At 44.4% G+C, this 144,179-nt stretch overlaps 1 protein-coding gene across 1 annotated transcript; it reads right to left on the bottom strand.

The window, feature by feature from the left end:
* Window positions 1-73,280: 73,280 nt before the first annotated feature.
* Window positions 73,281-130,391, bottom strand: SMAD6 (SMAD family member 6). The gene is made up of 4 exons (XM_014066689.2): window positions 128,921-130,391; window positions 117,942-117,998; window positions 112,377-112,454; window positions 73,281-74,219 (listed from the first exon to the last, which is right to left on the bottom strand). The coding sequence occupies exons 1-4, from the start codon at window positions 129,639-129,641 to the stop codon at window positions 73,675-73,677; spliced, it is 1,401 nt and encodes a 466-aa protein (XP_013922164.2). The 5' UTR covers window positions 129,642-130,391; the 3' UTR covers window positions 73,281-73,674.
* Between the last annotated feature and the right edge of the window lie 13,788 nt (window positions 130,392-144,179).

The raw sequence follows: 144,179 nt of genomic DNA, 5'->3' as shown, positions 1-144,179 counted from the left end.
TGCAAAACAAATCAAAGAAGCAGAAAAACTTTGGAGTGGAAGGATTCGGGCTTCAAACTGGAAACACTTTTTGAGGGGAAGCAGAGAAGGAGGGTGAAGCTTTGCATCCTGCTGAGATGCTGATAGCTCTAATTTAATAATAAGCCTGGGGTGGTTTCTGTCATCTTTGAGATGTAAAGGAGTTGCACGTCTTGAAACGATATTTGGAAATAATTTAATGAGTTTTGATGGGATTCCTTGGCTACCTGAGATGCTCACTCAGCGTTGGCCCTGGGAGAGCAATGGGGGAAAGAAGATGTGGCTCGCTTTCTTTGCCATTATACTTTTGGGCCTTCAATTGGGGGAGAATCGTCACCATGCTCTATAGTAGCATTTGTCAACTTTGGCACCTTTAAGCTGACTGGATTTCAACTCCCAGAATTCCCCAGACAGCATGCCGGCTGGGGAATTCTGGGAGTTGAAGTCCACAAGTCTTGAAGTTCCCAAGTTTGGACACCCCTGGTCTAATCTGAGAGGGTTATTACAGGAGTATTGTATCTGACATGGTTACTTTTTAACCATGGTTGGTGTTTTTTTTTAATATCTTGTCTTTCTGAATCTTCCACTTCTTGGAGGACTGCTAAGCAGAGGTGGTACTCAGCCGGTTCGGCCGAACTGCTAGTGGACATCACAGGTGGACCCATCCAACTGCCCCGGCTCTATGTTCTCCTATTTAAGCACGTTTTCAAGCCGCACACATGCGTGCAAGCCCCGCGTACAACAAAGCGCATGCACAAAAGGCATGCGTGGACAGGGTGCGTGCGCTCACATTTATGAACCGGTAGGGAAAGTAAGTGAATATCACCTCTGCTGGTAAAGTGAAGAGAAAAAAGTAGGATTCCTAGACATTGAAACAGACATTGCAGGAGGAGACGCACTTTAGTCTATGGTAGCTATGCATAGGAATCTAACCCACTTAGATTAGACCTCTGTTCTTCAACTTTGGCAGCTGGACTTCAACTCCCAGGATTCCCCAGGCAGCATGCCAGATGGGAGTTGAAGTCCTCTCTGCTTAAAGGTGCTGAGGTTGACAAAACACTCTTCCAGTTCAGTTTTCTCCCATTGGAGATCTCCGTGAAGCCTACAGCTCCCCAAATGCACAATAACTGTGGACAGCTTTGCAGTGGTTGAGGATTTTGAGCATTGTAGCTGCAGCCCAGGGTGCACAACACCTGTGGTTTTAGAACCTGAGAGACAAAGTTAGGCCTTTTGCTGCACTAGAAGCAGGAGGTAAGAACAGGAGGTCAAAAACATCAAGATGGCGCTCTCAAAAACCAGAGCCTTTGTGGACATGCCAGTGGCTGCAGACTTTACTTCCTGCATGCTTTCTGTCTTTTGAAGTGGCACAAATAAGACGTCGCCATCTTCCTCCCTCTGAGGGACATTGTTTCCTGAGGACACCTCCCTTGGGGGAAGATCAAAGCTCTGCCTTTTGATGCACATTGCATATCTGGAGATTTGATCGCACCCTTGTAGCTGCCATCTTGACTTTTTTGGGGGCCCACCTAGCTAATTGGTGGTCAACTGTGATCAACTGTGCGAGATGATTTTGTGATCTGAATCTTTTCTAGCCTGCTTTATTAATGTCCAGCCTGTTTTACAGGGAAAATCCCATGGATTAATTTCCCTTAGATGCATTGTCCTCCAGTAGCATTGCTCAGGGGAAACCAAAAAAGACAGTAAGTCTGAAACAGAATCTACAATTAGATCGCCAATGAGATAAGCACTTGCGAAAGCTGATGGACAACCTGTGTCAGGTGGACGCCTTGAGGTAAGCATCCTGCTTTTGGTGCAAGAGACAGTTGATAACTATATCGATCTTCTCACCTCTCCCATCAACAGTCCTCATCAACAGTCCAGGATTCATAGAAGCTTGTTTGTCTGTTGAAGCAATTGTTATGAGTTTGAGTAACAGCAGGAAAAGGAGAAGCCAGGCCATGATTATGCAAGTGGAAAGGCAGATGGGCCTTAGAGTGCTCCTGGACTACATCCACCTCCACCCACTTCCTCTCTGGTCTCCCACCTGCCCTAAAAAATCCATCTGGCTCTAACTGCATCTGAGAGAGAAATGGGTCAGCAGAAAGAGGTCAACTCCTGGCCTTTCAGTTTTTGCCTGGTGGGAAATTCTGCCTCAGAACATTTATTCTTCTTTCCTTGGGCTTCTAAAAGAGTTTAGGTGCACAGCAGAGTAAAATTGCAGGCCAACCTGGCACTCTCATTGCCCCAAAGGACTTCTGAGGTAAGAGGAAGATGTGGTGGCTGGACAAGACTACTGGTCATTTAGTTGGTGCATTGGGTTAACAGGGACTTTATCCAGGATGATTAGGGGAGTAGAGACGAAAACATATGAAGAACGGTTGCAGGAAGTGGGCATGGCTAGTCTAGTGAAGAGAAGGACCAGGGGAGACATAAATAGCAGTTTGCCAAAGTTTGAGGGGCTGCCACAGAGATGAAGGGCTCAATCTATTGTCCAAAACACCCGAAGGACAGACAAGGAATAATGGTTGGAAATTGATAAAGGAGAGATTCAACCTAGAAATAAGGAGGAACTTTCTGACAGGGCAAGCAATCAACCAATGGAACAGAAGTTGCCTTCAGAAGTTGTGGGAGTTTCATCACTTGAGACTTTTAAGAAGAAACTGGACTGCCCTCTGTCAGAAATGGTGTAGGGTCTCTTGCTTGGACGGGGAGGTGGACTAGAATCTAGATGACCTACAAGAGCCCTTCCAACTCTGTTAATCTGTTAAACCAGTTGCCATGCATCCAAATTTTGATCAGGTGACCATGGAGATGCTGCATTGGTCAATACAGTATATGAAAAAATCCTAGGCACAACTAGATCAACCAGGTATCACAGCCAGTATCACTGGACACCTTGCTCGGTTTCATGCTCTTTAGATGAAGCACCATCAGTTGTCGGCGAAGCCGCTGTGGCTAACAGGAGTCCATGTTGGAGGGAGAAGAGCCGCCAAGTATGATCCCAGCAGGATAACAAGGGGAGAGGAAGAGTTAACTTTCCCATCAGTCAGTTTTATGGCAAAGGGAATGGCAACATCAGGCAACTAAACAGGAAGAGCCATGTGGTTTTGTGTGCAAGTGTAGGTATCACAAGAAGTAAACGTGGCAGTCATGAGAGAATGGACAAAACCCTGCTCCTTTTTACAGGTGGCATCACTGTCATTTTTTGGGGAGTAGTCCGGTGGCCTAGAGGTGGAGTTCTCGCCTTACAATGAGGAGGCTGTGAGTTTGATCCTAGGTAGAGGCAGAAGTGTCTCTTCCTGGGAACGATGAGAATATATCGGCTGAACCAAACTCTGCAGTGGCGACAGGAAAAGCATCCGGCCATTACAACACTAAGCTCCATTCAGCTGCCCAGACTTCACCCCACAAAGGGATTATGGGGTCATTAAATGAAGATGACAATCATCGTCGCTTTTTTGCCTCTGCTCCAGTGGGTGTCCCTGCAACCAAATTACCATCTTTAACAGGAAAACAAGCCACTGGTTCAAATTTTTGTCTTATTGTAATGTGAGGAACTCAATCTGATCTGCTGGGTGGTGGTGGTGGTGGTGATGGTGATGATGATGATGATGATGATGACGATGACAACAACAACAACAACAATAATAAACAGACAAAGCAGCCAAATTGCTCTGGGACTTGGTACTTCAACCAGACAAGCACCTGTCACACAACACCCCAGACGCAACAACTGTCGATAAGAAAGACAAAAGTCTGGATGGGGGAATGTGACAATATCTGGAGACAGCAGAAGAGGAGAGAAGGAACTGGAGAACAAAGACCTGCAAATAGAATGGCTGTGGCAAAAGAAAATAAAAGTAGCATCAATAGTGATAGGCACCTTGGGTGTAATCCTCAAACATCTGGATCACCACTTTTAACTCCCTTGGCATTGACAAAATCACCATTGGTCAGTTGCAAAAGGCAGCTTTACTTGGAAGAGTTTGCATTCACCTTTAACACCACCAAACAACAAATCTGCCTATTTCAGGGCCTTGGGAAGATGTACAAAAATGCCACATCCAGTCTAAACATCTGGCTGACCATGTGATGAACCATAATAATAATAAGATAGTACCAATAGTGCCATCTCCAACTTCTGAGGCACCACTTGAAGGCCACCGACATTGACAAAACCACCCTTGGTCTATTGCAAAAGGCAGCTTTATTTAAAACAACTTACATCCTGTGATGATACCTTTAACTTGGGCAGGGGCTGGACTAGAAGACCTCCATGGTCCCTTCCAGCCATAAAATTCTATGAACACCATCACACAACAACATCTCCCTATTCCAGGTCCTGGGGAAGGACTCAATCGGCAGACAAAAGTGCCGAATCCAGTCTAAACATCTGGCTGATGGTGTGACCAACCATAAGAATACAGGTAGTCCTCGACTTATGACCCCAATTGAGCCCAAACATTTCTGTTGCTAGCTAGACAGTTGTTAAGTGAGTTTTGCATCACTTTATGACCTTTCTTGCCAGGTTGTTAAGTGAATCACTGCAGTTGTTAAGTTAGTAACAGGGTTGTTCAGAGAATCTGGCTTCTCCATTGAGTTTCCTTGTCAAAAGGTCGCAAAAGGGGATCACGTGACCCTGAGACACTGCAACCATCATAAATATGAGTCAGTTGCCGAGCATCCGAATTTTGATCCCATGGCCGAGGGGATGCTGCAATGGTCATAAGTGTGAAAAATGGTCATGAGTTACTTTTTTCAGTTCCTTTGAAACTTCACATGGTCACTAAATGAACTACTGTAAGTCGAGGACTACCTGTAATAAGGCCAAAAGCTGCAACCGAAGGAGAATAACCGTTGGGCCCTTGTAATGTATGAAAGAATAATTTCTGCCTGAGAATTGTTATTTTTTTTCTAAAAAAAGAGCTGGGATTCACTGAACGGCTGTCAGCAAAGTAATAAGGAAATTCTGAAAACATCCAGAATCACCAAATACGTTGTCAGAAACCGGCGCTTGGCGTATCCATCACCCACTCCTTAAGACATATTAAAGCTGATTTAAAACAGCGAGCATTTTCTCTCCTCTCTCTTTAAAGGCAGTCATTATTGTTACGTAGGCTTTTGTTTTAATTAAAATAGGTATTGAAATCCTCAATGAAGCTTTGGCGGATTGTTAAAAGGCTACCAATCCATTTGCAGAACAGCCAAAAATATATCCTGGTAATTGTCATTTTCCAAAACGGAGAAGGCTTAATTTAGTTCAATCAAATAAAAAAAAAACAGCTTTAATTTACAGAGCAATAAAACCCACTAACCTCACTTTCGATCAAAGAACTAAAAAAAATAATCCCAACAACCCCAAAACACCCAGTCCAGAGCACAGGGAAATGTTTATTTCGTACAATGGCCCATAACTGCATTTGTATGATTTAAAAGCTTTTTTTTTTAACCATAGGGTAATATTACATGCATGTAGAATTGAGCGCTTGTTATGGCTCATTTGTCCCCACAGAGACCAAAAATCATTTGCTCCTCAATTCCTACCTAAAAGACTTCTTTTATATATAATTCTCATAGTTTACTTTAAATGGGACCCTTAGGTTAAGGTTTTCCCTCCCTGTGGCTACAGTTTGTCAAAGCAGCTCGTAAGGGGTGCTTAATGCCTCTCAACATCCTGGCCAATATTTTTTTTTCCATTTGGGGCACAAATTAAAAAAGAACATACAGTGGTGTTGCTCTCCTGAAAATCCCACCTGCCTCCAAGAGATATTAGATCCACAAGTGGAGCTTTCACCCTTTATTTCTTGCCCAACCTTCCACTAGAGAATAAATATTTACATTATTAATATATTATTATACTAATTATATTATGTTGATTAATCTCTCTCTATATAGGTGTGTGTGTGTGTGTGTGTGTGTGTGTGTGTGTGTGTGTTCCAGCATAACTCTGGAATGCCTCAAACAATTTCAGCCAAACTTGGTACACAAATGACTTACTCTCTGTAAAAAAAAATACTGTGGGGTAAGACGCCCCTAACACCTCTTGGGGTATGTGTTAGGATACAGCTTGTTGTGCCGTAAAATGGCTTCTACTGTACAGCACAGTGGAGTTGCCATAGTAAGGGCTTCACAGTCCTCCACAAGGGGGCTCCCACTGGCAAGGGGGAAAATTCAACATTAGAAATTACATTTGGTCTGGACATCTACTCCCTATAATAAATACTGGGGAATGCCGGGTTATCGACATAATATATTAATAACCAATATTTGAAGGGCTGCCACAAAGAAGAGGGGGAGGGATTGTCAATCTATTTTCCAAAGCACCAGAAGGCAAGACAAGAAACAGCGAATGGAGAGAAGCAACCTAGAACTAAGGAGAAATTTTCCAAAAGAGAGAACAATCAACCAGTGTTATGGCTTGCCTTCAGAAGTTGTGAGTGTTCCGTTACTGGAGACTTTTAAGAAGAAAGTGGACAACCAGTCTGTATGAAATGATATAGGATCTCCTGCTTGTGCAGGGGGTTGGACTAGAAGACCTCCAAAGTCCCTTCCAACTCTATTCTGATTGTCTATGAAGATTCTCAGTCATCCAGGTCATGGTTGCCCCAAAGGTGCTTTTTCCAGAGGCAACTGGACTTTCTGTTTTTTCTTTGAAGATGTCTCGCTTCTCATCTAAGAAGCTTCTTTAGCTCTGTTCTATTCTGATTGATTGGGGATCTCCTGCTTGTGCAGGAGGTTAGACTAGAAGACCTCCAAGGTCCCTTCCACTTCTGTATTCTTTTAAGTAAAAGGAAGTCCAATTGTTAACCTTTTTTAGGCAACTTTACCTGAATGGCTGAGAATCGTCACTGGCCGTCAACCAGGGGCTTTTCAGATTCTCTCTGCAACATAAAGAGAATCTGAATTTATGATTTATTGATAAATCTGAATTTATCAAACAATAGATAAATTTATTGTTGCCCATTTTCAAAGGCAGAGAAAAGAACATTGCAGTATTGGCAATCATCAACTTATGACTGCTAGTTTAGTGACCATTTAAAGTTACGATGTCCCCCCCAATTGGGGACTTGCGACCCCAATTTTGTAGTTCCAATGATGCCTCTGTCCCACAGTCACGTGGCTGCATTTTGACTGCCCATTTATAGTTATTTCAGTGCCCTATGGTCACATGGCTGCGATTTACAATGGTTTCCCCAGAAACCGGTGTTTGCTTCCAGTTTCTGGCCATGACCAGACCATAATGAAAAATGGGTTTGCTTAAGGACCATGGCATTCACTTAATGTCCACGGGGTTCACTTAACCACCACTGTGAAAAAAGGTAGTAAAATTGGGTCTGGCCACATGATAACTCACTACAACCCTAATGACTTATGACTGTAATTTCCAGGCTCAATTATGGTCGTAACCCAACTAGCTGCATCTAGTTTACGTTACTGCATGATTGACAGCAAAAACATCTTCTGGAGAATGTTTTCCCTTCCCTTAAATGTTTTCTTCAAATGTTTACATCAGGAAGATCCCCGTAAATGGCAAGGAGTGAAAAAGTCAGCAGCACCCTAGGCCTTCTGAGGGCTGCTGATGAAGCTTGGAGTGCAGGTAAAAATGTTTCCAGACTTCCGGAGGACTTAGAAAGTTCTGCACAACCCTTGTTCTCCTTCCAGTGATCAATGAGGGAGGAATTAAGAATTAAACAAAGACCAAGGTGTCATTTCAACCAAAGGTTAACTCTCACCACTCATTGGTCATTGTTACAGCCCTGTAAATGTCCACTTGCTCTCCTTGGTCCTCCATTGTGAAATAGCATCTCAACCCAAAATGGAAAAGGGGACCCAAGTCCAGGATTACTTTCCTGGCTCCTTGATGAAAAGAGAGAGAATGAAAATGCTTCGGGCAGATGAGGCAACCCAACGATCAGCCACTGGCTTGTCAAAGGATGCCGGGTCTTTCTATCATGAACTTTTGGGGAAAGCGGAGGTGAAGCCACCTTGCTTGCATGCAACAACTACCTGAAACAGCTCACCTGAGGGTGCTTTGATCTCTGTAATAAAAGATGGCATTGCAGGGCATCCAACTCTGGGTTGCTAAAGTCCAGGAGACCATCAGATGCAATCCTTAGAGCCATCACTTCTGGATGGGATTTTTGCAACCTAGAGGTGGCAATCCAAAGACAGGGGCCATCAGGACTGCAGTTCTGAGCTTCTTCCTGGAGCAGGAAAGAACATCGTCTGCCCGGCTCTTGTAAAATCTGAGCAAAATTCCAACATTTGGTTTTCCACCACGAAATGCCTCCTGTGAGTCCTTTTGAAAACCATTGCTCTTTGTGCATAGGTGCTTCTGGGTGTGCAAGTACTTCTGGGTGTGCAAGTGTCTACTGTAGCCTTATCCATCTAGCCCTCTCTAGCCAGAAGTCTCGAGACTGCAATTCCTAGAATACACAGCTCAACCTGGGAATTCTGGGAGTTGTAGCTCCTATGCTTGCAGTCCCAATTCCAGACTGGCAAAGAGGGGCGGAATTAATCCAAAGGTGTGTTTAAAAAGACCCTAAGATGCTCCGTGTTGAAGACCCTGTCACAGAAGAACTAGCAGTGTATTCTGACTCTGTCCAAAGAAGAGAACTGAATATGAATAGAATAATAAAATATGACTCTATGATATATACCTGAATGGCAGCTACTTGAAACACCATGATGAGCAGGATGGTGGTTTAATCCTAGGTAGTGGCAGATGTTTCTCAGAGTACAAAGAAAAAAAAACCTACTGTGAACTCCATGTAGGCATCAGGAAGGGCATCCGGCCTGTAAATGCTCAGTCACCCTGACTCTAGTCTACCCCTAAATTATGGGATTACAGGGTCGTAAAAGGGAGTTTTATATAGCTCTGTAGAATATGACTCTATTACCAAATTGGCACTAAAAGGAAGAGACTAAATTGGGACTGACCCAATCCAGCTTTTCTTCACTTACCTTCTTCCGATGCATGGCATTTGCAAGGATCCCTATTTTGCATGCTCATACCATGTTGCATTGTTGAGAGGATGCCCAGAAGAGATGCCTACACAACATTAGATGGAACGATTTGTTGAATTGGAGTCAGCCTTTCTGAACCTTCTTGGCAGAGTGTGTCACAGGGAGGGGCGGGGGAGATAAACACAAGTTGCAAAAGAGATTTCTGGGTTTCTGTCCCTTGAGGAACCCCATTAAAGTGGGAGTCAAAGGATGTTGCTCAGCCGCCCGGAGCCAACAGAGGCCTCTGGCGTCCGTCATCCTTGTCCTTTGGCTGCGTCAGCCAGCTGGCCTCCTGCCTCCCCTTCCCAGCCTCTGCAGGAAGGGGGCTGCCTCTTTCTGACCCCCTCCCCTTCCATCCTCCCCATCCTTCCCATCCTGTCCCAATTGTGTTTGAATCTGCTCTTTTCCTTGTTGCTTTGAAGATGGCTTTATAGAGAGCAGGACGCCTCAATAGCAGCAGATGGCAGATAAGTAGGAATGGTAAATAGTTTTAATTACTGGATAATGTAAGTGAGACAATAAAGGGGAAGAGAGGGGGAGCGAGCTGCTGCCACGGCAAGGGCTGCAAGTGTGGTGGGACCCAATTTGTCTGGAAGGCAGCATGTGTTGCTCCCGTCTTTGGAGGGCTTTAAAAGAGAGTGCCGAAAAAAATATTAATTGCCTGGTTCATCTGCCCATCCGTCTTCTCCACCAAAGTCGCAGGCTTCCTTTAATTTCAGGGGAACGGTTTGGAAATGGGAATCATGCAAATGAGTATCTTAGCTATTCATTTGTTTTACTGCAAGCGTTTTGTGAGCAAATGGCCTAAAGCCTGCAATGAATTAAAAGACTCGGCACTGGAGACCGATTTTTAATACAAAGTCCTGACACGAAGACGACCCCGACCGGCAGCCCCGAAAATGTTGGCATAGCAACTTTGGGCATTTTCATGCAAATTGGCTCCTATATAGATGATAGCAGTGCAATGATTTCCTTCAACTAATCATCATAAAATTAGTTTCACTATATTTAAATGCCTCCACTTAATGCATTATATCCATATGCATGAAATTGCCTGAGCTAATGCAGTACATAAAATGCCAAAGACACAATGAATAGCCAAATTGCAAGCAGTTATGTCGCCTCCCATTAAAAAAACCTCTTTCGTCTATTTTGGGGGGAGGTGGGGGGCAGGGAGAGAGGGAGAGAGAGATTGGGAAGTGTTGTTATTGAATGTGTGGTTCCCCCAAAGGCATCTATCACCAATTGCTAACAATGCACACAAACATTCAGCATTCGTTTAAGTAACGTTAAGGTTGTACAAAATCCAGAACACTGATGAGTGATGCTGTCTCGCTCCCAGGAGCAGAGCCGAAGCCAAACATTGCCAACGTGGAAACTGGCAGATGATCAGAATGCAAAGAATCAGAGACAGCCATTGTTTAATGATGATGACGACAACAACAACAGTAGTTTAGAAAACCGATCCTGGCCTAATGAAAACTTTAACCTCTAGCCAACAAATTTGATGGCGTTATGGACTTTTTAGAGAGACTCTGCAGAGACTGTTTCATTGTAAAAGGATACGTGTGCAGAGGAAAGAGGAAAGGAAGAGGGAGAAGGAGAACTAGGCATAAAGAGAGCCCCCCCCCCGCCCATTCCATGCCATCACTCTGCTAAACAGCTAATTCCCACAGCACTGTCTTATGCCAAAGGATACGTAACCATGTAGCAGGACTGTATTATTATTCTTTTATCTTTCATATTATCTGCTCCTGTTGGTATCTTATGACTATCACTTTGTTAGTTGAATGTTATGATATATGGTTATATCCAGTGGTAGGTTTCAAATTTTTTTAGAACCTCTTCTGTAGGTGTGGCCTGCTTTCTGGGAGTGGCTTGCCGGCCATGTGACTGGGTGGGAGTGGCTTGCCAGCCATGTGACCGGGTGGGCATGGCCAACTTGTAAAATATGGTGAAACTCACTTAACAATGCTCTTGCTTAGCAACCAAAATGTTGGCTCAGGAACTCTGGCATTTGAAGCACGCAAGTCTTAAAGCTGTCAAGTTACAAGACCCTTGAACCCCTAACCCTTTAGGGAAAAAAACCCAGGGGTGTTCAAACTTGACAGCTTTAAGACTTGTGGACTTCAACTCTCAGAATTCCTCCTCTTGCTCTTCATCTTGATGATGTGCAGACGGGTGGGGAGAGGGAGCTGGAACCGGTTCTAAAATGGCACCGTAGATTTGTGGAACCTCTTCTATAGAAGAGGTTAGAACTGGCAGGAACCCACCCCTGGTTATATCTTATGATTTATGATTTATCAATTTGCTACTTGTATGTACACCGAGAGCCTTTGCACTGGAGACAAATTCTTTGTGTGTTCAATCACACTTGGATAATAAAGAATATTTCTATTCTATTCTATTTATTTTCTCTGTTCTGTTCTGTTCTACTCTACTCCTCACACTGCTTGTTAAGAATGAGAGAAATTCACATTCACAACTGTGCAACAAAGCACAATATTTCCAAGGAGGAAGCGGCCCAGTACACTTCCCTAATGTGTCACGTTGGAGATATGTTCTTTAGAACAGATGCAGCCAGGGAAACACAAAATGTGCTTTAGTAGAACGTGAAATGCAATAATAATTACATTAAATGGATTAAAGACTGACGTGTGATGATCTGGAGGTATCCTTCCTTCTTCTATCGTTTTAAAATAAATCTTCAGTCAGCAGAAGCCTTGCAATTGGGCACCGGAGCCAAAGCTCTGCAGGCACATGTGTGACTCACGTTGCACACTTTTCTCCTGGATGTTGAGCATCAATCTGCATTGGAAGTGTGTCTCTTTTCCAAAGTAAAGCCAAAGAAAGCATTTGCAGAGAGAGAAATTAATTCTGAGACTATGGAAGGATACAGGTTGCCCTTGACTTATGACCACAAGCATCATCACAATTTCCATTCCTAAGTAAGGCAGTTGTTCAGGGAGTCGCACTCAATTTTGCAACCTTTTTTTGCCATGGTGGTTAAGCATATCAGCCGTTAAGCCAATCTGGCTTCCTTCACTGACTTTGCTGGTTGGAAACTGGCAGGGAAGATTGCAAATGGTCATTATGTGAACCCGGGATGCCACCCTCATCGTAAGTGCGTGCTTTTGTTGCCAAATGCCTGAATTTCAGTCATTTGGCCATGGGGATGCTGTGACAGTCATAAGTGTGAGGATTGATCATAATCACCTATTTCAGAGCCGTTGTGATTTTGAGCGGTCACCAAACAAATGGCTGAGGCCTACCTGTATTTGTTCCTACTTGAGGGTGGTGTCTCTTTGAAGAGGTCATTTAAAACCAGGCATTTAGTTTAATATGTTCCAGCTATTAAATTAAATACCTTAACAGAGATCCTGGTTTCAAGTGACCTCTCTCTGCCACCTTCAGGTAGGAACAAGTACAGGGAGACCTTAGCCATTTGTTTAGTAGGCGCTTAAAATTACAACGGGCCAGAACACACAGTGGTAGTTGATTGGTTGGATAATGCGGACTCCGGCGTGAGGCAATCTATGATTGGATGCTGGGTGTAAAAGGGGAGTTTCCCTCCCCCTCCTTTTTGTTCTTTTGTGTGTGTTCTGAATGCTGTTCTGTGATTTACCTCATGATTTACTTCATGATGTAGTGATGTGCTTGACTATCTTGTCTAATGTAAATACAGGTGTCAAACATACGGTATTTATTTCTATAAAAATAAAAGTTCGTGTCAGAGTCTCTGACTTCATTTGGACACCCGCTGCGCAATTCCCTGATGGACTCCCACCAAGAGTCCATCCCTGGACTTTCAATGTCTGGACCGTCTGCTCAGGGCAGTCAGCCATGGGAGAAGTAGCAGGCAGAGGGTGAAGTCATTCCTTGTGTGGAATGGGACAATTCGCTATGGCCAACTTGCCATGGCCATTTCCCCACGGCCATTTCACTGCAGCCAACCCGCTGCAGCCATCTTGTCACAGACAGTTCCCCATAGGACAACTCACCAGGGACAATTCCACGCAGGATAACTCAATACAATAAATGTTATCCGCCACTGTTTCTTCAACATAGTGGCGGATAACATGTATCCCACTGAGTTATCCTGAGTGGAATTGTCCCATGACAAGTTGTCCTCGTGGTGCGTTGGCCACAGCGTGAGATGGCTAAGGCAAGATGGTTGTGGTGGGTTGGCTGTAGTGAATTGTCCCATAACCTTCCACATGGCTAGTATAGAATGGGAATGTCTGCTCGAAGATAGTGCACATTCAATCCAGCTCGGCTTGTTACAATTTCCCCATTGCTGGTGATTCTCCACAATGGCTGGATGCCAACTCTGCCATTGTCGCATAACTCATCTCTCAAGTGCTAATTACAAAACTACTTAATTAAGGGAAACTCGATTTTTCCCACATTAACTGTATTTTCTATGGCTCTTGCTGGAGTCATTTGCTGCAAGGAAGAATTTTCAAGTCCCTGCAAAGTTGCACAGGTGTGACTGCAGAGAAGCTGACTCAGCTCCAGGAATTAACCAGCAGGAGCCATTAAGAGGGCACCAAAATTGCAAGCAGATCTTTTAGTGGACTGCAGAGAGACCTCCTGATTCCTGAAGTCACCCTGCGAATGCACTTATCTCAGCACAACGTGGACTCAATGAGGGGCATCTGCCAAGGGGGGCAGAAAAGTCAAAATGGCAGTCTCTGCTTTGCAATCTGAGCCCCGCTCCTCTTTTGCACGTTAAAAAGGAGTAGGGAAGTGTTTCTCAACCTTGGCAACTTTAAAGGTGCGTGGACTTCAATTCCCAGAATGCCCCAGGCAGCAACGCTTATGATCATATGGTTGTGACAGCCATCTTGACTTTTCTGACAGTTCTGGGCACTCCTAGACCCAATTCACACAAGAATGGCCTGGTCATCAGATGTAAACAGAAGGCTTGTTCTTTTAAAAGTCACTCTGCTCTTCCTTTCCATGTAACCAAGCAAGGAAATCAGTCATTCCTTTTAGACCAGGGGAAAATGCCAGGATAATCTTAAGGACATGGAATAAAGCACATAAATAACTAAATTGGTAACGCTAGGCAGGAGATCATGAGTCCTGTGCATTGAGCTGCTTCCAAGCTACCTGTCTCGACCCCTTACTGTGAGCATTAACTTCATAACTGAAGTATGGCGAAGGTTGGTTCCACCATATTAAAAAAGGGAACGATTTACGGCCATCTGTAATTGCTCACTGAATATTTCATGGCCTTATATTGTACCCCTATTTTCAAGCTGTTTGCTTCAGCTCCGTGGATGCATAATGTTCTTCCAACACAGGGTGGCTTTTGGCGAGATTCTTGGAGATGAATTCACATCCAGGCAAACAGGTTCTCCTAATTGGCCCTCAACCTAAACACAAGCTCAAGGTTATCCATTCTGACCAGAGGGAGGTTGGGTAGACTAGGAGGCTATGGGCCCGAATATCTGAAAGACAATTCTCTGAATCATTAGCAAACTTCCACTACTTGACGGGCTGTCAGAGAGAAGACAGGGATGACCTATTCTCTAAAGCAGGGGTCCCCAAACTTGGCAACTTTAAGACTTGTGGACTTCAACTCCCAGAATTCTCCAGCCAGCTCTGCTGGGAGTTGAAGTCCACAGTCTTAAAGTTGTCAAGTTTTAAGACCTGTGCTCTAAAGCAGGGGTCTGTGCTCTAAAGCAGGGGTCTCCAGCAAAGCTGGCTGAGGAATTCTAGGAATTGAAGTCCACAAGTCTTCAAGTGGCCAAGGTTGGAGACCCCTGCTCTAAAGCACCTGAGGGAGAGACAAGGAATAACGGGTGGAAGATTATCAAAGAGAGACACAACCTAGAACTAAGGAGGAATTTCCTGGTAGTGAGAACAATAAACCAGCGGAATGGCTAGCCTTTAGAGGTTGTGAGTCATTTTACTGGGATAGTACAGGGTTCTTCTGCCTTGGGCAAAAGGTTGGACTAGAAGACTTCCAGGACCCTTCCAACCTATTAATGGGCAGACGATCATTTGAGATCCAACCTGGAACTAAGGAGGAATTCCTGACAGTGAGAACAGTTAATCAGTGGAATGACTTGCCTCCAGAAGTTGTGAGTGCTCCATCACTGGAGGCTTTCAAGAAGAGCTTGGACAGACATTTGTCTGAAATGGTACAGGGTCTCCTGTTTGAGCAGGGGGTTCAACTAGAAGACTTCCAAGGTCCCTTCCAATGCTGCTTTTCTATGTTCTATGTCTAATTGATAATTAATCTAGCCTTGAGCCATGATAAATGGGACATGCAAAAAATGTACTTTGAAGCAATATTTGTTGGGGTGTGTGTGTTATTTTACAAGGCCTATATATGTTACATTACCAACAGCCAGTGTGGGGAATTCTGGGAGCTGAAATCCACACATCTTAAAGTTGATGGGGTGAAGAAACGCTGCATTAATAAGAAGAATCTTATTACACAATCATTAATTGTTCCAACAGCACGTTCTTCCTCTTCCCTTTTTTACTAGTCTATGACAAAGATAAAGGTAAAGGTTCCCCTCGCACATATGTGCTAGTCGTTCCCGACTCTAGGGGGCGGTGCTCATTTCCGTTTCAAAGCTAGTGCTTTCAGAGCCAGCACTGTCCAAAGATGTCTCTGTGGTCATGTGGCCGGCATGACTCAACGGTGAAGGCGCACAGAATGCTGTTTCCTTCCCACCAAAGGTGGTTCCTATTTTTCTACTTGCATTTTTTACGTGCTTTTGAACTGCTGGGTTGGCAGAAGCTGGGATAAGTAATGGGAGCTCCGTTACACGGTGCTAGGGATTCAAACCACCGAACTGCCAACCTTTCTGATCGACAAGCTCAGTGTCTTAGCCCCTGAGCCACCACATCCCACTAGATAGACCCCCACTAAAACAACACTGAAATGGACTTACAGGTAGTCCTCAACTTACAACCATTTGTTGAGCAGCTGTTTGAAGTTTATCTATTTATTTTATTTATTTTATTTTATTTCATTTCATTTAAGTTACTGGCAACTGGTCCTCGCATTCATGACCATTGTAGCATTTGCATGGTCATGTGATCAAAATTCATGCACTTGGCAACTGGTGTGTATTTACAATGGTTCTAGCATCCTGGGATCACATGATCACCCTCGGCAACCTTCCCAACGGTCTTCTGACAAGCAAAATCAACAGAAGGTGGATTCACTTAAGAAACACAGTGATTCACTTAACAACCGTAGCAAAAAAGGTGTGACTTACAGAACAACTGCCTTGCTTAAGCAAGGGAAATTCTGCTCAAAATTATGTTCAAAAGTCTAGGACTCCCTGTAGCTATAGCTAGATCTTAACTATGATGTGGATGATGATATTCCCTGTTGCTAGTTTCAAATCCAGATACTTTTCAATTATGGGCGTGACTGAGAATTCGAGGAGTTGAGGTTTAAGACTTTTAGAAGGTTCCAGAGTGTGGAAGTCTTCACTATCTTTTAAAAAACTGTCATTCCTAGGGAAACAGACAGTCCCAGTTAACATTTTTAGAAACGTTTTCCCTGGATTCCTGCCAAGAGTTCTGATCGGAAGTGTGTTTGCCAAAGGTTATCCTTGGTGGCGGTAGAAGCCCGCCTTTCCTTCGGCGTGTCAATGAGCCTTCGCCTTTTGTGTGTTTCCTTGCCCACAGCAATCCTGTGTCACAGGAGAAATAATTGGGACATTTACAATGTCGCTATCTTGCCATTGCCAACAATTTTTCACGCTGTTAATTCACTTCATCTTACTATTCGCAGGGAAAGTGCCTCCAAGATATTGGCAATCATAATTTTTACGACTAGTTATTGTAACTCTGGAGTCAAATTTATCTCCATGTCACCCAAGAGAATAACGTGGCATCAAATTAGCATGATAAGCAAAGAGAACAAGAGTGAGGGAGACGGAGGCTGATGTACATCCATGCTCAAGAAGCATCCCGTGGAGATCGGATAAGATTCAAGATGCAGGCTTTAAAAAAAAAAAATCCAGCCTGGTTGAAGCCTCTTCCTTATGTCTGAGTTGAAGTTTGCCAGCAGAAACCTTTGGCGATATCTATTTTGGCCTCATAATAACAGCAAAATAATGCTGTACAGGTAGTCCTCAACTTACAATAGTTCATTTAGTGACCGTTCAAAGTTGCAACAGCACTTTAAAAAGTGGTTATTACTGTTTTTCACACTTACAAATCTTGAGGCATCCCCCCCAGTCATGTGATCAAAATTAAAAACCCATTGCATTGTTATGACGGTTGCCCTGCCCCAGAGTGTCCCATTTTGAGACCTCCCGATAAGCAAAGGCAATGGGGAAGCCATTCACTTAACAACCGTGATACTAACTTAACAACAGCAGCAATTCACTTCACCACTGTGGCAAGAAAGGTTGTAAAACGGGGCAAAACTTACTTAACAACTGTCTCCCTTAGCAATAGGAATGTTGGGCTCAGTTATGGTCATGAGTTGAGGACTACCTACTATTTAGTTACTTATTGGGCTACATGAAAGGGAAATTGGTTTAGTTTCCTCAGCTTTTCTTCTCCTCCCTGAACAAGGAGTGAGACAATGACAGATAAAGGAGTTCTCCCAAAAAAGAAATCACGAAATAGTAAGGAAAGGAGGGGAACAGGGAAAACCCTGGGGAAAGTTACTAGAATAGTAAAAGAAAATGCTCTGAAGAAAAAATACAATAATTACAAAAATAGGAAAAAGAAAAAGAAGGCACTTGAATCCATGGATCCATGATCACGATGGAACCAAGACCTTGTCCAGAGCGCTATGACTGCCTTTTCCATCCTTTGGGACAGCAGCAATCTTTGCCTGATTCGTCCATCCTTGGCAACAAGAAGAAGTCTGATGACATTGTTCCCCAGGGCCAGTCACAATTGCAAGACTCCAGCCAGCATATGCAGCCGCCACCTCCTACCAGGTTAGAATTGGACTTCTTAGTCATTCGTTTGAGCATCATTGTATGAAGAAGACCATCATATGAGAAGAGCAACAAAGATGATTAGAAAGCTGGAGGCTAAAACATATGAAGAACGGTTACAGGAATTGCGTATGTCTGGCAAAGAGAAGGACTAGAGGAGACATGATAACAGTGTTCCAGGATTTGAGGGGAGGCACAAAGAAGAGGGGGGTCAAGCTATTCTCCCAAGCCCCACAAAGGAAGGCAAGAAACAATGGATGGAAATTAACCAAGGAGAGAAGCAACCTAGAACTAAGGAAAAATTTCCTAATGGTGAGAGCAATCAACCAACAACTTGCCTTCAGAAGTTGTGGGTGTCTCATCACTGGAGACTTTTAAAGAAGAGATTGGATAACCATTTGTCTGAAATGGTATAGGGCAGGGATCCCCAAACTTGGCAACTTTAAGACTTGTGGACTTCAACTCCCAGAATTCTCCAACCAGCAGAGAGCCCACAAGTCTTAAAGTTGCCAAGTTTGGGGAGCCCTGTTATACAGTCTCCTACTCAAGCAGGGGGTTCGACTAGAAGACCTTCAAGGTCCTTTCCTTATTCTAGGTTCTCTATCCTTCCTGCAGGAGGGAGAACTGAGCTCAGTTGTTCTCAACTGCTCCCTCCCTCCCTCCCCACATACACTCCCCCATGCTGATCAGCCATAATATTGTAGAGCAGTGTTTCTCAACCTTGTCAACCTGAAGGTGTCTGGACTTCAACTCCCAGAATTCCCCAGCCAGCATTCGCTGGCTGGGGAATTCTGGGAGTTGAAGTCCAGACACCTTCAGGTTGACAAGGTTGAGAAACACTGTTGTAGAGGGAGGAAGATCAAAGGGCAAGCTAAGAAATGGGGCTTCCTTATTACAGGAGCTCTATGGGTGGAGAAGAACAATCTATCTTCATATGCTATAGCGCAAACAATGCCCTTCAACAACATGTACAGAGGAAGACCTCATGTTGCTGAGCAAAAGTGCTGTTGACATGGCCTAATATTGGGCAAATATCATTTAGTTTTAATCCTATTCATTCTACGTAGTTTTTAAACATGATGTATTTTTGTGACATATTTTACTTGCTCATGTTGAATGTTTCATGTCTACATGTTTATAGAGATTCTTGATAGTCAATCAGATCCGAAGAAGCTTCTTGGATGAGAAGTGAAATGTTTTCAAGGGGAAAAAAAACCAAGGAAGTCCAGTTGCCTTTTGGAAAAGCATCTTTGGGGCAACCATGACCTGGATGATTGCGAATCTATATAGACATTTATACGTCTATAATTTGTAGGTTCTTCGCACATAAGTAAAAAAAAACCCACAATATTTCCCAACATTGGTTCTGCATCCTAGGGGAAGATCTTCTTTGTCACCCTCCCTTGAGGGAGGGGGGAAGTCAAGATGATGGCTATGGTGATGCAATCAAAGCTCTATCTTGTGCGTTCCTTTCCTGCTGGTCTCCCACTCAAATACTACCAGATCTGATCCTTCCGCATAAGGCATGGCTTAGAATTTAGTATTGCAGGCTAATTCTGCTGATTGCCAGCAGTTCGATCCTGACTGGTTCAAGGTTGACTCAGCCTTCCATTCTTCCAAAGTCGATAAAATGAGGACCCACGTTGTTAGGGGCCATAGGCTGACTCTGTAAACCCCTTAGAGAGGGCTGAAAACCCTTACACATATAAGTCTAAGTGCTATTGTTATTCTCAGTTTTCTGAGAAATTAAGATCTGGAAAAGGGAATCATTATTCCACCGATTGTCAAGACTTAACTTTACCAAAATATAACAAGCAAACCTGCAATTCTCTTTCTCTCTCTGAGTGTTATTTAAAGAAAAAAAATATTTCTGCAAATTCATTAATTTTTTTCCAATTTTCGTTTCTCCTCCTGTGAACCAAAATGGAAGTCATTTGTGTACATTTCTTGCTAAAAAAAAAGGAATGTGTAAAAGGTAATGCCATGGGTAGCACAATGTAAACACACACGCATTTACTCAATAAACATGTTAATTTCTCGCGATCATATTCATGCGTGCCATATCCATCACACAGATCCTATTTGGCAAAGGCAGCCGCGCCTCATCACTCAGGGGAGACAGGCCCTGCCAGTTCTCTGCAGGAAACAAATAGTGCAACTTAACTCACTTGATGATGCCCCCAGGAGCAAAGCAGGAGCCTCATAAATGAGTCTGCAAATGTGATAAAAGGATAATCTTGCATAAATGAGACCGCATCGTCATTACCTGCGCAAATATAAGTTTAAAAAAGCAGCAGCAGCGACATTGCAAGGCTGGTTTGTATTCGGTCCAAATGAAAGCAGAGGGAAAGACACAGGACTGCCTCATGGCCCATGGCAGAGCTATGAGATCGGCTAAAGGACTCTTGTCTTCGCCCAGCTAATGTTACCCCAAATGTTTGGTGCACCCCATTTTAGATGCGTGCACCAAACATGAACAATTCAGCCTCCCTTGGTCAGTTGGACTTCAAAGCCCATCATTCCCAAGCAAGAGGGCAGTTGCTGGCAGGATTTTGTAAAACCAAAGAGACTAGGAACGGTGCCCGACGGAGAAAGGCTGCCTTAACTGAGTCTGGAATTTTTACATAGCATGCATAAAAAGGAGCTGCCATCTTGACTTTTTTGACCTCCCTGGTGGTTCTCTATGCCAGCTCAGTGTTACTTGGACATATGCCAGGCTGCCCAGAAGAGAAAAGCAGCAGTAAGGAGTATTTGGTGGTAAACATTTGGCTTCAGGTCTTCTTGAGGATGGATCAAGGTTATAATTTACCTTCTAGGTCAATGATGGCGAACCTTTTAGGCACTGAGTGCCCAAACTGGAACATGCGCCAGAAACTTGAAGACCAACTGGCTGGCGTGCACATGCCTGTTTTGGGGGCTGTTTTAAGGCCATTTTGGGGGGGTGATTTTAGCCTGGAAATGACCTTGAAAATGGCCTGTTTTTTGGCTGGTTTTGGGGTCGTTTTCAGGCCGTTTTCCGGTGCTCTGATGCCCCCAAAGACCAGCTGTGCATGTGCGCCCTGAAAACCAGGAGAGCAGCTGGTGATGGCGTGCCCCCCCCACAGAAAGGGCTCTGTGCGCCAACCCTGGCATGCATGCTACAGGTTTGCCATCATGATTCTAGGTTGTCTCAACCTCAGCAACTTTAAGGCGTCTGAACTTCAACCTCCAGAATTCTCCAGCCAGCATGAGGTGAGGCCCATATTGTTCTGGGAAGCGGGTGTTATGTGATGGGTCATGTTTCTGTTTTCTGAGAACTTCCAGAAGATGTTCTGAAATGCCAAATTTACCCCACAATGTTGCCACCTCCTTGTTGAAGATTTTTTGAGAGAGCAGCTAAGAGAATGAAATTCAATTCCATTCAATATTCTTTATTGGCCAAGTGTGATTGAACACATAGGGAATTTGTCTCTGGTGTGTAAGTTCTCAGTGTACATACAAACAACCGAGGGCTAAATCATAACATACAAACAATAAAGTGCTAAATCATAAGATACCAATAGAAGAAGGTAGCAGGAAAGATGAGAAGGATACTAGTAATATAGCCCTACTACATGGATAAATATCCTTACACATAAGACATTGCTGTGGGAATTAGGTGCTTAGCAGAGTGATGGCATGGGGTGGTGGTGGAAATCTGCCTCTGTCTGGTTGTTTTAGTACACAGTGCCATCCCGAGGAGTTGAAACATTAGATTAACAGAGTTGGAAGGGACCTTCTAGGTCATCTAGTCCAACCCTCCTCCCAAGCAGGAGACCCTACACCATTTTCAAAAGATGGCAGTCCAGTCTCTTCTTGAAAGCCTCCAGGGATGAAGCTCCCACAACCTCCGAAGGCAACTTCTGTTCCGTTGGTGGATTGTTCTCACTGTCAGAAAGTTCCTCCTTATTTCAAGGTTGCATCTCTCCTACAATTTCCATCCAGGATGTGAGGGGTCTGTAGATACAAGTCCTCAGTGGAAGGTAGGCATTCTGAAAAGTTAAAATCTTTTTCTCTTTTCATTGTCCCTGGGATGTTTCTCTCTGCTGTTTTTGACCTCAGTTGCCAAGTTACTGCCAAGATGTGGAAGGAGCCAATATCCTGCAGTAAGAGAACTATTGGTTAATTGATTTTGTTTCGGTGTGAAAAATGTTGAAGGTGGAAAATAAGGAATTATATTTTGAATAGGGTCCTTTCCAGGTTTGGGCCTGAGGTCAGTATAAATAGTCCTCAATTTATAACAATTCATTTATCAACCATTGAAAGTTAAAACGGTGATGAAAAATGTGACTTATGGCCGTTTTTCACACTTTATGACTATTGCAGCATCCTTGTGGTCACATGATCGAGATTCAGATGCTTGGCAACTGACATGTACTTATGACGGGGACCGTTGATTGCTCTTGGCAAGCAAAGTCAATGAGGGAAGCTCGATTCACTTAACAACCATGTTACTAACTTAACAACTGCAATGATTCACTTAACAACTGTGGCAAGAAAAGTCGTAAAATGGAACAAAAGTCACTTTAAAACTTGCTTAACAACTATCACACTTAGCAACAGAAATTTTGGGCTCAGTTGTGGTCGTAAATGGAGGACCACCTGTACTTCCCTTAGGAAAGTAAAATAAAAACCACAAGATGTACAGGAAAAGCAGTTTCCTCTTTTACCACTTCCCTGGTGGTGTCTTCTAGCAGGGACCCTGTCGATTGGAAGAGAAGAGGCCTTTCCTGGCACCTGCATGCAGGAACCTGTTCATGCATGGAAAGACCATGCTGGCAACCGGCTTCCAGAGGGACAGGTGACCTGGTGTTTCCAGATGTTTTTGACTCTGAAACTTCTAGGGAGTATGAAATTCCTGGGGGAAGAGGGCCGCATCAAATAAATCTGTAAGGATTTTGTAACTTGCTAACAAGTTCAAAGCTCCCGAGACTCCTTTTATTTCTAGTGTTTCTGGTTAAACGACCTTTATTATTCTACTGTGCTACATAAATAGGTAATAAAGATACATACACAGTTACTGGACACAACTGTGGATTTCACTGTGGATGTTCAAGGCAGCATGTTTTAAATAATACACAACTTCGGCAATTTCAGCAATCATTTTCTTAATTCCTTCCAAATGCTTTTATGCCACAAATCTAAAGATTAGAGTTTGTTTTAGGAATATTAGTGAACCCCAGTATAAAGTAACAAATCTGGCAGAAGTATCCTACACACACAAACACACACACACACACAGAGAGAGAGAGAGAGAGAGAGAGAGAGAGAGAGAGAGAGAGAGAGAGAGAGAGAGGCAGAACCACATGGGTTCTGGACAGCTAACCACATGGAATTGAGAGTGGGGGGTATTTATACCTTCTCTTGGGCTTTGAACTTGAGTTTCCTGTGTCAGGCCTGCAGCCATCATTTCTTTTGGGTCTTCGGCCTGCCACACTTTCTATTATTCTGCTATGCATTTTCTATTGCGGGAGAATGGGAGGGGGGATTGTACGGAGTTAGATGCTATGTAGTCATAACAAAATTCTTTTTAGAAAGCCAAGGTCATCCTTTGTCTTTGCACCTCTGCACCTGACTGGAATTGGATGGGTGGAACTGCTAGCATGGCAGTGGGAGATTGGACCATGGGGTGGACTTGTGGGTGTGGGAGCAAGATCTGAACTTTCAACTGGGTGTGGAAAACCAGGAAGCTTTCAGATTCGGGTTTCCCCAGATGTGCCAACATGGCTCTCTTAAAAAATTGGAACTTTGAGCAATACTTTGCCTTGGACTCTGATTTACTTTTGGATGCTATTTGGAACGCTAACAACCTGTGCAAGAACATGTATTCTATTGGCTGTTGTCAGACTCCCATGTGGCCATGTACAAATCCTAGGAGTATGACTGAGCTAAGTTTGGTTGAAGTTTGGCTGATGCAATGAAAGGGCTTGTTGGGCGATTCCTATTGTGGCTGAGAGCTAATCCTACTTTTGTTCAGAACTTGCTGCCGGGAATTTGCTTATGAATAGAACTAGCTATCTCTTTATCTCTTAAGTGCTGACATCTGCTGAGGGCTATTAAGGAAGGTGGGGGTTGCTTTACAAGAGCATGTTTTTCTCCATTTCTCACCCAGGGAAATATAATATTTTGCCTTTTTAATATTTCTCAACATATTTCATTCTTCTAGGAGAGGGGTGGATGCTAACTTTCTACAGGTGGATTTTGAACGTTGAGAGGTAATTTTAGTAGGGAATTGTTTAGACTACGTTCACCCTTCCTGTAATCTAGAAGCAGGGATCCTTTGCAATAATAACCCTGTTTCCCATCAAGCACCTGATTCTCCAAGCATTGCAGGGAAACATATGAGGTGTGTCTCTCCTTCCCTGGACTGTAAGTGTCCTCAGCCGTTTCCTTTGCAGGAAGACTCAACCGTGGACTCTCTGGGGCAGCCTTTCTGCTCTGGCCATCTCTTTTGGCTGCCAAGTATCCGCCAGGTTGCCTTCCTTTGATCTCTAGCCTGTAATGGTGGCCACTGTCAGCCATGAACTAAGTGTGGGCCCCTGCACCTCCTGATGCCAGATTTCCCATTGATAAAGTTAGACACACGGCACTGATGGTTTGTTGGTGGCAAGCTCAGGACATCCCCTAAGAAATTGGATCAGACTAGGAACCATCTTGCTCACCATTTTAATGGTAGCTGTTGGCCAGTTAAAACCTAACTCTCTCTCTCTCTCTGTAACCCTAGGCCCCATCTCCCTTGCTGTTTTGGTTGGGGCAAAGGAGAATCCAGTCTCTCCACTGGTACCTGCCAAGGCTCCAAACTGGCAACAGGGGGGTTGCATGGAGAAATGTGTGTGTGTAAGAGAGAGAGTGTGAGTCAGAGAGAGTGAGACACACACACACACACACAGACAAAAGCAGAAACACATAGAGAGAAAGACAGACAGATAAATAGACACAGAGAGAGACAGAGGCAGAGACAGAGAGAGACAGACAGACAGACAGACAGAATCTCTCCCCCCCCTCTCTCTCTCTCACACACAGCACACAATCTTTCTTGGTTGTGTTATGTCCCAACCCTTCCAACCCTTTCAACTCTTTTCCTGGCTGCTTTTGAACATGAGTTTGGCATTCTCCTAGGACACCGCTGAATCTTTATGCTATTGAGATATATATATATATAGAACTTAGAATCTTAGGTTTGGAAGGGACCTTGGAGGTGTTCTAATCGTGTCCTCCACCCATGGTAGCAGTGCACACTGCCAAGAAGGGCTTTCTTTTGCTCACGCGCGCGCGCGCACACACACACACACACACACACACAGACCCTCATTTCTCCCTTCCTTCATCTCCACCTGCCTTTCCAGGTGGTAAATGGTCCTGAAGAAGTGGTGGAATGGAACAATTCCCTGTAGCCAACCTGTGTGGCCAACTCTCCACTCCCAACGCACCATGGGACAACTCACTGCGGGAACAATTCCAACAATTCCATTTAAGTATTTACAATAATTAAAACGATACTGTAATGATTGTCATTCACATTTCATTTTCCTTTGGCATCCTTTCTGTAATGATTCTATTCCACCATTTCTTTGTTATTAGTGTAACTCTTGATCCACGACAAATTGGTCAATTGTCATGGTGAGTGGGCTCTTTTGTCATGCAACTTCCAGCAGACACCTCGAAGGAAACTGAAATTTGAATGGTCACTAAACAATTGGATGTAAATCTACCTGTTATCTATAGCAGATTAAACATTAGATTAGATTAACAGAGTTGGAAGGGACTTGGTAGGTCATCTAATCCAACCCCTTGCTCAAGCAAACCCTACACCATTTCTGACAGAGGGCAGTCCAGTCTCTTCCTGAAAGCCTTCAGTGATGAAGCTCCCAAGACTTCTGAAGGCAGCTTCTGTTCCATGGGTTGATGGTTCCCACTCTCAGAAAATTCCTCCTTATTTCCAGGTTGAATCTCTCCTTGGTCAGTTTCCATCCATTATTCCTTGTCTGCCCTTTGGGTGCTTTAAAAAATAGTTTGACCTTTTCTTCTTTGTGGCAGCCCCTCAAATATTGGAAGACTGCTCTCCTGTCTCCCCTGGTCCTTCTCTTCCCTAGACTGGCCATGCCCAGTTCCTGCAACCGTTCTTCAGATGTTTTAGCTTCCAGTCCCCTCATCATCTTGGTTGCTCTTCTCTGCACTCTTAATATGTCTTAACATCTTTTTTATAGTGTGGTGACCAAAACTGGATGCAGTATTCTAGGTGTGGTCTTATCTGCCCTATCAGATATTAATTTGCAACATCCTTTAACCCAAATACGCTCTTCATTGCCTCCTAAAATACGTATCTTAAAATGAATTTGAACCTTTTTTATTTTCTGAGAACTCCAAGACCCTCATCAGAACATTTAGTCAATAGGCTGGCAAGCAGTTCTCAACCTGGTTTTGCACATCCCTTTTGGCCGTGTGATTCAAGACCCCTGCCTTCTTTCGATATTTTGGACTGGAGCGACCTAGCAAGTCCAATGTGAATCCTGCTCCCCGAATGGCTGATCTTGTTTGTGGGCTTTGATTTCAGCTGGTCTCTTTGGTGCCATCAGCCAGCCACCAAATACAGAGGAGAACAAAGATGCTGAAGAGAGGGCCTCACAACACAACCCCGACTTCTCCTCCTGTGCCACGTTCGCCCCACGCAAATTGGCTCCGTGGCTAGCTATGATCTCTTCTGCCATGGCAAATCAGGATCCTAGATGGGATTTGTTGGCTTGTTAGCACTTTCTTTCCTCTTTAAACCCCCCGCCCCTCCCTTCTGAGGCCCACTTCCCCAAGCCACTTATCTCTTTCTGTGATCCAGACCTCATTATATTATTTTCCACCAAGGGAATATTTATCATCATTTTATCCCGTCTGTCAAGTCGAGGCTCCTGGAGGAAATCAAGTCATTCAGTGGCTTGATAGGCACTTCGCCATCGGCTTCCGCCTTTGATAGGCGCTTCCTGAAGACTCCAGTGGGGCCCCATTAGCCCCCAGAGGGAAAGAGAGGCATTTGCTCTTCAGCTACTGCAGAGAAATGTAAAACCTCTATTAATTACCATGCAAATCGCAGCAAGAAGAGATCACTTCCCTCTCTCCCATACTAAGGCAGTGTGCCTCAACCGTAGCAACTTCGAGATGTCTGGACCGGCTTGGGAATTCTGGGAGTTGAAGTCCAGGCATCTTAAGGTTGACAAGGTTGAAACACTGCTCTGAGGGCTGCCTGATCTGGCCTAGATCCCTCTTGTTTTTCCATTACTCTTGGGGCCCCATATGTTGCATCGAATCTCATCTTGTGCTGGATTCTGGGTGCTCCTCAGATGACAATGGTCCTGCTGAGTCAAACGAAGGACAAGATGGGATCTTGTGCAAGCTTGGGGGTGATGGAGAAAGCCCCGTGGACCAGAGAGCCCTGTTGCTTAGCAACCTCTGTTCACCCTGAATCTGGCAGCATCTGACTTTGCCTCCCCATCAGAATCAACAGAGGGAGAAGGGAGCCAGGTTACACATACATCCACCCACCTCTGACACAGGCTTATTTTCTTCCTTCTTCTTTAGCTATGTCCTCATGATGTTCCCTTCATCTGCTCCCAGCCCATAACTCAAACAGCCTTAAATTCTCCCCACCTGAACAGGTGTGAAATATTTTCCTGGATCCATAGACCGTTTTCTAGTCAATTCAGTCTGATAATCCTAAAAGGATGAGAACCATTAGATACCTACCAGCTGTTATAGACCACGACCAGCTCTGTTTCCCAGGCTTGGACCTTCAGACCTTTCTATTCTGACCAGTGGGAGAATCCAGCTCAGAAGCTTAGAGACCTTGGTTGGCCCAAAGAGCAACTGACTGCACATTTGGCTTCTTGAGATGAGAAGAAGTTAAGAACGTTGTGGTTCTTTGAACTCCTGAAGGCAACAGAAAAAGTTATGGTGTTAAACCTGAACATCGATAAAGATTCAAAGTTTAAAATTACCCAGGAAGGGAGGCCAACTCTACATTCATTAAATTGATGATGTACGTGTGACAACCTTTCATATGTTCCAAGAAAAGTTCATGGAGACATAATGGAGATGATTTTAAAAAGGCTATCAAAGAATAGTTTAAAAACAATCAACAGAAAATACAGATATCAAACATGCATTAAAGTGGCATTTAAAATCTTAGAGAAGTTATCTATGTCCACTTCCCCAAAATATTGAGGATAAAAGATTTGAGTTTTGGATTAGGTGGGGAGTGTGTGAAGGGATGCAGGGAAGGTGTTTTCATCTGCCTTTTGGGAGAGTTCAGCTCCACACCACTGAGAGCTGGCTGAGAACCTCTGAAAACTTGGATTTGGTTGCTCCTAAAGTTGCCACTAAATTATAAATTTCCATGGGCCAGAAGGGGAAAATGATTAGGGAAGTAATTATAATCTACCCATAATTGCTTCAAATTTGAGTAAATTTAAATTTTACTTTAAATCAAACTTAGTTTTGGCCTCTCTTTATCCCACCTCCACTATGTGTTGGGGGCAGAAGCCAAGCTGGCTCTCAGCTGGCAAAATTGCCGTGTCTCCTGATGCCAGCGTGGGCTCTTCTACTTAAGCCAGTGAGAGAAACAAACTCCCAATGGTTCTTGGGGCAGAGAATGCATCTCAGTCTGTTGTCTTTCAGAGAACGTTCTCGACATTCAGATGTGCAGGAAGCTCAGATGTGCAACTCTGTGCAACTCAAATGGGCAATGTTAGATCGGGTAAAGGAGGCACACAAAGGCTTCAGTAACAACAGATCTTTATTGCAAGTCAAGTGAACATCTGGCTGGGGAATGGTCAGGCAGCATCCCCTTTTAAAGGGATCTGTCAGACCTCTTGATCAATGGGATTCAAACTCTGTTCCCGCTGGAACAGAGGACCTTGGTGGAAACCTCTGTCAGCAGGGGCGGGGGCGGGGTATCTAACAGGCAACATCTAGATATGCAACTCTGGCTCCTTCAACTGCTGAAAATGGGGATTTCTTGGAAGGAGAAATCCTGCCATTATCTGCAGCTGTTGATACTTTTATTCTTTTCAAGGTCTCCGCTTACAGCTTGAGCATGTCGTATCAAAATGAGGGGCCCCACCCTCAAGGAAGCCCCACTTGGCTACGTACACCCTCTATTGAAGGAGTGGACGGTTGTGGTTTAGGCTTGGAAAGGATTGATTCTGCCTTCAAAATTTCTGAGGAGGGATATGGTTTCAGGAATTGCAACCCCTTCTTTAGACGCTCAGAGGGGCTGTAATTTAAACAGTTGGTAGATGCCTCTGGGTCCAGCAGAAGGTGTAATTTAGTCCATCTGCTCCACGGGTTCAAACATATCAAAGTGTTTATAGCTAAGTCTTATAATAAAAACCCAGTTCTTCTCATGGTGCACACATCTTGGTGAATCTCTGGAGCTAAAATACCCACGGAGGACTTCAGGCCAGCTGATAATGCAACCGCTTGCTTGAGCTTGCCATACGTCTCTCTTTTTGGACATGACCTGCTTTTCTGCTCTTAAATCTGCCCAGTCTTTATGAAAAAATGCAACAGGTTTTGGATTTCTCCAGGCGGAATCAGCCAATCTCCTAAAGGGGATAGATTAGAAGCTTTTTTTGGCGGTGGGTCTGATTAAATCTGGAAGAGAAGAGAGGGAAAGTACTTCTAACTAAAACTTCATTCTGGACCTCAGAAGAACAGCTAAAAGTAGCGACAATAGAGCCAGTCAGGGTGCTACTTGCTTGCTCCAGAGAGAGGACTTCAAGCTTATTTAAACTTATTTGATGGAAAGGGGAGCCACCTCCCTTCACCAGCCCAGGAACTGGGGTGCAACCACAGCTGTCCCATGGAATCCACCTGCCTGCTGCAGATGTTCTACCTGGAGGGGAAATGAGGAAGGCATCTACCTATGGAGAACCATCCCTCCACTCTTCATGCTCCCATGTCCCACAAAGGGCTCTTTACAATACCCCGCATATTACTATTCAGAGAGCATAGGAATAAATGCAGGTTACACCTGTTGTTATTTATCTTTTGGAATAAACTTTTCACTACACAACTGCAAAGTAGGTCTCTTGCTTACTTATGAATCTGCTATTTATATTTTTGTACCCTATCTTCATGGTACAAAGGACATTTTGTGTATTTAGGGGTGTGTAAATATTCAGTGTGGAGATCTGATTCTAAGGCAATTCAACCCAAATAGAATCAAAATTTTAGATTATTGGCAAGTGATTGGAAACCGGCTTCAAACTTAGTGTGGACTGTTGAATGATTATTCCCAGGTGTTTTTTGGGGAGAATCGGTTTGGACATTCAAACTGAATTGATTTGATTAGTATAATTCAAAAAAAACAAACAAAATCAGATTCATTTGCTGAATCAGACTGAAAACAGAATCAAATCTGAATGCAAATCCGAACTGATATGACTTTAATAAATAATTTGAATCAGGTTCTTTCCTCGCTCACATACCTTCAGGGAAAATGAACTCTACGGAAGAATGTAACCAGCAAGTGCACAAAATGAAGCAAATGTAGTAACTTTCATGCAAATGTGTTTAAAAGGGCAAAGTTTAATCGTGTAGTTGTGGCTGTCATTTTGGCTTTTTTGGTAGGAGCAGGAGATGAAAGGGAAGGAGGAGGAGGAGGAGGAGTCCTTTCAACATGGCAAAAAGAGGTCTACTTTAGCTAGGAAGAAAACAAAGTCCAATAATAGTGTTGGAAGAAACGTCCCTCTGGGTTCAGCTCCAAGTGGGGGAAAAGATACTAGAAAGATGGAGGCTGCTTGGAAGGATGGCTTAATGGTGGACAGGATCACATGGCTTGAGCTCCTGAACAGAAAAGTGGGATCAGATGCTTCAATGTGGGGTGAAGAAGAAGAGAGGGGAAGGGCTGAATGCTGAAAGTCCCTGGTTTTATGCCCCCTCTGGCCTTTGATCTTGAGCCTGTATTCTGATTGGTGGTCAAACTCCCATGGGGTCATGCAGGGGAAACTATCTAAGCTGTGCTTTGAGTCCAGGTTTGGTTGAGCATCGCTTCTTCCCAGGTGCCCTGTGGTGAGGTGGGTAAAGAGCTAATACTATCATGCCTTAATTCCATTACCCTGGAGCCAAAGGGGGAGATCTTTGTTATGTAGAATAGACTGACCCAGGCTTTTTTAATGGCCCACTGACAAAGTGGGGCCTATTAAGTCTAAAGTCTGCTTCCTGTCTAAAAACATGTTTCTCCATTTCTTATCCGGGGAAATATAATATTCTGCCTTTTTCAATATTTCCTAGGAGATTTCATTTTCCTAAGAGAGGGGTGGGTGCTAACTTCCTACAATAGGGAGAGAGGGAAGTTCAAGAGCAAGGCGTTTGTGGCTTCCTTTCTTGGTAGAACTACTCCTTCTCTGCTCATGAGCATGAATTGCCAGGAGGAACAGCCAAAACAGAAAACTACTGTACTGGTGAGCGTCTTTGCTCCACCTCCGTGAAGCCACTAGATGGCAGAGGCCATTGCAAAATACTTTGCCAGTTTGAAGTTAGTCCCTCTCAACGGCTGCCCGGATTGAGCTTCATGCTGCCAGCCGAATTGCGATTCAGAGCAAGTGTGTCAGTCGGATCCCGATGCAGAGACAGCTGGGCAGCCTCAGTTGAATGTGTTTAAGATAAGAGGCTCTTCACCTCTTCACTCCCTACTAGTCAGTGTTTCTCACATTCAAGAGAGATCCAATCTAGAACGAAGAAGACATTTCTTGACTGTGAGAACAATGAATGGAAAAGGCAGCTTCTTGGAGTTGTGGTGCTCCATCTCTGAAATAACGGAACAACAGATTAGGAAGGGACCTTGGAGGTTCTCTAGTCCAACCCACTGCTCAAACAGGAAAGTGATTAATTGTTCTCAATGCCTGGAAATTTCTCATTAGTTCTAAGTTGGATCTCTCTGGGATAAGTTTGCATCTCATTTCTTCTTGTCCTGCCCTCAGGAGAATAGGTTGTCCCAATCTTCTCTGTGACAACGCCTAAAACTTTGGAGGACTGATATCATATCAGCCCTAGTCCTTGCCTTCATTAGACCAGTCACTTTATAGACTGGACAGCGCTCCATGTGCCTTCAGCGTTGAGTCATGCCAGCCACATGATCACGGAGACGTCTTTGGACAGCGCTGTCTCTTCGGCTTTGAAACGGAGATGAGCACCGCCCCCCTAGAGTCGGGAACAATTAGCACATATGTGGGAGGGGAACCGTTACCTTTACCTATAGACTGGATCAGGATGGTATATGATCTCCTGTCTTGAGCAGAGGGTTAGACTAGAAGACCTCTGAGGACCCTTCCAGCCCTATAATTCTGTGAGTGTAAGTTTGGCAGCTTTAATATATGTGGACTTCAGCTCCCAGCCAGCTTGCTTGGTTGAGAAGGTTGAGAAACACAACTCTAGGTGGACTTCAACTCCCAGAATTCTTGAGCCAGCATGAGTTGAAGTCCACAGGTCATAAAATTGCTATAGTTGCCCACCCCTGAGGTATGACAATATTTCTCAACCTTGTCTAAAAATTGAGTAATTAAGGAGAGAAGCAACCTGGAGTTAAGGGGAAATTTTCTAACAATGAAGACAAGAAGTGGAAGAGAAGTTGCTTCCAGAAGTTGTGGGTGCTTCATCCCTGGATGTTTTGAAGAAAAGACCTGTTTGAAATGGTACAGGGTCTCCTGCTTGAGTAGGGGGCTGGACTAGAAGACCTCCAAGGTACCTTCTAGCTCTATTCTGATTCTGATTTTGAAGTTGCAGCTCTATTACTTGAAACAACCACCCCTCTTAGTGAAAACTACATTGACTCAGCGGTAGGCTTTTCAAATCCTTCTGTACCTGAAATGGTTCAGCTATGCCACTGGAGTGTAATTCACACCCCAAGGGTGTTGCAGAAACCCCAAACCCACAGGGAGCCCTAGGAAGTGATCTAGTCACTCATGTTGAGGCACAACACCCAAGAATTAGCAGGGGCTGCATGGGATTCTCCTGTGCATCACTGCACATCTCTGGAATTCAGGAAGCACAGCAGAAACACCAGTGATAGAACATAATCAGATTTGTGTCTTAGATTTTAAAAGAGATAATTTCAACAAACTTAGAGAGAGCTCGGGAAGGATTCCATGGATGAAAATCATAAAAGAGGAAAACAATTCAAGAAGTTTGAGAAACTCTGAAAAAAATATAATTATAAAAGCCCAGTCCAGCATAATACCACTGAAAAAGAAAAATAAGAAAACAGCATGGATGCACATGGAACTCTCTGATAAATTGAAAGACAAAAAGAATAATTACAAAAATGGAAGAGGGACACATCACTAAGGCAGAATACCAGCAGATAGCTCAAAATTGCAAAGATGAAGTGAGGGAAACTAAGACCCAGGATGAACTAAGATTCGCTGCAAATGTAAAAAAATAATTTAAAAAATTCAACATATTAAAAAACCAGAAAAAAAAGGCAAAGAAACAACCAGTCCATTAATGAGAGATGATGTCACGGAGGTGACGGGCAGTAGGGAGAAAGCAGGGCTGCTTAATTTTTTATTTGCATTTAAAACATATGAAGAAGAGTTGCAGGAATGGGGTATGTCTAGTCTAGTGAAGAGAAGGACTAGGGGAGACATGATAGCAGTCTTCCAATATTTGAGGGGCTGCCACAAAGAAGAGGGAGTCAAGCTATTCTCCAAAGCACCTGAGGGCAGCACAAGAAGCAATGGGTGGAAACTAATCAAGGAGAGAAGCAACTTGGAATTAAGGAGAAACTTCCTAAAAGTGAGGACAATTAATCAAGGGAACAGAAGTTGCCTCCAGAAGTTGTGGGTGCTTCATCACTGGAGGCTTTCAAAAAGAGATTGGACAGCCATTTGTTTAAAATGGTATAGGGTTTCTTCCTTGAGCAAGGGGTTGGACTAGAAGACCTCCAAAGTCCCTTCCAATTCTGTTTTTCTGTTATTCTGAGAGGCAGAAGAATGTGTCTCTGCCATGCTTCAAATGGAAGCATGAAGCACATGCCTTGTGCTTGCAGAGTACATGTTTTGGGCAGTCAGTGCTACTGCAGTTGCAATTCTATGCTTGGGTTTAGCCTAATTTTTAAATTCTTCCTTTGTGTAACAGTGAGAACTGCATTCTTCCATTGCTTTTGCTTATTAGACATTTTTTCTCTTCTCTCTCCCATTTCTCATGGTCCCCACCCCATAGTCAATTTCAGAATCAACTTCTGGAAGATCCTGATCTCGACCATTTCATAATCTCTTTGTCAGTTTCCTAGAGAATATCCGATTTGATATTTCAGTTCTTGAAGTAGCCACTTCCCACCAGCAAAACTGATTGTGTTGTGGCTTTGAAATCTAACCTGCAACATAATCAGCTTACAGAAGAGATTAGTGCCCCAAAGAGTCCCATAAAAGCAATGAGGGGAGAAATGGATTTTTGAGGGGAAACGGTATCAAGAGGACACGTTGAGTATGCGCGTTCGTCAGTGAGAGAGTAGATAGAATACAACACCCATTAAAAACCTACTCCTTGTCTGACACAACTGTAGTCAAAGTGGTGCAGAAGAGATGCTGGATCATGCACCTACTTAGATTTTGTTAAAAAGGAACTGCAGAAAGAGACAGATTTAGAAATAAGTTTACAGATCAGCAATTTCTTCAGACACTCCCTGTGAAAATTAAAAACATTAAAATTTTGCAAGATTGTCAGATCCCATGCAGTTTCAACTATCTCACCCACAAGATCTTGGATGAGCTCATATAAGAATGCCATACTTAGAAGAACTGATAATCTTTGAGATATATACATATATACAATTTCATAAAGGTTTTCCTGGCCACATTTATTCCCTTGCAATCCAGTTCCTCATACTGGAAAATACTGCCCATCGCCTTCTGCGATCAAAACAGGCAGCCATCCGTGCAATGTAGAGCTGGGCTGGAATTTTTGGATCCGCTGGACTCTGCTGCGAAGGAGGAAGGAAAGAAACACTCAAAAACAGGCGTGCCAGAACAAGGATTTGGAAAGCTACGTAGCATATTTCTGGTTTTAAGAGGGAGTCAAGAGTTTTCTGCCCATTGTTGCTCCCAAGTGATTCTTGTAATGCAAGGCAAATCCAATTTTCTCTTGGAGTTGCGCCATTCTGAAAGCTCTTAGAGCCGAATGGGACAATTCACCACGGCCAGCTGACCACAGCCACCTGACCACAGCCAACTTGCCTTGGGACAATTCACCGCAGCACAATTCCACACCTGATAACTCAATGGAATAAATGTCCGTCACTGTTTCTTTGACATTATTTCCATTGACAAAAATGGAAATAGTGTCGAAGAAACAGCGATGGATAACATTTATCATATTGAGTTATCCTGCATGAAATTGTCCATTGTGAGTTGTTCTGCAGCAAGTTGGCCACAGCGAATTGTCCTGTGGCAAGTTGGCGATGGCAACATGGCCATGGTGAGTTGGGGATGGCAAGATGAGCAAGTTGTCCTAGATCCCCTGGAGAATGCTTGGGAAGCTCAGATAGCATTATCTGGTTCTGACATTTTCATGAGGAGGGGGCCGCCCCTTCTCTGTCTGAGTGAGGAAAGCCCCCAACTCACTGCTTCAGAAGACCTTACAGACAGTCTCAGCTTCAAGGGTCCTCCTATTCCCAAGAATTCTTCCAGCTCAGAACTGCAGAGTGGAAGTTCAGCAATGTTGTTGACCACCTATAACAGATGGGACATTGTTTATACGGGATGAGGTAAGATGTCCCTTGGTCTCCTTATAGCACTCAAAGGTAAACCAACTCATAAACCCAATTTGGAGAACTTTGAAAACATGAACACATTTTTTAAAAAGGTGCCCACATCCTCACAGGGTGAAATGGGAGAAAAAATGATCTCAGCACCATTTAAATAAGCCTGACCTCATCAGGAAGTGAGTGAGGCAGGACGTAGCTGACCTTGGCTGATTTCCAAGTGGGGCCTGTGTCCTAGGTAGGAGATCAGGTTTGTAACCCAGGCCTGAAGGTTGGTCTGGAAAGCGCAGAAAACATCCTGGAGATAGCAAAAGCCAACCGCCTCCATACTTTTGCCAAGAAAACAACAAGGACATGTTTATGAAGTCCCCACCAGTTATGTTTGTGTTGAAGGGGAATTTATGCATGGACTTCAGCAAACTGGCCATCCCACCCAGGAATAATCCTGCTTGTTTCCTTCACCCATCTGACAATGGATTTTTCTTTCTTGGCCATGACCAAGGTCAGCCTGAAGTTGCTTTCTTTGACCAGCTGCCTAAGATGAGTTCCTGATTGTCCCGGTCAATTTCTTCAAGCAGACGGCCTACAAGGCTTTCAGATTAAGGCAGTAGCCGGGAAGGAATCTTACTACTTAACAAATCAAGAAAGCAGGAGGGAAACATGGGGATTTCTGGGCCATTCTTCTGCAGACTGAAGTCAGTGCTGAACTGATCCACCACCTGCTTCAAAAAAGGTAGGCTTGATGTTCTCAAGTCAGAAGCTGCTCAGTGTCTCTTGCCTGCTTCCACTTTTCTTAATGTCAGCCCTTTTGGGTCCTTCTGAGGGAGATGAGACACTTCCAGAAGATGTTCAAAAAACTCCACTCTTTTTATTAGTTGTAGTATTCCTGGACTGCCCTACGGGCAATGCCTCTGGTGAAGTATGAGGATGGAAGTGCCCAAACCAAACATCTCTCTAATTCAAGGCTGGGCAACCTGGGTTCCCTCTTGGGTGCCCCCTGGAGCCTTTTCTAAATGATGGAAGAAGGTATGTCTATGGAGATTCTCTATCATCCAGGTCACGGTGGTCCCAAAGGCACTTTTCCAAAAGACAACTGGACCTTGAAACCATTGTGCTTCTTATCCAAGAAGGGAACTGAAGAAGCTTCTTGTGTGAGAAGTGAAACATTTTGTAAGGAAAAAAAAACCAAGAATGACCAGTTGCCTTTTGGGAAAGTATCTTTGGACAATGGAAGGGGATACAGCAGGGACAGTCACTCTTGAGCCGTTTTCTGGTTTGCAACCTTCTAATGGCCAAGAAGGGTCATATTTCTGTATCCAGCCAAAGTCTGCAGGCAGGATCCCAACTCTTTCCTTCCATGGAAGCATCTTCCCAGGTAAATTGGTCAGATGTTTTAGACAGCCTTGCCAGGAGCCAGGAGCTGATTCCAGCATCGGAAGAGAAGAATGAGAAGGGCAGGAAACCAGACTCATTCACACCTGTCAGGGAATTGCCCAATGACTTCCTTATTGGTCTCTCACCATCTGTTTGAAGTCCAGAGTTGGCTGCCATCCAAATGATTTCCACAAGGTTTTCTCTACCCAAACATGCCTCTGTTATTCATTGTCTGCTCTATGCCTATTGTGGACACACCCAAGGTTGTGCTAATTATATAAGCAGAGCTCTGAGACGCTGGACTCCAATCCCCTTCTGATGCAGGAAAATATTATTATGACTCCTTCTGACACGGGAATCTTCCAGGGATTGAAGGACTGTCGAAGAGAAGAGGGGCTCTGCCTATTCTCCAAAGCACCTGAGGGCAGGACAAGAAGTAAGAGGTGGAAGAGCTCTAAAGAGAGCTCTAAGCTGGTAAGTAAGGAGAAATTTCCTGACGGTGAGAACAATTAACCAGTGGAATGGGTTGCCTCCAGAAGTTACAGTGCTCCATGACTGGATGATTTTAAGAAGAGATTGCACAGACATTTGTCCAGAATGATATAAGTTCTCCTGCCTTGGGCAGAAGGTTGGACTCAAAGACCAAAGGTCCCTTCCAACTTGTTACTCTATGTCCTAAATTAAAATCTCCAGCTGCTGTCAGGCTGTGTGTGAACACTTCCAGTGAAAGTTGTCCAGGATCCTTCTAGAAGATTCAACCTGGAAATAAGGATAAATTGTCTGACAGCAAGAACAATCAACCCATGGAACAGAAGTTGCCTTTGGAAGTTGTGGGAGCTTCATCACTGGAGGCTTTCAGGAAGAGATGTGGACTGCCATCTGTCAGAAATGGTGTAGGGTCTCCTACTTGAGGGGGTTGGACTAGATGACCTACAAGGTCCCTTCCAACTCTGTGAATCTGTTATATCTGTTATAGATAACAGGTAGACTTACACCCAATTGTTTAGTGCAGTGTTTTTCAACCACTGTGCCGTGGCACACTAGTGTGCCGTGACATAGTGTAAGGTGTGCCGTGGGAAAAACACCTGCCTATAGTCAATATAGGCACAGAGTTAATTTTTTTTAACATTTTCTAATGGTGGTGTGCCTCGTGATTTTTTTCATGAAAAAAGTGTGCCTTTGCACAAAAAAGGTTGAAAAACACTGGTTTAGTGACCATTCAAATTTACAATTGGTGGTTTCCTTTGACGTGTCTGCTGGAAGTTGCATGACAAAAGAGCCCACTCACCATAACAATTCTCCAACTTGTTGTGGGATAAGAGTTACATTAATAACAAAGAAATGGTGGAATAGAATCATTACAGAAAGGATGCCAAAGGTAAATGAAATGTGAATCTAATCTAATCTAAAAAGACTGGTCACACTGTGGAATGTTTCAACTGAAGTCTTCATTCCTGTAATGTAAAATGCTGTAGAGAGAATAGGAAGCATCCTTGAAGGCAGAAAGAGGGGCTACCAAGGCAACGGGTCTTGAGCCAGTGCCAAGAGAATAATTTGAGAAAAAGTTTCAGACAAGCCCGCCTCAGTTCACCCAAAGGTAAAGGAAAGGGGGAGGAAGCGAATTCAGACTTGCAAGATTCTCTTACTACTCCTTTTACCATGAAAGTAGCCCTGATACAATCTTGTTTTTTTTTAAAAGATGCTGAGACGCTAGAAAAAGTGCAGAGATGACTAGGGGACTGGAGGATAAAACATATGAAGAATGGTCGCTGGCATTGAATATGGCTAGTCTACTGAAAAGAAGGAGTAGGGGTTGTAGCAGTGTTCCAATATCTAAGAGGTAGCCACAAGAAGGGGTGTCAAGCTATTCTCCAAAGCACCTGAAGGCCGGACAAGAAATAATGGTTGTAAACTAATCAAGGAAAGAAGCAACCTGGAATTAAGTGAGAGCAATTAACCAGTGGAACAGCTTGCCACCAGAAGTTCTGGGTGCTCCATCACTGGAAGTTTTTAAGAAGAGACTGGACAGCCATTTGTCTGAAAGGGTATAGATAGGTCTCCTGCTTGACGGGGGTTGGACAACATAGAAGATCTCCCTTCCAAGTCCCTTCCAATTCTGTTATTCTCTTATCCTTGTCTACTTCATTGGGCTAACAAATTTCTCCAAATTCTGTATTCCAGACTTTAGAAAATAATTCATGTTCATCTTCTCTATGACATCCTTTCAAGTGTTGTCATAACTTTAACTCTCATTCTCAAGACCAATTTCTTTTATTCTTTCCCAAATATCAGAAGAGGCCGGCTCACAGTGCTGCATGAGAAATCTACCTAGAAGGAGACCAATGGAGGACCATCAGCAATGGTATGGAGCCCGGTTCTTGAGCAGAAGCTGCCATAGATTGTTAGTAAATGCAGAACCTGGGAGACAGACTAATAGCTGTTTACTCCTTCCTTATTTCCTTATTTATTTATTAGCTTTTCTATCCCAATTTTTCATATTTCAAAAGAACACCCAGAGAATGGGCAATGATTAAGAACCACATTTACCACAAGTTAAAAATGGTATTCAGTAAAAAGCATGAAGGCATGTTATAATTATGAAGGAATTTAAAAACTCTAAATCACAGGGCATGGATCCCAACCTACTAGAAGCTGCCTCTTCCTAATTGTCCGCAGCACAATTCCTAGCCTATTCAGTGGCATTAGCCTGTCATACAAATGGTTTTTAAAGTGGCAAAGAGCTTCAAAAAGGGGGGAGAAAAGCTTCACAAATAAGCAGAGGCTGGGAGAGAAACAGATTCTGGGAAGTGAGGTCACTGAAGGAGTGAAGAGGGAGAGATAGCAGAGAAGTTCCACAGGAATGACAGACCAAAGAAACTTGGACCCTTCAGGAAATTCCTGGCTTGTCTTGCTGATAATTGTCTTCTTGGGATGGTAGAGGAAGCGGATCAGCTGGCCGTGACTTGATAGCCATCCACAGAAGGCTTTATGTGGGAGGTGGATGTAGCAGAGACATCGAGGGAAATGTCCATGTAAAGCTGGGTTCCTGATTTTGAGGGAAAGAAAAGCTGAGATTATTCTAGTACATAATGGGAGGAGGAGGAAGAGGAGGAAGAGGAGGAGGAGGGGGAGGAAATAAATTCAGAGCAACAAGAACAGAGGTGGTATTCGGCCAGTTCACCCCGGTTCAGACAAACCGGTAGTGGCAGCGGCAGGAGGCTCCGCCCACCTACCCAGATGTCATCACGGATGTTCTGGGCATGTGTAGAACGCTGCATGCGAGCAAAGCAATCATGCACCGCACACACGCTCACAGTTCCGAACTGGTACCGCGTTTTCCCCAAAACAAGACAGTGTCTTATTTTCTTTTGACCCCTGAATTAAGCGCTTGGCCTTATTTTCAGAGAGGTCTTATTATTTTTGAGGTGCAGGAGGCAGTGAGCGTGGTTGCCTCAGGGGTGCTGCTCTGTTGCAATATTTTCAGGGGAGGCTTATTTTAGTGCATGTGCTCCAAAGCCCAATTGGGTTATTATTTGGGGAGCTCTTATTTTCAGGGAAACAGGGTAGCAAAGATTTCTCTTCCCTGGCCCTAAGTCAAACACAACCCTGATGTGGCCCTCAAAGAAATAAAGTTTTGACACCCCTGATCTCTATGGTTTTAGATATTCAACTGAAACTTTGAAGCTTTGAACCTTAAAATACCGGGACCCCATACCAAGCTGCCTATACCTGATCTCAAGAGAAGGAAAGCGGGACTCACTTAGTTAGTACCTGTAGGGGATGCCATCAGAAATCCCAGGTCTAAGATGGACTTTGCTTTCCCAAAACAATAAAGGCCACAGTCTGTGCTGCTGCAGATCTGCCACAATTGTCTGGTTACATTGGAGAGAAACATCTGGAACAGAGAACCTTTCCTTCTGAATAGAACAGAACAGAACAGAATAGATTTCTTTATTGGCCAAGTGTGATTGGACACCCAAGGAATTTCTCTTTGGTGCAGATGCTCCCAGTGTACATAAAGAAAAATAAAATAGAATACATTCATCAAAAATCATAAGATACAACAGTTAGCGATAGTCATGGGTTACTAATAAGCAATCAAATCATACTAGGAAACAAATGAAAGAAAATAAATGGTAAAGATACAAGCAACATGGTTCTAGCCATAAATGGGAAGAGAGAGGTACTAGGAAGAATGAGAAAAATAATAGTAATACAGTTTTAGTAAATAATTTGAGAATGTTGTGGGGATTAGTTGTTTAGCAGAGTGATGACATTTTGGGAAAAAGTGTCCTTGTGTCCAGTTTTCCTGGTGTGCTCCATAACCTCATTTTGAGGGTAGAAGTTGAAAGAGTTTATGTCCAGGATGTGAGGAGTCTGTAGATATTTTCACAGCCCTCTTTTTGATTCATGCAGTAAGATGAGGTTCATTTTACCCATTTATAATATTTGTCCTGCTGCTATCTTCCATGTTCCTAGCACTCAGTATAATAAGACAACACTTTTAGCCAGCCTGATTGTTTTATCTTTAAAGCAAATTGTTTCAATTAAAAAAAAAAACAGAATTCCCAGGTCTGTATGCTAGATGGTGAGTTGAAAACTTCCCACAAGATGACAGTGGCCAATATATGGATTTTCTTTGGGTCTCCATGATGTAGCTTTATCTCTTGAAAACATGGTCCATGTAAACAATGTTAGCTAATCTGAGATCTTGCACACCAGTGGTGAAATTCAGTTTTTTTACTACTGGTTCTGTGGGCGTGGCTTGGTGGGCATGGCAGGGGAAGGTTACTGCAAAATCTCCATTTCCTCCCGATCAGCTGGGACTCAGGAGGCAGAGAATAGATGGGGGCAGGGCCAGCCAGAGATGGGATTTGCCGCTTCTCCGAACTACTCAAAATTTCCGCTACTGGTTCTCCAGAACCCGTCAGAACCTGCTGGATTTCACCCCTGACGCACAACTCCCAGGCGTTCTTGATCAGGAAGACAACCAGCTGGAGATAAACTCAAACGCTAACTGTTACTTCTTCTTCTTATCTGAACTGTAAAAATAGCTGAAGTCATTTCTCAGAAGGCAGACGTAAAACAACATTAATCCTGGGATTTATCAACTCAGAAGAGCTGCAGTGAGAGGGCAACAGCTCGTCTCTCTTTAGGAAGTCCTCTTGAGAGGGACCTCAAATGAACTGCAGGAAGGAGTCTGGAGGTGGGATGAAAAAAGAATCAAGTTCTCTCTTTGTTTTGGTTCCATCAACCATAATTGTTTCCATCACCACTCTCTTTGCTGCTATGACTTTCCAGCCAGTCTGTTTCTTTAACAGAAGCTGCTGGAGATACAAAATAAGGAGGGACATTTCAAAGGTGTGGCTCAAAAGCAGAAGCTGGAAAAGATCTCCTGGATTGTTGGAGACAGCTTGAAAGGCCGAGAAACCCAATCCTTGGGGACAACCAAAGGACCTAGGTCAGCAATGAATGGAATACTTGTCTAGTTTGTTTACCAACTGTGAATTTCCATGTTTTTGAACAGATTACAACCTCAGGCTCAGTCATTCTAAATTTCCACTAAATTTTGCACAGGCCAATAAAAACAACAAAACAAAACAAAGAAGGCCTGCAAAGAAATGTATGTATTTAGAAAAATCAAAGGACGTTCATTATTCAGAGCAGTGCAAAAAAACACACACTCTTTGAAAATTTGTACGCATTTGCTAAAGTAGTGTGTTTAAAAATCTAGAAGTAACAAAATGGAGATATTTGCCATCCCTTCCTGAGTTTATAGAGCTGTTTTTCCTTCCTCACCCAACAATATCCTGTTGCTGAATTTCACCCTCTTTAAAGAAAACAAATTTAGCTCCCCACCACTGAAAAACATTTCTTGTCCTTCCTCTGTTGCAAGAGTACAGAAAGTCCTAGACTTACGACCACAATTTAGCCCCAAATTTCTGCTGCTAAGTGAGACATCTGTTAAGTGAGCTTTGCCCCACTTTACAACCTTTCTTGCCACAGTTGTTAAATGAATCAGTGTAGTTGTTAAGTTAGGAACACAATTGTTAAGTGAATCTGGCTTCCACATTGACCTTCCCAGAAGGTCCCAAAAATTGATCACATGACCCCCAGACACTGCAACCATCATAAATATGAACCCGTTGCCAAGCGTCTGAATTTTGATCACATGACCATGGGGATGCTGCAATGGTCATAACAGAGGGATTATTCAGCAGGTTCTGAACAGTTCTGGAGAACCGATAGCGGAAATTTTGAGTAGTTCGGAGAACCGGAAAATAGCACCTCTGGCTGGCCCTGCCCCCATCTATTCTCTGCCTCCCAAGTCCCAGCTGATCGGGAGGAAATGGAGATTTTGCAGTAACCTTCCCCTGCCATGCCCACCAAGCCACGCCCACCAAGCCATACCACCCCCACCAAGCCACCCTCACCAAGCCACCCCCGCCATGCCATGTCATGCCCACCAAGCCACCCCCACCATGCCATGACATGCTCACCAAGCCATGTCCACTAAGCCATACCCACAGAACTGGTAGTAAAAAAATGTGAATCCCACCACTGGGTCATAAGTGTAAAAAACAGCCATAACTCACTTTTTTCAGTCCTGTTGTAACTTTGGATGGTCACTAAATGAACTGTTGTAATTTGGGGACTACCTGTATATACTATATACTACCTGCCTATTCTGAAAAAATCAAAGAGCATGCTGGTTTGGGCATGAGATGGGATGGCTGAGAAACCTCGGTCGGCCTGCCTGACCTGGATAAGGGGAAGGATCTTCTGGATACCAAGCTGCACTAGATCTCTCCTTCTACCAAGCTGGACCCAATTTTGCCTAGTTTTCCCAGATTTGAGACGCCATGCCTTGGTTGGTGCCCTGGCTCCTTTGCCACTCTCAGGGCTGCAGAGGTTATTTGGGGGGGGGGGAGTATAGCTGGCCAAGGCCCAGAGGCCCAAGAGGATTGTGGAGAGATGCTGCGATGGGCTCCAGAGTCCTTCTCAGATGCTTTGAATTCTGCCGGGAATGTCTGAGCTGATGGGAGCTGTCTGTTGCCCCGTTCCCACCCACTTCCTGCCGAACAAACCCAGGATTTGAGATTCAGCAGCTAAAAGAAAGAGGGGGGGCGTCACTCCTCAAGCCCACCACCCCAGCCTCGCAAGATGCAAATATCTAGAGAATGTTTTCTCTTTCACGTCTGGGGTCATGTGCGCCCCGTGGGGAATCGCTTTAGACAGAAGCCGCTGCCAAGCACCAAAAGATGGTGCCAGACGCTTTATCAACAGCTGTCGCCAGTTTTATCGGGGTGCATAATAACAGCAAGCAGGAAAAAGAAAAGAAAGAGAAGAGGAGGAGGAGGAGAAAGGAATGGCTTAATCTGTTAATTGGAGCCCTTGGGGGGGGGGCAGGGGCTCTGGTTGCAGAGACAGCCTCTCTTGTGCAAAGCCTTCTTGCGCCTGGGAACAAGAGTCTCTCCAGGCGCCAACCCAGCCAGGCTGCTTTCAGTCGTGGGCCTGTTTCTCCCAGGACCAACAGGCCTGGCCAGACCCTGCCCACACTCCAGGCATGCCCAGCTTGGCGACAGGTGGTCTGCAGCCCGACACGGACCCCAAAGGGCAGCACGTTCCTCACCCACCAGGCTGCCTTGCCACCCACCACAATGTCGCTTGCCATCTGACCACTCTGGTGCCACCCAGCCCTGAATGCCACCCCGAGACTGTCCGTGCCTCCCAGGGAAGGTCAAGCCTGCTTGGAAATGCCTGGGAACAATCAGTCGTTTGTTGTTCTCGGGGGAATCGGTTGGTGGGAAGCTGGCAAAGCTGGTTCTCGTCCCTCCACAGGGAAGGCTGGCTGACAGCTTCGGCCCTCCTAGAAATCCCTAGCAGTTTGCAAAAATAGTTTCTTGTCAGGACACAGGAGATGCCCTCACAGGTGCCCAAAGCCTTGCCAGGATTTAGGCAGCCTAATGAGGGCTGGACTCCCCAAAGTGGGCAAAGCGGGACCCCCATCTCTGCCTGTTGACAGATCAGTCCCCTTTCGCCAAGTTTGTTGTTCATTTCAATGTTTTAAACTTTTAATGATTAACATTTTTAATGCTTTTAATGTTCTGTTTTATACTGTCATTAATGTAAGTCAAGGAAACATCACAAAATGCAAACCAGAACCACAGAAAGCTAACTCAGCAGTTTTGGCTTGCATTCACCGAGGAGTGTCAGGATGAACTCCCCTGTGGGCTGGAAGGGTCAGGCCCAGCCTGGAATAGGGTGTCCTGTTTTGGTCAACAAAACACCAAAGGGGAACCAGAAATGGCCCAGAAGTGTAACCAAGGTGCAAAGGGCCTTGGAGGGAAAATCCTACAAAACTCAGTTAAAAGAGCTTGGTTGATTTAGCTCAGGGGTGTCCAAACTTGAGCACTTTAAGACTTGTGGACTTCAACTCCCAGAATTCATGGGTCCTCATGGCTGGCTGGGGAATTCTGGGAGTTGAAGTCCACAAGTCTTAAAGTGCCCAAGTTTAGGCATCCCTGATTTAGCGTAAAGAAGTCTGAGCAGTGTCCCAAGACATGCCATGAAGAGATGTGGATATCCACAAGTCTTAAAGTTGCCAAGGTTGGAGACCCCTGCTTTAGATGTATACAGAGGTGGTCATTGGGTGTGGTGGTCAAAAGTTAAGATGGTGGCCACAGTTGGAATAGCAAAACATAGCATACAGAATGGAATGGAATGGAAGGGAAGGGAAGGGAAGGGAAGGGAAGGGAAGAGAAGAGAAGAGAAGAGAAGAGAAGAGAAGAGAAGAGAAGAGAAGAGAAGAGAAGAGAAGAGAAGAGAAGAGAAGAGAAGAGAAGGAAGGGACCTTGGAGGTTTTCTAGTTCAACCCCCTGCTCAAGCAGGAGACCCTATATTATTTCAGACTTTCTGAAATTCCCTTCAGAGTAATTTTCATCATGTGCCATGGCCACTTCCATGGCTTTAAATATCATACTTCGTAGACATGCTTGGCTGCCCTCTTCCATCACAGCTTTCCTTTGATGCCCTAACAAATTCCTGGGCTGTTAGCTGTGGCTATTCCATTTTCCTAGGGCTCCATCTCTGTGCTTCTTGTGCAAGGGCTCTTGTGCAAAGCAGAATACAGATGGAGCCAGATGTTGGATCTTGCTTTGCAAAGAAACTGTTTGCCGCTCCATAGATATTTTTGAATTATTCATCGTTGCCAAGCAGAAGTCCCTTGCGAATCCCAAGGAAGGGGGATGGCCGGTGGAGACATGGGTGCCTGAGGGGCCCACCTTGCTTCCCCTGGCTGGACCAACCGCCAGAGCCCTGAATCCTGAGCCAAGAGAGGTTTTCCCTGGATCTGAAAGCTCTGCTTTCTGTGGCCGCCTCAACCTTGGCAATTCACCCTGGATTTCCTTTTGGGATACTCGCAGTCTTGACTTTGGCTTGCTCTCTTCCTATTTCCCGATCCAACTGACCTACCACCCACCCTTCTCCATCCATCTGTCCTTCCTTCCTTCCTGGTTTTGGCTACGAGATGATTTCCTGCCCCCTGATCTCTGACCTCTGGCCGGAATGTCCCAGCATGGGCTGATCTGTCCTCTTGTGCCTTTTCCTTCCCATTGGCCTTCTGTTCCAGCGCTCAGCTTCCCAATCTGCTGTCTGCTCCCCTCCGATTGTGGGGAGCCCCCCTCTGGCTGCCCTTCAGGATCTGCCTTTGGCCAGAATCGGCTGCCTCCCTCTGCCTTTCACTCAGCCTGTGCAAGAAAGGAAAAGAGGGTTGTGCGTTTTTCTGGGTGTTAGTTTTTTCAAGTCCTGATTTGGGCAGGGAGAAACAGGCTGATCGTTGATTAGCTGAGCCCCGGTAGCTCAGTGATTGGAATGCAGCATTGCAGGCTGACTCTGCCCACTGCCAGCAGTTCAATCCTGACCGATTGAAGGTTGACTCAGCCTTCCATCCTTCCAAGGTTGGTGAAATGTGGATCCAGATTTTGGAGAGCAACAGGCTGACTCTGTAAACAGTGAAACAGTATATAAGTGTAAGTACTAAGTGCTATCTTACCGTATACAGGACGTCCTTGAGTTACGACCACAATTGAGCCCAAATTTATGTTGCTAAGTGAAACATTTGTTAAGTGAGTTTTGCCCCATTTTACGACTTTCCTTGCCACAGTTGTTTAAGGGAATCATTGCATTTGCCGTTAGTAACATGGTTGTTAAATAAATCTGCCTTCCTCATTGACTTTGCTTGTCAGAAGGTTGCAAAAGGGGATCACATCATCCCCAGGGAATTGCAACTGTCATAAATATGAACCAGTTGCCAAGAATTTTGATCATGTGTCCATGGAAAGGCTACGACGGTCATAAATGTGAAAGATGGTCATAAGTCACTTTTTCCAGTGCCGTTGTAACTTTGACCGGTCACTAAATGAACTGTTGTAAGCCGAGGACTCCCTGTATTTCAAAAAAGGCTTTTTAAAATCCTAGGTTGCCAGGGCCAATAGAGAACATGGGTAATGCTTACAGCCGTTCATTTACCAACTGCTCAACATTACCATGGCACTGAAAAAAGTGATGTATGTCCTCGTACTTATGACCGTCATCATAGCATCCCAAGGTTACATAATGAAAATTGGAGTGCAACTGGCATGCATTTACAATGGTTTCAGCATCTTTTGTTCATGTGATCATCATTTGAGATCTTCCCACCAGATTTCTGGCCAGCAAAATCAATGGAGACTCACTTAACAATTGCTGTGATTCACCTAACTATGTTAGGTTGCAAAATTGGGCATGGCTATTTAACAACCACCTTGCTTAACAACAGGAATTCTGATCCCAATTATGTCATAAGTCAGGGACTAGATGTATAGCTCACCGTTTCTCCTCCTATCAAAAAGGGGACATTTGAGTAAACTCAAAAGAAGCCAAAAGTCAGATTTGATTCCTGGTTATTATAGGTAGTTTCCTTGACTAACTATGATAGAGAAGGAGGTTTTGGTTTTTTTAAAATTAAACTTCCCAGTGTAGATTCCAGCTCTGGGACTTCTTAGTGGTCTCCCATTCAAGGGCTAACCAATTTAGCAATGCTTCCATTACATTGATTAGCCCTTGGGCCATATCAAAGTGCAGAGTTCCAGAAACAAACTAAAATTTGATTAAAGCAATTTAAAATGGAATTGAATAAAATACAATTTAAATGAAATTGGAATGAAAACAATTTAACATGAAATTGGAATAAAAGACAATAATTTAAAATCGAGATAAAATATGACAAAATTATATTTCAGTGTCACCCCTACAATGTACCTCAATCAGCTCCACATAGGCAGATCTCAACCAAACCATTTTGCTTAAGTACTGTGCTGTGTTAAATGTTATTTTAAGATTCTGGCTGCACATAAGGTAAGTTGGTATATAGACCATGGTAGCCGTCTCTCACCTTCTTATATCAGAATAGAGCTGGAAAGGACCTTGGAGGTCTTTTAGTCCAGCCCCCTGTTCAAGCAGGAGACCCAATACCATTTCAGACAAGTGACTGCCCAGTCTTTTCTTTAAAACCTCCAGTGATGCAACATCCACATTAGAGGCTGTTCAGCCTCTTTGCATAGCAGCCCAACTCTCTGAAGCTAAAGGAGATGCCCAGGACTTCAGCCGTGGTCCCCCAAAGCAACAACGGGATAAGGCGCCATCTCTTTGCGCAGTCAGAGCTAAAAGCATCACATCAGAGGCTTAAGTCTGGGGTTTACTTACTTATGCTTCTTTGCAAAATCTTGTCCTTTTACTTTTTCTAAAATCGCTTGCCTATTTATTTATTTATTCATTCTACTTGCATCCTGCCAAGTCAACCCAGGCCCAAAACAATCTTTGCAAATGACAATAGCCACGAAAATCAGCCATTAAAAAATCTCTCTAGTAAAGAAAACCAAATATAGAAATATAGAACAAGTTCGCCTGTGATGGAAGCCAGGAGGAAGGGAAATGTTTCTGCCTCCTGTTAAATAAGGCATTTAATTTCGTAAAGTCCAATAACAGCAGACACACACTCTCTTCCAAATGGCTGCGTTGAAGTCCTTTTCATTAGCAGAAAGGATTTGTTTCATCTCGGTTTACTGAACAAAATGAAGTGGCCACATTTAGACAGCATGGGAAATCTAATCCTGGTTAGGAAAGGCACAGCACCTGTCTATGGCAGCTCTCTAGCATTCCAAGTCTCACCACCCAAAAAGGTCTTTGGATGGCAACTCATGCCCTCCTCACCATGCATCTAGGCTAAAGGTAAAGATAAAGGTTCTCCTTGCACATACGTGCTATTCATTCCCGACTCTAGGGGGCAGTGCTCATCTCCGTTTCAAAGCCGAAGAGCCAGCACTGTCCAAAGACGTCTCCATGATCATGTGGCCGGTATGACTCAACACTGAAGGCGCACAGGATGCTGTTTCCTTCCTGCCAAAGGTGGTTCCTATTTTTCTACTTGCATTTTTTACTTGCTTTCTAACTGCTAGGGTGCCAGAAGCTGGGACAAGGAACAGGAGCTCACTCCATTAGGGATTCGAACCGCTGAACTGCCGACCTTTCTGATCAACAAGCTCAGCGTCTTATCCACTGAGCCACCGCGTCCCTTGAGGCTACTAGCATCTAGGTTACTGCAATATATTTTCATCGGGGCTGTCTTTGAAGACTTTATGCATGCCAGCTGCGAAGGCTGGCACTGCTCACATAACACGGATGGTGCTGAGGACTCTACGTTGGCTGTCCTTGTATTTCTGGACGCAATTACAGGTGTGGGTTTCAACTTGCAGAAATGGAAGTATCTTCAGAACTACCTCCTTTGAACAGAATTGTCTGCCCTCTGCCCCCCATCCACGGACCCAGCTATCTCTCACGCTGAGCACTTTCTGAAGGCTGAATATGGAAAATTCTGGAAAACCTTCAGAGAATGAAACAAGCAGCTCCTCTTGGCTTGCATTCTTATTCTGTTTTCCATACTCAGAGGTGTCCATGGGATATGGTAAAAAAAAAGTCAAAAGTGGGGGCAAAATGGAAACCCTGCAGACACCCCTGCTTAGCCTGTTGCATTTAAGGGTGTGTAATTTAACTCTGTTTAACAGAACATTGTAAAAAGCAGGCAAGAAAAGGGACACGGACACGGACACACACACAGGGGAGAAAGGGAAGGAAGAGGGTAAACAAAGGAAAGGAAAGGAGGGAAGGGAAGGGAAGGAAAAGGGTAAATGAAGGGAAGGGTAGGGAGAAAAAAGAAAAAGAGAGAGAGAGGAAAGAAAAAGAAAGAAAGAAAAAGGAAGAAAGGAAGAAAGAGGAAGAAAGAAAGAAACTATAATAGGGTGAAAGCATTTCCTGAGGGGATGTTTTGGCTTCCAATATGGAACCCATTAGTGGCAAAATCTGCTTCTTCCCCATGCGCCAGGGTTCTAATTGTGCTTTTCACTGGCGTTTAAGGCACAGAAGAAAGCTTTGTTGGATTTCGCTCCCCTGTGCTAGTATCTCTTACCCACAGGAAATTAAATAAAGTCGCTTTTTCAAATGGCTGTCAAAACAAGCAAGGCTGCCGCTGCCCTCTCCATGATTTCACTTCGAAGTCCTTATTTTTGACTTCTGGGCTAACTTTGGTCTAATTCAATCCAGAGCCAGAGCTCGCCAGGCACATGGGCTGTAAACCTGAATGCTGAACTTGAATGGGTGGAACTTGTGGGTGTTTCATTCCATAGTATCTCTGCCTTTATGCAAGGTCAGGGAAACACCTACAGAACAGAAAGGATGCCCACGGAATGGGAGATGCATGGAACATAGAATAGCAGGGTAGAATAGAAAGGGACCTCAGAGGTCTTCTAGTCCAACCCCTTGCTCAAGCAGGAGATTCTGAACCATTCTGGACAAATGGCCAACCAATCTCTTCTAGAAAGCCTCCCGTGATGGAGGCAAGCGCTTTAGTTTTGAATTTATATTTTACAGACAAAGAAATAAAGGGTAAAATTATATTTGTCGGTAAAATAGGAATTCAACACAAAAATGGTTAGTTCTATAACTAGGGTAGACTAGCAAAGATAAGGGAATAAGAAATGATACTAAATTATATTTGGGTTGGCGGAAATACCATCCCAAGGAAACATAAACTGAGTTTTGAAATATACACCAACAACAATAGAAAAAGAAAGGGAGAGAGGAGGAGAGAATGAAAGGAAGATGGGAGAAAGAAGAAAGAGGCAAGGAGAGGAGGATGAAAAGGAGAGAAAGAGAAGGAGAGAGGGTAGGAAGGGGAAGAGAAAGAGCAGGAGTAGGAGAAAGGTAGGGGAAGAAGGAAGGGGGAGAGGAGGAAGGAGGAAAGTAGAGAAGGGAGGAAGGGAGAAAAGAAAGGGAAAAGAAGGAGGTGTTACAAGAGGAGGAAGGGATGGTAAATAAAGCAACCCAAACTATATCTTATAACTTATTAAATGAAATAATAAATGTATAAGAATGATAAACGTAAAGAAGAATAACAATTATGTGAAGGTATACTTAAAAGGGTATGTAAGAGAATAAAAAAATAAAAAATTCTTTGGAAAAAAAATAGTTTGTCGTGAAAGCGGCTGCCTGCGGAGGCTCCTGGACTGGGGCTGAAAGGTGAAAGCAGAAGTAGTAGACTCCGTCTCATAGTTGGGTAGACCAGGTTGCCCTGATAGACCGGCCTCACTGGGGAAAAAACACTTAAGCTCTCTGGTTACAGCGAAGGATCATTTGCCCTGAAGAGAAATAGCTTTATAAAAGGTGGGGCACCCTCATTTTTTCTCTCTGGCTCTTCAAGAGTTGCACCCCTAGCAAGGAGTGAAGGGTCTTCCACCCCCAGGGGACGGAGATACAAGCATAGCACCAGCAGAACTTTAAAAAAAATGCAAAAATATAGTTGTGAAATTTCCAAACCAGTCAAGCGAGCTTTAGAAATATCAAAACTGGGCATTTTGCTCCCCCCTCGCCCCAAATCTTACCCTAGAACAGGGGTCAACAACCTTAAACACTCAAAGAGCCACAAAGCCCCCCCCTAACCGGAAGCCCCCCGTTCAATTCTGGAGCCAACCAGAAGTCCGGTTGCCCCCACCATAGAGTCTCCTCCTAGCATGGCATCCTTTTTCCTGTACCTGTCCTAACCGAGACCCCTGGAGCTGACCGGAAAACCTGCTCCTTGCCAAAGAATCTCCTCCTGGTGCACTGTGTTTTCTCCCCTCCTAACTGGAAGCTCCTCTCAAAATTGTGGTGCCAACCGGCAACAGGGAGCCACAGTCGAGGGATGAAAGAGACACATGCGGCTCCAGAGCCGCGGGGTTGCTGACCTCTGCCCTAAAACAATGTTTCTCAACCTTGGCAGTTTTCAATAGGTGGACCTCAGTTCCCAGAATTCCCTAGCAAGCTATGCTATGCAGGCTGGGGGATTCTGGGAGTTGAGGTCCACCCATCCGAAAGCTGCCAAGGTTGAGAAACACTGCCCTAGAAGAAAGGAGAGTGAAGGGAAACCTTCAGCCAAGAACTGCCCGGGACAGCCAGGCATTATGAATCAGTCCCTGGGAAATGGGAATCCTTTTCAGTTTCCTTTCCAAACGATCTCTATTTACCTTGGGAGCTAAAGCACCACATCCTGTTGGAGAAGAGTTGGGTCAACAGGATTGCCAGGCCAACATTTACATGTCCAAGAAACTCATTCAAAAGCGGTGCAGTTGCCAAGTAAATGTGATGAAGAGTGTGAAGTAGAGGAGAGAGGTAAGGGAAGAAGAGAGGGTGAGGAGAGAGGGCAACAGGGGGAGAGGAGGAGAGAAAGGAGGAGTGGAAAGGGGAGAGAGGAAAGGGAGAGAGGAATGGGAAGTAGAGAAAAGAAGGACAACAGAGGGAAGAAAGGAGGCGGAGGAGAGAGGGAGAAGAAAGTGATGGATAAGGTACAAATACGGTGTATGGAGAGAAGAAGAGCCAATAATTGGTTTTTGGGAGTTGATGGTAAGGTGACTTGATGTAAACATTTAATAATACAATACTATATTGGCTATGTAATAGTATACGTGTGATTATATGTTATGAAAATGGAAAAATTAAAAAACTTTAAAGTTGAAAAAAAGGGCATTTCACCCTTCGGACAATTCCAAAGAAGATGCAGTGAAGCCACCACTGAGCTGGGCAGCTGTCAAGGAAATACTTCCCTGTGTAACTTTTAATCCTCTAACCGCTGTTGTTTTCCTTGCAGAGCCGATAGAAAGCAGCGTGTCAGAGGATCAGGGCTGGGCTAAGATACAGATAATCCTCGACTTACAACAGTTCATTTAGTGACCATTTAAAGTTAGAATGGCACTGAAAAAAGTGATTTATGGCCATCCTCCACAGTTACGACCTTTACAGCATGCCCATGACCACATGATCAAAATGCAGATGGTTCATAATTATGACGGTCGCAGTGTCTTGGGGTCACGTGATCACCTTTTGCGACCGTCTGACAAGCAAAGTCAATGGGGAAGCCAGATTCACTTAACAACCGGGTTACTAACTTATCAACTGCTGTGCTTCACTTAACAACTATGGCAAGAAAGGTTCATAAAAGGGGGCAAAGCTCAATTGATGAAAGTCTCACATAACAACAGAAATTTTGGGCTCAATTGTCATCATAAGCTGAGGACTGCCTGTATCCAAACTTGGACCCCCACCAAACTATTTGTCAGAATTTATCTCTCTTTTCTTTATAGCAATAGCAATAGCAGTTAGACTTATATACCGCTTCATAGGGCTTTCAGCCCTCTCTAAGCGGTTTACAGAGTCAGCATATCGCCCCCAACAACAATCCGGGTCCTCATTTTACCCACCTCGGAAGGATGGAAGGCTGAGTCAACCTTGAGCCGGTGAGATTTGAACCGCTGAACTGCAGATAACAGTCAGCTGAAGTGGCCTGCAGTACTGCACCCTAACCACTGCGCCACCTGGGTATTGTGTTGTATGAATTCACCCAACTGTAGTTTTTTTCAGTCAATCGGTCACAGGGCATTTGCACCAAGCCTTTGTTTCTTTTAAGGAGAGATCTCCCAGCTGGCTGGAATTTCGGCTGGGGGCCTTTGCTGGAATCAGTCAGTCACAAGTGGGTGGCATCAAAATCAAAGAAATAAGTTGATAAAATGCTGCCAGGCCTGCACCAAATCAAACCTGGGACTGTGGATCAAAGATTTAGACTCTATGATGCTTCATTGGGCATTTCACACTGAGGTTTGCTTTAAAAAACCATATCTTTATTTTATTTTATTGCTGGGCTCTAAACAACTCAGTGGCGCGCCATGCCTGCTCTGCTTGGGTTTTCTGAGAAGTGCACTTCCAGGATGTCATCTCAAGAAAAGCTGACCTTGAGCCTGCTGGAAAAAAACCACCACAATTTGTCTCCTTCCTGAAACTCACAGACGCACACAGAGAAAATGCTTCCCATTCTAGATTCATTTATATTCTATATTCAAGGATCTGCTGACACAGTTCTACAGAGGAATTATTAAATCTGCCATTTGTTCCTCTGTAACTGCCTGGTTTTTGATTCTACAGCTGAAACAGAACAGGTACAGACCTCAACAGACAGTTAGCAGCCAGCCTACCTTCCACTGAGCACCTGTATTGTATACTGTATGGGTCAGAAAGAGGGCTGAGAAAATATCTACAAATCCCTCACATCCTGGACATAGACTGTTGCAACTCTTCCCCTCGCTATAGGGCATTGCATGCCAAAACAACAAGACACAGAGACAGTTTTTCCCCTCTTGCCATCACTCTACTAAACATCTAATCCCCACGACATCATCTTATGCCTAAGCAATTTATCTAGCAATAGCAATAGCACTTAGACTTACCGTATTTGTTGGAGTATAAGACGCACTGGAGTATAAGACACACCCATGTTTTGAAGAGGCATTTTTTTTAAAAAGTACCGGTATATGCCGCTTTACAGGGCTTTACAGCCCTCTCTAAGCGGTTTACAGAGTCAGCCTCTTGCCCCCAACAATTTGGATAGAAGGCTGAGTCAACCTTGAGCCTGGTGAGATTCGAACTGCCAAATTGCAGGCAGCTGGCAGACAGCAGACGTAGCCTGCAGCATTGCACTCTAACCACTGAGCCAGCGAGACTTATGATACCTACGTATGTAGTAGTCTCATTGATATTTCCTTTCTCAGCTTTCTCATTGTCTCATTTCTCATCTTCTCATCTTTCCTACTATCTTCTCCTGTTGATATATTATGATTTATCAATTGTTGTTTATATCTTACGATTTATGATGTATGCCTTATCACTTTGTTGCTTGTATGTACACTGAGAGCTTATGCACCGGAGACAAATTCCTTGTGTGTCCAATCACACTTGGCCAATAAAGAATTCTACTTTCTGTTTTTTTCTGTATTCACCTCTGCTGCACTGCTGATGAACGAAGGTAAATTTAGACCGATGGTCTTACAGAGACTTCCCTTTTCCTGGGAGCAGATCTTCTTGACATGTGATAAGCCAGTCATCTTTACAAGAGCCTTGGTGGTGCAGTGGTTAGAATGCCATATTACAGGCTAATAATGCTGACTGCCAGCAGTTCGATCCCAACCGGCTGAAGTTTGACTCAGCCTTCCATCCTTCTGAGGTCAGTCAAATGAGGACCCAGATTGTTGGGAACAATAGGCTGACTCTGTAAACCGCTTAGAGAGAGCTGTAAAAACACTGTGAAGTGGTATATAATTCTCAGTGCTATTGCAATTGGGGCTGGGTGGAAAGGTTGCTTCTTTGGGGGGTGAGTAGGACCTTTCGCTTTCACCCCCTCAACCCCTTCCTGAAGGACAATCTGGTTTGTGGTTTGCCAGATTTCCCCAAGAGGACCCACTTAGGAATAACTGTACAGGGAATCCTTGACTTACAATCATTTGTTTAACAGCCATTTGAAGATACAACAACACAGAATAAAGTGACCTACAATCAATCCTCACACTCAGGGGTGGGATCCTGCCAGCATTACTACCTCTTTGGTGCCTGAAATTTTTTGCTGAAGGTGTATTCTCCAAGCTTGTGGGTTGGTTTTTGAATGTTTCATTACCAGGTTAGATAACATCTTCAGCGGAGTTTAAGAGATGTCTGTGTTGGTTTTCCTCTGTCCACACAAAGCCCTTATAAACAGAGGGACACTGACATCTCCTAAACTCCACTGAAGATGTTACCTAGCCTAGTAACGAAACATTTCTAAACCAACCCACAAGTTCGGAGAACGAATCTTCAACCTCTTAAGTAGGAATGTCCTGATAATGAGAATGATTAATCAATAGAACAGCTTGCTTCCCAGAGTGGTGGGTGTTCCATCCCGGAGGTCTTCAAGAAAAGATTGGACAGCCATTTGTCCAAAATGGTGTCTTGGGCAGGGGGTTGGACTAGAAGACTTCAAAGGTCCCTTTTGATCAATGATTCTATGACCTCCTGATGGCCAAACCATGAACTGGGCCAGTCAAATGCTGGATTGTTTTTTCCCTGGTGCAAAGTTGTCAATTATCCCACAAGGTGAAAAATTGCAACCCAGCCAGCAGTGGGTGGCAGCAGCCAAAAAAGCCAACACAATCCTAAGTTGCATTAACAGAGGGATACAATCAAGATCAAGTGAGGTACTAATACCACTCCATAAAGCCTTAGTAAGACCACACCTAGAGTATTACATCCAGTTTTGGTCATCACACTATAAAAAGGATGTTGAGACTCTAGAACAGTGGTAGTCAACCTGGTCCCTACCACCCACTAGTAGGTGTTCCAGCTTTCATGGTGGGCGGTACGGATTTTGTCCGATATTGAAGCACTTTCCTTTTTAAGATTTAATTGACTTCCCTACTTTATAAATCACCATTACTGTGGAACCAGTGAGCGGTTAGAAAATTTTACTCCTAACAGAGATACAAAAGTGGGCGGTAGGTATAAAAACGTTGATTACTCCTGCTCTAGAAAAAGTGCAGAGAAGAGCAACCAGGATGATGAGGAGACTGGAGGTTCAAACATACGATGAACAGTTGCATGAACTTCACTAGTTTAGGGAAGAGAAGGACCAGGGGAGACAGGAGAGCAGTCTCCCAATATTTGAGGGGCTGCCACAGAGAGGAGGGTGGGGTAGACAAGAAATAATGGATGGAAAATGACCAAGGAGAGATTCCACCTGGAAATAAGGTGAAGTTTTCTGACAGTGAGAACAATCAACCCATGGAACCAAAGTTGCCTCCAGAAGTTGTGGGAGCTTCCTCACTGGAGACTTTCAAGAAGAGACTGGACTGCCATCTGTCAGAAATGGTGTACGGTAGGTTCTGCTCGGCAGGGGATTGGTCTAGATGACCCACAAGGTCTCTTCCAACTCTGTTAATCTGTATCTGTAACCCCTTTGTCTTTCATTCATGGATCTTTGTAAGACCCACTCCCTCTTTTTTTTTTTTTTAAATTTTTACCGGAATCCTATTAATTTAGAATATTGTACAGTTTCTCCCTGAAACTGTCTGTTTCTTTCATTATCATTATTTATCGTAAAGTTCTATCACCAACTCAGAAAGCCCCAATTCAGGCTTTCTAAGATACATTTTAGTCCTTTCATTCATAATTAAAATGACACTTTCATTTCCAGGCATGCAATTCATTAATTCCTTTCAGGAAGATCAGCCCTGTTATTCTACTCTATCTCCCCCCCCTCCTTTCTCTTGGTTCCCAGGGATACAACATTGGTTGAATCAAATTCACTGTTTTTTGCTTTGTAAACTGGGAAAATGAGATTAAAGTATTGAATATAGAATAGTAACAGAGATGGACGGGACCTTGGAGGTCTTCTATCCCAACTCCCTGTTCTAGCATTCTAGACAAATGGCAGTCTAGTCTCTTCTTGAAAGCCTTCAGTGACGAAGTACTCACAACTTCTGGAGGCAGGCTGTTCCACTGATTAATTATTCTCAGTCAGGACATTAGATTGGATATCTTTTTGATAAATTTCCCTCCATTATTTTTTGTCCATTCCTCAATTGCTTTGGAGAATAGGTTGACCCCTCCTCTCTGTAACAGCTCCACAGATATTGGAAGACTGCTATCATGTCACCCTAGTACTAATTTTCTCTTTGTTAGATTATACTTCCCAGTTTCCGCATATAGTTTAGCCTCCAGTCCCCTGATAATCTTTGTTGCTCTTCTCTATACTCTTTCTAGGATCTTTGCTCCTAGTGAGCAAAACTGGATGCAGTATTCTAAGTATCATGTTACAGTGGTGGGTTGCAACTGGTACTGTGCAACGGGGCCCAGGGTCCACCACATGAACATGCACAGTGCGCGCACATGTGTCCTTACCTCTTGCGACGCCTCCTCAATGTTCCAGCTGCTCTTCGGATTGTCACGCAGGCACTGTACGCACCTCTCGCATGCATAGAAGCGCCAAAGAGCTCAAATACAGGTAAGGAGGATGAGTGGGCGGACCCTCCGGAGCACCGTACTGGAACGGTATGCAGTGCTCCTGGCAGGCACTGTACCAGGGCGTACCGCCTGCCACCCACCACTGTCATGTTACCAGTGCAGTATAAAGTGGTATTAACACTTCACATGATCTTCATACATGCCTGTTGATGCAGCCTAAGACTGTTTTGGCATTTTTGGCAGCTGCAGCACACTGTTGGCTCATATCTCAATGGTTGTCCACTAGGACTCCTAGATCTCTCATACCGTTAGTGCTGTTGAGGCAAGGACCATCTATTCTATACCTGTGCATTTGGTTTTTCTTGGCTAAGGGTAGAACTTTATTTTTCTCACCACCGAATTACATTTTGTTGATTAAGATCCAGTGTTCAAATCTGTCAAGATCCCTCTGGGTCTTTAGCCTGTCTTCTAATCTAAAGTGTTGGCTTTCCCACCCACTCCCTAGCTTGTTATCTGCAAATTTGATGAATTCTCCTTCTATTCCCTCATCTAAATTGCTTATGAAGATATTGAAAGAGTACTGGGCCTAAGACAGAACCTTGTGGTCCCCCCGTGCTTACTTCCCTCCATGCAGATGTAGTCACATTGAGGACTGCACGTTGAGTTCGATTGGTCAGCCAGTTATGAATCCATCTGCATTTGTATTTGTATTTATTAGTTTGTCAAACATGTACAAGATAGCAGATATAAATATAAACATGGATATGAACGAAAAAAAATGAATACAAATAGATGGGGACAGTAGGACAGGGATGGTAGGCATGCTGGTGCACTTATGCATGCCCCCTTTACGGACCTCTTAGGAATGGGGTAAGATCACAGTTTAAGATTGAAGGGGGGGGGCTTGAGGATGTAACAATGGAGTCAGGTAGAGCATTCCAGGCATTGACCACTCTGTTGCTGAAGTCATATTTTCTGCAATCAAGTTGAGGCAGTTTACATCTAGTGGTGATACTATTTATCCCAATTTTTTCTATCTTATCAATAAGTCTACTTTGTCAAATGCCTTACTGAATTCCAAGAATACTATGTCCACAGCATTTCTCTGGTTCACTAATTTAATCACTTTGTTGAAGAATGAAATAAGCTGGTCTGGCATGATTTGTTTCTGACAAACCCATGTTGGCTTCTAATAATAGCTTTGCTTGTTTCTAGGTGTTTGCAGATCCATAATCAAAAGTTCTAGGGGAACTTTTGGAAAAATTCTATATGTTATATCATTCTCTTACTATGAGAAATCCAAAACTTACTTTGTAAAACCCAGACCTATTTTTATGAATTTTCAAGTAATCTCCTGTCCATGTTACATCCAGAATTATGAATCTAATATTCTTTTCCTACATGTTTTCCATTATTTATTCTCTGTTGTGTCACTTAGAATACAGATCAAATAAACAAAGCATCATTCTTAATGGCTTTACCCGTTGTTATTCTTTGAAACTGTGCGGATAAGCCAATTTCCAATTTAATAAAATATCCGCCAAATGGAAGATATCCAGACATTGCACTTTCTGTTTTTCCAGACTGTCCATTGATATAGACCCCATAATTCTTTTATCTAAATGCCAAACATCTTAGATTTTATAGCAGCCTTTCTGGTTTCCTCTGAACAAACTGAGATTCCAGAGGTAATTTTAATCCATGGAGAAGGCAGCAGATAAGGGAAGGTTCATGTGAGCCATAGAGTATTGTATTATGTTCTTTATGGTTTCTGAATCAATCAAGAATCTTGATTTTACATTAGCTAATCAAATACCTCTGGGAAATCAGCTGAATCTAAAATCTGGTCTAATCTGATGCCTAAGTCTTTGTCTAAGGATGCTGCCTTGTGCCAGTTGCAAAGAATAAGCCCCATTGGATGCAGTGGGATTTATTTTCATATCTTTTCACATGAATGCAGCAGGTAACACAAAAACTGGGACTCAGGTAATAAGCATCAGCAGCAAAGCTAACGACAAAGCTCATACGGCAGGGCCAGTATATGGATTGGATACAACCAGTGGTGAGATTCTAAATATTTTCCTACTGGTTATATGACAGCGCATTTTTCATGCATGAGCAGCACTCAAAGACGGCCCTCGGTGTCAGCGCTAGTGAACTGAGCTGTTTTTGCCATGCGAAAGCTGAGCTAAAAAACAAGGGAATGTATGACAGGGAACGACGGGGGTGGGAGGGCAGGGCCAACCAGAAGTGGTTCTCTGAATTACTCAAAATTTCCACTACTGGTCCACCTGAACTGGTCCGAACTGGCTGAATACCATCTCTGGATATGACCAGTAACAGGCAGTGAGGATCTTTCTCCACTTCTCCCTGATCACATCACAAGTGTGCCCTGAAAATCAGGCCCACCTGCTGTTAGCCGCTACTGGTTTGAGTGAACCGGTCTGAACGGGCTGAATACCACCTCTGGCTGTGAGGAATGTACTGGTTCTGACTCCACTGATTGCAATTATTGTCTCTCCTTTTGAAATGCTTTTGGGATCTTAAGGGGTTTTTAATGGAAAGAATCAGAAACATCATCTCATCCCTTTCCCTCTGGTGCTGCAATGGCATATGAGAAAAACCTTGAGAGATGAGTGAAGAAATGTGCCTAGGGAACGGTCACATAAGAGAGGGCATAGCCAGTAGCTGTATAATGGATGGAGAGAGAGAAAGGCTCTCAGAAGGGACCCTCCCTAGTTTCTTGGGCTGTAAAAGAGACGGTGGGGGACATGTACTTTCAGACTGGCAAGATTCTTTTAGCCCCCCCCCCCAATAGATCAGACAGGAAACATAACCAGGAAACATGAACAATTGAACTAATTCTGCTTTTGAATTGAATTGAACATTTTATTTGGCCAAGTGTGATAGATACACAAGGAATTTGTACTCTATTTTATTGTAAGGTTACATTAACAGAAACTTGCAAGTCCAAACGTATGAATCTCTCACTGTCTCCTTTACAACCTAAGAAGTTAGGGAGGGTCTCTTCAGCACACAATGGCTGTCTTCCTGTCCATTGGGTCAGAGGCTATTGCAGACATTTCAGGGGATTTGCGCTTCCCTGTTCAAGCCTGCTTATGCCTCCATTCTTCACCATCCCTGCAAGACAGTTTCGGTCCTCCGGGAGACCCCCAAAACGTCAGAGATCTCGATGATCCTTTGGAGGCCCGAAGTACACATCGTTGCCACGACGCTGGCCACACCCTTCCATACATTTACACATACTTCATCCTTTAAATATATATTTGTATATTGATACTTTTCTATTTCTCCTCTCTTTCCCCCTCCTTCATTTAATAGCGTGTTGTCTGGGTCTTTATTTCCTTTTTTTCTATATTCTTATTCATATTCTTTTTCTAACCAATCATAAAATCTTCCCCATGTCTTGTAGTACACCAATTCCTCTTTATCCTTTATTCTCAAAGTTAACCTATTCATTTCTGCAGTCTAAATTTTTCTTTATTATCTCTCCTTCTGTAGGGATTTTGTCTGCTTTCCAATTGTGTGCAAATTTTCTTTCAAAGGTGGAGAAAACTTTCTCCTGGATTCAGTGTGCCCTCCTTGTATTTTTGAGTGAGCACTGGGGGGGGGAGCAATTAGTCCTCGCTTCTGTCACGGGGCTTCCATCATTTCCCACACTTTGGTTCAATCCCGAGGGAAGACATCCACTGTGATTTTGCTTCACTCCTTCTGTGTGACCACTAAGGAAGACTCCTGCCCTTAAAATGGGCTTAGATCATTTCTCCTTCCTCTGGAAAAAATTCTGGAAAATCATCCATGCAATTTCATTTTGAGACAATCCTGGACTTTGCGCTCCAGTTTTTTGTTCATATTGAATGGGTGAATCTTGATGACTGCGGCCTGACAGTCAGAACAATCGATCAGTGGAACGATGTGCCTCCAGGAGTTGTGAATACGTCAGCACTGAAGGTTTTTAAGAAGAGACTGGGCAGCCAGATGTCTGGGATGGGATAGAGCCATGATGGCAAACCTTTTGGGCACCAAGTGCCCAAACAGGAATGTGCGTGCATGTATGTGTGCATGGAAGTGCCAGAAACCCAAAGACCAGCTGGACGGCACATGCATGCATGTTTTTTGGGCATTTTGGGGGCCGTTTTCAGGAGCTCCAGCACTTGCGAAGACCAGCTGGCCGGTGCACATGTGCGCACCAGAAACCAAAAAAGCAGCTGGCGATGGCCCGCATGCCCACAGAGAGGGCTCTGTATGCCACCTCTGGCATGCATGCCATAGGTTTGCCATCACAAGGATAGAGTCTCCTGCTTGAGCAGGGGGTTGGACTTAAAGACCTCCAGGGTCCCTTCCGAATCTGTTATTCTGCTTGATGCCACTTTTTATCTGATTATTTCTCATTCGTTTCTATCTGGACAGCTTTAAAAATGTTGGTATTAATAATTTTGGATTGGAGAAGCAGAATAGAAAGTTTTTAAAGAAGACACCACAGCCTTTCTTTTGCATCTGTTTGACTTCTATCGAGCTGGGGTAGAATTAAAGGGGCTGCAAAAAACGTTGCAGCCGGATTTGTGGGAAGTGTGTGTCTGTGTGTGTGTGTTTTGGCCACAACAAAATGCTGGAACTGGTCAGGGAAAGACCTAAGATGAGCTATTTGCTGAACTTTTCACCTCCTTGTGGAGAGCAAAGCAGTTACATTTTCCACTTTGCTGTTTTATCCATTCTTAATTAGAATCTCAGAGATGCCCATGTCAATATTTTGAAACTTTATTAGAACAAGGAAAATGTAGCCAGGATATCTTGGTGTTCCAGCAGTTTTATAGTGCACTGTCCCATCTTGTGCCAAATGTTAGCCTATGTGCCAAGCTGCCTGGGGGTTTTAGCCAAAGGTTGGGCTCCAGAACAACCCACTTAGAATTCAGATTACAGAGCTGACAGAAGGGGTGACAGAACTGGAGGTGGAGTCAAAAGAGGAATTGGCCTAGAGTCTCTACATCATGGGATCCCAAACTTAGCAACTTTAAGGCTTGTGGACTTCAACTCCCAAAGTTGCCAAGCCTCTGCTCTACATAGTCACAAACGGACTAAACCCAACTCTTCCTGAATTCTGTTGAATTATCCAGCACCAAGATAGAACTAACCCTTGGTTGAATAGATTCCTGTGCATAGACATGATTAGTAATAAATCTATTTAATTGGAATTTCCTGTGTAGTCCTGATCTTTCATGCTGGATAAGAGAGAAAAGTTGTCAATAAGACTGATATTCATCAAAAGCTTAGGAACAACGCTGCTCCCTCTGCAGCAAAACAGAACAGAATCGTTACTGTACTTAACACAACATAAAACATCCAAACCCATCAAATTGATATTGATTAGCTAGTCAAGTAGCAGATCTGTCAATCCAACTGCTCCGTGTTTTACCTTTTACGTGACAGAATTGAGCCATGCTTAAGGAAATCGTGTCCTTTGAACCTGAGAGTAAAAACTGGTCAGGGTGGCCAGGAAATTTAATCAGCTGTGGGATCAGCAACTGTCGGGATAAAACAGACAATATAGAGAGGCCTGTTTCTGATTTCTGTGGTCCCTGCATTGCATGGGAGAGCCCAGATTTAAATGGAGTTCCACACGTCCATTCAGGTCCATGAATGTCAACACAAAGAGGCTCCTAAAGGGTCTGGCCCTTTGTTTCCCAGCTCATCTTCCAATAATTCAGCAACTGAAGCAAAGGAAAGACTTCTCCAGCTTAGAAAACCATTACAAAATTTGTCTTACATCAGGGGTGTCCAAACTTGGGAACTTTAAGACTTGTGGACTTCAACCCCCAGAGGTCCCCAGCCAGCAAGTCTTAAAGTTCTCAGGTTTGGACACCCCTGTCTTACATGAGCCACAAGAGGTCACTCACTATCTTGGCAGGCACAATCTTTGAAAAAGAGCTAGAAGAAATATGTTATTTCTGGTTGCCTATCCTGGTTGAAGAACATCTGGCTTCGGGTGGGAGAATGAGGTAAATGAAGCAGTTCAGTGACAAGAAAAATTAGGACCTTCCACATAGGCAAGAAGAACCAAATGCACAGGTAGAGAATAGGTGCTACCAGCTTAACAGTAGCAAGAGAGAGGGATTTAGGTGTCCTGGTAGATTTCCACTAGCAGTCTTCCAGTATTTGAAGGGATGTTGCAGAGAAGACGAGGTCGAACTATTCTTCAAAGTACCAGAAGGCAGGAAAAGAAGCAGCAGATGGAAGATTATTAAAGAGAGATCCAACCTAGAACTAAGGAGAAATTTCCTGACAGTGAGAATCGTTAATCCTTTGAGGTTCTAGTATTGCTTTTCAAAACCTTAGTAAGACCACACTTGGAATCCTGCATCCAGTTCTGGTCTCCACAATATAAAAAAGGTGTTGAGACTCTGGAAAGAGTGCAGAGAAGAGCAACAAGAATGATTAGGGAGCTGGAGGCTAAAACATATGAAATATTGGAATATTGTGTGTTGTCCCGATTGTAATTGGAGCCCTTGGAGCAATACCTAAAGGGCTACCTCACTATTTGGAAATATTAAATTTATCAGACTTGAACATTTGGCCTGAATTTGGCAAAGACTTCATTGCCCCCGTACAACAGGCCAACCCTGTTGAACTTCTGTCTGCTAAGCACAGATTTAAGGCATTGTATGCTTTTCCTTTGTGGAGTGGACTGGGACACACACACACACCCGCCCCATGTGGATCTCTCTTCCAGAGTTCCCTCAGCAGAGCCAATGTTGACAATGCTGGGACATCTGGCAGATACCCAGGCTGGAGAAGACTCTGTGGAGCCTCTTAATTTGTTTACGTAGATGCAAAAAAAAAAGGGGGGGGGGCAAGAAAACTAAGAATTTTTCTCCGCAGTTTCTATCCAACCACTGGCATTGAAAGCTATACAGTATCTGCCTCTGGAGTTTCAGAGTTGGGCCCTCGACAGGTTTCTTCTCCATGAGCGGGAAGGGTCTTTGGAGGTCTTATAGCGAGAAATGCTGACGTAAATTATGTTGCCACATTTTCCAAATACTTGTTCAATCCAACTATGATTGACATTTTTAGGAAGCAATTCCACATATATCGTACGACTATCCACATCTTTTGGCTGATCACCCAAAGGCCTCCTGATCCTGATTACTTCTAAATCCAATTCTACAACAGATGAACTTTAACTGCTTGTGCTATTCATTTTCTGTCAGTTGGTTAATTTTTTTCAATTTGTTGAAAGAAATCAGAAGTGATATGTCAACATATCCATCTCTAGATTTTTCGATTCGTTCTCTGAGAAATTTTGTCTTTGTTAAGATTAACATCACCAAACCAGAAGTCAACTTGTTTTGCTATATCTGAAAGCACTTGTTTAACTCTGGATCTTTTTTTCCCCTCGTTCCTTTCTCTGTTCAGTAGTTTCTTTCTCCATAATTTTGCAGTCTTTGCAGCGAGTGGCCAACATCAGACTTCCAGGGGTTAAATTCTGCCAGTTCACAAAATGTTTGATAAAGAGGGTACCTTTCTGGGGAATCCTCAGCTTTCTGACCAACTGTCCTAATTTAAGCTTTGCCCCAATAGAAGACACCTTCAGGATTCCCTCCTAGAACACACTGGCTCTTTTGATGGCTTCAGGTGACACACAAAGATAGAAACAAAGAAAGGAAACATAATATGACTATTTGCTGAATTAAGGACTGGATTCCTACCACAGAAACCATCCGGTCCCCAAGTAATGTGTGAACTGACCCAGTGGAGACTCCTGGGTTCTCCAGGCAGGATCCCTTCAGCAGGTTTTAAGATGAAGGCTCCCGCTTGGTTTGGGAAAGAAGACGCTGGATTTCGCAGGACCAGCCTGCAAAGATATGTCTCTTTGTTTGTTTCCCCAACTCAGGTAAACAGCCATCCATCGTTTAGAGAAGAGGTGACTTCCCAGAGCAAAAGCAACATTTTGCTAGGGGTGGGGTAGGAGATAATTGTTCCGCAACACTCATTTTGTATAAAGGCTGCATTTGAGAGCAATTGGAGGGGGAAAAGAGAGAGGAGGATGATGGAGACAAATGGGTCCGTCCCCACCCCTTCCACCATTCGATAAATCCTGAAAGACTCAGAAAGACTCAAACATTCTGATCTGGGGCTTCATTGTCTGCCACACCAAAGCGGAGTTTTACAACAGTATCGAATAACCCACAAATGCCACAAAGGACAGGATGTGCGTGTTTGCTGAAGAACAGCCCGAAAGGTTTCAGATGTCACACATTAAGCAGCTCAGCATTTTGCAGTCAGCGGGCAGAGAGGATTCCCAGCCCACCTCTTTGAGATGCAGTTAGGAGCGGTGCATGCCACATACTAATCAGGCAACCCTAAAACTTCCCTCTGGGCTACTAGAGGCCGCTGGCTGCATTTCGGCTGTGATACATTTACCCCTCCATAACCGTTCCCTCACCCTCCTGGCTTTTTAATGTCACCTTTTACGAATGCATCTCACCCAATGGAAGAGCTTTAAACATAAAAATAAGAAGCCTGTTCTGAATAACAGAATAACAGAGTTGGAAGGGACCTTGGAGGTCTTCTAGTCCAGGGGTCCTCAACCCTGTGGCCTATTTGGAATTGGTCCGCGAGAGTGGCTGGCTGGAGCATGCGCGCATGCGTGTGCACAAAACTCAACACGAGTGAGTGATGGGCGGGCAGGCACTCGCACACACTGGCCCACCATTTGTCAAGCTGGAAGTGTGCATGTGGCCCACACTCACGCAAGAGTTGTGTCAAGCCGGCCTCCCTCAGCAACCAAGCAAGAAACCACTTAACTCCATTTGGCATAATTAAGAAGTACTTTTACTGGTTATGAAAAGATAGCAGCTAAGCAAAGCAAAGCCCCAGGCAAAGGTACGAGGCAAAAGTGTGCAAAATCATACATATCAATATGTGTCCAAACCCCCCCCCCCCGTAATCCCCATCCCACTGTCCAATCTGCAAATCCCTTAGGTGTCATGTGGGTTTCATCTCCAAGGAGCATCATCAGGTTGGTATGCAGAACAGTTGGCCTTGACCAACTCTAAACACCAGCCGTCAGCCTGCGCAGTAGATGGTGAGAACAAAACTCCCTTTTAACAATCTCTCCTGTACCAAATCTTCCCCTCCCAAATCCTCCCTCCCCGTTTCACTGGCAGCCGAAAGCGAATAGCAAAGCAGAGGCTGACAGGTTGTGTGTGCCAGCCTGCCACTTGTGTGGCCCAGTTGCCCCCTCCCCCCCCAGGTGGGCCTCCAAGCTGCAATGGTTGGGGACCATTGTTCTAGTCCAACCCCGGCTCAAGCAGGAGATCCTATACATTTCAGACAAATGACTATCCAGCCTCTTCTTGAAAATCTTCAATGTTGGAGCACCCACAACTTCTGGAGGCAAGCTTTCCCACTGGTTAATTGTTCTCACTGAGAAGAAATCTCTCCTTGGTTCTCTCCTTGATGAGTTTGCTTCTCGCCCTGCCTTCAAGCACTTTGGAGAATAGATTGTCCCGCTCTTGGCAAAGAAGGGGTCAACCTATTCTGGCCAAAAATACTTCAAATTTCAGCCCAAAAGAAAGGCAAAGGGGATTATTCTTTAAGCAAATGTTTAATTGTATACAGACAATTAGGATGTGTAGACATTGGTAAGTGAGCTTAATTTGAGAGAGACTTTGCTGCTTTGCTCTCTGAGGATTCTTGTCTTGCCTAGGAGTAGCAGAAGAACGTGGCCTAGAGTAGACCTTGAATCTAGAGCAGAGGTCTCCAAACCTGGCAACTTTAAGACATGGCTGGCTGGGGAAATCTGGGAGTTGAAGTCCACAAGTCTTAAAATTGTGAAGTCTGGAAACCTATGATCTAGATTCTAGAGCAGTGGTTCCCAAACTTGGCAACTTTAAGACTTGTGGACTTCAACTCCCAGAATTCTCCAGCCAGCAGAGCTGTTGAAGTCCACAAGTCTTAAAGTTGCCAAGTTTGGGAACCACTGTTCTAGAGTAATCATTGGAAATAAGAACCAAAAGACATTGACTACTCTTCTGGATCTCCTTGTGACCTTCCAGATGTTTTCTGGAAGCTGTTTCTGAATCACAAAGCAACTCTCAATGTTAAATCCACTTTCCCCCATGACTCATCCAGCTCCCTGGTCATCTAGACTGGTAACCATCAGTAGGCCCAATGGTGATGAATCCTGGGGGGGGGGGTTTGAGGCCTCCTCCATTGGTAAACCTGTAGACATTCCAGATGTAGACATTTCTCTAAATTTAACAATGTCAACTATCATCATCCAACTCTTAGATTGGAAATAAGCTGTCATCTCTAAGAAAGGATAGACCTATTGAAACCAAGAGCAAGGGAAGGTCCAGTCACCTGAACCTAAAAGAATGGAGGCTGGGTAGAAGCATCAGAAGAAATGTCTATCCAGAAGAGGGCTTTAAAGGGAGCTTGATGGCCCTCTAAAAATGGCTGGTAGATTCCTGACTGAGCAACAGTTAGATTAATAGTGTCTTGTCCTGGCCCCTCACACTAGAGCGGGTGTTGGCAACTTGCGGCCCCAGAGCCACATGCAACTCTTTCGTCCTCCTGCTTTGGCTCCCTGTCAGCTGGCTGGCCCCACCCCTCATCCTCCCCTCCCAGTCACTCCTCGTGTAACCTGAGAAGAGAAACAAGAGGGAGAGAAGGGGGAGAGAAAGAGAAATGAGAGAGAGCGAAAAATAAGGGAAGGGGAAAGAAAGAAAGAAAGAAAGAAAGAAAGAAAGAAAGAAAGAGGGAGAGGAAAAGAGAAAACCAAGAGAGAGAGAGAGAGAGAGAGAGAGAGAGAGAGAGAGAGAGAGAGAGAGAGAGAGAGAGAGAGAGAGAGAGAGAGAGAGAGAGAGAGAGAATTTTCCACAGAAAAACCCGGGTAGGCGTGGCTGGGGCAGGTCATGTGACTGGGTGGGAGTAACATTGAGTTGGCCATGCCCACCCAGGTTCTGTGGCTCCCAGTGTTTTCTTTTCTGTGGGAAACGGGTCCAAACTTTTGAGAGTTTAAGGTTGCAGACCCCTGCACTAGAGGAACCTCTGGTAGATAGCGCATCTCCCCCTCACCCCCTCCAAAATGTGGGCCTCTGTGGAGACGTGGGAGCCCTCCCAGGAGGACAATGCATTCAAATGGGTTCAGTCTCCTTTGCCAGAGATGAGCTGGAAGTCTGCCTAAAATCATAAAACAGCTTTGTAGAAAGAAGAGCAGAGCTGGCCTCACACTGCAAACTCCAATGATGTCCTGGCTGTGACGGGGCTCTTGTTAATCTCCCTCCACGTACCCGGGATTTAATTTTATTATTTAAATAGCACAAGGAACAAGAAAGACTTCAGTTTGTGAATCCTGGGAGAAGCCAGCTTGGCTTTGTACAAAGGCAAGTTTTCACTGCTGCTCTCTTCTCATCAGAGGAATAAAAAGACCTTCTTTTCCTTAATCAATCAGCCGATTGGATGAACGTGGAAAAAACAGAACTGCCTCGATTTACCTTCATCCTGAGTGAGGGACCATTAAGCAAGCTGCGGGGTGGAAGGCGCCCGTGTCTCCATTATGGGTTTATTATCACCAAGCCTGGGCATTTATAGGGAACACACATGTTAAAAAGAGATTGCCAAAGAAATGCATTTGATTATTGTGGGTTTTTTTTTAAAGTCTTGTGTTTGCAAAGGAACAGCTCTTAAGAATGCTTGTAAGTTGTCCAAATGGGAGCTATGAAATAGTTGAGGTTGGTTGTGTAATAGAGTGGCTGTTTTAATTTAATGGCATTCAATACAACTGCAAGGCTATGTTTTTGTTTCATATTTTTTTTCCAGAGCAACCTCAGGACAGAGGCAGCTTTTGGGGAGGGGAGGGCAAAACCCCGATGAGGCCCGATTCCTCAGGAAGGACTCGAGGAGAAGGTGAAGCCACCCGAGATTACCTGTGCCAGGAACAAACAAGATCCATAAGTGTAGAGTTTAAGCTTACTATTACTTTATTATATTTCAACCTATTATTCAGGATTCTCCCCAGACTTCCAGACTTTACCTGGGAAGAGACAGATGGCTCTATGGAGCTTAAACGAGGTCAGTTCTGGATTTGTTGTGTCTACGGAAGGATTCAAGGCTAACTCCCTGCTTGATGCCTCCCCCTGCCTGGCTGGGTGTTTCCCAACATCCTGGGAGGAAGGACAGAAGGGAAACCGAGGAGAGCATCCCAGCCAGAATGCGAAGAAGTGGGGGGATACCATTTTTTGAAGGGAGAGGGAGCTGCCAAGAATAGGGCCAGCTACAAACTAGGCAGAGTTTGGTTCGATGCTGGAGCATTAACACAGAAAACCTCCACCTCTCTCTGTGTGTGTTTGTGGTGTGGCCACAGGGTGTAACCAAAAAGGCACAATGAAGTAATCAAACCTCCAAATGCTTTGGTGTGCGATGCACATTTGCCTTGATTGCACAATGTGGTTCCTTTGACTTGTCCCTTGACTATAGGCCTTGGGCCCCCATCTTGTCTTAGGAGAGGGGAAGTCACATTTCGGAGTCCTTTGGTTCATTGTTTTGAGAGAAAGGACACATTCAAAGTGCACCAGCTGAAATGAAAGTCAAGGAAATGCATTCACACAAAGGACCCCACGATTCACATACAGGATCTCATGATGACTTTTAGTCCCATAATGTCAGTTTAGCAAAATACAGTGGTACCCCGGTACAAGTGATGGGTTCTGGATCGCGTTCCATCCGGTACGGTTGGAACAAGCCTGGCATCATCCACATGGACGCACGCAGCAGGCACACGCATCTTACTGTTCAGCTACACCTTCGTGACACTCCAGCTGCTCAGTGGAGCATCGCGCAGGCGCTGTACGCTCCTTACACATGCACAAAGCACCGAAGACTTTAAAGATAGGTAAGGAGCGAGGGCGAGCGGGTGGGCCCTCTGGAGCCCTGTACCAGAACGGTACCTGATGCTCCCGGCAGGCACCGGTACGCCCATACTGGAAATGGTGCAACCCACCATTGCCCGGTACTCATCATTAATTAGTTCCTGGCAGCGTGTTGAATACTAAAAATGAGTACCAAACAAACCACGTGACTAACATGAGACCCTTTGTTTTGGCTGGAGAGTAGTGAGGGAGCCAACACTGACAAATTCTAGCTTGTGTGTCGAGTATCAAACAAATGACAACATTTTCATGCCAAAGTGCATCAAGTACCAAATTCAGCAACTTTCAAGGCAGTCGAGTACCGATATACCACTGCATTTCCAGGGCCTTTCCTGTAAATAAAGTTGCCACTTTTTATTCTGTCTTTTTCCTTTTAGCTCTGAAGTTTAGAAGCACTGACTGAATCAGGTGGGGGGAACCGAGGACAGCCATCTGTGGACTTTCTAGGACTCCTGAGCACCAGGTCTTCTACCAAACCAAAAACAACTGTGCTCAACCTGGTGCTCTCAAAATGTGTTCCCATGTTTATGAGGCATAGAGGAAACTTAGAGGCCATCTAATCAGCCACTCCCACACCTGGGGCTTTCTAGTTGCACTGGATCACAATTTCCATAATGAGGGCTCAACACATTTGGTGGGCACCCCAGTTCGACAGTCAGGCACCACATGAATCCTAGACTCTACTTCAAAGCTATCATTAAAGGAACAATTGCAGTTGTTGTTGCTTGGATTGTTAAACAACTTTCATTGTAAGGAAGCTTCTCCTGATGTTTTCCCACATCTACTTCCTCACAGATACCATCCTGAACTTCAAGTCTGCTCCATCTTCCACCTGGGCATTTGATGTCAACTATCTTCTTCATTCTTATCCTCAGGTCAACTATTCTCTGTTGGCTTTGTTCCAGAGCTCCTAACATGCTCTAAAAAAGATGGCACATTAACACCAAGGCGGAACTTCCAAGGTAGAATATTTCACAAAACAATTACAGTAAATCCCACAATCTGAGCAGCACGAGGTTTTAGTTTATGCCATTTTAAGCGCACAGGTTGCACTGTGGATGTCTAGATTTTTTTTTCAGCCTGTCTCATTGCCTACCTGGGCATCAGAGCCACTGTGGGGCAGTGGTTAGAGTGCAGTACTGCAGGCTACTTCTGCTGACTGCCGGCTGCCAGCAGTTTGGGTCTCACCAGCTCAAGGTTGACTCAGCCTTCCATCCTTCTGAGGTCTGTAAAATTAGGACCCAGATTGTTGGGGGCAAGAGGCTGAGTCTGTAAACTGCTTAGAGAGGGCTGGAAAGCACTGGGAAGCGGTATATAAGTGCTATTGCTATCACAAGTTCCTGGAAGGCAGATTCTGATGCCAGTTAGGAAAGAGGGAGGGAAAATCCTAACCGGAAGCACAGTTACTCAAGAGCAATTAGCCAAAGAGATGAGAAGACTTCTTGCTGATGGACATGTTTAAGCTGAGTTGGATGTGCAAGTGTTATGTTTTAGATCTCTGACATATGGCTCTATGTGGCCTTTTGCTCAGAGAATTTGTGCACTCCATTTTGAGAAATGCAAAGCTTGGCAACTTTTAAGATTGGTGGACTTCAACTCCCAGAATTCCTCAGCCAGGCAGGCACTAATGGTAGTTTTACAGCAGAATTCTGAGACTGGAAGTCCACAAGTCTTAAAGTTGCCAAGTTTGGAGACTGCTGTTTTAAAGGAAACACAGGTAGAGACTCCTTATTTCATTCCATGCCAACTCCAGAAATATATTTTCTTGAAATCATAAATAGTTCCTCTTGCCATTTTCTTTCTTTATTCAAAAAGTAATAATAAAAAAACAGACAATGGGGGCACCTATAAATGCAAATAGTTTATTATTAATGAGCAACTGGTACTAGCTTTTGGCCTGGATATTACTATTTTTTTTAAAAAAAACTATACAGCCAAAATCCTGGCAATACTCCAATATTTGCTGTATATTTTTTCAATCATTTTTTTAAAAAACACAACTGTAGTACTGAAAGACTTTTAGCCAAAGTGCATTTTCCATTTTTTTGTCCATATACACATTGCACCGTACATAAATAATGACATTGTAAAAATGACTCCATAATTACAAGTATAATATATATATTTTCATATAATATATATATATATATTTATATATATATATATAAAACTTTATATTAAATCTAGGTAGATGATATTTGGGGTCTCCGGGGCTTCGATCCTCAGCATCCAACAGCTATCTATTGTTTGTGTTGAGCAGAATTTCTAGCCAGCACGGACAAGAGGTGATAAACTGCCTGGAGTAGCAGGGCCCCCAGCCTTTCGCAAAGCTGATCCGGACGCTGTTCGGGTCGTAGGGTCCATCTGGGTACTCTAAGTCAGTGGCATGCTTCAAGAGAGAGGATTTCTCGTAGTCGAAGGCCTTGATCGAGTACCCTGGCATCACTTTGTGCACGATTAAGGTTCGACAGCTGGGAATGTCCAGGGTAGGGGAATTGACGAAGATCGGGTGTTCGCTCCGGTTGTAAGCCCACACGCCATCCGCTTCTTTGCTGAGCAAAATCCCATATCCGATCTTGTTCCGAGTCCTCTGGACCGTCTCGTTTCTGTTCTCCAGGTTGAGCTGTCCGAGGCAGAAGCCGTTTCCTTGAGGTAGGTCATAAAATATACTGACAGACTGTTCGTACACTGGGTAGAGGCGCCCCACGCGTGTCCGATGCTCCCAGTAGGCAACGCTGCACCAGTGGCTGTGTTTCATGGCATCAGGCGATGTGCTGGCATCTGGGGAGAGAGGAAGGACAGGACAGGTCAGCTCAAAGGAAGAGAAGCTTTGAATCAACATGGCTGCTCAAGGCCTAGTGGTCGGAACGGCCACCTCACTGCCGGTCTGCCATGAACCCTGGGGGGGGAAGCTGGAAGGGCGGCAAGGAGGGTGGGGGGGTTGAGGGCCTGGGGGAAAATGAATGAAGACTTCAAGGTCATTTCCCTGGGAGAAGAATGTCAACCTGTTTCCAAAACATCATTTTTTAAAAAAAAAATTATTATAAACAATTATACATATTGACAAAGACATATACAACACTTACAAGTAACATTGGAACTTCCCATTCCTTCTTATTGCAGATATTTATCAGTGCATTTTTACAAACATTTCCCCCCCCCTCAATTCATCTCTATGCATTTTTACACTTATCATCCTATTATTTCTTACTTTTTTTTGCTGATCAGTCTATGTTTGGTTATTTGTATCAGACAGTCTTTATTGCTCTTCTACTAATAAATACCTTTTTCTACTTCCATAAATCCTAATTTTTCCTACCTTCTTATCACTAATTCCTATTTCTTCTATAACTATATTTTTTAGATTCTTATTTCCTATTTCTATCATCTAGCCATTTCCCCCAAATTAGATAGTACTCTGCCAAAATATCTCTTTTAAACTTGATTGGGCAATGAGAGACAAACAATTGGAAGGGACCAAGGGAAGAAAGTGAACTGGCAAAAATCTGGCGTGAACTCTCAGTTCTGGCTTTTCACCTCTGTAATTCACTTGATGTCTAGTAAACTACACCCTTCTCAACAAAAGGAGTCAAGGATCGTTTTTACTTAGATGCCCAAGCTGAGGCAGGTCTGACATTAACCAAGCGGCTCCTTTCCACAAGTCTCCGTGAATATATCATCATACGACATCATTATGCATAGAGAGCTTCATCCAGGATTTACCTGGCTGCTTGACAAAGATTGCTGACCCCAGTCAAGTATGGAGGCTTTGAAAGGAGGGGGAGACATATTAGCACCTGCCCTTCCCTTCCAGAACCCAGGAAGCAGACTGAGCAATAACCCAGAGGAAGGGGTTTGCATGGAAGCTTCTGGAATCTGGGAATCTCAATCCTGAAATAACCCCCAAAGATGAAGCAGGACCTTTCAAAGCAAGTAATACAGAAAACATAGCAGGCTCTTTCCCTACAAGAAAGGAAGACACAGTGGGGGATTCTCAAAATGACCACTGACTACATAAACCCTTCACCCCAGGGACCCCTTCTCTCTGCTCAGCTCCAGTCCAGCTTTTTTTTTTTCAGGATTGTTTCTGCTGAGTTGTGATTGTGCATTTGAGCTTTTCCTTCCCATCACCCAGATCGTAACTAAAGGAATTTTGCAGCCTCCCAGTGCATGGAGAGCTACTGATGCTCATGGATGAGCTACAAAATCCTGTCACAGGATGCCTTCCTGTTTCCTGCAGCCTGGAGGCCTCATAAAGGAGACTGGAAGAACTGGCCAGGCCTGAGTGTGGACCACAGAAATTTTCTCCTGCTCCTCAACCACACTGCCCAGGCCTGGGCAACCTATTTCTGTCATTGCCCTGAACTCTGTGCCAAGGGCTGCCTTCAGAACCTAAGTTGGGGGACAGGACAGGACAAAATGTTCTGCGGGTAGTCCTCGACTTACAACAGTTCATTAGTGACTGTTCAAAGTTACAACGGCACTGAAAAAGTCTGACCATTTTTCACACGGACTGTTGCAGCATCCCCATGGTCACGTGATCAAAATTCACACACTTGGCAACTGCCTCATATTTATGACGGCTGCAGTGTCCCGGGGTCTTGTGATCCCCTTTTGCGACCTTCTGACAAGCAAAGTCATATGGGGAAGACAGATTCACTTAACAACCATGTTACTAACTTAACAACTTCAGTGATTCACTTAACTATGGCAAGAAAGGTCGTAAAATGGGGCGAAATTCACTTAACAACTGCACTTGGCAATCAGAATTTTGGGCTCAATGACGGTTTTAAGTTGAAGATTCCTTGTATTTTGTTGTTCTTTGTTCTATAATTGAAATGAAAGAACAGTGATAAAACCTGAAACCATGAAGTGGGTGATTACAACAACATTACTCAGACTAATTACAAACAATGGCATAGCAGCCGCTATCATCGATTGGCATCTGTGCAAAAAATAATTGTTGGTTTTCCAAATGTAGGACAAACACAAATTGAGAAAGTTGCTGAAAATGTTCTTATGGGATTTTTTGCAAACAAACCGATTAGGATCCGAAACATCACATATCAAATAATGCCGTAATTGGAAGGGAAAGAGCAATTTTTGCAGGTATGGCTACGCCGCATGGATGGCAGATTTGAAGATAAAAAGAAAAGACTGAAAAGGAAGGATTACGGAAGAGTCATCCTTATTAGGTGGGATAACAGATTACACACATTTTTGCAAAAAGTAAAGGTTTTTACATACAAATAGCACCTTACTGGCTGTTATACCTAGGTGTCTGGCTGGGATCTGAATTTCCAAAGAACATCAATCAAAGATGAGACTCCTACTGTGTTAATTCTTTGATGAATAAAAACAAGGTCAAACTGAGCACTCCTCCCCTTGGCTGTTTCATTCTTCCCTAAAACCAGAATCGGAGAAAAGATGCTTTGACCTTTTCATTTCACCTTTATCTGGAACCCTTCAAATCTGGACAGCCCAAAGACAGAGCCCCCCCTTCTTCTGTGCCTTTTGGGGAAGTGTGGGGGGTGAGGCACATGAAAATACTTTCTAGCAGCCCCAACTTTGTTTAAGAGATGCGTCTTTAAACAACAAAGCAAATGGAGGCTTAGAACTTTCTCCCTTTGCTCCTCTCTGCAGTCTGCATGCCGGGAGTAGTTTTTCCATCTCTGGCTGAATGTCCTGTCCCCTGTCACCACCACCACCACCACCCCCGGGGTCCTGTGGAGCATCAGCCAAGCATTCTTAGTTTGTGGGAAAACCCTGAACCTGGCTCAGAGGCTTCTCAACAAACCTATCTCAAGCCTTTGCCCTTCTGACCTTGTACCTCCATGCCATCAAGTCCAATTAACTCTGAAGTCAAACCGATACCATCATTTTGCTTGAAAGAGCAGACGGACTCGCTGGATTTCAAAAACAGAGGCCTACTTTCTCTCTCTCTTCTCTCTACCCGGTCCCCCCTCTCTCAATCTCAAATTTCACTGGCAGGAAAAATAGACATTACTTGCCCAGGGAACCAAGCCTAAACTGCTGTTGTTTTGCTAAAGATTAACTTGAGTTGTAACTCTGCAGTTTTCAAATGGGAAAAGAGAGGAGAAAAGGAGGAGGGGAAGAACTGAATGCCCCCTTCTTCCCCAGGCAAAATTCTGAACCAAGAATTTTGTTTGGACAAAAAACAACAACAACCTCGAAATGATTTTAGGCAACTTTAACCATTCAAAAGTATGCTTGTGAGAATGTTCGAGATTAACAGTCACAGGGAAAAGTACCTGTGTGAATTGTTCTTCTGAAATTTGTCTCCTTGTATTATCAAATTGGCTGATGTATTGATAAACCATGTTCTCCTGAACCTTGAGGTTGGAACCTCAGGTCTACCAAAGTTGTTGTTGTTGTTAGTGGCGAAGTCCCACCCATCACGACCCCATGGGCAACGTTCCTCCAGGCTTTCCTGTCCTCTACCATCCTCTGGAGTCCATTCAAGCTCACGCCAACTGCTTCAGTGACTCCATCCAGCCACCTCATTCTCTATCGTCCCCTTCTTCTTTTGCCCTCCATCATTCCCAGCATGAGGCTCTTCTCCAGGGAGCCCTTCCTTCTCATTAGGTAGCCAAAGTCTTTTGAGTTTCCTCTTCAGGATCTGGCCTTCTAAAGATCACTCAGGGTTGATCTCCTCTGGGACTGATCGGTTTGATAGCCTTGCAGTCCAAGGGACTCGCAGGAGTCTTCTCCAGCACCAGAGTTCAAAGATCTCAATTCGTTGGTGCTCAGCCTTTCTTATGGTCCAACTTTCACAACTTTCACTTATGTCTAAACAAATCACACCACCTGCCACACAGTTCCTGAAAAACTAAGTTAGGAGCATAAAGCCCTGGCCTGAAAATGACAGTGCTAAATTAATCATCATCCAACTGAGGAATAAGATACGAGGAGAAGCTTCTGAACTGAGGAGGTTCAGGGAAATATGGGCAGGTTCAGAGGAGCTACTCAATCAAGCAAGGACAAAAGATGAAGCTACTTAGTAGGCCCCAAGAAAGAACCGGAACTTACATCCTAAAGCAAGGGATAGCTGGTCTTTCAGGCTCTTGCAAATAACTGTTCCAGCTCATCTTCCAGATTTATATCCTATTTTGGCCGTCACCTATCTACTGATATCTGATCTAATGATTTTCGAGGCAATTCTTGGATGTTGTGATTCTGAGCATTTGCATATTTAGGAGGATATATGTTGTTGTTTTTTAAACTAAAAGCCATGTAACAGAATGCTGCTGGCACATTAATCTTACTATAGAAGTTTGTGGGATCTAAACCTAAGAAAGTATTCATTCTTGGTGATAGGAAACAAAGAGCATTTTGAGGTTTCCCAAATTCATGAGACTTGGCACTCAGCCTTGACTCTGAAGGAAAGGTTCAAAAACTCAAAAGGTTACTGAAATGCCTGATTTTGTGGTGGAAGAAACAGTTCCTGCTGAAAGCCAGTCAAGAAAAACAGCATTAATTGGAGGAAAGGAAGGACTGGAGATCATACAACTCAAGGCCTAGGTCATTCTCTGGTGTCATGCAAAACTCCGGGGCTGGACTCAAAACAACAACAAAATGTCATGCAAAATTCCATTGCTTTCTTCCTCTAAAAAAATGAAATGTCTCCAAATCTAGAACATAAAATATCAGTGTTGGAAAGGACCTTGGAGGTCTTCTAATCCAGCCCCCTGCTGAAACAGGAGACCCTATACCATTCCAGACAGTGTCAGTTCAGCCTCTTCTTAAAAGCCTCCAGTGATGAAGCACCCACAACTTCTGAAGGCAACTTCTGTTTCATGGCTTGATTGCTCTCACTGTCAGAAAATTCCTCCTTAGTTATAGGTTGCTTCTCTCCTAGATTAGTTTCCATCCATTGCTTCTTGTCCTGCCCTCTGGTGCTTTGGAAAATAGGTTGCCCCCTCTTCTTTATGGCAGCCCCTCAAATACTGCAACACTGCTATCATGTCACACACACACCCCGGTCCTTCTTTTCACTATAGATAAATCCTGTAACCGTATTTTCTTGCAAATAGATTTTGGAAGGAAATAGATTCCTTGCAAAATCTATTTGGAAGGGAAAGAGCTGATAAGAGTCTGGAGAAATGAAGCAGCCTATTCAATCTCTGGAAGCATTTAAGAGGTACAGTCCATCACTATCGGCCCAGGAGAAATAACAACCAATGGACAATTCATATTGGGTCAGGTTGAGAAAATTCCTTTCTGAAGACAAGGACATCATCATTCAAACCATGAGGATGGAAGCAGCTAAATGACATCAAAAGGCTTTCCCCAGAAACCCTTGCTGACCACCAAGGACCACGTTTCTTAAAATATTTCATAAGATAGAGTTCTCTCTCTCTCTCTCTCTCTCTCTCTCTCTCTCTCTCTCTCACACACACACACACACACACACATTCCATCCATCCATCTGTAGCCTACAGTGATCTCAGGGCTCAAGTATCCTTTTGCACTTGATCAATGATTTACAGAATATTGCTGGATTTCCTTACTACAGCAAATACCCAATTTCGCACGGTTTTCCTGATTCCATCCAAACGTTTGGCAGCTAATGTTCTGCTGGCTTGGCACACGTTAAGCATCCAGAGGCGGGGGAAAGCAGAGAATATTACAAGCAAAAGCTGAATCCTGGTTAAAACCGAATGGCTACGGATGCATGGATTTGAGAGTTTTAGCATCTTCTGGATGGGGTCGCACTGCCCCAGAGAAACTACATGCACGACTTGGAGGATTCTCCTAGACTCATAACTCTTTGTTTGAAGGATAGGTAGCCATTATGGCTAGGAGGCTTTGTGCAACTTTGTGTTGTGCACCAGTTGTGCCCTTTCCTGGATCCTAAGTCCCCACGCTTAAGTCAGTCATGCCTGGTCATCTAGCATTTGGCCATGAAAATATTTACAAAACATTTTAAATATTTACAATATTTATGTCGCATCCTGGACATAAATTGTTTGATGCTATAGGGCACTGCACATCAGAACAAGAAGACACAAGGACAGTTTTTCCCCTAAATGCCATCACTCTGCTAAACAACTAATTCTGTCAAATTATTTACTAAGACTGCATTACTATTATTCTTCTCATCCTTCCAAGTACCTATCTCTTCCCACTTATGGCTATAACCATATTGCTTGTATTTTTACAAACTATATTGTTTTATTTGCTTCCTAGTATGATTTGATTGCTTATTAGTAACCTATGACTATCTCTAAATATCTTATGATTCTTGAGGAATGTTTTCTATTCTATTTTTCTTTATGTACCCTGAGAGCTTCTGCACCAAAGACAAATCCCTTGTGTGCCCAATCACACTTGGCCAATAAAGAATTACATTCTATTCTATCACCTTTAAAGCCCTTAATGGCATGTGTCCAGGCTACCTGAGGAACCCCCTCACTCCAATGGCATTGCTGTGCCTCATTCACACCAGCAAAATGGGGGGGGGGGGTTTGCGCACTTGCAATTCTCAGAACTTTAAAAGTAATTCCACAGATCCTTTTTGCATAAAGAATATTTCTCCGTTCAACAACTGTGGGTGCTGGTTTTTGGAAATCACAGCTGAAGAAAGGAGCCTCTTGCAGTGAAGGCCAGCCAGCCAAAGTGGCTTCTAGCTGATCGACCGTCCAAAACCAGGGCCCTGCAGATTTGAGGGCTTCTATTCACACAAATTAAGGGACACCGTGGCTCAGTGGCTAAGACACTGAGCTTGCTGATCAGCAAGGTCAGCAGTTCGAATCCCTAGCATCACGTAACGGAGTGAGCTCCCGTTCCTTGTCCCAGCTTCTGCCAACCTAGCAGTTCGGAAGCATGTAAAAAATGCAAGTAGAAAAATAGGGACCACCTTTGGTGGGAAGGGAACAGTGTTCTGTGCATGTTCGGTGTTGAGTCATGCTGGTCACATGACCACGGAGATATCTTCGGACAGCGCTGGCTCTTCGGCTTTGAAACGGAGATGAGCACTGCCCCCTAGAGTTGGGAACGAATAGCACATATGTGCAAGGGGAATCTTTACCTTTAGTCACACAAATTAAAAAGAATGCATCCAGAAAAACCAAACTTTAGACAGAAAGTAAACCAGACCTTTCTAATTTGTTACAACCTGGAAAGTACACACAGACACACACACACACACACCTGCGAGGCACAGAAGTCGTAAGCCTGATCACTCCAAAGACCTGCTTGCCAATCCATCTTCTTCTGGAGATCCCACCAGGTGTGAATCCCCACATTTCCTTTGACCAGCTTCACAGTCACAGATCTAGCTGTTTCTTTAACCATGATTTATTCAATAAGCCTCAATTTAACCAACCTGTTCGGCCATAAACCACAGTTTACAAACCACTATGCTTGGGTTCACAGACCTCATTCTGCTAAAATCAAACTACCTACATTTGGATTTAGCCCAATCCTGGATATTAGACAACCAGTTGGATGAATGGTTAAAGTTACCAGGCTAGGAATGGGAAAGCTGCGAGTTCCAGTCCCATCTCAAGATTATCCCCAGCAGTTGTCAGGTCTTAAGAACGTCGTGAAGGAACAAAACCCCAGTCAGGGATTCTTGGTGCTCTCTGAACTTGGTTGTTTTCTTGCAGATGTTTCATCACCCACACTAGATAACATCATCAGTGTTAGAAAGGAATGGGGTTTACTGGGAAGAGGAGGAGGAGAAGTGGAAGGAGAAGTAGTAGTAGTAGTAGTAGTAGTAGTAGTAGTAGTAGTAGTAGTAGAAGAAGAAGAATAAGAATAAGAAGAAGAAGAAGAAGAAGAAGAAGAAGAAGAAGAAGAAGCAGCAGCAGCAGGAGGAGGAGGAGGAGGAGTAGAAGAAGAAGAAGCAGGAGAAGGAGGAGGAGAAGGAGGAGGAGGAGGAGAAGAAGAAGAAGAAGAAGAAGAAGCAGTAGAAGGAGGAGGAGGAGAAGAAGAAACAGAAGAAGCAGAAGCAGAAGAAGAAGAAGCAGAAGGAGGAGGAGGAGAAGGAGGAGGAGAAGAAGAAGAAGAAGGAGGAGAAGAAGAAGAAGCAGTAGAAGGAGGAGGAGGAGGAGAAGAAGAAGAAACAGAAGAAGAAAAAGAAGAAGAAGAAGAAGAAGGAGGAGAAGAAGAAGAAGAAGCAGTAGAAGGAGGAGGAGGAGAAGAAGAAACAGAAGAAGCAGAAGCAGAAGAAGAAGAAGCAGAAGAAGGAGGAGGAGGAGAAGGAGGAGGAGGAGGAGAAGAAGAAGAAGAAGAAGAAGAAGGAGAAGAAGAAGAAGCAGTAGAAGGAGGAGGAGGAGAAGAAGAAACAGAAGAAGAAAAAGAAGAAGAAAGAAGAAGAAGCAGTAGAAGGAGGAGAAGAAGTAGAAGAAGAAGCAGGAGGAGGAGGAGAAGAAAAAACAGAAGAAGAAGCAGAAGCAGAAGAAGAAGCAGTAGAAGGAGAAGAAGGAGGAGAAGTAATAGTAGAAGAGGAAGAAGCAGCAGCAGCAGCAGAAGAAGGAGAAGGAGGAGAAGAAGAAGAAACAGAAGAAGCAGAAGCAGAAGGAGAAGGAGAAGGAGAAGATGAAGAAGGAGGAGGAGGAGGAGGTGGTGGTGGTTGGGTCCTTGGTGCTCCCTGAGCTTGGTTGTTTTCTTGCAGACGTTTCACTACCTAAACTAGGCAACACCATCAGTGCTACTCAACTGATGGTGTTACCTAGTTTGGTCATGAATAACCTGCAAGCTCAGAGAGCACCAAGGACCCCTCATGTCAACCCGAGCTAGAAATATTCTCCTTTATTAAAACCTCAACTGCAATCTTATGAAAGAGGCTTGCTAAAACCATTACCCTTTCATCTTCATCCGCTGCTTTGGAGTCCAGCAGCCATGGCCTCCAATCCACGTCCTTTGGAACAAGTGGCCCAAATGAGGAACAGGTTAAAATTCCCTTGCAGAAACTGGTCCTCAGAAAGGAGGGAAACAGCCATCCCAGCACCAGACATCCTGGCCCAATCACTTTCATGAAGCCAGGAGACTTAAAGGTTCTTTAGGATTACAAGCTGCAGCTGGAATGCATCGGGTGAAATGGAACTAGCCCAACCCCTCAGGTGCCCATTACATCAAAACCCTCCAATGGAGCACGAGTGAATTATCTGGTGATGGAAACTTTTGCAAGAGGCATGGCCTGCAACCAACTTGCTCTCTACTTCAAACTCTTCCCTCTGCACTATTTCATTACCGCCAGGTGAGACTGGCGGGTCTCTGGGGCAAATGATCCGTGACACGCCAATCCACGCCATGCCACCTGGGGGGGGGGGGGCGCAAGGCTGGAGTTGCCTTTTCACAGCCTCAAATCTGCTTGTTTGTACAAGCCAGCTCTTCAGACGCATACCTTCAGAGTGAAGTCATCCAGGGCGGCAGCCATAAGCTCACTCTCTTTCCCCCGCTCCTTCTTTCAAGACCCTTCCTCAAATTTTTTAAAAGGTTGCCTGGAAGGGAGAGGGAAAAACACAGGCGCACCTTTGCATCTGGCACATGGGAGGGGGAGCTCTCCAGCTGTGACTGCGGTTAGCAGGAGGGCATCTCTAAATCAGGGCTTTCTGGGTCAATGGGGCTTGAGAAGGTCCTAACAACCAAGGAGCTTCCAAGAAGCCACAGGGAGCATTTCTTTGGGCAGCAAGCACATTCCGAGCTATATGATGATGATGGATGTGGTACTACCGATGAGGTATTAGGGCTGCTGGCTCTAAACGTCTCAAAGATGAGCATTAAGTTAAGGAGAATCAAACAACCTCACTGTGCAATCTTGGCCTCCTTCACCAGGTGCCACCAAAGCTTCCTGAGCCATCACACCCAACTCAAAGTCTTCCAGAAGTGTTGGGACGGCACTCCTGCAGTTCCCAGGATGTCCCTGCCAGCATGTCTATGGAGGGAGAAACTCTAACACATCTGGAGGGCACCAGTTGATGGAAGGTCATCTCCACAGCTCCATGCGGTCCAACATGACTAATGGCAGCCCGTTATAGCTCTACAGCCTCAGATCTCTGGTTTAGCTGGTGTCATGCAGACAATTTTCGGATTCTGTAACAGCTAACTCAGCACAACCAAGCAAAGGTTTTCATAAAGGCCCAAGAGACTCACCATAATAAATCAACCCATTTCAAAACAGTCTCCCTTGCCCCTCCGGCCACTTTTATCTCCCTGCTCCTAGGAGACTCAGGGCGAGCTGCCAGCAACTCTTGCCTATTGTTGTTATTAATTGGTTCTGTGGATGCAAGAACCTTTCTAGTCTAGCTGACCACTTCCTTCAGACACTGAGGGTGGAGGTGTGGCCAAACAGGTTAGAAAACACAATCCTAGGGAGGCACACACTTTAAAGGCCATCCAGACCGTTCAATTTTTTAAAATGGAAGAATTTAAAGAGACAAGAAGTCGATGAAGAGAATGTCAAAGCACAGGACAAAGACACAGAAGCGCAGAGATCAGATGCCATGTGTGTGTAGAGTATCTTCTGAGTTAGGGAAGTAGCCATCTATCCAGAACTTACTATTATAGTTTGTGGTGCACTGAGCCAGATGTTTTCGACTGGATCTGGCATTGTTATCAACCTATCGAGTCTTTCCCAAGGACTTGGGGAATTTGATGATGTTAAAGATATCACGGCAGGATCTATGATGTTTCAAATTCAGCTGCCTTTTGCAATCGACCAAGGGGGATTTTGGTTACACCCCAAAAATCTACTATTATTGGTACTATCTTTGTTTTTATTATTATTATTATTATTATCATTGTTGTTGTTGTACAATTGTATCACAGCGGCCAGTTGTTTCGCCGGATTTGGCATTGGTTACTAGTCGGGCCCCACCCAGGGGCCTAGGATGTCGTAACGTATTTTCGTAATATGCGTGCAGATCCAAGCAGTGCGGCTTTTTGCATTTGACTGATGGTGATTTTGTCAATTTTTAACTGTTTTAAATGTAATTCCAGTGCTTTTGGAATAGCACCCAGTGTGCCAATTACCACTGGAATTACCACTGCTGGTTTGTGCCATAGTCGTTGAATTTCTATTTTTAAGTCCTGGTATCTTGCGATTTTTTCAAGTTCCTTCTCGGCGACCCTGCTATCACCTGGTATTGCGATGTCTATGATTGTGACTTTATTTTTCTCAACCAGTGTGATGTCTGGTGTATTATGCGCCAGTATTTTGTCGGTTTGTATACGGAAATCCCACAAGATCTTGACCATCTGATTTTCGGTGACTTTTTCAGGCTGATGTTCCCACCAGTTTGTTGCTGTTTTAATATTATAATTTTTGCACAAATTCCAATGGATCATTTGTGCTACTGAATTGTGCCGCAATTTATAATCAGTCTGCGCGATTTTTTTACAGCAGCTGAGTATGTGATCAACAGTTTCATCAGCTTCTTTGCAAAGTCTGCATTTGGCATCATCAGAGGATTTTTCGATTTTGGCCTTAATGGCATTTGTGCGGATAGCTTGTTCTTGCGCAGCCAGGATTAGTGACTCTGTTTCTTTCTTTAATGTACCTGTTTTTAACCATAACCAAGTTTGTTCACTGTCCACTTTATCTTTTATTTTTTCCAGAAATTGACCATGCAGTGCTTTGTTCTGCCAACTCTCCATTCTTGATTTTATTACATCTTTTCTGTATTCTTGTTTTGTCTGTTGGGCCTTCAGTAGATTTTTGTTCTTTACTTCGATTAATAGATGTTCTTGAGTGTCTTTTAAATAATCAGCCAGTGCATGTTTTTCTTCTTCAACTGTTTGCTTCACTTGTAATAATCCCCTGCCACCTGATTTTCGGGGCAGATATAGTCTATCAGTATCACCACGTGGATGTAAACTGTAGTGCATTGTCATTAGTTTCCTGGTTTTTCGGTCCAAAAGGTCCAAATCAGCTTGTGTCCAGTTAACTATGCCAGCTGTGTATCTTATAACTGGTATTGCCCAGGTATTTATGGCCTTGATTGTATTTCCACCATTCAATTTAGATTTCAAAATTTTCCTAACTCTGTTGGTGTACTCTCGTATTATTATTATTATTATTATTATTATTATTATTATTATTAATCAAGATCTTGTGGGATTTCCATATACAAACGGACAAAATACTGGCGCATAATACACCAGACATCACACTGGTTGAGAAAAATAAGGTCACAATCATAGACATCGCAATACCAGGTGATAGCAGGGTCGCCGAGAAGGAACATGAAAAAAATCGCAAAATACCAGGACTTAAAAATCGATGCCAAATCCGGCGAAACAACTGGCCGCTGTGATACAGTTGTATAATAATAATAATAGAAGAACTTATATGACAATATTTCATCTCCATCAATCTGAACCCTCAGATCTGGGTATGCTTCCGGAAATGCAGATGTCAACTGTAGATCCAGATGTCAGTGGGCAGCATTCAGGGCTCAAGTTGGACTTCCCCAACTTGGCTATTCTCCAAACAAGTGGACTGAGAATAGCCACGTTGGGAAAGGTTGGTATGTATAATGGGAACTTCTCATAAACCTCTCATAACTTATCATAAACGTAAAATTGAGATGTGCAAATGGGACAGTTATCATATCTTTTGATTCTTCCTTACTAGAGTGAGAGTTGGAATTTCAAGTAACTGGCAAGCATTTACTAACATATCTCCTATGCAACACCCAGATGATGACCTCAGAGACCAGTCTTGTCTTCCCCAACCTGACATGAGATAGGCTACCTCTTCATAATCTCCAGCCAACCCAGCTAATGACCATCCAGATGGCAACAGGTGGAAGGAGGTTGACCAAGATAACATGGAGAAGAGCAAACCCCTTCTAGATCATGAATGGATGCCCACCACCAGGCCAGAAAGAGGCAAAGTGCACAGACACGGCAGAGCCAATATTCCGGTCAGCGTAGAAGGCCAAAGGACATCTCTGCCGAGTGCCTAAATTCTTGACTTGAACTTCTTTCCAATGATAAGTGGACAGCCTGATAAAGATCTGAGCAGCGCTTTATCTCTGTAATCCCAGGAGAGCACCAGAAGAAAAGGGGAAGGAGCAGCTCCAAATAAAATAAGCCTCGGGGCACTGAAACCAGAGTCAGAGAATAATAACAAAGGAAGACAAGGATATCTGATCTGTTTTGTTGTAGGGAACCTGTGAGGGATCCCAGCAAAGGCACACGCTGCAAGTTCTGTTTACTACGGTTTATTTTTGTAAGGTTCAGTTTATTTTCCTAAGGTTTCCGACAGTGTTTTGGGGAGGGAACGAGAGGGAGGGCAGCGCCAAGGTCCCGCTCTGAGGTGCCTCCCAACTGGAGAAGGCAAAGGAGGCAAACTGGCTGCAAAGATTGTGTGCCACAAACAGAAACAGGCTGCCCCCACTTTCTTTCCTCCTTCTTCCCCGAAGGCTCACTTTTAAAGAAAAAGGAGAAAAATAAGATCCAAACTTGGGTTAAATCAACATCTGCCAAAGATATCCCCACTGAACAAAATAGCAGGACTTCATTAAGTCAATTGCAACTTGGCAAAAATTCTGAAGAGGGAAAAGGGGAAGCCACAGTCAGGCCTGTAATTTAAGCCGTGTTTTAGGAGCACCGGCCTGAATGCAAGGGACTGCAATTCCATGGCTTTTATTTATTTTTATTTTTTAAATCCATGCCCTGGCTCCCGCTGCCACATTCAGAGAACCACAAGCTTTTCAGGCAATTACAACAGTCAGAGACTTTTCCTGTTAGGGAGAAAAAGAGAGGGAGGAGGAGGAGGGGGAGGAGGAGGAGGAGGAGGAGGAGGAGGGGCAAATCTTCTCGGAAGCCTTCAGAGTAATGCGATGTGCAAAGCAACCAGCTTGTAGGAGGTGGAGTCAAGAGAGGACTCAGCCTAGAATCCTGACATATTCACAAACACTCCAAGCCCAGCCCCTACTGAATGCCGTTAACTCTTGCTGACCTTTAGTTGACTTGATTCTTGTGTGTAGCCTTGAAAAAAAAAACCAACCTCACTAGAACTTAATGAGTGGTCCCAATTCTTTGGGTCCAAGACAGACTTGTAAGTGCCAATGTAGGCAAAAGATGGGCAGGAACTGCCAGAACAGAATCTCCAGGCAGGTATTGTCCACTTGGCCAGGCAGACTCCTAAGTCCTGCTCAATGGGAGTCAAATCATTTAACAACCAGTTCAGCCAGGGTCAGGTTGGCTGTTGTGGAGGCTGGTCTATCCCCTGCATATGTGGAACACGCCTCGCGTGACGGCCAACCTGACCCTAGCCGAACCAGTTGCTAAATTACACACACACACACACATACACACTATCCAAGTGGATCCTGGGCACTGCGCTGCAATGGAGAAACCGATACCGGAGTGGCCGGCACAAGGGAAGGAGGAGAAGCAGGGAGAAGAAAGAGGGAAAGCCGCCTTCTCATTCCCTCGCACTGACCGCTCCGCTGCCCATTTCTCCATTGCAGCGCAGTGCCCAGGATCCACTTGGATAGCAGGGGGAGATTTAACAACAGGTTTGCCTGAACCAGTGCGAATCGGTTGAATCCCACCATTAGTCCTGCTCCAATTATTTCCTTCCAATCTCAGGACAAAGAAAATCCACTTGCTTCAAAGCTTTGAGTTCAGCTGAATAAGGCTTTCCATCCACTGGGTTGTACCCAGAAGGCAGAAAGTTCTGAACGCAGAGAAAGAAACGCAGCAGCCAATATGGGGCCTGCTTCCTGCAATTTCCCTGGCACTTAAGTTTCCAGCGCACTGTTTCTCAACCTTAGGGACTTTAAGATGTGTGGACTTCAACTCCTAGAATTCCCCAGCCAGCTGGCTGGGGAATTCTGGGAGTTGAAGTCCACACATCTTAAAGTCCCTAAGGTTGAGAAACACTGTTCTAAATATGTTATTCTCGTCACTGTATAGAGAGCCGGGAAACTAGAAAGCCAACCACATAACCATGCACTGTCCCTTGGTAGACATATTCATGCGCTTTGAAGAAACCACCCTTCTCAAGGTGCTTCCACATGTGCAGAACCAACTGGCCCCACAAAGGAGGAAGAAAAGACACAACGACAACCTTTCTGGTGCTCAGTCAAGGAATTCATTCACCTATCCAGCGGCTAGCAGTCCCTTGTCCAACTGATGCATATGATTAAAAAGCATGTGCTTGTAGCTCAGGGAAGAGTCATACTTCTTCTCAATTAAATTAGTTAATTGGAAAAGAGGATATCAACCCCCCTCTGATGTTTGGCTACCATAAACTGATACGCCTCTCCTTTTACAACATCTGAGAATCTCACCCTTCTCTCCACCCCCCCCAAGAAGTGGATAGGTCAGAATGACAAGGTATTCAAGACCCCCCTAAAAACAGGGGAAGGGGAGGATGTCTGTCAGAGTATAACCCACTCAGATTAGATCAGCGTTCTCCAACCTTAGCAACTTGAAAATGTGAGTGGACTTCAACTCCCAGAATTCCTCAGCTGGAGAATTCTGGGAGTTGGAGTCCACCACACCTCAAAGTTGTTGAGGTTGACAAACACTGGATTATACCATGTTAGAAAGCCAAAGACATCATACAAATCCATGGTTTATTTAAACCATGGTTTGCACAACAAGCAAATGGTTTGCTTCATAATCATGTTAAGCTGGCAAGGACTGTCAACCCTTTGATGGCTTCCAGTTTTGGAGGAGAAAAATGGTTCTACTAGATAAGGGGGTGATGAGGGGGACTGTGGTACACTAAGCTAGCATTTTCTGTATCCCCCCCCTTTTTTTTGGGAAGGAAAGGACACGACTGTTGTGGCCCACCAGCTCTGCTGGCGGCAGACTCAGACAGTGAGGAGTTTGGGGAGGAAGGTGGGCCATTCCTGGAATCTGGGGAAGGCTCTGATGAGGGCTCTATGTCAGAGGCAGAAAGGGGGCCAAGGCCATCTGACAGTTATCACCTGCCTTCTGAGTCACACATCAGTGAAGCAGACAAACAGCTGGAGCCTGTTCCCAGTGTGCGCATACACAGTTGCCAGACGAAGGGAACAGCTAAGGAACAGGGGTCAATTTGGAAGTAAGGCCACAGGTAGACGATGAAGGCCCCCTCCCATAGGAGCGAAAGGGGAGAGGAGTTGTAGGAGTCAATCACCGTATTTTTCGGAGTATAAGATGCACCTTTTTCCCTCAAAAAAGTGGCTGAAAATCAAGGTGCGTCTGGGTGTATTCAGTGTATAATACAACATTTTTTGCCTCCTGAAACCCCGCCCCCATCACCAAAATAGCCGTGCAGGGCATGAATAGCCTGTAGGAAGCTTTGAGAGAGCTCCTGTGGGCTGGTGAGGGCAGAAATGAGCAAAAAATGGGGCATTTTTTGCTCAATTTTACCCCCCCCAACCCGCCAGGAACACTCTATAAGCTTCCTAAAGGATACCAATGCCCCCCCCTTTTTTACGAAATACGGGCATGTTTTTCACAAAAACTGGCCATTTTTTGCTTGTTTTTGCCCCCGCCGGGCACTCTGCAAGCCCCCTAAAGGCTATTTATGCCTTTTGGGGGGGAAACGGGCCCATTTTTGTGAAAAACAGGCTGTTTTGGGGAGGTGTGCAGTGTGCAAAAACTTTTTTTTATTTGCTTCTTCAAAACCTTGGTGCATCTTATACTCTGGTGTGTCTTATAGTCCGAAAAATACGGTAGTTCAATTCATTAGTGTGAAGATCTGTTCCTGACTTCTTGCCAAGTAATTGCTGCTACAGAGTGGTGTTTGAAAGATATCGGCCTGGCAGCTCTCCAAGCCTGATAAAGGTCTGCCGTTGTAAAATCTCTTGAAAGACTGTTTCCCAGGACTTTGCTGGAGAGGAATTCCCTTTAACCTAAATAAAAGGGGTTTTATCGGGATAAGGAGTCGGCTTTGTGCTTTTGGGAAGCCTAGGTCAGAACAACGATGATACCAATCTCTTTGCTGTTTTCTTTCTTTAAAAAGTAAACTAGGTTACACCGATCTCAGGACTAGCTGTGTGACTTTAAGATGTTTACCATTTGAGAGTGAAAACTGGAGTCCCCAGTGCCAGTAAGCGGGATTGGAGAAGACTTCAGAGGACCCACATAAAAGGGGCTGAAGAGGAGAATGGAGGTTTGAGCCTGGACTGCTGGCCTCTGTGTTAAGTCACAGGCAAACTCTTCCAAACCACAAGCAACAGAAAAGGCCTATTCATACAAGGAGAGCTTCTCTGCTTTTTAAAATATTACATCCTATTGATCTTAACAAGTTTTACAAAAACTACACACACACACACACCTAAAAAACAACAACAATCCAATTTCACCAAAAAAAAAACACCTGAAAGAAAGCAAGGAGGGAAACAATATATCCTTATTAGATATTCATCAGATATCGAACAATACTTGACAATTTCTAAATCTACATTTAAAAAAATAATAATTTTCTCTTGCTATAAAATGCCAAAAAGACAACGTATTGTGTCACTTTTGGAAAAGTAGACAAAACTGATGAGATACAGATTAATCTCTGTAGGAAAAGCAGCCCAAGAGATGCAAATGAAGCCGGATAATCTTCTCTTTGAGTAGCTTCATTCATCCCTAGATTTAAGGTTCAACTCAACCCCTTGTTCCCCTCCCGCCTTCCCTTCCTTTCCCCTTTGGCTCAGTCCCACTAAGGCAACCAGAATCTTCCTTCAGAATCCTAACAAATCTATGAAGGCCTAATAATTTGCTAAGCCTTCTCTATACATAGGTAGTCCTGAAACCAGTACATCTAGTGACTGTTCCAAGTTACAACAGCACAGAAAAAAGGGACTTGGAATTATTTTCCACACTTACGACCGTTGCAGCTTCCCCATGGTCACATGATGAAAATTTGGAGTCTTGGCAGCTGATTCATATTTATGACGGTTGCAGTGTCCTGGGGTGATGTAATCCCCTTTTGCGACCTTCTGTCAAGCAAAGTCAATGGGGAAGCCAGATTCACTTAACAACTGAGTGACTAACTTAACAGCTGCAGTGATTTGCTTAACAGCTACGGCAAGAAAGGTCATAAAATGGGGCAAAGTTCACTTAATCAATGTCTCACTTAGCAACTGAAATTTTGCGCTACCTCAAGGATTACCTGCAATTATAATCATGGGCAAAGAACCAGGAGGCAGGATAGAGTTCAAGGCTCTTAAAAGTTTATTCCATACAAGCTATATACAAATAATCTGATCTACTAATGGTCAAGGCAAACTGGTGCCAGATAAGAGTCAACTAGGGACACAGTGGCTCAGTGGCTAAGATGCTGAGCTTGTTGATCAGAAAGGTCGGCAGTTCAGCGGTTCGAATCCCTAGCGCTGCATAATGCAGTGAGCTACTGTTACTTGTCCCAGCTTCTGGCAACCTAGCAGTTCGAAAGCATATAAAAAATGCAAGTAGAAAAATAGGGACCACCTTTGGTGGGAAGGGAACAGTGTTCTGTGTGCCTTCGGCGTTGAGTCATGCCGGCCACATGACCACGGAGACGTCTTCGGACAGCGCTGGCTCTTCGGCTTAGAAACGGGGATGAGCATTGCCCCCTAGAGTCGGGAACGAGTAGCACATATGTGCAAGGGGAACCTTTACCTTTTAAAGAGTCAGCTGACTTCAAGGGGGCTGGACATAGGTCTCTTTTGGGGGGGGGGGGTCATAGGAACCTGAGATTGATATGTTTGATCGCACTCTGATCATCTCCTAAAAAATTGGTTGGAATTGTGTTTCATGCCTTGTGAATTATTCAGGAGGGAAATTTGCAACTGACTTTGGTAAAATGAATGCAGGACGGTGACATTGATAGGGGGCAGGTGGGTGAGCCTACCCCATAAAGAGAAACAAGTTTTTTGCCTCCTAATCTGAGCGTGCAAAATACAGTGCACGAAAAGAGCACTAAGTACCTTGAGTGATCCTTCAGAAATTCCCCTTATTCCACTGGCAGGGGTCCCCAAACTTGGCAACATTAAGACTTGTGACTTCAACTCCCAGAGTCCAAAGTTGCCAGGTTTTAAGACCTCTGAGCTAGGGGCGAAAAAATTAAGAAAGCTAAAGAAATAATCCCTTTTGTAAAATAAATATTTGAATGTAGTACTTTACTGATTAATTTCTTAAGTACTTTCAGAGCTCACCAGCTTGAAAATTACCTAATAAAAAACAAGGAGCACAAAGAATTATTCTAGGGTTGTTTTTTTTTACAAAAGCTCATCGCCTTGATAATACCATGTCCTGTCACTAGATGTCACTATTTATACCCTCTAAAAGGATTTTTCAACCTTGGCAACATGAAGATGTGAGGACTTCGGCTCCCAAATTGGCTTATCTGATGCTAAAATGGACTGCTAATCGGGGCAGCAAAGCTATGGGGCCCACAGAATTTATCTGTGTCTCCCCCATTTGAGATTTATCCAAGCACGGGTCTTATGAAGGCAGAAAAACTGGCTCCATAACTTGCACCCATCCCAGGAGAGCTAGAAAACATTAGAGCCTATTTGAGAAGAGCAACACCTCAATACCTCTGGCATCCACCCTCAAGAGACGCCCCCCCCGCTCTGAGGTCCCTTCCAACTGTGTTATTCTCTTGTTCAGTTGGCATGAGATGACCAGGCATGGAACTGCCGCATCTCCATGGCTTTTCACTTTGCTCCAAATGAAAGCATAAGGAAATAAGGAAATATCCAGCCTGAGAGGTTGTGAGTTCGATCCTAGGTAGCGGCAGATATTTCTCTCTCTGGGCACAATGTGCAAATATCAGCTGCGAACTCCGCACTGGCGACAGGAAGGGCATCCAGCCAGTAAACTCTGAGCTCCATTCAGTTGCCCCGAATGCACCCCGATGCCAGGGATTAGGGGGTCATTAAAAGACAAAAAAAAAATAATATGCAGCCTGTCTTGCTTCACAGTTTTACGGTTGAAATAAAAGGTACTTCATTTAGTCAGAGGTGTTGATCAAACACAACATTTTTGCAACTTTGCCTGCTTTTTGGTTAGGGGAAAATCACTTTTCCAGAGCCCCAGGTCAGCTTCTTAACCTGCCGAGGCATACATGTGTACTTATGATTATCACATTAGCTTTAGCAGTCTGGAGACCACTTCAGATCCATTGGCTTCTCACACTCAAACTGAGCTTTTAAGGTGTTCCCTGTATGATCACGGATGGTTACTGGAAACGGCCTACAGAGGAAGGTGTTTATACAGGTAGTCCTCGACTTACAACAGTTCGCTTAGTGACCTTTTTAAATTTCTTTTTTCCCCAGAAATTTTTTTATTTTTTATTCTCTTACATAGCATTTTAAGTATACATTCACATAGTTGTTATTCTTCAATACATTTATCATTCTTATACATTTATTATTTAATAGGTTATTATACAATTTGGGTTGCTTTATTCACCATCCCTTCTTCCTGTTGTAACACCACCTCATTTTCCCTTTCTTTTCTCCCTTCCTCCCTTCTCTACTTTCTTCCTTCTTCCTCTCTTTCCCCTTCCTACTTCCCTTGCCTTTCTCCTGCTCCTCCTCTTCCCCTTCCTACCCTCTCTCCTTCTCTTCCTCTCCCTTCCATCCTCCTCTCCTTACCTCTTTCTTCTTTCCCCAGTCTTCCTTTCATGTTCTCCTCCTTCCTCTCTTTCTTTTCTATTACTGTAGGTGTCTTTTTCCGGCCTCAGTTTATATTTCCTTGGGATGGTATTTCCGCAGACCCAAATATAATTTGGTATCATTTCTTATTCCCTTACCTTCGCTAATCTATCCTAGCTATATTTGCCTCCCCTTTATATCTTGCTTTTGGCTATATACTTACATATTTAATATTTTCTTTTCTGTTTTCCCCTTCTTCCCTCCCCCCCTTTTCCATTTAACAGTGCCTCGTCTGGGTTCTCCATCTTCTCCCTATTTTCTTTTCTGGTTTCCTTTCTCTAGTCAATCATAGAATCTTCCCCATGTCTTGAAGGACTCCGATTCCTCTTTAGCCTTTAGCTTAGTGACCTTTTGAAGTTACAGCAGCACTGAAAAATGTGAGGTATGACCGTTTTTCACTCTTAATGACAGCTGTACAGGGGTGGTAGTCACTTACTTTCCTACGGGGTCGCAAATTTCAGTGTGTGCTTGCTTCGCTCACAGGCACCCCCATCCGTGCATGCACTTGGCCTTCAGCACATGCACTTGGGCTTGAAAACATGCCTAAATAAAACAGCATAGAGCGGGGGGGGGGGCTATAAACGATTTCTAAACCGGCTGAATCCCACCTCTGCCGCTGTAACATCTCCAAGGTCAAGGGATCCAAATTTGAATGCTTGGCAACTGGCATGTACTTACAACAGTTGCAGTGTCCCGGGGTCATGTGATCACCCTTTGTAACCTCCCCAGTCGACTTCCAAAGTCAATGGGGGAAGCCATGTTCACTTAATAACCCCGTGATTCACTTAACAACTGTGGTGATTCACTTAACAACTTTGGCAAAAAAAAGTTGTAAAATGGGCGAAACTCATTGAACAACTGCCTTGCTTACCAATGGGAATGTTGGGCTCCACTGTGGTCATAAATCGAGGACTACCTGTAGCCAGTAAAACCCCTTTTGAGCCAATAAACAGAAATGGTGCACGGAGAATATACAGTCAGTGGGGTCTAAATTTAGCCCTTGGGAAGAACTCTTCGAGTTATCCTCAAAATTATTTGGCCTTACTAGGAAGGAGACCGATAAAAGTTTTAAAACTTAAGTCTACTGTACATATTTTAAGAAGTACTTTAAATATTTACTATACAAACACTTAAGGAAATGTTATTATGTCTCTAAAACGCAACCGCTGATAGTTCTGGATTCAGCCAGACTAACTTCAGGGTCCTTTCGCACCAATATTTTTCTTACCAGTGCAAAAAATAGCAATAGAAGAATTGCTAAACAATTTTCTTATCTTAGCTCAAGATGTTACACTCTAGGCAGTACATAAAACAACTCTTAATCCTCCGCTCTCTCTCCTTGTAGGCAGACACAAACACAACTCCCGAATTCTCTTCCGTATATTCAGATTTAATTATAATGTAGTTGTGCTGACAGTGTTGGATCAACCCAGCTTTGTGACTGCGCTTTGACCTACTTCCCCAAGTCACAATCTGGTGGTTTTAGTGCCAAATTGGCATTTGCTGGTGTCTACAACATTTTGCTTTGCAATTTTGTTTGATACACCAAGATTCAGGGCTTCGAAGAAACACAGCACTCACTGTGCTGGTTGAAGGCGTTTGGTTTGCAAAGAAATGAGTAAATAATTTCTTCACTTGGAAATGCATCTCACTGAGATTGGGTATCATTTTTGCTTGACAAATCCTATGGCAGTGATGGCTAACCTTTTTCTAAAGGAGTGCCAACATGTGTCCGTGGGCACCCACCCACATGCACATGTGCGAGGCATGTCTTAGCAGAAATCATCTCTTATCCTTCCAGCTTTTCCTTCATGCTCTCCATCTCAGAAGGACACGGGAACTTGGCTGCTTTCTCAAGATCTGCTCCTGCCTGTCAATAGACAGAGCATCTCCAAGCCCTGGCTGAAATCACTAAGCAACACGCCTACCTAAAACCACACACTATGCATCATCTTCTGATACTCCCTTCCGAATAATCAAAATTCAGCCAAAGACCACAAATAGCAAACTGCTTCCAAGTTACTGTGACTGATTTATCTGCAGTTGCATTTCTTCACAAAGCCAATTTGGAGACCATTCCTTGTGCCCAATTGATGTACCAATTGCTGAACTCTGCTGAAACCACGCCTTCTGTCAATATTCCCCCCACGGAGCCGATTCCTGTTTAACTTATGCAAATTGACACCACCACCACCCCAATCTGCAAAAGATCTCCCTACCCATAAGACTCTGCTTTGGGAATTCCTTCACAGAGCAAATCTGTGTTTATTCTACTAGAGTAGCCGGATGCACAAAAAATGACAAGTTCTTTTCAAAAGCAATTCAGTCATCTTCCCAATGAGGCAGGACTAAAACTCCCATCAGCCACATCCAGGCAAGGGATCATGGAGTGAAAGACTGCAGTAATGAGGATATGGAAGCTGCCCTGTAATCCCAGTCCCTATAAGCAACACTCTAGGTCAGGCTCTCCCACCTTGGCAGCTTTAAGACTTGTGGACTTCAATTCCCAGAATTCCTCAGCTAGCATGGGATTCTGGTAATTGAAGTTTGCAAGTCTTGAGATTGGAGTTCCCTGTAGTCTACGGAACTTTCTATCAGCAACTTTCCTGCAGCTTAGCTTTCAAGGGGAAAACCTAATTTTTGCTACCAGCTGGTTTCAATTGTGCCTTTTTCACAGCACGCCAAAGAAGGACTGGGGGATTGAAAGCAGGAACCAGCGGAGGGTTGTGGGAAAGACTGGTGCCCAGTGAAGATTAGAGCAGAAAATAATATCGTGGGTAGCTCAGACAAAAGCAACTCAACTGGAAGCAATCATAAAAAAGACAAATGCATCCCTCTGCAAAACAACAAACACACACCCTTCTGTGGCACTATAGTGAGTATATTGTCACTTAAAAGATGTTGTGACCTCAATTCACTGAAAAAACAGGATAGCCAATTTTCTATGGCTATCCTTGTTAGTGTTGATGTTGGTCAACTCTTACTCTGGACAAAATAACTTTGCCCCAATTCATTAAAAGTGACAAACAGCGTAAAATAACTTCTTCAGGGCAGTTCCAAGTTCAACCACTGGGAAGACGAATAGCCCATCAACCAGCTATAGCAGGGATCTCCAACCTTGGCAACTTTAGACTTATGGACTTCAACTCCCAGAACTCCTCAGCCATCCAACCTTGGCAACTTTACAATTTGTGGACTTTAACTCCCAGAATTCCTCAGCCAGTATGGGGGTTGAACTCCATAAGTCTAAAATTGCCAAGGTTGGATGGCTGAGGAATTCTGGCAGCTGAAGTCCACAAGTAGTAAAGTTGCCAAAAGTGGAGACCCCTGAGCTACAGGTCCCAGCAGAAGCAAGCCTACAAGTCTCCAAACCCACCTTTGCAGCCCCCTGGCCTGTGCCTCTGAAAGAGCCGAGGTGGCGCAGTGGTTAGGGTGCAGTACTGCAGGCCACTTCAGCTGACTGTTATCTGCAGTTCAGCGGTTCTAATCTCACTGTCTCAAGGTTGACTCAGCCTTCCATCCTTCCGAGGTGTGTGAATGAGGACCCAGACTGTGGGGGCAATATGCTGACTCTGTAAACCGCTTAGAGAGGGCTGAAAGCCTATGAAGCGGTATATTAAGTCTAACTGCTATTGCTATTGCTAAATCAGGCAGCAGAAAGACCATATTTAGCATTCCTAGTTAAGCTGAAAAGTGAGCTTTTCAAAGGTTAAAAAGCATTATCCCATCCTACCACAGTGACGGCACAACCCATGTCTTCTAGAAACCAAAATAGAATGACAGTGGTACCTTGGTACTCGTTGTTAATCGGTTCTGAGAGTCTCAACAAGTACTAAAAGAACTAAAAACAACAAGTACCAAGTAAACCATGTGACTAAGGTGTCACTCTTTTGTTTTCACTAGTGAGTCACAAGGCAGCAGACACCAACAGGTTCTAGCTTGCACGTCGAGTATCAAACAAACAATGAATACTAGGACAAAATTTTGACATCAAAATGTGTCGAATTCCAAATTCAGCGAGTTTCAAAGCAGCCAAGTAACCAAGTATGACTGCAAAGGATAATCCATCCCAGTTCCATCAAAGAACACCACCCTGAGAATTATTTCTTACATAGTGGGACCTTGGGTGCCGACTATAATTTGTTTCAGGAGTTCAGTCAGCACCCAATTTGTTCATGTCCACAAGCAAGGCTGACTGCACATGCACGCACACACACAAAAATGGTGCAGAAGAGGAAATCGCCACAGTAGAGAAAATCACCACGGCTGTGTCTATTCGGCACCCAAGGATGTGTTTGTGATGTGAGTAAAACATTTAGCGGATTTTTTGGTCAGCACCCGAATTGTTTGTGGTCTGAGTCGTTCGGGATCAGAGGTCCCACTGTATATACCACTTTGCATATAAGGATAGATCAGTGTCTGTTTCTAGCATCTATGTAGAGTACATTTCCCCCCCTAGGGGGAAATTCACTTGTAATGATTCATCTAAGGAAAAAGCTAATGCCTTTTAAAACAGTGTTTCTCAACCTTGACGACTTTTAAGTCCTGTGGACTTCAACTCCCAGAATTCCCCAGCCAGCTGTGCTGGCTGGGGGATTCTGGGAGTTGAAGTCCACAGGACTTAAAGTTGTCAAGGTTGAGAAACACTGCCTTAATATCTCCTTCATCTCTTGCATAGCAAAAAAAAAGTCAAGAAGGAAGGGGAGGGAGTACACTTTTTTTACAGGAAAAGAAAAAAATGCAAGCTTCATCCAGCAGCATTTCCCAGCGGTAAAACAAGGTCCGCTTTATTTATTATTTTGCAAACATAATTTACTTCCAAAAGGAAGAAACGGAAAGATATCGCCTGCCAGGGTTGGCCACTCTGCCGGCAGTGGGCCAGTCCCATAAATATTTGGCAATGGGTGGAATGTAGAGCTCTTCTCTGCCCTCTTTAACTTAAAAAGGACTAGTTATTGGAGCCCTGAAGGATCCATAAAACAGTCTTCAAAATTCAAGATGTATTTCCTGAGCAAGTTCCCAACCAACCAACCTAGAACTAAGCAACATGGAGCGAAGGAGAAATTTACTAATAGAGCAATTAACCAAATGAAGCAACCTGCCTCCAGAAGTTGTGGTGCTCCATCACTGAAGGCTTTTAAAGAAGAGCCTGGACAAGCATTTGTCTGAAATGATATAGGGTCTCCTGCTTGAGCAGGGGGTTGGACTAGAAGACCTCCAAGGTCCCTTCCAGCTCTATTATTCTATGTTCTATGAGAAAATGAATCCCCCGAAAAAAGCTTTCTTCTTCACTGATTGCAGCAGAAAACAAGCTAGCATCTCCCCTGCACCAGTACGATCAACTTAAAAACCAGCTTTTTACATATGTGGGCCTCAAGCATTAGTAAATAGGCTTCCACACACTAGGACAAGATAGCAGCCTTCCAATACTTGAGAGGCTGCCACAGAGAGGAGGGTTATCAAGCTATTTTCCAAAGCACCTGAAGGCCAGACAAGGCATAAAGGGGTGGAAACTGAACAAGGAGAGATTCAACCTGGAAATAAGGAGGGATTTTTCTGACAGTGAGAACAATCAACCCATGGAACAGAAGTTTCCTTCGGAAGTTGTAGGAGCTTCATCACTGGAGGCTTTCAAGAAGAGACTGGACTGCCATTTGTCAGAAACGGTGCAGGGTCTCCTGCTTGGGGGGGGGGGTTAGACTAGATGACCTACAAGGTCCCTTCCAACTCTGTTATTTTGTTCTGTTCTGTTCTATTCTACTCTACATCCTCCAGTTATCACCCACCTACCCCTCTTTTCTGCTCGTAAAGCTGATTTCCAGCCCATGGCAACTATACTTGATTCCAGCTCCTGCAAGAGCTAACAGAGAAATTCAGTAAAGCATCTCGGATTCATATTGAGGTAGTCCTCAAAACTACAACAGTTCATTTAGTGACCATTGTAGTGACCATTGGAAGTTGCAATGTCACTGAAAAAATTGACTTATCGTCATTTTTCACGCTTATGATCACTGCTGCATCCCCATGGTTATGTGATTAAATTTCAGGCACTTGGCAACTGGCATGTATTTATGATCATTGCAGTGTCCTGGGGTCTTGTGATCCCCCTTTGTGACCTCTGACAAGCAAAGTCAATGGTGGAGCAGATTCATGTTACTAACTTAACAACTGCAGTGATTCACTTAACAAGAAAGGTCGTAAAATCGGGCAAAGCTCACTTAACGAATGTCTCACATAGCAACAGAAATGTTGGGCCCAATTGTGGTTGTAAGTCGAGGACCACCTGCTTTTGGAGCGCATCTATTCCCACATGTTTACATTTCAGATGGATAATGCACAGATGTGTAACTGAGAGCCTGATCCAAATTTATAGCTGAACATGAGGTCTTCTTCTGGGAGACTCACAAAATCCAGCCTTCTTCTGTGGAAGAGTGATTAGGTGATCAGGGAGAAAAGTGGTCAAATTAAGCAAAAGAAAGATTGCAAGTTTTAATAAAAAGCCCAGAATAAAAATTGTAGAATTTTAGAAAACAGGCATTAATATATTGTTTTTATTTGCACTTGTATCTGATTCTCATCCACTAATAATAATAATAATAGCCTTTATTGTCATTGTACATCATGTATACAATGAAATTGGTCTAACCTCCACTGGTGCAATCCATAACTAGACCCCACTAGAGCAGGGGGTCTCTCAATTTGGCAACTTGTGGAATTGTGGAGCAACTTTCCCAGGCTTCAATCACTTCCCTGGCTGTTTTGGTTCCTGCTCATCCAACAAACTTAGTAGTTGCAAAATTGACTCTATGTCCTTGTTCATTGCAATGTGAGGCTGCCAGTGAGTTCGGGTCTCCTCCTCTGACCGCTCACTTGTGTTCTTGCAATCTGGTGGTCAGCTTGCTCTCCCCCCCCCATCTGTCCTACATAGACGGGCTCCAGCAAGAGTCCAAAAGCTGAAAGGCAAAACCTCCGGTCCCAGTGACTGACCCAGATTGGCTCCTGCAATATTATCCTGGTACATAAATATTTGCCTTCATATGTGAGAAGCAAAGTCATGTCGTCTGAGGAATCCTCGCTCAAGGCATGCAGAAATTACTACCTTCACGTAGAATTCATACAACATGGAGAATCTGTTCCACCTTAAATTCTTCGTCTTAGGCAGCAATTCTGGAGCAAAACTCTCCCCATGGCTCGCTCTGAATATAAATCTTGCTGGTTTCTTTGATCTCCATTCATCCCCTTCCCAGGGAAGTAGCAAAGCCAGTCAAATGTAGCCCCCCCCCCCCCCAAGGCACAAATGCAGAATTCCATCTTGGGCATGAGTTTTCCACAGGCAAAAAAAAAAAAAAAAAGCTTGAAAAAGAGTGAGAATCTTAAGTTGCTGCCATTTAAACACATAATCTTCCCCTACTTTTCCAGTCTGGGTTATTAACTTAGAAAGAGAAGGTTAAGGATAGTGTTATTCTCTCCCCATAAATTAAGAACAGCCCCATTCCCCTATTGCACAGGCCAAACCTATCTCATATTTTTTGGAATATCTCACAAACGAGGGTAAACAATATAACAATCTGCAAGGCTTTCAAGAGCAAACTTTTCTGATCCTTCACTGGTTATTTAATTCTTTCATTTCTGCCTCAACCTCTCCAAGGGATCCAAGACATTTATTTTAGACCAGAGGTCCCCAATCCTGGCAAAAAGTTGGCTTTTCCAGCAAGCTGGCCTGGCCTGAACAAAATAAAATAAATGATTGATTATTGTTAATTTTAATCAAAAAAATTTAAATGTTATTGTTAATCTTAATTGGGTTTGTTTTTTGGATACTCTATCTAATTTTTTAAATAAAAAATTGTAATATGTTTTTTTTTTAATGTTGTACGCCGCCCTGAGTCCTTGGGAGAAGGGCGGCATATAAATCCAACAAACAAACAAACAAACTTTTAAGACTTGTAGACTTCAACGTGCACAATTCTGGGAGTAGAAGTCCACAAGTCTTAAAGTTGCCAAGTTTGGGGAACTCTGTTTTAGACTATCCTTCACAATGGGTTGAACTAGATCAGTGTTTCTCAACCATGTCAACTTGAAGATGTCTGGACTTCAACTCCCAGAATTCCCCAGCCAGCAAATGCAAATGCTGGCTGGGGAATTCTGGGAGTTGAAGTCCAGACATCTTCAAGTTGACACGGTTGAGAAACACTGGACTAGATGATCTCCAAGTTCCCTTCCAACTGTTCATCTGTTTATTCTAGTCCTAAAATGACAACACATTGGCCCAAAAGAGCAAGCAGGTGACCTCCAGGGTGATGATGGCCCATCTAAAGATCCTGGTTAGGCGGGGAGGAAACAGGGAACCCATCACAAAAGAGATTCGGGAGTCCGTGAAAGTGGGGGAAGCGTGAGAAAGGGAGTAACTCCACCTTAATTACTCAAGGTAGAAGTCAATTTGGAGAATTGCTTCCACAGGCTTTCAAAATGCTTGTCAGATTACCTACCCTTCTCTAAGATCTTCCCCAAAAACCAAACAAAGTGGCAGAGTTTGGCAAATTCATACTGGAAGGCTCAACTATGGGAAGCAAAGAATTTGGATGCTTCCCTTGTAACAGCCAATGTGGGACCTTCAGGCTTCAAGTCCCACAGTTAACAGGACACACATGGATGGACACACACACACACACACACACACACACACACACACACACACTTCATTGGAAATGTTAGAGGGTTGAGGGCAGAGGTGAAATCCTCCCGGTTCGACTAGTAGCTTAAAAAAAAAAGCTTCCGAGGATCACGTGGCTCATCATCGGAAGCTATCTTTATAGATTTTTAAAGCATTTTCCCCAGCTGGTTCCGGTGAACCGACAGGGAAAAAAATGCTTTAAAAATCTAAAAAAAATATAGCTGAAAGTGAAAAAAAAAAGTTGGCCATGCCCACCCAGTCACATGACCCACCACCACCAAGCCACGCCCACAGAACGGTGGGGGAGAGAATTAGATTTCACCCGTTGGTTGAAGGCCAACTCCAATAGATAGATAGATAGATAGATAGATAGATAGATAGATAGATAGATAGATAGATAGATAGATAGATAGATAAATAGATGATAGACAGACAGACAGACAGACAGACAGACAGAGGATGTTGATAGATATAGACAGACAGACAGAGCGAGCAATAGCACTTAGATTTATATACTGCTTCACAGTGCTTTACAGCCATCTAAGAGATTTAAAGTCAGCCTTTTGCCCCCAACAATCTAGCTCCTCATTTTACCGACCTCATAAGGACAGAAGGCTGTGTCAACCTTCAGCCGGTGAGAATCAAACTGCTGGCATTTGGCAGGATTGGCCTGCAATACTGGACTCTAACCACTGCACCACCATGGCTCCTGCATCATCACGCCTTCATACATAACATGTGAAGAGGGGTCATAAGTCATTTTAATGCCACTGTCATGGATTATCTATTTCATTGCCTTATCCTGGACAACTAAGGGAAGTTTTGTGAAAACTGAAATGAGGAGAGCCAGCAAGTGTGAAGGCTACGAAAACCAGGCTTGAGGGGGGAGTGAAAATGTTCAAAGGTTTATTCAGAGCCTTTGATGTTCTTTCCTACTTAACCCCCCCCTCCCCTGCCCAAACCGGCTGGCTCTCGCCACCACAGTCTCACAGCAAAGGCCCAAGAGAGGGATGCTGGCATCCAGGGCATTAATTTGAGTAATATATTTCCGCCTTTAAAAAAGCTCCTTTTCGCCTTCCAAATATTTTGGCTTCTTTGGTTTGCAAAAAAAAGAAAAAAAACCTGAAAGGGGAACGGGTGGAGAGTGCCGGGCAAGGTTGGAACAGCTAAAAGGCTCGGCCAGGAATCTACCCTCAAGTCCCTCAGCTGTTCGAAGGCTTTGAGAGCTTAACCAGAAGCCGTAGGTGCCATTTCCCAGGACTCAATCCTCACAAACAGCCTCTGTTCAGGTCAGAAGGTTTGGGGAAACCAGAAAGCGTCCATTTTTTGGAGTCTCTCTTGTCTGCTTGACTTGGAAAATTTACACTTTCTCATCTTTCTCCTCTTCCAGTTTTTTTTCCAAAAAGGATCCTTCCAACTTCTGATTCCCCGTTTCTTCTTTTTAGACTGGGATGTCTAACTTTGCCAACTTTAAGACCTAAGGACTTCAATTCCAAGAATTCCCCAGTTAGCATGGCTGGCTGGGGAATTCTGGGAGTTGAAGTCTGCAGGTAGGGTAGGGTAGAGTTGGTTAGAGTAGAGTAGAATCTGGAAGGGACCTTGGAGGTCTTCTAATCCAGCCCCCTGCTCAAGCAGGAGAACCTATACTATTTCAGAAAAGTGGCTGTCTAGTCCCTTCTTAAAAACCTCCACTGAGCTCATGATTTCTGAAGGCAAATCTACCAAGGCTGGGCACCCCTGATGTAGACTGAATAGTTGTAGACACAATGGTTGTGTGAAAAACGATCATCAGTCTCTTTTTTTTTTAGTGCCGTTGTAACTTTGAACCGTTGTAAATCAAGGACTCCCTGTACTTAGTTCTGCATTTCCTAATTTGGCAGCCCAGAAACACATTTGAAGACACAATCACCATACAAACAGTCTTTCCATCTGAAAATGTGTCTTGCCTGGTGAAGGATTCTGTCCAACTACACCCGATGTAGCTTACTGATTTTGTTTCTACTTCCAAGATGAAAGTAAGTAAACTTAATGTAACGATAGTGGAAATTCACAAATTTCCACTATCGTTACATAATCCCTTCAAGGAGACTGCAAAAAGCTTCAATTAAAAAAGTTAGCTAATTTATGGCACCAACAATCCTGCCCATCAAACTATATTGTTTTCATGAGGAATACAAAAAATTTTTTTCCTGAGAAGATCAGATGGCACCAGAGAGGAAAAATAGAAGGAGCTTTTCTTCCTTTAAATACTACCTTTCATCTGAAAATATAAGAACTCCAATTTGATCTGCATTTCATCTTTGCACAGGTATTCCTAAATTTACGACCATAATGGAGACCGCCCACTATGATGAGTTGGTCGTAAAGCAGGTCATTGTGGGACCAACCCAATTTTATGACCTTGTTTTGATGCAGTCGTAAAGTGACTGTTTGCAATCATTAAGAGAACCCCATAGCTTGCTAGGGGGTGTTTTTTCACAAACATCCCCCCCTTGAGGTAAATGCTAGTTTTTCAGGAAAAACATTGTAAATCATGCTCATAAATTCAGGCCAGCTACCAAATCTCCAAAATGCAGTCTTGTGAGTTGTGAGTAGATGCATTGCTACTTTGGAACCAGCTTGAAAGTATTTTGGGGAGGATCTGTGGTAACTTCAAACAGTTCCTAATTGATTGGTTGTAAGTCAAGGACTACCGCCAAAGAATGGAGGCCTTTGAACTCTGGGGCTGGAGAAGACTCCTGCGAGTCCCTTGGACTGCAAGGCCATCCAACCGGTCAGTCCTAGAGATCAACCCTGGCTGCTTTTTAGAAGGCCAGATCCTGAAGAGGAAACTCAAGTACTTTGGCCACCTAATGAGAAGGAGGAAGGACTCCCTGGAGAAGAGCCTCATGCTGGGAAAGATGGGAGGGCAAAAGAAGAAGGAGGTGGTTGAATTGAGTCACTGAAGCAGTCGGCGCGAGTTAAATGGACTCCAGAGGATGGTAGAGGACAGGAAAGCCTGGAGGAACGTTGTCCATGGGGTCGTGATGGGTGGGACACGACTTTGCAACTAACAACAAGTTAAGGACTACCCATAATAGCAAATTTGCAAGATAAGCTGAACTGAAAAACCAGGATGGGCTGTAAGCAGAGAAGGAGGATCTGCTGGACTCAGTCCAACACCTGCCAGATGTCCCAGTTAGAACTGGGCAATCTTCATAGATTGTCCGTCAAGTGGAAACCCGAGGATATCTTTTGCACTGGCCATGTACACTTGGTGCAAACGAAGCAACCCGTAAACATTGTGCGAAGGACAGAGTGAGGTTCACAAAGGGAATCTCCAACTTTCTCTCAAATTTGCGTTCTTTAGCTCAGTGTTTCTCAACCTTGGCAACTTGAAGATGTCTGGACTTCAACTCCCAGAATTCCCCAGCCAGCAGTCGCTGGCTGGGGAATTCTGGGAGTTGAAGTCCAGACATCTTCAAGTTGCCAAGGTTGAGAAACACTGCTTTAGCTCTTCTTTCAAGTGGGGCATTATTTGGGGGTGGGAGGGAGGAAAGGAGGTTTCCAGGGTCCAAGATGCATCAGGCCCAGCCAAAACGATGGGTCAACGCATAAAAGACAACAGGAGAAAAGGAGGTGAAATTCCTTCTGCTTTCTCCTCACCATACTGAAGAAGGTGATAGGGTGGGAGACCACGAAGCCACCAGGAGGGTCTTCTGCCCTGAGTCTCCTTGACTTGCATTTTTAGTAGATTGCTGGTGATTAAATTGAATGTTTAACACGGGTTCTCCCACCTGAGAATGCCAATTTCTTCTCACCTCATATTTTCACCCTATGAAAACCTGTACATCCTCTTCTTTCAATGACCCCATAAACCATTATGGGATGGAGTCTGGGCAACTGAATGGAGCTAGCAGAGTGTTGTAATGGCCAGATGCCCTTCCTGTCACCAATGCTGAGCTTTATTCAGCCAATATATTCTCATTGTGCCCAGAGAGAGAAATATCAGCCTCCTCTACCTAGGATCGAACTCACAGCTCATGGAGGCGAGAGCTCCATCCCCGAGGCCACCGCACCACTTATGAAAACCTGAACATATTAGTGTTAGTATATGGAGAATGAATATATGTATTCTCCAACTCCACAGGGTGAATGCAGCCCAATTTAAAAGTTAAACCTTATATGTACAGGTTTTCATAGGGTGAAAATGTGAAGTGACAAGAAACTGACATTCTTAGGCAGGAGAACTGCGTTATTACATACACACACACACACACACACACACACACACACCAGTATTTGTACAGGTGTTACTCAACTTGCAACAGTTTGTTTGGTGACCATTCAAAGTTACAACAGCACTGAAAAAGTGACTTGTGACCCATTTTTCACACAACCTTTGCAGTGTCCCCCTGGTCATATGATCAAAATTAAAACAATTGGCAATTGACTCATACTTATGACGGCTGCAGAAGGTCCCCCTTTTGCGAACCTCTGACAAGCAAAGTCAAGGGGGAAGCCAGATTCACTGAATGACCACGTTCCTAACTTAAGTGACCGACCCCAGTTCTTCATCAGACTCATTCCCTAAAGGGCAGCCACTTTCCAGCCACCGGTGGGTTCCTACCGGTTTGGACTGGTTCGGCTGATCCGGTAGTGGTTTGGCGGCAAGGGTCACTGGAACCGGCAGTGACCCAGGCTTGCCACGCCCCCAAACTGGTTCCCCAGGCTGTTCTGCACATGCACAGAACAATTTTAATTGCACTGCGCACGTGTGCACAGCACACATCAAGCGCGTCCACATGAGTGAACCAGCAGTAGTGCCTGCCAGAACCCACCCCTGGCAGCCATCTAAGGAACGGGGGGGGGGGAGTTATGCTCCCCCCCCCATTTTACAGCCAGTTCCTGCTTGCCAATTTCGGCCACCGTTTCGCGGATCCCAACTGTTGCTTTAGTCTGGCCACTGAAGGGTTAAACCGCAGCCAGGCTCTTATCCTATAGATGCAGCTCTGCCCACTGGGGGAAGATAAATAACCCACATTAGACTCTTATGAAAAGCTGAGCCGCTTGAAATTCCACAGTAGGAGATGGGAATATCCAATTACACTACCATTTTGGTTACCAAGTGATCGTTATTTTGTTCTAGCAGAAAAGTTTTAAGCCCACTTTTGTGTGTGTGTGCGTGCTTCTGACGGTTATGCAGAGGTAAGGTGCCACGGGAACCCATCACCTTTCACGCTGCAAGGACATCTGGGCCGCTCATCCACAGCTCATTTAAAAAAAGAGAGAGAAAATCGGATGCTGGGCCACACCAAGTGTTTCAGAGCTCACCACCCAAAAGTTGATAGTAAAAGCACCTTATATTCCCCTCCTTCTAGGCCAGTGGTCAGAAACTGTATTTACTTGAGCTTGAGAGCTGAGTCAGAAGCCAAGACAGGCCGAGTTCTACCACGCAAGCACATGTCCCTTCCTGAGGCCCAAAAAATATCTCACATTCCTACACGTTGGAATCAAATTTCTGGAAGCTTTCTCAACCTTTCCGCTCCGAGTTGGCATACAATCCATCTTGAAAGAAAGCACGAGCCTTACGGTTTCCTGCCCACGAAGCTGTGGGAATGGCCCCGCTCCCTTTTTGGACCTTAAATTTCTACCCTCTTTAGAGTAAGTAACACATTTGCAGAACTTCATTAACTTTTAGGAGCAATTGTAGTTAAGCAGGAAACATTCCAGGGTGGATAAATTAAAGTTCAGCCACAGAGAAGCCTCTGAAAATTGCTGAGATACAATTTAATGGAATACCATATTCCTATGCTTGGGAAATACAAAAGGGATACAGGTAGTCCTTGAGTTATAACAGTTTGGTTAGTGACCAAAGTTACAACGGCACCAAAAGAGGGACTTTTTTTCAATGTTTAAATTATGACCATTTTTCAATTAGGACTTTTGAAGCATCCTAACGATCACATGATCAAAATCCAGATGCTCACCAACAGGTTCATATTTATGACGTTTGCAGCCCCTCGGGGTCACGCAATCCCCTTTGGTGAACTTTTGACAAGTGAAGTCAATGGGGAAGCCAGATCCACCTGACAACCGTGTTACTGACTTCATAACTGAAGCAATTCATTTAACAACCCTGGCAAAGAAGGTTGTAAAACAGGGCAAAGTTCTCTTAGCAACGGTTCCTTAGCAACAGATATTCTGGGCTCGATGGTAGCCCTTAAGTTAAAGGCAACCTGCAGATTCTGAACTTCATTTCCAACATCAGAAGCTGCGAGTCGTCTGTGTTCAATGTGCCAAAGTGCCCCTAAAGCAGGGGTCTCCAACCTGGGCAACTTTAAGACTTGTGGACCTCAACCTCTAGAATTCCTCAGCCAGTTTTGCTGGCTGAGGAATTCTGGAAGTTGAAGTCCACAAGTTTTGCTGGCTGAGGAATTCTGGGAGTTGAGGTCCACAAATCTTAAAAGTTGCCAAGGTTGGAGACCTCTGCCCTAAAGGACAGCCATCAATCATGAGGCCTGGATGGATCTCACCACCTTCTCCTCTGCTCTGGCCACCCCATAAACACCGCTAGCCTCCCTGAGAACTAAGCCTCAGCTGGGCTTGTTCAACAGTTCCTTTTCCTCCTTCCGTGCAGGAGGACTCTAAATGCAAATCATCAAGAACCGTATTCTGGGACAACAAACTATTTTGTGAAAACTCTACATCTAAACCAATGCAAAGTCCTTTAAAAAAAAAAAGGACCTACAATCAGTAACGTTAATTTCCCCCCCACTTTCCTACCCTAGCAGTTTCACAAACAATAACAAGAGAAGGGTGAGAATGAGGTTATCAAAGTTCCTGAGCAACAAAAGTCCTGCAAAACAGGAAAACCGCTACTGGACTCCTTGCTAAACAGGGCAGAAATACTTTTTGAAACAGGGCAACATGGATATTTGCACCTATAGAAGTTACATGCACACACACACACACATGCAATTTGCATGTATTTCAAAGCAGGAATGTTCTATATTATTTATCTACAAATTAAATTATTGTATTTTACTCCCATTTCATTTTAAATTGCATTTTATTGCAGTTTCATTTTAAACTGTATTTTATTCCAATTTCATTTTACATTGTTTTTATTGGATTTTAGTAATAATTTGTTTTTGGAACTCTGCACTTTGATATGGCCTATAAATCAATACAGTAAACTCACTAACTACTATATTCAGTAGGAAAATCTGCTAGCAATTTAAGTGATATAACGGGGGTTTGGGGAATTGTTTTTTCTTGCAAAAAGTAAACAAATCATTAATATTTCAGAGAAACTTCTCAAGCATCAAGGTTCAGGTTATAAATAGAAAACAGGTGAAGCTTACTTTTAAATATGAGCATTCAAGCAATTTTTGGAGAAACAATTATTCAGACAAATAGAAATATTTACACAAAATACATCTGCAGTCTATTTGAGGAGCAGACTTTGGCCATGAAAGATAAAGTTTGCTTACTGATTTTCAGTACCACCATCAAATACATTGAATCTGTTTCTTTTCTTTCCTTATTAATTCTTAACGAATTTGACAAATGCAGATTTCTGGAACTGAGTGTTTGTTAGAATGTCTTTCATGCTTTCCCTGTACTGATAAAATGCATTCCTTTGCACATTTTAACCATCCTGGTGCTGAAGGCATAGAAACATGGGGACCTTTTACTGGGATCAGTAAGTGATCCACAGTGCCAAGTCCACGTCAAGCGATCCTGCGAGAGAGGAAGTACAGGTAGTCCTTGACTTACGACCACAATTGAGCCCAAAATTTCTGTCGCTAACCAAGATCCTTGCCCCATTTTATGACTTTTCTCGCCTTGGTTGCTAAGTGAGTCACTGCACTTACTAAGTTAGTAACACAGCTGTTAAGTGAATCTGGCTTCCTCATTTCCTTTGCTTGTCAGCAGATCACAAAAGAGATCACGTGACCCTGAGAAATTGTGACCGTCATAAATATGAACCAGCTGCTAAGCATCTGGATTTTGACCACGTGATCATGAGGATGCTACCACGCTCATAACTGGAACAAATGGTCCCTTTTTTTCAGTGCTGTTGTAACTCTAAATGGCCACTAAATCGACTACTTGTAGATCGAGGACTTACCGGTATATTAACTAGCTTTTTCTTGTGAAAGTATTTTGATTCCTGTCATTTAACATTGGGAACACTTTTGTTGGTACACAAAGCTTGTTAGTATGCAAAGTCCCAAAGGCACTTTTTTTTTCAGAAGGCAACTTGACTTTCTTGATTTTTGCTTGCGGTTTTGCTTGAAGACGTTTCGCTTCTCATCCAAGAAGTTTCTTCAGTTCTCAAGAACTGAAGAAGCTTCTTAGATGAGAAGCAAAATGTCTTCAAGCAGAAACAAAGACAGCCCAGTTTTGGGGTTTTTTCTTTTTTTTTGAAACAGCACCTTAGGGACAACCATGATCTGGAGCAGTGTTTCTCAACCTTGGCAACTTGAAGATGTCGCTGGCTGGGGAATTCTGGGAGTTGAAGTCCAGACATCTTCAAGTTGCCAAGGTTGAGAAACACTGATCTGGAGGACTGAGAACCTCCATAGACATTTAGTGTTATTTTTCTCTGGAAAGGCTTACTACAACCAACATTGTATCCCACACATTAAAAGATCTACCTACCGGAAAAGTCTCCAGCGATGACATTGGGTGAATTTGTAGCCTCCGTTTCAGTGTAGGACAACGTGGAATTTGAAAGGTCTGGGAAGCAGAGGGAAAAAAGAGGCACGTGTTATTTCCTAGCGGGCCAATAATTTTACCATCCCAAGAAGCATTCCCACAAGGGCTGCGCAACGGTTCTCATTCACTTTCCCAAAGGGGCTTTCACAGCTGTGGGAGGGAGCACTCATGTGACTTATCTACTTCTCCATAAAGCAGCCACATGGAAGCAGAAAATAGAATAGAATAGAATAGAACAAGCTGGGATGGACCTTGGAGGTTTTCTAGTCCAGCCCCCTGCTCAAGCAGGAGAACCTATACTATTTCAGACAAGTGACTCTTCTGAATGAGCCAAGGCGGCGCAGTGGTTAAATGCAGCACTGCAGGCTACTTCAGCTGACTGCAGTTCTGCAGTTCGGCTGTTCAAATCTCACTGGCTCAGAGTTGACTCAGCCTTCCATCCTTCCGAGGTGGGTAAAATGAGGACCCGGATTGTTGGGGGCGACATGCTGACTCTGTAAACCGTTTAGAGAGGGCTGAAAGCCCTATGATGGGGTATATAAGTCTAACTGCTGTTGCTATTGCTATTCTTGAACACCTCCAGTGATGGAGCACCCACAATTTCTGAAGTCAAGAGTTCCTACTAATTAGTCATCAAAAGTTTACTCTTAACCTAACCAAGAGACGCCAACGGCGAATACAAATGAAGAGCAGGAGTTCTCTTTTCCAAATGCACAAACACTGGCAGGATTTGGACCTCCAAAATAACCAGGGTTGAGTGGATTGAACAAGTAGGAACTTGGAGCGCCATAGCTAAGGTTACACCAAACTCCTCATTGTTACTATAACTTAATTATCGCTATTAAAATTCTTGAAGCTGTTTATTCTTGTTTCCTTCCTTCCTTCCTCCCCGCCAGAGACCAAAAAAACTTTGTTTTAACAAGTTAAAAGTCTTTTGTTAAGTGTCTCCCTCTCTCTCTCTCTCTCCTTCACTTGTGCCACTTTATTTAAAAATGTGCTCCAAAAGCCGGGTCCAAAATCAATTAATTATTTTGCTGGTTTTCACTTTTCTTCTCAATCCTGCTGGTTGAAAAAGCAAAGTTCCATTACATGAACTCAGAGTTTCCTGTCTACCAAGAATACCATTATTATCCAGGGTGGACACAATACTCAACTGAGGACCATAATTGACCCCCAAATTTATGATGCTAAGCGGGACAATTGTTAAGTGAGTTTTGCCCCATTTTATGACTTTTCTTGCCAGAGTTGTGAAGTGAATCACTGCAGCTGTCAAGTTAGTAACCCGGTTGTTAAGTGAATCTGGCTTCCCCATTGACTTTGCTTGTCATAAAGTCACAAAAGGGGATCACATGACCCCAGGACATTGCAACATTATAAGTACATGACAGTTGCCAAGCGTCTGAATTTTGATCACGTGATCACAGGGATACTGCAGCGGTTGTAAACAAACAAAATGGCCTTCAGTCACTTTTTCCCTGTCGTCATAACTTTGAACGGCCACTAAATAAACCATTGTAAGTCGAAGGCTATCTATAGTTGATTTCTTATTTTGCAAATAAAAATTTATCTGCAAAATTGTACAAACAAAATTCTATGCAGTCCGGAAGAGTCACATTTTTCCAGCCAAAGAATCAGTGCAACCCATGAATGAGTCCGTCCTCATTCTTCCTGGGGAAGGACCAAAAAAACTCCAGAGCACTCAGGGTCTGTCTTCCTTGGGCATCGTTTTGCTTGAATCCAACTTAATTCCCACCCACCCCTGAAAATTCTTCCATGCAAAGAGCCGATGGCAGAGGCAAGGCTTTCTATTGATGCAAAGGTTTAAGTGCTTCAATAAAATACAGAACTAATCACCAGAGCTGGAAGGAACCTTGGAGGTTTTCTAGTCCAACCCCCTCTCAACCAGGAGTCCCTGCCTGGTGGCTGTCTGGTATCTTCTTAAAAGCCTCCAACAATGGAGCACCGAAGGCAACTTCTGTTCCACTGGTTGATTGTTCTCACCATCTACTTACGTCTAGGTTGCTTCTCTTCTTGATTAGTTTCCATCCGTTGCGTCTTGTCCTGCCTTCTGGTGCTTTAGAAAATCGGTTGGCCGCTTCTTCTTTGTGGCAGCCCCTCAAGTACTAGGACACTGCTATCACGCCACTGCTAATCCTTCTTCAGGGCTGCCCAGTCTCATCTTGAAAGCCTCCTGTGATGGAGCACCCACAACCTCTGAAGGCAACCTCTGTTCCACTGGTTGATTGTTCTCCCTGTTAAAAAGTTTCTCCTTGATTCCAGGCTGCTTCTCTCCTTGATGTGTTTCTATCCATTTTCTTGTTTTTTCCTTGAACAACTTTTTCTTTGCAGCAATTACAAACACAGCAGCCCCAAAGGTGCTTTTTCAGGAGGCAATTGGGCTTTCTTGCTTTTTACTTCTCATCCAAGAAGCTTCTTCAGCTCTGAGGATGGTGGGAAAGGGAAGGATTTATACTCCTTTTAGAGGGTCCTTGAGGCCACATGAAGGTTTTTCTGTGTCCTCGGGGTCACCTGAGTGGAGGTCCTGAATCTTCTAGTCTGCCATTTTTTCCTCTGGTAATCTATTCCTCTCCCCACACCATTCAAAGGGCCTTCAACCCAAACTGCGTAGCTAAAAGTCTATAAAGAATCTCTATAGACATTTCTAGCCGTTGCTTCTCATCCTGCCTTCTGGTGCTCTGGAGAATAGGCTGAACCCCCCCTCCTTTTTTTCATAGCAGCTCCTCAAATATTGGAAGACTTCCATAGCTTCACCCCTAGTCCTTTTTTCTGATATATATTTTAGAAGGCTACTGTCTTTGGCGCATATCAATTTTTAAGTAGGTCACATTTTTATCCTTTGTTTCTTTGACCACATTTTCTTTGATGCTTAAGAAAACAAAACAGAAGAATCGCCGGGGGAGAAATGGAATTCCTCTTGCAGGACAACATTTAAAATAAGGTTGCCACCATTTTTCCAAGGCACTTCCTGCATTTGTCCCCTCAACTGATGCACCATCAGAGAGACCGCCTACTGCCAATTACCTCCACTAGACCGATACGATCGCATCGATTAGGCCTCCTCCGAATTCCATCTACTAGCCAGTGCAAACTGGCAACTACCCGGAGGAGAGCCTTCTTGGTGGCTGCTCCGACCCTCTGGAACGAACTCCCCGTGGAGATTCGGACCCTCACCACCCTCCAATCCTTCTGCGCCGCTTTGAAGATCTGGCTGTCCCGGCTGGCCTGGGGTTAAGATTCCAACCCCACCCGAATTGTGTGACTGTTGTGCTCTCTTTTAATATGTTGTATTGTTTCCATATTGGAATACTGTTTGTCTTTCCCCCCCTCCCTTTTTGAATTGTGAGCCGCCCTGAGTCCCCCCAGGGAAAAGGGCGGCATACAAATAAAGGAAATTCAAATTCAAATTCTCCCTTCGTCTTTTCTTTTCTCCTTTCCTGCATCTTAAAGCCTGGGGGGGGGGGGGGGGGAATAGAACCGCAAAAGTATAGAGATGTCCATTGGGATGGTCAAAAAACATCAAGGTAGCAGTCGTAAGAGGGCAACTGACATTTTGTCCAGCTTCTACAGTGATGCACATAAAAACCAGATGAAGTTTAATTGCACCATCAGAATTGCCATGAGGAGAAATAATGAAATGTTCATGACAATATCAATATTCTACAACTTACATCCTTTCATTGGGACACTAAGTGCCTGCCGTAATTCCAGCTTCATAGTAGTTTACCGTAAACTTCACTCTCCTGGTCTCAGCCATTAATTTTCAGACACACTATTTAAAGGCCCTTGATTCAGAAAAACACCCACTCACACCTAATTCTGTGTGCTGTGTGAATACAACCAATTGCAGTTCATTCGGTAAACCAGTTGGCTAAACCATGGCTTAGCAAGTTGTTCCTCCCTCCCTCCTTCTCTCTCTTGCTCTCTCTGGTCTTGAGCTTCTGGGTAAAAGGTATACAGGTAGTCCTTGACTTATGACTACAATTGAGCCCAAAATTTCCATTGCTCAGCAAGACCATTGTTAAGTGAGTTTTGCCCCATTTTACAACCTTTCATGCCACAGTTGTTAAAGGAATCGCTGCAGTCGTTAAGTTAGTAACCCGGTTGTTAAGTGAATCAGGCTTCCCCCTTGACTTTGCTTGTCAGAAGGTCACAAAAAGGGAACCTGTGACCGTCATAAATACACGCCAGTTGCCAATCATCCGAATTCTGATCATGGGAACGCTGCAACAGTCCTAGTGCGAAAAATGGCTGTAAGTCGCTTTTTTCAATGCCACTGAAATTCTGAATGGTCACTAAATGAATAGTTGCAAGTCAAGGACTGCCTGTGTTGCCTGAGCCTCTTCTAATGCTGAAACAAAACCTCCTTTCTTGAAACCACCTTTGCTATGTTGGCTTGGATAATTCTACCTGCGCCAGGACTCGTGTAAGCACCAGATGGAAGAATCTTCTTACTCACTCTGCAATGTGTAACACTGAGTTTCATCCAAGGATAGTTCTCTATCCTTTGCATAATCCATATCAGCACTCTACCAAGCCTTCCATGTGCTTCACTGTACAAGCCATTCAAGATGGGGAGAGGGGAGGAGGTCAAACTCTTCTCCGAAGCACCAAAAATGCAGGACAAGAAACCATGGGTGGAAACTAATCAAGGAGAGAAGCAACTTGGAATTAAGGAGAAACTTCTTAACAGTGAGGACAATTAACCAGTGGAAAAGAAGCTGCCTTCAGAAGTTGTAGGAGCGCCATCACTGGAGGCTTTCAAAAAGAGATTGGACAGCCATTTGTCTGAAACGGTCTAGGGCAGTGGTTCTCAACCTGTGGGTCGGGACCCCTTTGGGGATCAAACAATTCTTTCACAGGGGTCACCTAAGACCATCGGAAAACACATATTTTTGATGGTCTTGGGAACCGAGATACCAATTTTATGGTTGGGGGGTCACCACAACATGTGGAACTGTATTAAAGGGTTGCGGCATTGGGAAGGTTGAGAACCACCTGTCTAGGGTCTCCTACTGGAGCAGGGGGCTGGACCAGAAGTCCTCCAAGGTCCCTTACAACTCTGCTATTCTGTTTGATGTCTACATTATGAGCCATGGTGGCGCAGTGGTTAGAGTGCAGTACTGTAGGCTACTTCTGCTGACTGCCCACTGACTGCAATTTGGCAGTTCGAATCTCACCAAGCTCAAGGTTGACTGAGACTTCAGTCCTTCCAGGGTCGGTAAAATGAGGACCCAGATTGTTGGGGACAAGAGGCTGACTCTGTAAACCACTTAGAGAGGGGCTGTGAAGCACTGTGAAGCAGTATATAAGTCTGAGTGCTATTGCTATCACCTTGCATTACACGCACAGAGAAAAGTCAAAAGTGGCCATCTTCCATTTGGAAAAGAATAAAAATACAGATCTCCAGTTGTGAATATCACAACTGGGCCACTCTTACTAATGCTTAGAAAACTGCAGGAGGGAAGTCTGGGTGGAGAACATACTTACTCAATGGCTTTTGCTCATCCTTTGGAGACAGCCGGGAATAAGGAGGGGGTGGCGATTCTGAAAAAGAAAAAGGAGGCAAATGAACTATCATCTAAGTTGGTTTCTATCTCAACGAAGTCACTTGTAGTTGAACAAAGGATAGGATATTGTATGAAAAGATACTTCAATTGACAAAAAGCAGAATAACCAACTCAACTTCCTTTGCCAAGCTTCAGGGCTTAGATGCATGCAATTCTTATGAGTAGAAGACTTCCATGGTCCACAAATAACCCTCCATCAAAGTTCCCTTGCTTGGTTGACCCAACATGTGACTAAATAGGGATAGGGTAGTCTATGGGTCGGCGTTTCCTAGGAACCCTAAGACTTTCTTAGCATAGTTTTCTCAACCTTGGTCGTTTGAAGATGTGTCTGGGCTTCAACTCCCAGAAGTGAACCACTGCAGGTGTTCAGTTAGTAACCTGGTTGTGAAGTGAACCCGGCTTCCCCATTAATTTTGCTTGTCAGAAAGTCTTAAAAGGTAATCACGTGACCCCAGGACACGGCGACTGTCATAAAGATGAACCAGATGCCAAGCATTTGAATTTTGATTGCAAGACCATGGGGCATGCTGCAAAAGTTGTGAAAAATTGTTTTCTTTTTTTTTTCCATTGTAAACTTTGAACAGTCACTAAATGAGCTGTTGGAAGTCAAGGACTACCTGTAGTTAGTTTTCTCCATGTGAGTTGGAGGGGCAGCCCCCAAATTTAGAACTTTGTCCCCCTGGAAAACTACCATCTTTTGCTTGAACTCAAAGTATCTTCCTCACAGTTTTCCTGTCTAGGCAGTGGGTTGGACTAGAACAGTGTTTCTCAACCTTGGCAACTTGAAGATGTCTGGACTTCAACTCCCAGAATTCCCCAGCCAGCATTCGCTGGCTGGGGAATTCTGGGAGTTGAAGTCCAGACATCTTCAAGTTGCCAAGGTTGAGAAACACTGGACTAGAAGACCTCCAAGGTCCCTCCCAACTCTGTTATTCTATTCTATTAGTTCCAGCAATACAAGAATGCAGAGCCTCTTAACGCCAGGACAGTTTTCAACCAAATAATGGCATATTCACATGCCATACTAAGGCCTGGTTCATTAGAGACAGAGTCTTTGTTTGGACAATGCACTAAATCCAGACCAAACAAATGGAATCCTGGTTTTTAGGACAACGTGTGAATCCAGTAAGTGCCATTTCCCCTCCTTTCAAGACCTCAAAGGGACTTTAATTATGGTCCAGGGGTTCCCAAAACCTTGAGCTAATTCAAAGGAGTACAACAAAAGAGCTGGCTTTTGCACAACACACAGCCTAAAATCCACTGGGTTAAAGGATCAGCGTGTTGTGCAAATCCAACCAGAAGGTTTGATGGATGGTTCAGGTGTTTTAAGAATTTGCCCGACTGAGTTAATTCAGCAAACCACATATTATTTTGCATTGGGCAAACACCAGCCGAGAGCTCAGCAGGGAACTAAAAGAGTCAAAACTGGCTACCAAACGAAACTGGTTTAACTCTGGAGCTGAAAAATTCCTAACGACACTGTCACTTTTTTGGCAAAAGCCAAACTTCCTCCGGATATGTCCAGCCATGCTCAAGACACCCAAAACTTTCTTCTTTTAAATTTCTTTGCCTCTATTACAAGGAAGATGGTATTTGATGTCCCAGTAAATAGTTAATGGACAGAATTCCATCACTCCCGATAGGAAAGATACAAAAGACTGAATTCAGAGCATAACAGGGGGAAAATTGGTATTGCAAAACAAACAAATTGTAAAATGAAGGAAAAACTCATCTCCTAATTCGACTGCAGCACCAAGAAAAAGGAAAATAGCTAATAGCGATGTTAGGGTCTCCGAGGGTCCATCCTCCCCTCTTTAAATGACATTAAAAAAAAAGGGAGACAGAAAGCAGCTCCATGCCCCTTTCGCTAACATGCGTATGAGATGGAGGCCATCCCAAGCTGCATCCAAGGAACATTTTCCTGGATTCTTACTCAGTTCCACATCTAATTGCATTATATTACTGGAGCAAGAGAAAAAATTCATAAAAAAACCAAGACATTCAGGCTCAGGTAGCTGGTTCTTCTTCTCCCGTACAGGTTTGGCAAGTTTGAAAAACACGTTTGCAAAAGGAGGTTTTTTTTATTAAAAAAAAACAACACAAAAAACCCTCGCTTGCCATAAAGATCCGCTTTTAAAAATAAGAGGCACTGTTGCTTTAAGACAGGCGGTCAGATAGAAGGGCCAGTCAAGCTGGCGCCAGCCAAATGCAAACTGCATATTATCACCACTTCTTCACCTAAATAGTGGGTTTAGGGGGGGGGGGGGCGGAGGAGAAACTCCTTCAGAAAGAAAGGAAGGGGGAAGATTTCTTTCTAAGCACAACCTGAAAATGATCTCCACTGAAAGGGGGATAATAAACACCAGGCCAAAAGAAGAGAAAAAGTGGGGGGGGGGATTTGCCTACGTGGGGTTTCTCTCCATCTGTTTTTGCCTGAAGAAACCAGTTTCCTCTACCTCCCCACCACCACAAAAAAAAACACCCTCTTTTCTTCCCTTTGGTTATAATCCAGGGATTTCCAATCTTGGCAACTTTTAAGACCAGTGAACTTCAACTTCCCCAACCAGGGGGATTCTGGGAGTTGAAGCCCACAGGTCTTGGAAGTTGCCACGGTTGGACATCCTTCTTGTTGTTGTTGTTGTTGTTGTTGTTGTAGTAGTAGTAATAATAATAATAATAATAATAATAATAAGAAGAAGAAGAAGAAGAAGAAGAAGAAGAAGAAGAAGAAGAAGAAGAAGAAGAAGAAGAAGAAGAAGAAGAAGAAGAAGAAGAAGAAGAAAAATTTTACAAGATACAACAACAAATTGCAGCTTCCTGCAATAACACCAGCGGAACTGCAAAAAACTGCGCTACTCGGAACATCTTATATTTTAAGAAGGTCCTTGGTTGATACCTAGGACGCTGGCAGCAACCCCTATCAACCATTAGCACCAGTCAATGGTACTTGTGATGCATTTTTGAATGTTCAGTTGGCTGAGATTCATGTTTAATGAATAAAGTATAATAATAATAAAATAGCACAGGTAGTTCTCGCCTTACAACTACAATCGAACCCAAAATTTCTGCTGCTAAATGAGACAGTTGTTAAATGAATTTTGTCCCATTTTTACAACCTTTCTTGCCGACCCTTGTTAAGTGAATCACTGCTGTTGTTAAATTAATAACACGGTTGTTAAGTGAATCACTGCAGTTGTTAATAACATGGTTGTTAAGTGAATCACTGCCATTGTTAAATTAATAACACAGTTGTTAAGTGAATCTGCCCTCCCTATTGACTTTGCTTGTCAGAAGATCGCAAAAGGGGATCATCACCTGACCCCAGGACATCGCAGTTGTCATAAATACGAGTCAGTTGCCAAGTGCATTTTGATCACATGACCATGGGATGCTGCAACAGTCGTTAAGTGGGGAAAATGGTCATAAGTCACTTTTTAAAAGTGCCATTGTAACCTTGAATAGTCACTAAACCAACTATTTCAAGTCTAGGACTACCTGTAATTTTGGGGATACAATTGCCACAGGTAAGAAAGAAAGCAAAGCAAGACAGGCTACAATTTTACCACGGGGTTTGTGTATGTGTTTTCCGCGAGTTATTCTACCTGTTGGTCTCCGGGTGCGCTTCAGGGTACTGATGACCACCTTTAAAGCACTCCATGGTAGTGGATCTGGGTACTTGAGAGACCGCCTTCTGCCGATCACCTCCCTACGACCAATTAGATCGCACAGACTGGGCCTCCTCCGAATCCCATCTGCCAGTCAATGCCGACTGGCGACTACACGGAGGAGAGCCTTTTCTGTTGCAGCTCCGACCCTGTGGAACGATCTCCCCGTTGAGATCCGTACCCTCACCACCATCCAGACCTTCCGCGCAGCCCTCAAGATCTGGCTCTCCCAGCAGGCCTGGGGATAGGTTCCCAATTCACCCGCCCGAGTGTTTGATTGCTGAACGAAAGTTGTGTTTTTACTATTTTTCTTTTTCACATTTTGTTCTGTTTTTTTTGACATTGCACCCCCCTCCCTTGTGGTTGTAAGCCGCCCTGAGTCCCCCCAGGGAAAAGGGCGGCCTATAAATCCCAATAAACTCAAACTCAAACTCAAACTCCAAAGTTTTAAAAAGTTTGAAAAGGCTGAGAAAAAAGCAAGGGACATCTGTCTCTCAAACTCAAGCTGCCATCAAGGGTTTGGGAACAGCCAAAAAAACTAATTCTTTATTTTTTAAACAGAGGCATGGAATAAAAACCACGAGAAGTATTAGTACCACTTTATACATCCTTAGTTAGGCCACACCTGGAATCCTGCAACCAGTTTTGGTCACCATGTTACAAAAAAGATGTTGAGACTTTGGAAAAAGTTCAGAGAAGAACAACTAAGATGATCAAGGGCCTGGAGACTAAAACATAGGAAGAATCTTTGCGGGATTTGAGTTTGGCTAGTCTAAAGAAAATAAAAATTAGGGGTGACATGATATCAGTCTTCCAATATTTGAGGGGCTGCCACAAAGAAGAGAAGGGCAAATTATTATCCAAAGCACCAGAAGGCCGGACAAGAAACAATGGATGGAAACTTGTCAGAGAACTAACCTTAAATCAAGGAGAAACTTTCTAACAGTGAGGACAATTAACCAGTGGAACAGCTTGCCTCCAGAAATTGTGGGCACTCCATCACTGGAGGTTTTGAAGAAGAGTCTAGACAATCACTTAACTGAAGTGCTACAGGTTCTCCTGCTTGAGTAGGGGGCTGGACTAGAAGACCTCTAAGGTCCCTTCCAGCATTATTCTCATTTACTGATTCCCTCTCCGATGCCACCTTTTGAAAACCTGCCAATCCAGGTTAAGGACTCCTTGTTGCCAAAGCAAGGAAGGGATTCGGACAAGCGCAGCCTGCCTCCCCTTCCCCTCCCTCGGATTTAGCCCTGCTCCAGTGAGCAGCAGCTATTCTGCTTCGGCCGCCTGTGCAGGGGCTCCTGGGGAGGGGGGGGAGCTGTTCCCAGGGTGACCCAAATCAGGAAAAGGGGAAAGCACCTTTTTGCAAAAATTGCCTTCTGCTTTCCCCTCCCTCATTTGACCTGCCCCTTCTGCAAGGCCCTGCAGAAACTTTCAGCCAAGCAAGCCAAACAAGATTTTTGTTGTTGTTGTTGTTCAGCACCAAGAAAAGAATCTAATTGCACATAAGTAGGAGCTGCGATCCTTCTGGCTTCCGGCCCTTTATTATGGGTCTCCTCTTACCCAGCCAGCCTGGAATCTAACAGATCCCATTCCCGCAAAACTTTCCCCTCACCCTCTTCTCGGGAAATCGGTTGCTTTCTTGCTGTTAATACCAGACCCTGGTAGAAAAGTTAACTCTTTGCTGGCTGGAATCCGGCGGTAGCTGCAGGTTTTGGATTCTTTTCCTTCAGGAATTTGGGGGAAAAAAGGTTTCCAGGGAGGGGACCATCGGCACTGACCATCCTTTAAGTAAAATGCAAATAAACACAATTCTTTACTTTGCATTTCAATGGATCGTTCAAAGGCTCAAAGTCCATTTCATGCATGGACACCCCCCCCCCAACAGACATGATGGCTGGAGGATAAAACACATGAAGAATGGTTGCAGGAACAGGGTGTGTCTGGTCTGATAAAAAGCAGGACTATGCATGATATAATGGTTGAGTTCCAATATTTGAGGGGCTGCCACCAAGAAGAGGGTGGGGGGGGGCAACCTATTCTCCAAAGCAGCTGAAGGCAAGACAAGAAGTAACAGATGGAAACTGATCAAGAAGAAGCAACCTGGAATTAAGGGAGAAACTTTCTAACAGGGAGAACAATTAACCAGTGGAACAGAAGTTGCCTTCAGAAGTTGTGGGTGCTTCATCACTGGAGGCTGTTAAAAAGACACTTGGGAGCCATTGGCCTGAAATGGTATAGTATCTCCTGCTTGAGAAAGGGGTTTGGACTAGAAGACCTTCAAGGTCCTTTCCAGCTCCATTCTGATTCTTTGTTGTATTTGTTTGATTGGTTGATTGATTGACTGAACTAATCAAGGAAAGAAGAAAACTGGAATTAGGGCAATTTACCAGTAGAAGGTGTAATGGCTCCACCATCACTGGAGGCTTTTCAAAAGAGACTGACAGCCACTTCCAGGTCTCCTGCGTGGGGGGGAGGGGGTTGGACTGGAAGACCTCCAAGGTCCCTCTTCCAACCCTGTTATTCTGTTAAAGAGTTGGCCAGCAAAGTTCATCGGGGAGATGGTCACACTTCACCCACCAGGTTCCACCAGATTCAAAGCCCGTGGATTGTGCAAAAGGGGAGAGGGGGAAGGGTGGCCACCCAAGGGGTGCTGAGTCAGAGGCACAGGGGCCAGACCAGCTGGACCAGTGAGGAGGGATCCCAGCAATTGTGGTTCAGCAACATCTGCAAAGCTCCAGATTGTTGGTCCTCATGTAAAGTATTGTCTGCAGCCAGAGGGGGACGGAATGGAATCCCCCCCCTCAGCTGTTAAAGACTTCCCAGCATAAACTGTGTGTGCTGGGCCCTGCACAAAACAACGTCAAAATTCTTGATGGAAGCAGAATTCATGAATCCAGAAGCAAAAAAAAAAAAATAGAACAGAAAGAGGAGCTGGAAGGAAAAGTGCTTCCCCTATTTGGGGAGAGCTAGAACAGAATTACACCTAATCGTTTTGGGGAGGGAGGTGGGTTTCAGGCAATGTTTGCAGGCTCCAAATATTTATCCAAATTGATGATGATGATGTTTTAATAGCCAGAAACAGCAAATGAGAAAGCAAATCAGATTCAGCCATACTTCAGATAAAAAATCTACAGGATGAAATATCCATCCAAAATCACTCCCTGAGCTCACACAGAGAATAGAAAGATACTGTATTCCATTTGCTGTAGGACTTTTTGGATGGTACCAATAACGTCTTCCTTCCTTCCTATTCCCTCCCTCTTCTCCATCCTTCCTCTCTGCCTCCCCTCTCCTTCCTTACCTCCTTCCTTCCTTCCTTCCCATTCCCTCCCTCTTCTCCATCTTTCCGTCCTCCCTCCCCTCTCCTCCCCATGGGGGAAGAGTTAAGATGCACTCCAAAAACTGAAGAGGCTTGGTAAAACTATTTTTTGCAATTAAATTCTCATTACACTAAGCCAGTGTTTCTCAACCTTGGCCACTTGAAGATGTCCGGACTTCAACTCCCAGAATTCCCCAGCCAGCATTCGCTGGCTGGGGAATTCTGGGAGTTGAAGTCCGGACATCTTCAAGTGGCCAAGGTTGAGAAACACTGCACTAAGCAATGTTCTTATCTCACATTAAAAATATCAATTGGGTGGCAACTTCAGGAGAGATGCAGACTGCATAGACCTCTTAGGGCCCTCATGTTCTTCAGGTGTGAACATGGCAGATTTGGGGGCGATTTCTTTAACACAACACAAATTGGTGCTCAGTTCCTAAAAAAATGTACACAAACATTGTCCAGTCTTAATAGCAAAGCACAGCCAAAGAGTCAAGTTTAGCACTGCTGCAATTCTTGGATGAAGATCATTCATGTACTAGTGACTTTAGAGAAGCTTCTGGAGCAGTTTCTCAACCTTGGCCAGCTGGTTTCATTGAAGACACCTTTGTATCACCAACAGTGGCTGAGCAATGCTATGAAGATGCTGTCAGTTGCTGGGATGGTAATGACCTGGGACAGTGTTTCTCAACCTTGGCAACTTGAAGATGGATGAACTTCAATTCCCAGAATTCCCCAGCCACTATGCTCATTACACTGAGCCAATTATGCTGGCTGAGGAATTCTGGGAGTTGAAGTTCACCCATCCTCAAGTTGGCCAAAGTTGAGAAACATTGACCTGGGACTTAGGTCATCAACCTTAGACCCAGAAACTCAGGTAGGTGACTTGAGGCCAATCATATCATTTCCCCTTAATCCGTCTCACAAGACTGTTGTTGGGGGAAATAAACTCGTGACCCGTCAAAAGCGCGGACGGCAAAAGCGCGATCGACAAAATCGCGCCTTTGACGTCATCACAGCGCGACGAAAAAGATCGAAAAATTCAAATAAAAATTAATAAAAATTAAATTAAAGCAAGCCGATTCACATAAAGGTAAGGGTTAGGGTTAGGGTTAGGGTTAGGGTTAGGTTAAGGGTTAGGGTTAGCTTTAGAGCGTTAGCGTTAGCGTTAGGGTTAGGATAAGGGTTAGCGTTAGGTTTTTCGTTACTTTAACGGTTAGGTTTTGGGTTAGGTTTAGGGTTAGGTTAAGAGTTAGGTTTAGGGTTAGGTTTAGGGTTAGGTTTGGGGGGCTTAGGGTAAGGTTTTCGCTTTATTTTTACAATTTTTCGATCTTTTTCGTCGCGCTGTGATGACGTCACAGCGCGCTTTTGTCGAGCGCGATTTTGTCCTACGCGCTTTTGTGGTGGAACCAATAAACTTAGGGAAAAGGCAGGACCTCAGTTCAGTGAAGGAATAAAACCAAACAGTTGCCACAAGCAGTGTCATGACTAAGGACTCTGTTTGGGATTATGCATGTTCGTTCTTGATTTCACAAGAATTTGGTGACTCTCAGAGTGTTGAAAGCCTTGAGAAGATCACAGGTTTGGGATTTGGGGTTTCAAAGTTCTCTAGATACGGGATTTTCCACACATCCAAACCATGGCTGCATGTTAGGATCAAGCCACAATGTGGTTTCTTAAAATCTGTCTTTTCCAAGCTTAGTTCAAAGGGTAAAACTGGATCTTGGTTTATTTACGGATTTCATTTGCACGGCTGCCCACCTCACCTACAACAGTTTTTTGAAAGTCAAAAAAATAATATATAGACATATAAAATATCATCATTCAACAAACCTTGCTTAAAAGAAACCACAGGCACAGGTAATCCTCGACTTATGACCACCAGAGCCCAGAATTTCTATTGCTCAACGAGACAGTTGTTAAATGAATTTCATCCCGTTTTTACAACCTCTCTTGTTAAGTGAATCACTTCCGTTGTTAAATTCATAACACGGTCGTTAAGTGAATCTGGCTACCCCACTGACTTTTGATTTTCAGAAGGCCACAAAAGTGGATCACGTGACCCTGGGACACAGCAACCGTCATAAAGCTGAAGTAGTGGCCAAGTGTCTGGATGGGGATGTTGCAATGATCATTAAGTGTGAAAAACTGTCACAAGTCACTTTTCTCAGGGGTGTAACTTTGGATGGTCATTAAAGGAACGGTTGGAAGTTGAGGAGAACCTGTATAATGCCACCAATAGTACCAGAAGATGACAAATGTTATGGGGTTGAATGCTTCCAGCATGCTTGGCAAAGGAGAAGTTATCCGCCTGCAGGGAAGGATGGAAGTTTCCACCGGCAAGGCACTCCTGGATGTTCCAGTTCTCAAAGTGACATATGAAGAAGTCTTTGTTGGGTGCAAAATTGAACTCAGGACTCAGATGGTGCCACCCAAGGGGGCTGTCAGGGCAAATGTTTTCTGAAGGAATGCATTTGCCCCCGAAAATCCTCTTTAAAGGGAATTTGAGAAGATAGGCATATTGCTCCAGGCATCTCCGAGTCTTTACAAGAGACTTCCAAAACTACTATGCTTAAATGCCACTTGCCAGAAACCATAACTTCTCATTTTCACCCAGTGGGCAACAATAAATTTAAGCTAACATTTCCAGCTGAAGGAAGGATAGAAAAGGAAGCTGCCAAATGCCACAAGGAAGATGGTGAAGAAGCTCAAAGGCTTCCAGGAAGAATCCTCAGCAGATGCTTTGAGGTTATTAAGACACACAAGGACCTCAAAAGAGGCACTTTGTCAACTTTCAGAACACAATGAAATCCCTACCGGGTCAGGTGCCCAGCTCATTATCAAGGGTTTGGGCTGAAGCTCCAACACTGCATCCCTTCATCCACCCAAGAGGGAAATCATGTTGTGGGCAACCCCCCCCCATCACCCACGTACTTGGGGCCCCCTCAAGGCAGGACTGCAGAATCTTCCTCCTGTCCAGGCCTGTTGGGGTCTGCATTCCCAAAGTGGGTGGGTCTGGAGGCCAGGGAGGTGGGGCTACCGAGGGAAGGGGGGGTCTCTCCTTCTGGTTCAGAGTGCAAGAGGAGGTGAGGGAGACATTTGCTTCCAGACCACCCTCTCCCCTCCCCGGTGGGGTGAGTCAGTCCCCTTCTGGTTTGGAGCCAGCCCAGAGCCAAAAGGGGGATGGATGTTAAACGGCAGAAATAATTGAGGAATGAGGGGAGGGGGTGTTATGGCCCAACAGAGTCCAGACAGGCCTATCGGCAGCTGAGTCTCCAGAGGTTTTGCTGCCCTGACTTGTATTTCCTCAAATGGCTTTTTGTGGGACTCGTAACTTTTTCAGTGTATCCCTGGAAGGGCTCTGACACACATTTGAGCAGGGGTCTCCAACCTTAGCCTCTTTAAGCCTGGAGGACTTCAACTCCCAGAATTCCCCAGCCTGGGGAGTTGAAGTCTGCCAGGCTTAAAGTGGCCAAGGTTGGAGACCCCTGTCTTAGACCATTCCTCCACCCACCCACCCACCCAAATATGGCAACCTTAAGGTATGAGGAATTCATTTTCCACAATTCCACCCTGGCTGGGGAATTCTGGGAGTTGAAGTCCGCCAGGCTTAAAGTGCCCAAGGTTGGACCCCTACAATGGAGCTCAGTTGTTGACTAAGTTCAGGCAGAATCTGTCCAGTCCTGCTTTCTCCAAGCCTGTCGGACACAACAGCCCTTCTGTTGGGAAAGCAGAGGTGGCTGCTCCCAGCAAGAGTTGTTTAGTCTGGCCAGGCAGCATCACAACTTCACCCTAAGGAATGCCGACCCACAACCCCAGCTCTACCCCTTCCCATGGGCAAGTGCAGCCGACCCGTCCAAGGAACAAACAAACACACACACACACAGGTTGGGAAAGGCAGTCTCGCCTTACCTGGCCCGCACAGCCGGCTGAAGTGGTAGGGGTTGCAGCAGACGGTGGGCCCTTCGGGGAGGCCGAAGCTCCGGCACTCGCACAGCGGCTTCAGCTCGGCAGGGCACTGGAGGTCCGGCCATCGGAAGAGTTTGCCCAGGAGCAGCTGCGGCGGAGCCGCCTGGCCGCCCAGACGTCCTTCCAGCTCGGCCCGGGAGACCAGGACGCAGCCGCTGGGCATCCCTCCGCGGGACTCGACGGCCTCCAGCAGGCTGTCGAGGGAGCGCTCCTTGAGGCGCTTCAGGAGCGAGTAAGTGACGCTCTTCAGCTCCTGCTCTAGCAGCGTCAGGCGGGAGCGGCCGTCGGGGCAGGCGGCGCCGTCCAAGCCCCGCTCCTTGAAGAGGCAGCAGCTCACCGTCCGGCCGTCGCTCTCCTGAGCCCACAAGCCTCCTTCCTTCTGGCCGCCGCCCCCGGCCTCCTGCGCCGCCGCTTCCTCGGCCTCCTCCGGTAGGGGGTCGCCGTCTCCGCGCACCATGGAGCCCTCCGGAGCGGCCGGCTCCTCGACGGCGCCTCCGCAGGTCACCGGGCGCCTCCCCTCGCTGCCGCCGGCCTCCTCGTTCTTCCTGAGGCTGCTGCTCCCCGCATCTCCTCCGCCCGATCCTCCGCCGCCGCCGCCGCCGTCGGGGAGCACCCGGCTTCTCCAAAGGCGCCGCACAAGCCCTGCCCGTTTGGACCTGAACATGCGCTTCGCCCGGGCTGCCCTTCGCTGGCTCCAGGTCAGACCCTCCCGGACGGGCGCCGCATGCAGGGGAGCCAGCGGGGGCTGAGGCTGCTGCTGCTGCTACCGCCGCGGCGTCGCCGGCGTCGGCGCCCGGACCAAGGGCTCGCACGGCCGGTCCAGCCACTCGCCGAGGGTCGGCAGCCGCGCTGCCGCATCAGGAAACGCAGCAACGGCATAGAGCGGCAGCCCCGAAGGCCGACGGCGCGGGAGGGGCAGGCAAAGCGCCCGCCGGCCGGAGTCGCCGCCGCCCGCCCCCTCGGCTCTCTCTGCGGGAAGACGCCGAGCCCGAGACGGCTCCTGCCCGGAGGCCGCCCGCCTCCACGCGGCGTCTGCGCTCCCGCTCGGCTCCCTCGACGACGGGCTCTTCCTCGGCCGCCCGCACCACTCACGAAGTTGGACGGACTTGGCCAGGGAGCAGCAACGGCAGCAGCAGGCCGCCTCCCGGGCTCGGAGGCGGGCCGGAGGAGCCCGGCATAGCTGTCTCGGCCGCAGCAGCGATCCCCGTCCCGGGGCCGGAGTGGTCCCGTCCACGCGCGGAGTGGAACCCGGCGGGGCGGCGCCGGCGCTGCTGCTGCTGCGGCTGCTGCTGCGACTACTTTGGGCCGCGGGGCTTCCCCGGAGACGCGAGCGGGAGAGGCGGGCGGGCGATCGCGGCGCCGAGCCTGGCCGTCCTCGCTGGCGCTGCCTTTTTTGTTCTCCCGCACGGAGCGCTCGGGGCCCCCTCGGCGAGCGCGGAGTCATTGGCTCCCTCCCATCATGTGCCAGTCTAGACACTTTGGCGGCGCGGGAGGGTTGCGCAAACAAGCGCTCGGGTTTCTTCCCTCTTAAAGGAAAACGCCTCCCGTCGCTTCGGCCCAAGGCTTGGTCCTCCGGCCCCGTGGAAGGCGCCCCAGCGGCGAAGGGCAGGGAGGCGGGATGGGAAGAGTTGGAAGGGGTCTCGGAGGTCTTCTAGTCCACCCCCACCCCCCACCCCACCCTGCTCAGTCAGGAGACCATGCACCGTTCCAGAAAAAGGGGGTTTGTCCAGTTCCCTTCTGGAAAACTTTCCCTGGCGGAGCACCCGTGACTTCTGGAGGCAAGCCGTTGCACTATTGGTTAACAGAATAAGAGAGCTGGAAGGGGCCGTGGAGGTCTTCTAGTCCAGCCCCCTGGTCAAGCAGGAGATCCTATACCATTTCAGACAAGTGATTGTCCACTTTCTTTTTTAAAGCCTCCAAGATGGAACACCCACAACTTCTAGTGGTAAACTGCTCCACTAGTTAATTGCTCTCTGTGTTAGGAAATTTCTCCTTACTCCAGGTTGCTTCTCCCCTTGATTAGTTTCCATCTTCTTGTACGGCCTTCTGGTGTTTTGCCGGACTTACTCAGAGCACCAGCATGGTCCTGAGTCCTGCAAGTGTGTGTGTGTGACTGGTCACTGGAGGGGCAACAAGGGAAGTCGAGGCAGGAATTTGAACAACCCCATTTTTTTCAGCTGTTTGTCTGTGGCCTAACTCTCCCCCCCCCCAGATCCCAGAGGTAGTTAGGGTCCCGTCTTTTGATGCTCACAACAATCCTGCAAGGTGGGTTGCCTTGGAAGAAGAAATGACCAGCCAGCTTCTTTAGCTAGCAAGCTGTGCTGATCAGAAAAGAGTCCAACGTGGTGGTTATTGAGGTGGGAGACAACCAGGAAATCCCAGAGCTGCAGCCTAAACTCGGGGAGTTGAAAACACTTTTTAGAAGGGGGCAAATAGGTGATGACATTATGGGGGATCCCACTCAGGGTGGGATAAAACTTTAGTTCCACTTTTGAAGCAGAGGCGAGGACACACCTCCTGGCCCCAAACAGAAACCCACTTTCCCCACTGAATGGAAATCTCACAGGGAATTACTCTGGAGTAAATGTGGACCAACCAGGTCGCACAATCTGTGGGAATAGGCAGCCCTTCAGATTAGCCTGAAAACTGTAGGTGCGTAGTTCCTAAGAGATGTTTCTTGCATGTGCATCTTGCAATTTGTTTGCAGGAGCTTGGGGCTCATTCTCACACACCCCACATACCAATAGCCACAGCTATTCCAGTTCACAACCACCTTGTCACACAAGGCTTCTGATTCCCAGTTTAGGCAGGTGGAACCAGAGTAAAAAAAATCAGCAACTTGTGAAGTTCAACATGGAGATAGCCCCTTGAACCCCATTTTCTAGAGTCAGAGAGCCTGTATTCACACATCAACCAGTTTTGTTGCAAACCTAATTCTTGCATTCATGTATAATATTCATTTAGGCAAGTTTTAATGTTGGTTAGTTTCTGGCTTATCGCATAGCATGAATCCAGCCCACGTAGTCCATTTGCTGTATTGTGCAACCTTTAGAATGGATTCGTTGAGCAACAAGTTAAACCTGCAAGCAACAGCAATTGGAGTTTTCCTTTTGTTTGAACCGAGTTACAATGGAGGGCGGGTGGGGAAATGATATTGGAGTAAGGGGAGACTTGGGAGAAAAAATGCTGTTGCTCTCTGGAACGTTGCATGATGCGTTACAGAATTAGCAACATATTCCCTGTTCATAAACATAATTAACTGCTATTTATCATTCCACCTTCAAGGAATCTGCTTTCATTTGGGTTTCATTGTGCATACAAGAATTTGCATTGTTGAAAGTCAGTCTTTTTCAAATTTGACAACTTTATGAGGTGTATTTCAGCTTTCAGAATTCCTGGCCAGCATTTTTAAAGTCTCCCCTTCTCCCTCTCCCTCCCCCCCCCTCTGTGTAAATATCACAGTATTTCACAGAAGTACACCCTCTCAGATTTTGTAAATATTTAAGTATATCTTTTCATGTGACAAGACTGAAGACACTTGTTGTGAAGACACTTGGCTACAATGTATAGTAGTGAGTATTCAGCTTGTATAACAGTGTAAATGGGCTGTCCCTTCTAAATAACGCAACACACAGCCATTAATGTCTAAACCGCTGGCAACAAAAGGGAGTACACCCCTAAGTGATCATGTATACTCACTACTTTACATTGTAGCCAAGTGTCATTTCTTCAGTGTTGTGATATGAAAAGATATACTTAAATATTTACAAAATGTGAGGGGGTGTACTCACTTCTGTGATATACTGTTGGTATTCGCTTTCTCAAGTTTAATCTCCAAGTAGTCCTGCCAGATAGGAATAACTGAAGGGTAAAAACAACAAAGGATATACTCCATTGGCTCCAGAGTTTAGGGTTAGGCCTGTTTAACACCTCTGTCCAGTTTTCCCCAACCAGCTGCCCTCCAGGTAGCACATCTGGATGGATCCAAATTGGGGGAGGTTACACACCCTCCCTAACATGGCGTAACTTCTTCCAGTGAGAAGCATGAGTCAGGAACATCCAAGTTCTAATCTAGAGGGACACGTACTTTGCATCCTAAGCGTTTGGTCATTCTGCAGGAGGGTTTTAAAACTTTTTTAGGCTGTGCAAAAAAAAAACCTTCAAGAGACAAAGCTCTACTCATAGTAGTAAGCGGCTTTCTTAAAGTGAATCCTTGTTGTTTCTGCCCTTGGTCTCTCGTGGAAGTGGACAAGTTCTCTCACCCAACTCCGATGATCCACAAAATACATTTTGTAAACATCCTGGGCTGAGGTGGGCAGCTCATGGCTCCTTTATGACTAGGGCAGGGGTGTCCAAACTGGGGAACTTTAAAACTTGTGGGCTTCAACTCCCAGAATTTCCCAGCCAGCATGGCTGGCTGAGGAATTCTGGAAGTTGAAGCCCACAAGTCTTAAAGTTCCCCAGTTTGCACACTCCTGGTCTAGGGAGATTCTCAGTCATCCAAGTCATAGTTGTCTGAAAGGTGCTTTTTCAAAAGGCAAGTAGGCTATTCTTTTTTACTCTGAAGAAAAGAAGGAGGAAGATGTTTCGCTTCTCATCCAGGAAACTTCACCAGTTCTGTCTGGAGCGCAGTCACAACCTACGGAGCTTCCTGGGTGAGAAGCGAAACTTCTCAAGGAAATACATTCCAGCTGCCTTAGGGGAAAAAAAATACAACTCCTTTACAACATGTAGGCTTCAAGTCCCAAAATCAGTGGAACAGCTTGCCTCCACAAGTTGTGAATGCCCCAACACTGGAAGTCTTTAAGAATATGTTGGATAGCCATTTGTCTGAAACGGTATAGGGTTTCTTGTCTAGGCAGGGGGTTGGACTAGAGGACCTCAAAGGTCCCTTCCAACTCTCCTATTGTATTGTATTGTATAAAATTCCTGAGCCAGCCATTCTGGGAGTTGAAGTCCACAGGTTGTAAAGGGGCCGTAGTTGCCCACCCTTGCCCTGAACTCACTCCAGGCTTTCGCCCCAGAATTCCCTTACAAAGGTCAGCTTGGAGGAGATTCAGATCTTTCTCCAAAGCGGGAGATTCCCAAAGGTGCTTTTTCAAGAGGCAACTGGACTTTCTTGTTTTTCTGTGAAGATGCTTCACTTCTTATCCAAGAAGCTTCTTCAGCTTCTTCTTCAATTAAGTGAATCACTGCAAATGTTAAGTTCATAACATAGTCGCTAAGTGAATCTGGCTTTCCCCCATTGACTTTGTGCGTCAGAAGGTCACAAAATGTGATCACGTGACGTGGGGACACAGCAACCGTCATAAATAGGAGTCAGTTGCTCAGTGTCTGAATTTTGATCACCTGGCCATAGGGATGCTGCAACAGCCGTGTAAAAAACAGTCATAAGTAACTTTTTTTCCGTGCCGTTACAACTTTGAATGGTCACGAAATGAACAGTTGCAAATTGAGGACTATCTGTACAGTTGCTTGGTTTTAAAGGAGTGACATTTCTAATCTCAGGCTCACCAGACTGGAGGAGTCTTCTTTTTCTGCAAAAGATCCCAAGATCTCTTGGAAATTCTGACACTCCTGTCCTGATTCTTCACCCCATGGCAGGCGCAGCTTATAATCTTTGCAGACATTCTCTCTGTTTCAGCTCAGCTGGCTGTTTTTTTATAGCCTCCATAACATCTCATTACAAACTCTGCACTGTCAACAAAGGTGGTGACACCAGGCCTGACTTAATAAGGAAGCAACAGCTTGGAAGCGTCTGACCTTGGAAAGCAGGGCTGAAAAGGGCCCTCTGGTTGCCCACAGACAGGAATACAGAGAGACGGATTTTAAAATAACCTAACATGCAAATTTTGGATCTTGCGTGGTTTGGGAGTTGTTTCTCTTGGTGGAATAGTGTGTTTAAGTGTTCTCTCTGTGTGGGTCTGTATGTTTAAAAATCTCTTATTTGGATGGAAACTCAAATCTAACCAAATTGGGTCCAAAATTACAGAGAAGTATCAAGTCACTTTACTGTTACTAAATTATCTTGAACCCTGAAAAAATACAGTACTCGTAATATAAATTTCTAATCCTTATTTCTAACCAGGTCTGCTTTACCATGATTTTGCAAGCAACCACAATTGATTAGGTTCACAGAGTAGGGTCATAAAACCCAAACGTTTAGTGCAATGTGCAAAAATAAATAAGATGTGCCCCTTGTACTAAGATGTAGCTTGTTTAACCATGAATGCTGAGTCAGTTGCAACAGGTGCAATTCCCACATGCACTAATTGTGTGCAGCTAAAACCAAACAAATGCTTAATGGGACAGTAAATAATAAAATCACAGGGCTGGAAGAGACCTTGGAGATCTTCTAGTCCAACCCCTTGCCTAAGGCACTTATACGTGACTAGCCAAATGACCGTGGAATCTTTTCCTCCAAGAAAAAAATGTTTGATTTTATCCCAGATTCTTCCTCAGTATTTATTATATGTATGTGTAAATGTAGAGTGAAATGGGGGGATTGAAACAGGTTTTGGCAAGATAGTTTAATAGCAATCTTCACTGTTCAAAAAACACATAATCCTTGATTAACAACCATTCATTTAACAAGGTTGCAACAGCAATGAAAAAACTTGACAACCACTCCTCACCCTTATGACTATCTCCATGGTCACATGATCAAAATTCAGTAGCTTGGCAACTGGCATGTACTTATGACGGTTGCCTGGGGCACTTGATCACCATTTGCAACCTTCCCAGCAGGCGTTTAATGAGTAAAGAGGGGAGGGGGAGTTTGATTCCCTTAACAAAACCAGTAATTCGTTTAAAAATCATTGGTAAAAAAGTTCACAAAATTGGGCATAATTCCCTTAACAACCTCCTTGCCTAGCAATGGAATACTGGTCCCAATCGTCATAAGCCCCTGTAAGGACTCCCTGTAAGGGGCTCTCCTGCAGTTAATGCCAGTGAAATTCAGATTTTAATTGGTGGCTTTTGGGGAGGTGCTGCAAAACATGTTTCTCAACCTCTCAACTTTTTAAGATGTGTGGATTTTTGACTCAGCCAGGTGGGGAATTCTGGGAATCAGACTCCACACCCCTTCAGTTTGCTAAGAGTGTCAGACAAGCACTGTCTGGAGGGGTCCTTGACCGTGTCATTCTTGAAATGTTCCCTCCTTGGTCAGACAGACTTAATTGATCTGTTAAAGTGAGGGAAATCACTTTCTTTTTCTTTCTTTCTTTGCATTTTGAAACTTGACCCCCTATTTCGCCCTCTGCAGAAGCCGCCTTGAGCTCTCGCAGAAAAAGCGGAAAATAAATTCTGCAAATTAAAAAAAATCCCTCCGGCGCGCCAAGAGTTAACATTCGCCTCTTTCCCCCCCCCCCGCCCCGCCCAAGTCCGAGAAGCTGGGCCACGCCCCCGGGGTTGATTAACTTGTTCAGGGTAGCAAAAGTTCAGGTTCCGGAAGCTCCGATTGGCCTTCGGAAGGAGACCGCCCCGCCCCTCGTGTGTGCTGATTGGCTTGGGAGTTCCAGTAGACTCCTCCTCGCGGAGGCGGATTGCTCCTGAATGAAAGAAAGGCATCCTGGCGCCCCGCCCCCAGCGATTGCGCAACCAGCCGCCGGGCTTTTGAATGGAGGCGCAGCCGCGGCCGGCGGGACTTGCTCGCGAGAGCTGCGCTGGGCTTCCAAGCCTGGCTGGGCTGCTGAGCGACTGTGCAAGGCTGGAGGGAGGGTTGGGTTTGTATGCCCGCCTCCGATAAAGCAGGGGTCTTCAACCTTGGCAATTTTAATCCTGAGGACTTCAACTCCCAGAATTCCCCAGCCAGTTGGTTAGGGAAATTCTGGGAGTTGAAGTCCTCCAGGCTTAAAGTTGCCAAGGTTAGAGACCCCTGCCCCAAAGTGACATCCCCAAAGGAGGGTTATGAATGCCCTTTCCTCCAGACCAGCTGGCTGAGGAATTCTGGGAGTTGAAGTCCACAAGTCTTAAAGTTGCCAAGGTTGGAGACCCCTGCTCCAGACAACCCAGGGCCCTGTGGCTGTTGGCTCCCGAAAGGCAGAGGGGTTAGAGTCTCTGAGCATATATAAAAGCACTTAGACTGTGGTGTTTCTCTGTTTCATATATGTGGCATAGGCATAATTTTCTATTTATTTATTTTATCCTGTTTATGTAGTGTATATTGCAGGCGGTGACCCTTGGAGAGCTGCATGCAACAAAATTTCATTTTAATGTATGCCAATTAGTGTACATTCAAAGTGGCAATAACGTTACTCTATGATCTATCCGAGGTGGCGCAGTGGTTAGAGTGCTGTACTGCAGGCTACTTCAGCTGACTGCTAGTTCGGCAGTTCGGCTGTTCAAATCTCACCGGCTCAGGGTTGACTCAGCCTTCCATCCTTCCGAGGTGGGTAAAATGAGGACCCGGATTGTTGGGGGCAATATGCTGACTCTGTAAACCACTTAGAGGGGGCTGAAAGCCCTATGAAGCAGTATATAAGTCTAACTGCTATTGCTATTGCTATCTATCTCAACCTTGGTAACTTGAAGATGTCCGGACTTCTTCAAGTTGTCAAGGTTGAGAAACACTCATCTAGAGTCTAGAGAGCAGATCTCCAACAGGATCAACCAAAAGAAAAAACATATGAAGAGCCGTTGCAGGAATTGGGTCTGGCCAGTCTAGTGAAAAAAAGGAGTAGGGGAGACATGATAGCCGTCTTTCAATATTTGAGGGGCTGCCCCAAAGAAGCGGGGGCCCACTTTATACACCTGAAGGCAGGACAAGGAACAATGGATGGAAACTAATCGAGGAAAGAAGCAGCCTGGAATTAAGGAGAAACTTCCCAAAATTTAGAACATTGCATTTTTATATTGCAGTAAATATTGTTTATCTTTTTAAAAAAAATCATATTAGTGGTCCGTGGGATTTAAAATTATGAATGTAGTGGTCCCTGAGGTCTGAAAGGTTGGTGACCCCTGAAGCTTCCCTCCAGAACTTGTGGTGCTCCATCACTGGAGGCTTTTAAGAAAGAACTGGACAGCCACTTGTCTGGAAAGGCATACGTCTTCAGCTTGAGCAGGGGGCTGGACTAGAAGACCTCTAAGGTCCCTTCCAACTCTCTCATTCATTAAAAACAAAAGCCACTGACTCATTTTTGCAAGTCAGTGACCACAAAGATACACCTGTCCCAGTCGGATTCATCTCCCAACTGTTTCCCAGCTATGCCCCCATCACAGCTGCAATTGAGTTTATCCATCCATCTCCCTCTTTTCCCTTCTACCTTTCCTTACTCTTCATGAGCTCTCTGCTAGGGTGGGTGGTGCGGTTGCAGCCTTGGGCAAGCTCTCCGAATGGTCTGAGGATCATAACTTCTCCCTACATCCTGTAACCTAGAATAGTGTTTCTGAAGCTCAGTGAATTTAAGTCTTGTGGACTTCAGCTCCCAGAATTCCCCTGCCAGCATGCTGTGCACTGAAGGTTGGTAGCATCCTCTTTGTGTCCCCTAAGCAGGGGTCTCCAACCTTGGCAACTTTAAGCCTGGCAGACTTCAACTCCCAGAATTCCCCAGGCAGCTTTGCTGGCTGGGGAATTCTGGGAGTTGAAGTCCACCGGGCTTAAAGTTGCCAAGGTTGGAGACCACTGCCCTAAGGAATTGAGAATCTCTGCAGATTTTCCAGTGCAAGGATTACCTGTATATTCCCCTGGGGGCAATTTCCAGGCACTCTTGAAGGGTGGCCTGTGTCAAACACTGTTGCAGGAGTCAAGATGCTACTATTTGAAAAGACACAAAAACAGCTTAATACTTCAGTCGCTGGGAACCTGGCAGCATGTAAATTTAATAAATTATTAAATCAGAATCAGAAGAGTTGGAAAGGACTTTGCAGGAGACTCTATACTATTTTTAACATATATTTTATTAAACAGATAAAAAAAGATAAAAAAGCCACCCCTTATTTCAGCTTCTTTGTCTATATATGTGATACTATTATATACAGTCCTTAATTTAGAATCCTTCACTCCATTGAACATGTTTGTTCATCTCTACCTATACATTGTTAATTTCTAACTCCTGTATCTTCTTCATTTAGTCTTTCCTTAAGCCTTACACCTGTCCTGTACCATTTGTACCACTCGTTCCATACCATATAATATTCTGTTTCCTTCTCCTCTTTTATTTCTTTTATAAATTTGTCCTCTGCACACTCTTAACACTTTCTTTATAACATTCCCCTCTGTTGGTATATTATTATTCTTCCAATTTTGTGCATATGTTATTCTCACTGCCGTTATGATATATATAATTAAATATTGTGGGTTTTTTTTGTCATAATTCCTTGTAGGTATTCCCAATAGAAATAATTCCGGTTTCATATCTATTTGCTGTTTACTAAAAAGACTGCATACCATTTCAAGCAGGTGGCGGTCCAGTCTCTTTTTGAAAGCCTCCAGTGATGAAGCACCCACAACTTCTGGTGGCAAGCTTCCACAGGTTAATTGTCCTCACTGCTAGGAAGTTTCTCCTTAATTCCAAGTTGCTTCTCTCCTTGATTACTTTCCTTTTATTGCTTCTTGTCTTGCCTTCAGGTGCTTTGGAGAATAGCTTGACCCCCTCTTCTTTGTGGCAGCCCCTCAAATACTGGAATACTGCTATCATGTCACCCCTAGACAGGGGTGGGTTCCTGCCAGTTCTATAGAAAAGGTTCCACAAATCTTCAGTGCCATTTAGAATCGGTTCCAGCTCCCTCCCCACCCACCCCCATCTGCACGTCATCAAGATGAAGAGCAAGAGGAGGAATTCTGGGAGTTGAAGTCCACAAGTCTTAAAGCTATCAAGTTTGAACACCCCTGGGGTTTTTTCTAAAGGGTTAGGGGCGCAAGGGTCTGGTAACTTGACAGCTTTAAGACTTGTGTGCTTCAGATGCCAGAGTTTCTGAGCCAACATGGTTGCTAAGCAAGAGCGTTGTTAAGTAAGTTTCACCACATTTTACAAGTTGGCCATGCCCACCCAGTCACATGGCTGGCAAGCCACTCCCACAAAACAGGTCACACCTATAGAAGAGGTTCTAAAATTTTTTGAAACCCACCACTGCCTCTAGACCTTCTTTTCTTTAGACTGGCCAAATCCAATTATCAGTCAATCAAATTTTAGACTGGCTTTGGCACTTCTGTCCACTTGTGAAGTCCTTCCCAAGAACCTGGAATAAGCAGATGTCAGTTGATGGGGTTCATGTCACAGGCTGCAAGTTGCTCCAAGTAAAATTGCCTTTTGCAATTGACTGCTGGTGAATTTCTCAATGCCACTGATATTCAAATAGTGTTTCCAATATTTTGGAATTGCATCTGAGATACTTCTTATTGCTGGCATTTACTTTTTCTTTTCTTTTGCCCCAGTCCTTCTAATCTACATCTTTTTTGTAGGTCTTTGTATTTTGTGGTTTTTCTCCAGTTCATTCTCTTTTCTTTTGCTGTCTCCAGGTCCTGCCATGTCCCCTCTCCAGCCTTTTTTATCTTTCTTATCAAATTTTTATTATTGTTATGACTAGCAGAGCCATTAAGCCCCATGTAAAATTATATGAGAGCTTAGCAGAAGCAGAGTGCTTACTCAATAAATCAAAGAAAGTAAATCCACAAAGGTAAAGTTAATGAAATTAAATTTTAAAAAAAGAATCCATATGAGCATTGAGCAAATAGGTCATGCTTGGACTAACTGTTGCTGCGTTTTCACTGGAGCCAGGTAGAATTTTGGTTCTTGTATTGACAATAGCGCAACCGATGCCTGACAGAAGATTAGTCTAAAAATCTTCAGTTCTTGAAAGTTTCTGCTAGGTAACATAAGGGCAGTCTTGTCTCAGAACTGGCTAGTTTTTTTGTTGATTAAATATCTTGCGTTGGGGAGCTGAAAAAGTCAGAAATGCAATTGCTATAGAGTGAGCCAAGTCCCAACCTTTAAAAAAAAAATCTCTTGCCCACCCTTGCCCCCGACCAACATATGTTAGTTTATGTGGTTTTGCTGGTTCTCAGAACTACTCAAAATTTCCACTACTGGTTCTCCAGAACCTGCTGAATTTCACCCCTGCTATAATTCCTTATGGGGTGGAATCTGGCCAACTGAATGTAGCTGAGTGTTTACTGGCCTGATGCCCTTCCTGTTGCCAATGTGGAGTTTTGTTCAGCAGATACTCTCTCATTGTTCCCAAAGAGAGAAATATCTGCCTCTACCTAGGATCGAACTCACTGCCTCCTGATTGTGAGGTGTGAGCTCCAGCTCTAGGCCACTGCACCATTCCCTGTTGCACGTGTGTCTGATGCATATAAAAAAGGGCGGAGTTCAACTATGGATTACAGATTCTGACAAGCCAAGTCGAGATTTGCTTAACAACTGCAGTGAATTGCTTAACAACTATGGCATAAAAAGTCACAAAAATTGGTGCATCTCACTTAACCTACACCTTGCTTTGCTTAGCAAAGGAGATGCTGCTTCCAATTGCGGGCATAACTCGAGGACAATCTGTCAGTAAACCTACCTGTTGCACACCCAAGTATGCTAGGCATTCGTCTCTTTTGGTGTAAGTGTGTGGAGCAAACACAGCGAATGTGAAATGATCAAGCAGCTTCTTCGGGAAACGGATTCTAGCTCACATTTGAGGTATAGAGAGTAAAAATGCTTCTAAATCAGATTTATCTTGTGGTGACTTCATGGATCTAACGGGGCAGTTTGCTTTACAAACACATAGAAGTAGATATGATTACAGATTAACAGAATTGGAAGGGACCAACCTCCTGCCCAAGTAGGAGACCCTACACCACTTCTGACAGATGGCTGTCCAGTCTCTACTTGAAAGCCTCCAGTAATAGAGCACCTACAACCTCTGAAGGCAACTTCTGTTCCATGGGTTGATTGTTCTCACGGTCAGAAAATTCCTCCTTATTTCCAGGTTGAATCTCTCCTTGGTCAGTTTCCATCCATTATTCCTTGTCTGGCCTTCAGGGGCTTTGGAAAATAGCTTGACTCCCCCCCTCTCTGGGGCAGCCCCTCAAAAATTGGAAGATTGCAATCTTGTCTTCCCTGGTCCTTCTCTTCCCTAGACTAGCCATGCCCAGTTCCTGCAACTGTTCATCAGATGTTTTAGCTTGCAGTCCCCTCATTATCTTGGTTGCTGTTCTCTGCACTTTTTCTAGAGTCTCAACACCCTTTTCATAGTGTGGGGACCAACACTGGATGCTCTATCTTCTTCTTGGAGCAATGAACCATATATTAAAATTTCCTTCCTGGTGCTCTCCTATCCATGTATTCAACCGGGCCTGTTCTGGCTTAAGCTTCTGAGAGTAAATAAGTGATCCAGGTCACCTGCTAATACTTGTTGAATGACAGAAACGTCAGACAGTTAATATAATCATAAAAGTAACCCTCCATGGTAAATTTTCAGAAAGGAGTCCACCCCTCTGCTTTCTCCATTTGGAACCTTCCAAATGGGCTGGAAGACACCCCTGCTGGTCATGTTTCAGAGCGCCTAGAAGAGTCATAATGGTCCTCATCCCACTCAGCCATCAACACTCACTGATGGATGAGTTTTGACCTGTCACTCCCAGTCTAACCTGCATTGCAGGATTGTTGGAGGACGGAGTCCAATTTCACTGTCTTGATGTCCTGGAGGAAAAATGGGATATAATAAACCTCATTTTATAGACCACATTTAAAGATATATAAATGTCTTTAAATATCTTTAAAAGTGATATAGACATCACATTTAGATATCCTTAAACATTGCATTTAAAGATATCTGAAAAGGGTGGCTCAGTGGTTAAGATGCTAAGCTTGTCGATCAGAAAGGGCGGCAGTTCGACGGTTTGAATCCCTGGCGCCGCATAATGGAGTGAGCTACTGTTACTTGATCCAGCTTCTGCCAACCTAGCAGTTCGAAATCATGTAAAAAATGCAAGTAGAAAAATAGGAACCACCTTTGGTGGAAAGGAAACAGCATTCCGTCCGCCTTCGGCATAGAGTCATGCCGGCTACATGACCACAGAGACGACTTCGGACAGCACTGGCTCTTTGGCTTTGAAACGGAGATGAGCACCGCCCCCTAGAGTCAGGAACGACTAGCACATATGTGCGAGGGGAACTTTACCTTTTAAAGATGTCTGATCACTGCTGCATTACCACCTCTCTCCACTAGGCGGTAGATGAGGAATTTATCCTCAAAATCCTTGGAATCCTGCAACTCTTAAAATCCCAGGTATTTTACTCCCTTCGGTTCTGTAACTGGCAATATAATGCAATAAAACCCACAGTGGCATCTCAGAATGGAACCCCCGTATATTGGAAACAACACATTGCATTTTTTTCTAAAAATCGTATCATTCCTTGAGAAAAAGAACACACCAGTACGGGGTTCTCTTTTCATGGGCACCAAAAGGATGTGCCAGCTTTTGCCTCCTGCAGAAGTCTTCGCCAGGCTTCAGGAGCAAAGAAAAAGGGAGTCAAAGAATCCAGAAGAGCCAGCATCTGCCAGGTGTTTTGGCCAGGCGACTGCGGCTCAGAAGCGGCCATCAGGTGGGGTGGTTGGCCAGACTGAGCTGGCAAAGTCTTTCATTCAAGCGCTTTACTTCCCAAGTTGGATGGGCATGTCGGATGGTATGGCTGGATGGCAACCTCTGGGCTCGGAAGGTAAGCAGGGTCAGGACTCAGATGGCAAATGTGAGGACCAAAAGTTCATTTGAGAATTGTTTTAAAAAATCACCCCAAAAGGCAAGTGTCAAATGGCTTGTTGGAAGAAATGTCATTCTGGGTTCAGTTCTAAGTGGGGGAAAAGACACTGGAAACACGGCTGCTTGGAAAGATGGTTTAATGGTGGACAGGACCACATGGCTTGAGGTCCTGGGAAAAAGGTGATCACATGCTTCCAGATGTTGGGTGAAGAGAGAAAAGAGAGGGGGAAAAGGGACTTGCTGGGTTTTTAATACTCTGTTTGGCCCCACCTATCTGTTTCCTGTTCCAGTGTAAGAAATGTATTCTGATTGGCTGTCAGACTCCCATGGGGCCATGCAGGGGCAACTCCTAGGCTGTATTTTGAGTCCAAGTTTGGTTGAGTTCCCAGATGCCATGTGGTGAGTTTCTGTAGAAAGCTAATCTTATCTTTGTTATGTAGAGTAAACTAGCACAGGGCCTCTAATGGGCTATTTAGGTGGGGGCTATTAAGAGTGAGTCTGTTTCCTGCC

The sequence above is a fragment of the Thamnophis sirtalis genome, unplaced genomic scaffold, assembly GCF_051295495.1.
Source record: "Thamnophis sirtalis isolate CommonGarterSnake01/CBP01778 unplaced genomic scaffold, rThaSir2_p1.2 scaffold_2, whole genome shotgun sequence".
Classification (NCBI taxonomy): Eukaryota; Metazoa; Chordata; class Lepidosauria; order Squamata; family Natricidae; genus Thamnophis; species Thamnophis sirtalis.
The sequence above is the reverse complement of the archived record's forward strand: the minus strand, read 5'-3'. Positions and strand labels throughout refer to the sequence as shown.

Bases quoted from the DNA above. Each gene is read 5' to 3' on its own strand.
- SMAD6 (XM_014066689.2), bottom strand. From the start codon at position 129,641: ATGTTCAGGTCCAAACGGGCAGGGCTTGTGCGGCGCCTTTGGAGAAGC. The intron at 112,455-117,941 runs GTAAGTATGTTC...TCTGCTTCCCAG, and splicing joins GGATGAGCAAAAGCCATTGA to ACCTTTCAAATTCCACGTTG. The intron at 74,220-112,376 runs GTAGGTAGATCT...CTCTCTCCCCAG, and splicing joins CATCGCTGGAGACTTTTCCG to ATGCCAGCACATCGCCTGAT.